This window comes from Haliotis asinina, chromosome 16 (assembly GCF_037392515.1).
Source record: "Haliotis asinina isolate JCU_RB_2024 chromosome 16, JCU_Hal_asi_v2, whole genome shotgun sequence".
NCBI lineage: Eukaryota > Metazoa > Mollusca > Gastropoda > Lepetellida > Haliotidae > Haliotis > Haliotis asinina.
The window spans coordinates 5,261,275-5,405,453 of record NC_090295.1 but is presented as its reverse complement, the minus strand read 5'-3'; the positions used below and the strand labels follow the sequence as shown (position 1 = coordinate 5,405,453).

General features: G+C 40.0%; 1 protein-coding gene across 2 annotated transcripts; it reads left to right on the top strand.

Moving 5' to 3' along the window:
* The first annotated feature begins 85,625 nt into the window (after positions 1–85,625).
* On the top strand, positions 85,626–143,689 carry LOC137268335 (adipolin-like). Of its 2 annotated transcripts, none has more exons than XM_067802887.1 (8): positions 85,626–86,048; positions 126,692–126,868; positions 127,890–128,001; positions 131,840–131,880; positions 134,380–134,541; positions 140,936–141,138; positions 142,275–142,353; positions 142,538–143,689. In XM_067802887.1, exons 1-8 carry the CDS (start codon positions 85,884–85,886, stop codon positions 142,634–142,636), a joined length of 1,038 nt encoding a protein of 345 aa, XP_067658988.1. In that variant the 5' UTR covers positions 85,626–85,883; the 3' UTR covers positions 142,637–143,689. The 2 variants fall into 2 exon arrangements, with proteins under 2 accessions (XP_067658988.1, XP_067658989.1); XM_067802888.1 differs by having other exon boundaries at positions 126,692–126,814; positions 142,538–143,682.
* Positions 143,690–144,179: the final 490 nt, after the last annotated feature.

Below are 144,179 nucleotides of genomic sequence, written 5' to 3'. Positions count from 1 at the left end.
TATTTGTGACCCATTACTTTCTAAATTTGACTCAGTTGTATTGTACATGAAACTTCTGTGGGGAATCTTTTGTATTTTGCCTTTGTTTTTGCTCAATACAAAATTATGAAAATTTCAGACATCTCAGCATTATATTTTGCTGGTTCTGAGGGGATTTCTTATACCTTTGGCCACAGCAAAGTATTTACCGTAACAATTCCAAAAGCGAAACAATCGATGAGGGTGTTTCCATTCTTCATACCACCAACCACTGGGGCTAGATTCAAACAGTAATGAACTGCATGTAGCCAAATCCAGTTAAATTGACATTCCGGAAACTTAGCTTTTTTCCTTTCAATTCAAGTGTTAGGAGGGCCGAAAAGCAATTAACATTATTTAGACGGATCAGGCATTTTAATTTGATTACAACCGTCTGGGAAGTGTTAAGGACAAAATATATCCTGTCACAGACCTCTCTGTGATGTTTGGATTCATCTTGGAGGAGAACATTTTAGTCTGTTGGAGAAGGCCTACATCCTGGTCAAACTCCATCAATTTGATAAGGAAGTCATATTTGTCGTGTATTTACATTTGGAAGTCCCTGTCATCGTCAACAGCAAATGCTTATTAATATTAAGCCAAATGAATTAATCCTATAGATACTTCGTTATCATTCTTCATCAGACATGGACTCAAGTCACTGAATGGATACACACCACTGACGAATCCATTCGATAGCATTAAAGATATCATAAATGTCATCTTTACTACTCCCAAGCGTGACATTCACTCACAACACAAGTCTCATATGTACTGGAACATGAACTATACACATTTCAATCAACCCGTGACTTTGAGTGCTATGTCTCCAGAGATCAATGCTTTCGTAAACTAGGATCAACGTCTGATTTATGATTAATGGTACGCATACCAGCATGGTGGTTGTGACCACAGGTCAACCACAGACTGGCCCTTTGAAGAGCAAGACAACTGTGTGCGTTTGGGTGTGTGAGCGAGTGAGTTAAGATTTAAAGTCACATCGGCAATATATTTTACATATCGTGACTACAAACAACTTATAATTTCACATTAAATACGGGTAAATTATATTTTCAAAAACCCGTCAACAAAGGACAGTAAAACAAGTTAGAACTAGTAAGTGACTCTGAAACATTTTAATTATACATGACAATACAATATGAAAACAGCCTAGATATTGCTAACAACTAACGGAAGGTCATCAGAGACCAGCACGGACCCTAGCTGGAGAATGCAGTTGGGGTTTGTTCGGGGAGACAATCACTTCTCAAGGGAAGGTGATTATGTTCCTTTTTACCGGTCAATAGCCTTGGAGTGTGAGTCATTGTTTGAGAAGAAAATAGTTTTAAATTGGCAGATTCTTAGTGCAGATATTTACTTTGATTTACTCGATGAGCACATGGATGTAATCTGTCGAATATGCAAAAATGAACAGCTCTAATACATGGAGTAACTGTGTGTACTTGTGTTCGCATCTTATTACTTGGAGTTCCCTAGGTATCTTTAAAGACTACCCATTCTGGTTGTTCCACCAGGGCAACACACTAAGGAATCTGTACTCAAAGCATAGTTTCTGCCATGTATTCTAAATAATACAATTGAAAGTGAAACGAACTGTGTTGATTTGAAGCAGCCTTCGACAGTGTTCCATGACTGGTTATATCACGGTCGTTCAGAGAGAAGTAAAACTATATACCAATTCATTACTTTACAGAATGGTGTTACGAGAGTGTATTTTCCGTGATTTGAGTTGTTATTAATTATTATTGCTGTAATTGTAACTGGGTCACAATATTTAAGGCTTTAGTGTTAGTTATTATGGGTCACATTTCCTACAGAGAATTATTTAAGCGGCACGCCTCTAAGGCAGTACTTTAGAGTTACCTCCCTTTGAAAAACAACAACACGACACCACTACGATTGTTCTACAGTTTTCCACGTTAGTGGCGATGGTCGTATGTGCTCGAACTTTCAAGAAATGACTGGATGTATATATAAAGGCTAGTTGCCGTGTCGGACACGAACACGTTAACTGGAGTAATATCAAACTGCCTCGTCAACGCTTGATCTTCGTACTTACTGCTTGACCGCTGAATGTGTTACATTCTGCATAAGTGTTTCTCTCTCGCACTAAGAATTTGCGACCCGTGAAGGTCCTGGCCTAGAATAGGCCTTCAGCTTGCCATAAAAGGCGACTACACTTGTCGTAAGAGGCGACTAACGGGATCGGGTGGTCAGGCTCGCTCACTTGGTTGACACATGTCATCGGTTCCCAAATGCGCAGATCGATGCTCATGTTGTTGGTCACTGGATTGTCTGGTCCAGACTCGATTATTTACAGACAGGCACCCGTGGCGAGCCACCTCCTCGTGGTGGGTGCTGGGTAACGCTAAGTGCTCACCAACCCCCCGTGTGGATCCGGGGGCATATTTGGTCCACCAGCCTGTTGGCCGTGGGTTGCATCCCTGTGTCGGTGGAGGAAGGGATCCTGGTGGTTGAGGGTAATAGGGGCCTTGAACCATGTTCCTGTTACTCAACATACCACTTTGGCCCTGACTTCACCTAGACGGGTGGTAGAACTGGCCCGGTTCTATCAATCGACCGGTCACGCCAAGCCCTGTGCATGGTGATTATATTTGCACAATAAATTATCAATGGGTCTTTGTTATTTTGATGTGCAGTGTAATAATATTTGATTACTTTAACTTGCCTAGAGTCCTATGCCAGAAGGCGGTGGCTCATGGGCCAATCTGGTGATATGAGACCTCTGAAATCTGTGATTCTTGGGGATTATGTCATGGGCCGAACCAGCCTGACATTTATTCTTTTAGTTTTTCATAGCTTTTCATGTCTTTATCTCTGGAGTATAACACCCCTGTATCCCTGGTGTCAGCATCTTGGAGATCCGGTGCTATTTGACGCTGTCCACGTTGACACTCCGTGGTGGGTGGGGAGCAGGGATGTCGAATCCATTTACACTTATCATGGATCCCACTCCATCTGGTTCATTGCGAAATGAAAAGAAGCGACGTTTTGAAAATGTTGAGGATTCATCAAAAACTGTTTCTTCAAATTCTGATTCATGGGCTCGTTTCCTGGTGATTGAGGCAACTGATTCACTACCTATAAAGCTAAATCCTTTTGCGATTTCAAAGGCCATTTCTGGAATTTGTGGAGATGTTAAGAACGTCACCCGTCTCCGTAGTGGTTCCCTTCTGGTGGAATGTGCACGGAGACAGCAGTCTCTCAATCTTTTGTCCATCAAAACATTTGCAAATATTGAGGTTGCTGTGTCTGTGCACAGAACATTAAATTCATGTCGTGGAATCATTCGTGACAGAGCTCGTTGTCTGTTCGACATGTCAGAGGAAGATATTGCCACAGAACTTGTAGATCAAGGGGTAACTGCTGTAAAACGTTTCACTGTCAAGAGAGAGGGTACAGTTGTGAAAACTAATACCTATCTCTTAACGTTTGCCAGTGCATCTTTGCCACAGTCCGTAAAAGCTGGATACTTTAATATTGGAGTGGACGTGTATGTTCCCAGTCCACTCCGGTGTTATAAGTGCCAAAAATTTGGTCACGGGTTCAACTCTTGTCGTGGCTCCGTCGTGTGTCATCGCTGCGGTGACAATAATGAACATACAGACTGTGACAAGGAGTATAAATGTGCAAACTGTTCTGGCCCACATGATTCGTCATCCAAATCCTGCCCCGTTTGGCAAACAGAATAAAAAATAATGAAGCTGAAGTGCGAAAAGAATATATCATACGTTGACGCTAAAAAGCTCTTTCAAAGTGCTAATTCGACTCCATTGCCTTTATCGTACTCTGCTACAGTAACTCGGCCTGTAATGACATCTTCTGTTGCTTGTCAAACAGATCTGACATGGGTCAAGTCAGAGAAGCCCATGACTTCTGCTCCATCCTTGCCATTGATGTCGAAGTCAACGTCTGCCTCTCAGACTTCACCTGGTTCCCAGTCGTCATCAGACTCTCAGACAAAGACTCAGCCAGACACATCACAAACGATGGCTAGGCAGTCTAACACTGGTCAATTACCCAAGAAGAAAGGAAAAAAATTCAACAAGAAACAATTACCAAATATCCCAATTCCTTCAGAGGTTCCCTTTGAGAATCCCTTTGAACCTTTAGATATGGAGGTGTCGCCGTCCTCTCAGGACACACGAAGGAGCATAACTTACTCACATTCCCGCGGAAGATCACCAATTGAGGCACCATGACCCAATTGTCCAATATTATTCAATGGAATTGCAGAAGTCTCAAAAATAATTTCAGTGAGGTTCAATTACTAACACAGGACTTTCAACCGTCAGCTGTATGTCTCCAAGAGACATATTTGAAAAATACAGATACCTTTAATCTAAGACAGTTTAGTGATTACCACTGTTTTTCTCCTCCAGGTGATAAAGCAACTGGAGGTGCTTCAATCTTGGTGCGGCAAGGTATAATACACAGTCCTGTCCATCTTAGTACTAATCTTCAAACTGTTGCTGTTCGTATCAGTCTGCATATTGCATTGACTCTGTGCAGTTTATATATTCCTCCCTCCTCTGATATTACACAGTCAGACTTAAAAAATCTGTATGACCAGCTTCCAAAGCCATGCCTCATCATGGGCGATCTGAACGGCCACAACCCGCTTTGGGGAAGTGACCATACTAATACTAAAGGTAAAATCCTTGAGGAATTTATTTCTGATAATAATCTATGTATTCTCAATTCTGATTCTGCAACATACTTACATCCTGCTACTGGCACATATTCTTCTCTGGACATATCACTCGCTGATTCCACCATATGTAATGAATTTGAATGGGCTGTACATGATGACCTGTGTGGGAGTGATCACTTCCCCACCATTCTTAAAACAGTCAGCCCTGGTGATGATCCACCTTTATCAAGACGGAACTTTGCCAAGGCTGACTGGACATTATTTCAGACACTATGTAGTGATCACTTAAAACATGATATTTTTGCGACCAGCGAAGACCCTATACAGTTATTTGCAGATGTACTCAACAATATTGCTGACCAAACTATACCAAAGTCCTCTGCAATTCCACACATTCGTAAACCATGGTTCAATAAGGAATGTAAACAGGCCAGAAAGTGTAGGAAGAAAGCTGAAAAGTATTTCCGCCGCCATCCTACTGTACATAATCTAGACAAAGTTAAAATTTTAAATGCTAAGGCTAGACGTGCGTTTAAACAAAATAAGCGCCAGTCTTGGAGAAACTATGTTTCTAAAATAAACTCACGCACACCTATAGCTATGTCCAAGGTGTGGAACATGGTCCAAAGAATTAAGGGCAAAGGTTCTAAATCTACTGTACACCATCTGAAGGATGGGGAAAATCTTTTAACTAACAAAGCTGACATTGCAAACAAACTTGGTGAAACTTTAGCCAAGCATTCATCTTCATCAAATTATATCCCTGAGTTTCAAAAGTTTCAGAAAGAACAGGAAAAGAAAAAGATTAATTTTACCTCAGACAATGGTGAAGATTATAATGAATTATTTTCACTCCATGAGCTCCATACTGCCCAACAGGCTCATGATACAGCAACAGGGGCTGATAATATCCACTATCAGCTCTTGAAACATTTGCCCAAATCGTCTTTGGAAACTCTGTTAAATATATTTGATACCATATGGACTACCGGTAATTTCCCAGTTTCATGGCGTAATGCCATTGTAGTCCCTATTCCCAAACCTGGCCGGGACCATACTGATCCCTCTAATTACAGACCAATCTCGTTAACGAGTTGTGTCTGTAAAACCATGGAGCGAATGGTAAATAATAGATTAACATGGTATCTTGAAACCAAAAATTTGATAACAAATATCCAGTGTGGTTTCAGGAGAAATCGTAGTACCATTGACCATTTGGTACGTTTGGAATCTTATGTTAAAAATGCCATAGTAAGTAAACAACATGCAGTATCAATTTTCTTTGATCTCGAGAAAGCTTACGATACCACTTGGAAGCATGGCATTTTGAAAGATCTACATGATTTTGGTTTAAGAGGCCGTTTGCCTCTTTGTATATCACAGTTTTTACAAGACAGGCAATTTCAAGTCCGAGTGGGTTCAACACTGTCTGATCATTATAATCAGGATCAGGGAGTCCCTCAAGGCAGCATTTTGTCTGTCACACTGTTTAGCATTAAGATCAATAGTTTATCCAAGGTTTTAAGTGATTCAATAGATGGATCGCTTTTCGTGGATGATTTTAATATTTCTTGCCGAGGTAAAAATATGCAAACTATTGAACGGCAACTGCAGTTGTGTTTAAACAAAATAAATAAATGGTGTCTTGAAAACGGCTTCAAATTTTCGAAGTCCAAAACTAATTGTATACATTTTTGCAGAACATATAAGCCACATAAGGACCCGGAACTATCTCTAGATGGCACTCCCATCAAAGTTGTAAAGGAGGCCAAGTTCTTGGGATTAATTTTTGACTCACATTTAACGTTTCTACCACATATCAAATCCCTCAAAACTAAATGCCTGAAGGCACTTGACTTGTTGAAAGTCGTCTCAAATTCTAAATGGGGAGGGGACCAAGCTACCCTCCTGCAACTTTATCGATCACTGATCCGGTCAAAACTTAATTATGGCTCCATTGTATATGGTGGAGCCTGTAAAAGCAACCTGAAACTTTTAGATTCTGTTCACCATCAAGGTCTAAGACTTTGTCTTGGCTCCTTTCGAACTTCACCTGTTGACAGCCTGTACGTCGAGGCCGATGAGCCATCTCTTGAGCAGCGACGTATCAAATTAGCTTTACAGTATGTAACAAAATTATATTCCAGTGAGTCAAACCCTGCATATGATTGTGTTTTCAGTCCTCTGTGTGAGGACTTATACAATATGAAATCTTCGCTTGTACCGCCTCTTGGTTTAAGAATTAAACCATTTCTTGCTGCTGCCGGCATTGAGCTGGAAAATATAGCTCCTTCCCGTCTTCTTTCTTCTCCTCCTTGGCAGTTGGTTAGGCCCGCAGTGGACCTAACATTGACCACATTTAAAAAATCAGAAACTAATGAATTACAGTATAAACAAGAATATAATGAATTGAAACATAAATATAGCAGTTATAAATCCTTATTTACAGATGGGTCCAAGGACGGTGGCGTAGTAGCTTGTGCCACTGTCATTGGATCCAGAACAATATCTTCTAGATTACCAGACAACAGTTCTATTATTACAGCTGAAGCTAACGCCATATTAACAGCTCTTAAACATATTCAAAGACGCCATATACATAAATAATATATAATCTATTCCGACTCTCTTTCTTGTCTTCAGGCGATTAAAAATCTTTCTTGTAAACATCCACTTTTAATTGAAATTATTGAATTGTATAATGATCTTGCTACTGGCCAGTACGACATCGTCTTCTGTTGGTTACCCAGCCACGTTGGCATTTCCGGTAACGCAATGGCTGATCTTGCTGCTAAGGCAGCACTCAACAAATCTGTGACACCACTTCTTATTCCTTATTCTGACTACAGAGCTAGCATTAGAGCTTACACTCGTGATCTGATGCAGAAGAAGTGGGACACCCAAGTAGGTATAAATAAACTACATGAAATAAAACCCTACATTGGTTAAACATACTTGGGTTGTTAGTCCAGATTTGAAGAAGTCATTTTGCGACGTTGTCGTATTGGCCATACAAGATACACTCATGCATACCTTTTAAAAGGTGAGGATCCTCCGTTTTGTATCCCTTGTGATGAGAGAGTCACGGTCAAGCATATCCTGCTTGACTGTGTTGAATTCTCCATCATAACGGATAAGTATTTTACTGTAAAAACTGTTAAGGATCTTTTTAACACAGTCAGCGCTCATTTAATTATTGGTTTTTTAAAGGAAATTTCTTAATTGAATTTTGAGAGATATGTTCTGTATATAAATGTATTTTAATGATTGGTAGTTTAGGTGAGGAACTAGAATTGTTAGTGGCTGTACCCTCAAAGGGGGTTGAAGTATTGTAAAATTATTGTCCTCCTGAGAGGGTACGTAAGTCCACAAACATTCGATGTAAATTTAAATCTACCAGGTTTTTAATCGTAGTATTCTTGTTGTTTTAATTTTGGTTAGCATTTTGTATACTCGCCAGCGGTTGAAGGGATGGTGTAAATCCAACTAGAGTCCATGCAGGTAGCAAAGGTACTGTAAGTCCCCATGGTCCCTAGTTTGGTGATCTACCTTCAGTTGTTGGCGATCTATAGCCTGATTTTATAGTGTATTGTCCTAATGGTGATGTTGTTTTTAACTTTCCATGCTAGTTTTAATTCCATTTGTGATATTCTAGTTGTTTTACTGTCCTTCGTTGACAGGTTTTATAGCAGACATATAGTTAATTTTGATATTAGATGTTCTCGTCACGATATGGCTGAGATATTGCCGATGTGACGTAAAATTTTAACTCACTCACTCACTATTTACAGACAGCCGCCATATAGCTGGAATAGCTGTGGCGTTAAACTAAACTGACAGACTCACTCACTCACTCACAAAAACTTTGGTGAGTGTTATATATATTTTGAGACCATTGCCTTAGATTTTGTCTCATTTGTATTGTATATGAAATCGGTATTGTGAAATTGACTTGCGACTTTGTATAACTTGATCTTTTTGCTAAAATATACAATATTTGAATGTTTTAGACTTGTCTTTGTTCTGTTTTGCTGGTTCACGAGGGATTTCTTACAATTTTTAACCGTAACCATGGTATGTATGAAGAACGAAGCACGAATATTTCTTCTATATATTTTGTCTCATTTGAGGCTGGTATTGTAATTTTCACAAGCTCTTCTGGAATGATGAACAGGTTTTCACCTACACCATTTCTTACGGTCTTAAGTTGACTCAAACCCATAAAACCGAGCAATTACTTAGAAGGTCAGAAATTGAAAATTGAAACAGGTGAAATATTTGTCATTAGAATCCAAGAGGACTGTGTGTTTTGACTTATCTGTCATTGTATCTTCAGCATTATATCAAAGTAAGGTTGCAGTTTACTGTGAAAGGTATCACGTCTGAGATGGTCCGAGTAGACTGCATTTTCTTCAAACAAAAAGCTCATTCCGCAAACTGAAACTACCTCAAATGGCTTTATCACGTTTACATTTATTACATTCTGACCAGAGGGTGGAGATTACAGTCGATTTCATCAAGATCTTCCGATCGGAAATTGAACAGATAATAATTTCCAGACTCCAAAGTTCACGTATCGAGTGAAGAACGACAGTCATCTAACTGTGGGTCTGGTGATGAAATGCTATCTGCACTGTCACAAAGATCCGTTGTTACAGCAACAGACAGTGACAACTGCAGGGTGATGGACACCGCATCTGATTACATCAATGGTATGGATCAATGTAGAGATCATCAGTATGGTTACATGCTAATAAACGTTTGGGCACGATACCGTCACCCTCTTTGGTGACATCCAGACCTTCTTTATTCCACTGATCAACATTACCGCCAGTTACCTGAATTCCTAAAAAGTGGAAGCGCCCATTCTTACGGTACATCATTCTCTGGAACAGCTGCAAGACCTTTAAAACAAAAGTGTAAAAAGAAGTGTTTCTGTACAACAGTTACCAAGAGCATTGATCAAGTTTAAACCGTCGCAGGGTAACTTGCTGCAGCAGATAGACCATTCTATACACTGATTAGCCCAAGCTGGCGGGAAAATGGTCACAGCACATAAAGGCAGAACATGTCTTGCTTCAAGAAAACCTGTTTTCTTGCCTTGAAAGAACACTGCAGATGGGTGGTTGTAAACGCATCGCTCTTTGTCCTCTTGCACGGTACTGTTAGTCCAGTGATTGACTTACCATTGTCAACTCTCTCAACCGAAAGTAGAGCTAACCAAGTGTTCTGAAGTGTACATTTCACAAATTACGTTATCACTAATGAAATGTTGGAGAAACCAAGCATGGGAACTACTTGTCCCAACCCATTGGGATGACAAAAAGGGGACACACGCTTCTCAAGATTTAATCATTGTGCCAATATTAGCAATGGAAAATTCTTATCATCAAGTTACGGCCCATAGAAGATGATGGGTGTCACATAGATGGTGATAACATTTGAACAATTGCACTTATATTTCTATATTATGTTTGAGAGAAAGAACAAATAACAGCCAGAAAGCATAGTCGCCAATCTAGGAAGGGTTAATGGAAAATGACAGAGTTCTTTTTTAGTGAACAAAATAGAAATAATACCTTAATTGAACGTTTCTTCCTTACGAATCAATTATTTCCAGCATGGGAATATCGGGAGAGGGAGTGAAAAAATGTTACATAAAATGAGGTGGTAACAAAATATTTCTGATGCATTTCGAGGCAAATTCCTTCTATCTTCCTATCCTTGCATCCTTGTGGGTAGAGTATCCAAAATGTAGCCCAGCATGACTGGTTGAGGCAGTTTGTTTATATACCATATGAAGATCAGCATGTTTATATTAAGTACTCAATGTGTCCGAGTGTATATTTCACCATAGAGTTGTTTTGTATATTTCAGCATATGTTAAAACAAATGGTCAAAGGCGTTCTTCAGGAACTGCTTGAGACATTAGTAATAAATTCCAACATAATCTCAGGACAGTTCAATTGGGATTCGTTCAACTGAAAAAAAACGATATAAATGAAGTGGTCAATCCATCGTTTGAGTAATTATTAAATTATTATATGCTTTTCGCCGGGCATGCTTGCTTGAGTTCTCAATAGGGTTATCAGAGGTGAAATGTTGTAACAGGTTACACCATTTTGTTCAACTACTCAACACATACACATTATCGTGCATAAAACAAATTTTTCTTCTGATCTGACACTGTCTTCTGAGGTGGAGGTCATTTTTTATCCTGTTACATCCAAAGATTTATGAGCACTTATTCTGGGACCATTGAGTTCACAGGGTGCATCGCAGACTTTGACTGATAAGCATTCCAGTACAATACCTGTACAATACCCTTGCTCGTGGGTAACGACAGTTTAGTTTTTCACATCTGGCATCCGCAATGAATCAGAATCACCATGATACAACCGATGCCGACAATGAGAGAGGTCATCAACTCACTCCACCTGGATTGATTATATCTGAACATGTTTCTTTTCAGTCACTGCAACCACAAAAGATCTGTTTACGTACTCATACGATTTACACACTTCTTAGCAGTTTCACAAACAAGACATACAAAAACATCTTGTTTATTTCTAAGCACGCACCATTCCGTATTAATCGTGCATTTGACAAATGTGTGATCTTTAATGTGTCCGTTTTGTGAAATTACTTGTTGATCATTATTGCGGTTGACTAGTAACGCCCAGTGGGATGTATTATCCCCAGTGGTAATAAAGGATGTGTATGTTAAATGGGAAATCCTCATTTTCTTCCACCATATTTCATTCATACTAATGCCAGCTTAAACACAGGACATGTGTAATCACTGTCAAACAAATAGGAAAAAAATACACTACTCTGGCTATCTCTTGTGATCACAATCGGTCATTATCTGCATCAAAGTTTCATTAAAACCAAAAGTTATCCGTCATGCCAGCCATGAAGCATGTTTCAAGATGCGTGAGCGCCAATAGAGTCCGTGTGGTGTGCCATGTCTAATGTTCAAGCCGTGCGGTAGGGCATCAAGAATTGACTGAATCCATGTTGTATTTGCTGGGAATGGAAATGAATCTGTGGAGTGACAGCACCTTAACAGGTCGCTAAATGATTTTCGTATTCGTAATAGAGACTGATGTTTATCAGTTATCAAATTATTCATCAAAATACGATCAAAGACAGTTAGCCTCTGATATTCATTAAAGTTTCTTCTAACGAGATTGACCAATCATGGGCCTAAACTACTAACCCCACGTGATACCGTCAGAATTTTAATTCATTTTCGTTGTCGGTTGCTGTTTTTGTTTGGTTTTGGTTTTTCTTTCTTTGATTGTTTGTCTGTTTGTTTTTTGTTTTTTGTTTTGTTTTTTTTTGTTATATTTTTGTTTTATTTTTGTTTTGTTTTTTTTTGGGGGGGGGGGGCTGCTGTTAGTGTGTGTGTGTGTGTGTGTGTGTGTGTCTGTGTCTGTGTCTGTGTGTGTCTCTGTGTGTCTGTCTCTGTGTGTGTGTGTGTTGTCGCAAGTATTTTTCAGCAGCTCTTACCTCTTACGTATAGATATCCTGAAGGTTGAAAGTCCCCAAAACGAAAAAAGATCTTATAATTCACTCACAAGAATATCCTCTTTTGCGACAAAAGGTGATTATCCGGACTAAAAGTTAATATGAAAGGGAACGATTTGGTAACTAAACTGTCACAATTACAGTACCGAGTGAAATAGACCTTCATTATGGAGTGAGGTTTGAATTGTTACAGATCTTTAGACTCGGATAGTAAGGCTCTGTGCCCTACATTGAGATGGATTTACCTGTGTGATATTCAAGACGAAGCGGGACAAAAGTGACACTACCGTAGCTAGGCGTCTTCCGTTTCCAATTATCATGGTTCTTTCACTTAAGGTTAAACACTGTGGAATATTTTCACATCAGCCGTCGTTCATCTGCTCCCGAGATGCTCAAAGGAGCAGACAAGACCAAAGAGCTACACTTGTTTGGCAGCAACTGGTCATTGGGTTTTACTGATATGGCTTGAGGCTTTGTGAAGCATTCAGCATTAGCGCCAAGTGACAAAATGTCTCAAATTTGGGAAACAGAAAAAAGGCGTTCCGTTTCTAATTACGGAGTGGATTCACGCATCAATGTGGACAGTCGGGAAGATCAAAGTGAAAACAGTGGTTAGCAGGCTAATGCTACAATCACGTTCCTAACCTCGTCTCCTTCGGTGTAAAGGCTGTAATCCAAGAGGAAAATGTAAGCCGTGGAACCCGCTCGACATCCAACACCTGAATAAGCTGGCGTCGCTCTTTCACTATGCCAGCATATAGTGTTTCCTTGGACCATAGTTTTATTCGGTCCTCGTGAAGTTCTGTTTCGTATGAATACATAGTGTAGAGTATGCTACTTTCAATCATCTAACCGTTTAGTTACATAATTATCACAAGAATTGACGCTAAGAAGAGAGAAAGGCTATATTCAACAAGGTGGTGTCGTTCCTGTTTCCTGTTAGGACGTGAATAAGAAGAGTGAATAGCAGGTATTATCATTTACTTGTAATATGAATACACACTGTAGGTTATGCTACCCTCAGTGATCTAATCGTTTGCCTAGATATATATCATGACAAGAATAGATGCTAAGATATATATTTAACAGGTAAGCATCATTTCTGTCTCTGATTATGTTCTGACGTGAACGAAAAAGAGGGAACAGGTCATCATTTAAGCATTTATATTGAAACCATGCACATAGTGCGTGTGACAATGCAGAAAAAAGTAAGTGTCTGTACACTCTGGAATAGAAAATGGACAACGCTGATGAACGTCAATGATCAAGCGTGTAAGAATAACCCTCCCAAACAGTTTTTCAAAAATAATACACACACACACACACACACACACACACACACACACACACACACACACACACACACACACATGTTCACACACATGCTCACACACACATGCTCACACACATGAACTTGAAATTGTTTAGCTACTTTTATTTTCATTTGTGCACGGCCTTAAAAACCGTGCATGGACCCCTACATACGAAAAGCAAAACCACATGTGGTGGCACACAAATCATACTGTGCCAACATAACCTTCCGGTTTTTCAACGGTTCTAGACAATTCTGTGGGTATATCATATTCGACATACAGGGCACTTATCCAAATGTTGTACACCAGTGAATTGGGTCTTATAGCAATATTTGTCTGATGATGAACACTTGTTTGCGTGGCATTTTAGAAGGTGAGGTGTACAAATAGGACAAATTCTTATGGATAACAACTTCTTTATTGTGTGATTGCGACGTTTCGGTACAGAGTCTTGTACCGAACACGTTTGTTCAACATCTCACGAAATATTAGACAATTCATGACAATACGAGCATGCGATGGAATTTATGCTTGATGACGATCGTTTAGTGCATTTGTGGTGTGCATAAAATCAATGTCATACACAACAGAGGGATTAACTGTTACAGATATAGCTCAGTGAACGTGCACGCAGCCGCTCTGCATGCTGTAGATGTTGTCTACTGCATATAATCGCACTGAAAGCAGTTCTGCTATTGTCCTTGTCATGCCTTACTCGGGCTCTTATTTGGGCTCTCTGATCACATTTCATGGGAAAAAATAATCAGATGATGATTCAGTTATGCTGAGGCAAATTATTCTTCCTCAAACAAGTAGAGAATGCTACTACAATGATCCACTGCAGTAGTAGTAGTAGTATCAGCAGCAGTAGCAGCAACAGGAGCAGCAGCAGCAGCAACAACAGGAGCAGCAGCAGCAGCAGAGTTAATGTTGTGTAACAATATAAATACTTCTTGCCATCCTTCATATAACAGTCTCTGCTCTTTGCATGTCCATGTTTGATCATTTTAAAGAGAGATTCATGCATCTCTATCGGTATCACTGACCATCGTGATAATAAAAATCTTTTCTAATTGGCACCCGTGGCGAGCCACCTCCTCGTGGGGGGTGCTGGGTAACGCCAAGAGCTCGCCAACACCCCCGTTGTGGACCCGGGGGGATATTTGGTCCACCAACCCGTTTGCCGTGGGTTGCTGCCCTGTGTCGGTGGAGGACGGGAGTCTGGGGGTTGAGAGCACTGGGGACCTGTGACCGCGTTCCCTTTGCTCAACACACCCCTTCGACCCTTACCCTCACCTAGACGGGTGGTTGAATGGGCCCGGTTCAACCAATCGGCTGGTCACGCCAAGCCCTGAGTGTTACATTTTGTAATATAAAAATTTGAAAATTTTATTCTTGTAAGTCTTGGCAAATTTTTGGACCCTCTTAATTTCAAATATACACTTTTATGTTTTTGCCTAGAGTCCTATGCCCAGAAGGCGGTGGCTCATGGGCCAATCTGATGGAATTATTAAACTTTAATTTTTCTTCTGGAGTATATCATCCGGGTATCCTTGGTGCTGCAAACTGGAGATCCGCTTGTTTTTAGCATTGTCCTTGTGATACTCCGTGGTGGGTGGGGAGCTCGGATGATGAACCAATAAATACTAACCATGGAATACCAAACCCCTACCAAAAAGACAAAACGTCCACTTGACATTGATCTTGATGATACTAAACACATATCTACTAAAGCATTTGACTACTGGCCACGCTTTATCGTAATTGAGACACTGGATAAGACACCATTGAAATTGAATCCTTTTGCGGTATCCAAGGGAATACAAGGAATTGCGGGTGAAGTCAAAAACATCAGACGCTTGCGTTCAGGTGCTTTACTTGTTGAATGTAGTAAGCGGCAGCAAGCCACGAACCTGATGGCGATTGCATCGTTTGTGAACATTCCTGTGTTGGTCTCAGCACACAGAACCTTGAACACCAGTAAAGGAATAATGCGAGACCGTGATCACTTGTTTGCTAATATGACAGAATTTGATATCGTGTCAGAGATGAAGGACCAAGGAGTCACTTTTGTTAAGCGATTCAAAACTCGTAGAAATAATGAAACCCTTGAGACAAACACATACCTGTTTTCCTTTTCGTGTCCAATTACTCCAAAATCAATAAAGGCTGGCTACTGCAACATCAATGTGGATACTTACATTCCTAATCCTTTAAGATGCTTTAAATGCCAAAGATACGGCCATGGTGTCAATACATGTAAAGCATCTGTTACATGTGCTCACTGTAGCGAAAAAACTCACACGACGGAAGACTGCAACAGCACTTTCAAAAAATGTACTAATTGTGAAGGAAATCACTCATCCTTCTCAAAAGAGTGTCCCATTTGGAAACAGCAAATAGAAATCAACAAAATAAAATTTACACAAGACATTAGTTTTGCTGAAGCCAAAAAACAAGTGCAAAAATCTGAAACTCATGCTTCCGTATCTCGATCAACGTCTGATACATCCAAAATAACCAAAATGTCTATGAGCTGTCAAACAAACTGGACATGGATAAATACTGATTCACCTCAGATTCTGTCACCTGAAATATCCACTCAGACTGCGGAAGTACTTCCAGACTCATCCCGTATTCAAGATGCATCTATATCTAAGGCATCTAAATCCCACTCACAATCTAAATCTGATTCTCAAACAAATGTGTAGGACATTGCAAAACACCCGGTGAAATCAAGAAATGTATCTTCATCACAAAAATGTCAAAGTGGCAGAGCCTCGAAAGGTTCAACAAACAAAATCCAGCTGTTTAACAAATTTGGATCGTTGGAGGACATGGATGTGTCCGAAAATATCCCCCACAGGGCACATAGCTTGTCGCCCTCTAGAAAGGCAAGGGGTAGATCTCCAATAAATCCCCCCAAAAGATAGTTTATTCCAATAATATTGTACAGTGGAACTGCAGAGGATTGAGGACTAATTTGCATGAATTACAGCTAATAGTCCAAGACTTTACACCTTCAGCGTTACGAGTCTCCAAGAGACATATTTAAAACAAACAGATACATTTGACGTGATTACACGATGCCATTTAGAAAGTGGTCAAATGCAACATATGTCATATTTGGGATTTCACTTTCTTAGTAAAGTACAAATTCTAGTACTTTTTTCGGTTGAGTCCCATCCGGGATTCGAACCCGCACCCTCAGAGTCAGGCACCTAATCGCCAGCACACAAAGTCAGCCGCCTGCCTGACTGTGAGGGTGCGGGTTCGAATCCCGGATGGGACTCAACCGAAAAAAGTACTAGAATTTGTACTTTACTAAGAAAGTGAAATCCCAAATATGACATATGTTGCAGATAATTTGACCTTCGTCATTTTAATGCATATCATTGATATTCACCTCCGGGTGATAGAGCCACTGGCGGATCATCCATTCTAGTCAAACAAAACGTTATTCAAAGCCCTGTTCCACTTATTACTAATATGCAGGCTGTTGCAGTGAGAATTACTTTACACGTAGCGTTTACGCTATGGTCTCTCTATATTTCGCCGTCTTCAACGTTTGCCAAAACTGATCTTCAAGCTCTATTTGACCAACTCCCGAGGCCCTGTATTATAATGGGAGATTTAAATGGACACAACCCACTCTGGTGTAGTGTAAATACAAACAAACATTTGTTCTGACAATGATTTATGTATTTATAATGATGGTTCCAACACATATTTAGACCCTGGTACAGGGACCTATTCTGCTCTTGATTTGTCACTTACAAATTCAGAACTTCTAAATGAATTCGAATGGTCAGTCAACGATGACCTGTGTGGAAGTGACCATTTTCCTACTATATTAAAAGCTGTAACTCCATCTGATGTTCCTCCATCATCAAGGCGGAATTTTAAAAATTCTAACTGGGCTTTATATGAAACACTGTGTGCTGAAAAACTTAAACCTGAACGTTTTATTGACGTTTCTGATGCTATTAAATGCTTTTCTGATCACCTGAACTTCATAGCTGATGAGTGTATACCAAATTCCTCTGCAGTTCCACACATAAGAAAACCATGGTTCAACGATGAGTGCAAACAAGCTAGGAAGGCAAGGAAAAAGGCAGAACATTATTTCCGTCGCCATCCCATGGTGCATAATTTAAATAAATTTAAAATTTTAAATGCTAAAGCGCGGCGTACTTTTAAACAGAACAATCTTGGCAAAATTATGTATCCAAAATAAATTCTCGGACACCCATGTCCAAGGTATGGAACATGGTCCAGAAAATTAAAGGTAAGGGTACTAAATCTTCTGTCCATCATCTCAAACATGGAGATCAACTGCTTACTGATAAATCAGATATTGCTAATAAACTGGGTGAAACCCTTGCTAAACACTCTTCCTCTTCTAATTATGTACCTAAATTCCAGCAGTATCAAAAACAACAAGAAAAGAAAATTATTAATTTCAATTCAGATAATGGGGAAGATTATAATGAAACATTTTCTATTCATGAACTCCATACTGCTCTTGATCAAGCTCATGACACTGCTACAGGAGCTGATAGCATACATTATCAGCTCCTGAAGCACTTACCAGAATCCTGTTTAGAGACGCTGTTATATATTTTTGATGATATTTGGACTTCAGGTAAATTTCCTTCTTCATGGCGTGACGCCATAGTAGTACCAATACCTAAACCTGGACTTGATCATACGGACCTATCCAATTATCGTCCGATTTCATTAACTAGCTGTGCTTGCAAGACCATGGAACACATGATAAATAGTCGACTTGTTTGGTACTTGGAAACAAATAGCCTTATAAATGATATACAGTGTGGTTTCCGCAAAAACAGAAGTACTGTCGATCACTTAGTGCGTTTATAATAATTTGTTAAAATCGCGCTAATTAATAAACAACATGCTGTGTCTATCTTTTTTTATCTAGAAAAAGCATATGACACAACCTGGAAATATGGTATTTTAAGAGACTTACATGACTTCGGCTTGCGAGGTCGTTTACCTCAATTTATAGCCAACTTTTTGAATGGCAGACAGTTTCAAGTTCGAGTGTGTTCTACTCTGTCTGATCATTACAATCAGGATCAGGGTGTTCCACAAGACAGTATTCTGTGTGTCAAACTTTTTAGCATCAAGATAAATAGTTTATCAAAAGTTTTAAACGATTCAATTGATGGATCGTTATTTGTGGATGATTTTAATATTTCCTGCCGTGGGAAAATTATGCATACTATTGAACCGCAACTGCAGCTTTGTTTAAACAAAATAAATAAATGGTGTCTTGGAAACGGCTTTAAATTTTCTAAATCCAAAACTAATTGTATACTTTTTTGCAGAAAGTATAAGCCACATAAGGACCCGGAACTATCTCTAGATGGCACTCCCATCAAAGTTGTAAAGGAGGTCAAGTTCTTTGGCCTAATCTTTGACTCCCATTTAACAATTCTGCCTCATATTAAGTCCCTTAAAACTAAATGCCTGAAGGCTCTTGACTTGTTGAAAGTTGTTTGCAACTCAAAGTGGGGAGGGGATCAAGCAACCCTCTTACACCTATATCGATCACTGGTCCGTTCGAAACTCGATTATGGCTCCATCGTATATGGTGGAGCCTGCAAAAGCAACCTTAAACTTCTTGATTCTGTCCACCATCAAGGTCTAAGACTTTGTCTTGGGTCTTTCAGAACTTCACCTATTGATAGTCTCTACGTTGAGGCCGATGAACCATCTCTTACTCAACGTCGTATAAAATTGTCTTTACAATACATTACTAAATTAAACTCTAACGAATCTAACCCTGCCTATAACTGTGTGTTCAATCCGCTTTATGAGGATTTGTATAATAAAAAGTCTTCTTTTGTTCCACCTCTTGGGCACAAAATGAAACCATTTATTTCTTCTGCAGGCATTGAGCTGGAAAGTATATCGCCTTCCCGTCTTCTTCCTTCTCCTCCTTGGCAATTGGTTAGGCCACAAGTTGACCTAACATTAACTAAATTTAAAAAATCAGAAACAAATGACTTACAATATAAACAAGAATATCATCAATTAAAACATCAATATAGCAATTACAAACCCTTATTTACAGATGGATCCAAGGACGGTGGCGCAGTGGCTTGTGCCACTGTCATTGGATCCAGAACAATATCTTCTAGATTACCAGATAATAGTTCTATTTTTACAGCTGAAGCTAACGCCATATTAACAGCTCTTAAATATATCCAAAGACACCCTAAACATAAACAATATCTAATCTATTCAGACTCTCTTTCTTGCCTTCAGGCTATTAAAAATATTTCTTGTAAACATCCACTTTTAATTGAAATTATTGAATTGTATAATAATCTTGCCACTGGCCAATACGACATCGTCTTTTGTTGGTTACCCAGCCACGTGGGCATTTCTGGTAACGCAATGGCCGATCTTGCTGCCAAGGCAGCACTCAACAAATCTGTGACACCACTTCTTAATCCATACACTGATTATAAAGCTAACATTAGATCTTATATCCGTGATCTGATGCAGAAGAAGTGGGACACCCAGATGGGTATAAATAATACGACATCGTCTTTTGTTGGTTACCCAGCCACGTGGGCATTTCTGGTAACGCAATGGCCGATCTTGCTGCCAAGGCAGCACTCAACAAATCTGTGACACCACTTCTTAATCCATACACTGATTATAAAGCTAACATTAGATCTTATATCCGTGATCTGATGCAGAAGAATTGGGACACCTAGATGGGTATAAATAAATTACATGAGATAAAACCTTACATTGGTTATACCCACTTGGGTTGTCACTCCAGATTTGAAGAGGTTATTTTACGACGATGTCGTATTGGACACACTAGGTATACTCATTCATACCTGTTAAAAGGTGAGGATCCTCCATTTTGTATCCCTTGTGATGAGAGAGTCACGGTAAGCATATTCTGCTTGACTGTGTTGCATTCTCCATCACAAGGGATATGTATTTTACAGTTAAAACAATGAAGGATCTTTTTACCAGCGTTAGTTTTCATTTAATTATTGGTTTTTTAAAAGAAAGTGATTGTTTGATTGAATTGTGAGCAATATGTTTCTGTAAAAAGATGTATTTTAATAATTGGTAGCTTGGATTCGTAACTAGAATTGTTAGTGGCTGTACCCTCAAAGGGGGTTGAAGTATTATAAAATTATTGTCCTCCTGAGAGGGTACGTAAGTCCAAAACATTCATAGTAAATTTAAGTCTACCAGGCTTTTAATCGTAGTATTCCTGTTGTTTTAGTTTTGACTAGCATATTGTACACTCGCCAGCAGCTGAAGGGATGGTGTAAATCCAACTAGGGTCCATGCAGGTAGCAAAGGTACTGTAAGTCCCCATGGTCCCTAGTATGGTGATCTACCTTCTGTTGTTGGCGATCTATAGCCTGTTTTTATATTGTATTGTCTAAACATTGATATTAGTTTTAACTTTCCATGCTAGTTTTAATTCAAATTGCGATACGGTATTTGTTTTACTGTCCTTTGTCGACAGGTTTTATAACACACATATATTCCTTTTCAGTGTTTTGTTCCCGTCACGATATGGCTGAAATATTGCCGATGTGACGTTAAATATTAACTCACTCATACTCACTCTTTTCCAGTTTTGCTGGCGACACGAATGAATACGTAATAATTTATGAAGCTATTGCCGAAGATAACTATACTCCCAGTTTGACAAATGTCAGCCCGATTCCACAGTCAGATACGTACATTTGTACAGTCCACATTGCAGAATGAAGTCACATCTGTAAGACATTCACAAACTATGTCATTGTAGATAATTTCTCTTAAAAACGTCTTATTACATCTCCCTGTAAAGCAGAAAGTAATTCATATCATTGTGAGTATAACAAATGTCATTACAAAAACATGTTTAACCTATTCATGTATAATACAATCATAATAGCAGTAATGCATTCAGTGTCAAATCCACTATGGGCCCCTTTTATGTTTCACTGAATACGTTAACAGGGTGTGCATCAGGCATTCAAGAATTAGAATAGAATTCCACTTATGAGTCTGAATTCGCACACTTACATTCTGTTACGAGAGTGTATTTTCTGTACATTGTTTTAGTAATTAAGAAATAATTATTATTTGGGTCACAACATTTAAAGTTTGGAGTGATTGATATTATGGGTCAGTGCTATCAGTATTTTATCGGCAGGCCTTTAAGGTAGTTCTCTAGAGTTACCTCCCTTTGAAAATGTTTTGAGACTGACGGAGAGAATTCTACCTAATGGAGGAGAGCACTGTAGTCTACTGAGCACTGAGTGGCCTACATCCTGCTCAAACTCCATCAATTTGATAAGGAAATCACATTTGTCGTGTATTTACATTTGTAAGTCCCTGTCATGGTCAACAGCAAATGCTTATTAATATTAAGTCGAAAGAATGAATCCTATAGATACTTCGTTATCATTCTTCATCAGACATGGACTCAAGTCACTGAATGGATACACACCACTGATGAATCCATTCCATAGCATTAAAGATATCATAAATGTATTTTTACTACTCCCAAGCGTGACATTCAGTCACAACACAAGTCTCATCATCCTCGATATCTCCAGGGTATACGTTCCGAAAAGTCTCCATTATACCCTGGACGCATCTACGGGTCGGCCCGATAATTTTATTACCTCCCTTTGCTGACTCCGCTTTCTCACAGTAGCCAATCAGAGTGGTTGCCGTTATAACCGAATTTGCAAGTGTCAACAAAGATAGCAGTTGCAACTGCGAAGGTTTGCTCGCCGTGCGACTCACAATTTGAGGAAATCATACATGCAACTTTATAGGTCCGAAACCTTTTTTTAAAACATATGCAAGAAATCCATCTAATACTTTCAGAGAACCTACGCATGGTTTGTTTGCCAAGTTTAATCGGTTAGAGAATTTAAAAAGCGAAAGTGAGTTGTGATTGGTTCGCTCAAATTCCCAGCGTAGGCACCTGATTGGATAAAATGCCAGCCAAGGGAGGTAATAAATTTATCGGGCTGAGCCGTAGATGCATCCAGGGTATAGTGGAGACTTCTCGGAACGTAGACCCTGGAGATATCGAGGATGAAGTCTCATATGTACTGGAACATGAACTATACACATTTCAATAAACCCGTGACTTTGAGTGCTATGTCTCCAGAGATCAATGCTTTCGCAAACTAGGATCAACGTCTGATGTAAAGGCTAAAATCATTATTTTTCAATTTTATGCAAAAATGCTCATTAAGTTCATTTATTGACAAATTTATGTTTTCATTTATTATCACAAAATAGGTTAAATTCAAAATATTTCATTTTCAAATTCATATTTCCAAATAATAACAGTGATCAAGCCACTACCTGCATAATCATAACAAAAGCACATGGCAATGTTTATAAACAGTAGGTCAGGTGACCTAATTTGCATGTCAGTCTGTCCCTGGTGGCAACCTGAGTGCATATCACCTTGCAGTCAAGAAGGTCACACCATTTTGAAAAGGTTACCAAGTCCAGGTGGCTACACAAGATGTGAGTAAAATTTTGTCATATGTCCTATTTAATTGCTTTCAAGAATGTTTAATGTAATGAATATTTGCCATTATTGTCTTAGGAATATTTCTGGTGTGAAATATGTCATTTGAAGGGAAATTTACTGTAAATTTGTATGTTTTTGTTATTTTCATGACTAAGCCTAAATGAAATCTGTAAAATGGTTTTGAAATGTTGTTTAAAGCCCTAAATAAGTAAAATTATGTTAAAGAAGGTTTGTTAACATCTGCATATGAATTTTGATATTTTTTATATGATCTGTAGTACAGAGGTTCTTTGTTTGTTTTTATTGTAGTTTTTGAACCTCGCCACTCCTCGGCATGAATTGTTCAACGCTATACTGTTATTGTAAACGACTGTACAACGGTGAAACGAAAATGATTAAAACCTGTGGCGCGAGTTTCAAGTCTTGTGTTCTTGCTGCTACGTCTGATTTATGATTAATGGTACCCATACCAGCATGGTGGTTGTGGTCCCAGGTGAACAACAGACTGGCCCTTTGAAGAGCAAGACAACTGTGTGCGTTTGGGTGTGTGAGCGAGTGAATTAAGATTTAAAGTCACATCGGCAATATATTTGACATATCGTGACTACAAACAACTTATAATTTCACAATAAATACAGGTAAATTATATTTTCAAAACCCGTCAACAAATGACATAAAACAAGTTAGAACTAGTAAGTGACACTGAAACATTTTAATTATACATTACAATACAATATGAAAACAGCCTAGATATTGCTAACAACTAACGGAAGGTCATCAGAGACCATGGGGACTTGCACTTCTTTTGCTTCCAGCACGGACCCTAGCTGGAGAATGCAGTTGGGGTTTGTTCGGGAAGACAATCACTTCTCAAAGGAAGGTGATCATGTTCCTTTTTACCGGTCGATAGCCTTGGAGTATGAGTCATTGTCTGAGAAAAAAACTCCTTCTAAATTGGCAGATTCTTAGTGCAGATATTTACTTTGATTTACTCGATGAGCACATGGATGTAATCTGTCGAATATGCAAAAATGAACAGCTCTAATACATGGAGTAACTGTGTGTACTTGTGTTCGTATGTTATTACTTGGACTTCCATTGGTATCTCTAAAGACTAACCATTCTGTTTGTTCCACCAGGGCAACACACTAAGGAATCTGTACTCAAAGCATAGTTTCTGCCATGTATTCTAAATAATACAATTGAAAGTGAAACGAACTGTGTTGATTTGAAGCAGCCTACGACAGTGTTCCATGACTGGTTATATCACGGTCTCTCAGAGAGAAGTAAAACTATATACCAATTCATTACTTTACAGAATGGTGTTACGAGAGTGTATTTTCCGTGATTTGAGTTGTTATTAATTAGTGCTGTAATTGTAACTGGGTCACAATATCTAAGGCTTTAGTGTTAGTTAATATGGGTCACATTTCCTACAGAGAATTATTTAAGCGGCACGCCTCTAAGGCAGTACTTTAGAGTTACCTCCCTTTGAAAAACAACAACACAACACCACTACGACTGTTCTAGATCTTTCCACGTTAGTGGCGATGGTCGTATGTGCTCGAACGTTCAGGACATGACTGAATGTATATATAAAGGCTAGTTGCCGTGTCGGACACAGACACGTTAACTGGAGTAATATCCAACTGCCTCGTCAACGCTTGATCTTCGTACTTACTGCTTGACCGCTCGATCTGTTACATTCTGCATAAGTGTTTCCCTCTCGCACTAAGAATTTGCGACTCGTGAAGGTTCCGGGGTAGAATAAGACCTTGAGCAACCCATACTTGCCATAAAGGGCGACTATGCTTGTCGTAAGAGGCGACTAACGGGATCGGTTGGTCAGGTTCGCTGACTTGGTTGACTTGGTTCCCAATTGCACAGATCCAGACTTGATTATTTACAGACCGCCGCCATATAGCTGGGATATTGCTGAGTGCGGTGTAAAACTAAACTGACTGACTGACTGACTCACTCACTCACTCACTTATATATATATTGTGACCCATTGCCTTAGATTCTGTCTCATTTGTATTGTATTTGAAATCGGTATTGTGAAATTCACTTGCGACTTTGTATAACTTGATCTTTTTTTGCTAAAAAATACAATATTTGAATGTTTTAGACTTATCATTGTTCTGTTTTGCTGGTTCACGGGGGATTTCTTACATCGTTTGTCACGCCCATTTTTTCACCGTAACAATGGCATGTATGAACAAGGAAGCACGAATATTTCTTCTATATATTACGTCTCATAGGCCGTTGGTGTTGTAATTTTCACACGCTCTTCTGGAATGATGAACAGGTTTTCACCTACACCAATTCTTACGCTCTTAAGTTGACTCAAACTCAAAACACCAAGCAATTACTTAGAAGGTCAGAAATTGAAAATTGAAACAGGTGAAATATTTGTGCAAATCAATAGAATCCAAGAGGCCTGTGTGTTTTGAGTTATCAGTCATTGTCTTCAGCATTACATCAAAGTAAGGTTGCAGTTTACTGTGAAAGGTATCACGTCTGGGATGCTCCGTGTAGACTGCATGTTCTTCAAACAAAGACCTCACTCAGCAAACTGAAACTACCTCAAATGACTTTATCAAGTTTACATTTATTACATTCTGACCAGAGGGTGGAGATTACAGTCGATTTCATCAAGATCGGAAATTGAACAGAAAATAATCTATTTCCAGACGCCCAAGTTGACTTATCAAGTGAAGAACGACAGTCATCTAACTGTGGGTCTGGTGATGAAATGCTATCTGCACTGTCACAAAGATCCGTTGCTACAGCAACAGACAGTAACAACTACAGGGTGATGGACACCGAATCTGATTACATCAATACTATGGATCATTGTAGAGATCGTCAGTATGGTTACATCCTTATAAACGACTGGGCACGATACGGTCACTTTCTGTGGTGACATCGAGAAGCCCTTTATTCCACTGATCAACATTACTGCCAGTTACCTGAATTCCTACAATGTGAAAGCGCCCATTCTTACGTTACAACATTCACTGGAACAGCAGCAAGACCTTTAAAACACACACGTATTTAACAAAGTAAAAGAAGTGTTTCTGTACAATGGTTACCAAGGGCATTGATCAAGTTTAAACCGTCGCAGGGTAAGTTACTGCAGCAGATAGACCATTCTGTAGATTGATTAGCCTAAGCTAAAGGTCACAGCACATAAAGTCAGAACATGTCTTGCTTTAACGAAACTTGTTTTCTTCCTCTGACAGAAAACTACAGATGGGTGGATGTACGCCTCGCTCTTTGTTTTTTTTTTTGGTGTTTTTCTTGCATGGTTCTGTTAGTCCAGTGATTGACTTATCTTGGTCAACTCTCTCAATCGAAAGTAGAGCTAACCAAGTGTTCTGAAGTGTACATTACACAAATTACGTTATCTCCAATGAAATGTTGGAGAAACAAAGCATGGGAACTACTTGTCCCAACCCAGTGGGATGAAGAACACGGGACACAAGCTTTTCAATATTGAATTATTGTGCCAATATTAGCAATGGAAAGTTTTTATGGTCAACAAGTTACCGTCCATGGAAGTGGTGATAGCATTTGAACAATTACACTTATATTTGCAGAAATGCCCAAAATAATAACATAATTTGTACACTATTCAAGGACTGACCAATTATACGAAAATCAAAATGCGTGTATTAGAAAGTAACTGTGTATATTCGACCATATAGTGTTTTGGTGTAAATTTAGCATATCCTCAAAGGCATGGTCAATGCGCTTTTTTCCTCTAAAATGATCCCTATTATCTCCCTATTAAATGGGGTGGGGGTGCTTTCTAGAGCCAGACATCAGTATCAATTTCAAGCTGGCAAGATGCAGAAATCATGCTCAGCAGCATTTCAGGTCATCATTAAAAACCCTGATTCTCGTGGGGAAAGACACATGTGCATTTTTATGTCAGATCTCACAACTGCTGCTTAATACAGGCGCATGTCGAAATATTTGTGAAAAAACTACACTCGTCCATTTACAGAGTCCGAGGAGTATTCTGTGCACCACTGGGAAATATTTTGTGTTATTATCACTTATAAATTCCAACATAATCCGAACACAATTCAATTTGGATTCATTCAACTGAATAAACACGAACATCAAAATTGACCAATTGGTTCAGTAATGATTCAACGAAATAGCAGAGTGTGTGATTAAATCATAACAAGGTTTAGCCTGACAAGCTTCCGTGACATGACATAATACGAAGTGACACACTAAGGTTAACAAAGGTGGCATGGTGTAACAGTTTACTACTTGAACATCACAGTATTAGCTGACATTTTAGGAATCTTTAAAAGCAGATATTACCATTTCTAGACAAATTTTACATTGACTTATTGAAGCCAAGACATAAGAACTAAAGAAACTAAAGAACTAAAGACAGTGTTAAACAACACATGTACTCAACACGACCATCCCAGTACACCTGCGCATTACAGGAGGTTACAGAATGTCCAGTACAGTTCTCCACGGCTACAGGATGCCTGCACACTAAAGTACTACAAAACCTATTTACACCTAAGAACTGTGGAACATCTTCATACTACAGAACAGCAGAGCCCCTTAACACTATAATACTACATAACACATCTGTGCCACATGACGTTCCAGAAGATCTAAAGAGGGCCCAATAGAGTACTACAGAATACTTTTTCCCCAGAGTACTACAGACCACGTGCACACTACAGTATTTCATAGTTCCTTCACACTACAGCACGACTACGTTTTCATCTGTTCCAAATAATCCAACTGCATTATACAAGACAATATCCTTGGATATTCATTAAGGTTTCTTCTAACGAGATTGACCAATCATGGAGCTAAACTGCTAACCCCACGTGATACCTTCAGACATTTTCAACACTAGTACTCACCTCACATTAAACAAGAACATTCAGGTTGAGACTGTTCATTATTCTGTTTTGGGATGGTTATATGTCCTGTGGGGTTTCTTTTTAGATGGGTATTTTGGTATTCAGTTCGCTTGTGAAGTGTATTGCTACTTATATTGGGTTCATTTTGTTTGTATGTAATCACACCAGAACATCCAGGCAATTTACAATTGTTGTTTTTTTTGGTTACTGTATTTTTCAGCAGCTCTTACCTCTTACGTATAGATATCCTGAAGGTTGAAAATCCCCAAAAAGTAAAAACGTGTTATAATTCACTCACAAGAAGCGATCAAACTCCCATATCCTCTTTTGCGACAATAGGTGAGGTAACTAAACTTTTACAATTACATTACCAAGTGAAATAAACTTTCACTATGAAGTGTGGTTTGAATTGTTACAGATCTTTAGACTCGGATAGTAAGGCGCTCTGTGCCCTACAATAAGATGGATTTACCTGTGTGATATTCAAGACGAAGCGGGACAAAAGTGACACTACCATAGCTAGGCGTGTTCCGTTTCCAATTATCATGGTTCTTTCACTAAAGGTTAAACACTGTGGAATATTTTCACATCAGCCGTCGTTCATCTGCTCCCGAGATGCTCAAAGGAGCAGACAAGACCAAAGAGCTACGCTTGTTTGGCAGCAACTGGTCATTGGGTTTTACTGATATGGCTTGAGGCTTTGTGAAGCATTCAGCATTAGCGCCAAGTGACAAAATGTCTCAAATTTGGGAAACAGAAAAAAGGCGTTCCGTTTCTAATTACGGAGTGGATTCACGCATCAATGTGGACAGTCGGGAAGATCAAAGTGAAAACAGTGGTTAGCAGGCTAATGCTACAATCACGTTCCTAACCTCGTCTCCTTCGGTGTAAGGGCTGTAATCCAAGGGGAAAATGTAAAGCCGTGGAACCCTAGTAATCCAAGTCTTGTTTGCCCTGACGATAGACCGGTCGACATCCAACACTTGAATAAGCTGGCGTCGCTCTTTCACTATGCCAGCACATAGTGTTTCCTTGGACCATTTCTCTTGAAGGCATCGAAACTTTAATCGGGAAATTGGTTTTCTGTCTAAAGGACTTCAACATGGTTCCTCATCAATAACAGCAATACGGATGACCATGTTTCACAGTTTTATTCGGTCCTCGTGAAGTTGTTTTTCGTATGAATACATAGTGTAGAGTATGCTACTTTCAATCATCTAACCGTTTAGTTACATACTTATCACAAGAATTGACGCTAAGAAGAGAGAAAGGCTATAAGAAGGAGGTGTCGTTCCTGTTTCTTTTCGTTAGGACGTGAATAAGAAGAGTGAATAGCAGGTATCATCATTTACTTGTAATATGAATACACACTGTAGGATATGCTGCCCTCAGTGATCTAATCGTTTACCTACATATATATCATGACAAGAATGGATGCTGAGATATATATTTAACAGGTAAGCATCATTTCTGTCTCTGATTTTGTTCTGACGTGAACGAAAAAGAGGGAACAGGTCATCATTTAAGCATTTATATTGAAACCATGCACATAGTGTGTGTGTGACAATGCAGAAACATGTAAGTGTCTGCAAACACTGGAATAGAAAATGGAAAAAGCTGATGAACGTTCAATGATCAAACGCGTAAGAATAACCCTCCCAAAACAGTTTTTCAAAAAAAGGTCACACAAACACATGCACACACACACACACACACACACACACACACACACACACACACACACACACACACATACACACACACACACACACATACACACATGTTCACACACATGAACTTGAAATTGTTTAGCTACTTTCATTTTCATTAATGCACGGCCTTAAAAACCAGCTTCTAAAAGATATTCAACATGGACCCCTATATACGAAAAGCAAAAACACATGTGGTGGCACACAAATCATACTGTGCCAACATAACCTTCCGGTTTTTCAACTTTTCCAGACAATTCTGTGGGTATTTCATATTCGACATACAGGGCACTTATCCAAATGTTTGTACACCAGTGAATTTGGTCTTATAGCAATATTTGTCTTATGATTTGAGAATTGAGATTGGATGTTCACCACAACGGCACATCGTATTTTCAGTGATTGGGGAAAAAACTGCCCAAGAGCAGTTGAACTGGCCAACTGGATATCGGAGCTATACAAATGTCTAGTATATCTATATATCTCATACATGTTTAAATCTACCTGCTAGAAGTCCTCTATACAACTGTATTCAACATCTCACGAAATATCGCACAATTCATGACAATACGAGGATGCGATGGGATTTATGCTTGATGACGATCGTTTAGTACATTTGTGGTGTGCATAAAAGCAGTGTCATACACAACAGAAGGATTAACTGTTACAGATATGTTTAGCTCAGTGAACGTGCAAGCAGTCGCTCTGCATGCTGTAGATGTTGTCTACTGCATATAATCGCACTGAAAGCAGTTCTACTATTGTCCTTGTCATGCCTTCCTCTGCAATATTTGGGCTCTCTGATCACATTTCATGGGAAAAAATAATCAGATGATGTTTCAGTTATGCTGAGGCAAATTATTCTTCCTCAAACAAGTAGAGAATGCTACTACATTGATCCACTGTAGTAGTAGTAGGAGGAGGAGGAGGAGGAGGAGGAGCAGCAGCAGCAGCAACAGCAGCAGGAGCAGCAGAGTTAATACTGTGTAACAATGTAAATACTTCTTGCCATCCTTCATATAACACTCTCTGCTCTTAGCATGTCCATGTTCGATCATTTTAGAGAGAGATTCATGCAACTCTATCACTATCACTGAACATCATGATGATAAAACTCTTCTCCAGTTTCTCTGGCGACACCAATGAATACGTAATAATTTATGAAGCTATTGCGGAAGATAACTATACTCCCAGTTTGACAAATATCAGTTAAGTGTTATGAGTGTGTTTTTTCTGTATGTTTTGTTATTAATTAAGTAATAATTAGTATTTGGTCACAACATTTAATGTTTTGAATAACAATCATGATGGGTCACATTTCGTTTAATAGATGGTCAGCACTTTTAGGATTCTGGTTTTCCGGAATTTATCTGCCCTTAGTTTTCCATGTGTTTACTTCCGGGAGACTTATTCGAGGGCATTCTCCTCTTTTGACATTATATTTGTGACCCATTACTTTCTAAATTTGACTCAGTTGTATTGTACATGAAACTTCTGTGGGGAATCTTTTGTATTTTGCCTTTGTTTTTGCTCAATACAAAATTATGAAAATTTCAGACATCTCAGCATTATATTTTGCTGGTTCTGAGGGGATTTCTTATACCTTTGGCCACAGCAAAGTATTTACCGTAACAATTCCAAAAGCGAAACAATCGATGAGGGTGTTTCCATTCTTCATACCACCAACCACTGGGGCTAGATTCAAACAGTAATGAACTGCATGTAGCCAAATCCAGTTAAATTGACATTCCGGAAACTTAGCTTTTTTCCTTTCAATTCAAGTGTTAGGAGGGCCGAAAAGCAATTAACATTATTTAGACGGATCAGGCATTTTAATTTGATTACAACCGTCTGGGAAGTGTTAAGGACAAAATATATCCTGTCACAGACCTCTCTGTGATGTTTGGATTCATCTTGGAGGAGAACATTTTAGTCTGTTTGAGAAGGCCTACATCCTGGTCAAACTCCATCAATCTGATGAGGAAATAATATTTGTCGTGTATTTACATTTGGAAGTCCCTGTCATGGTCAACAGCAAATGCATATTAAGCCAAAAGAATGAATCCTATAGATACTTCGTTATCATTCTTCATCAGACATGGACTCAAGTCACTGAATGGATACACACCACTGACGAATCCATTCGATAGCATTAAAGATATCATAAATGTCATCTTTACTACTCCCAAGCGTGACATTCACTCACAACACAAGTCTCATATGTACTGGAACATAAACTATACACATTTCAATAAACCCGTGACTTTGAGTGCTGTCTCCAGAGATCAATGCTTTCGTAAACTAGGATCAACGTCTGATTTATGATTAATGGTACGCATACCAGCATGGTGGTTGTGGCCACAGGTCAACCACAGACTGGCCCTTTGAAGAGCAAGACAACTGTGTGCGTTTGGGTGTGTGAGCGAGTGAGTTAAGATTTAAAGTCACATCGGCAATATATTTGACATATCGTGACTACAAACAACTTATAATTTCACAATAAATACGGGTAAATTATATTTTCAAAAACCCGTCAACAAAGGACAGTAAAACAAGTTAGAACTAGTAAGTGACACTGAAACATTTTAATTATACATGACAATACAATATGAAAACAGCCTAGATATTGCTAACAACTAATGGAAGATCATCAGAGACCATGGAGACTTGCACTTCTTTCGCTTCCAGCACGGACCCTAGCTGGAGAATGCAGCGAAGGTGATTATATTCCTTTTTACCGGTCAATAGCCTTGGAGTGTGAGTCATTGTCTGAGAAGAAAATAATTTTAAATTGGCAGATTCTTAGTGCAGATATTTACTTTGATTTACTCGATGAGCACATGGATGTAATCTGTCGAATATGCAAAAATGAACAGCTCTAATAAATGGAGTAACTGTGTGTACTTGTGTTCGTATGTTATTACTTGGAGTTCCCTAGGTATCTTTAAAGACTACCCATTCTGGTTGTTCCACCAGGGCAACACACTAAGGAATCTGTACTCAAAGCATAGTTTCTGCCATGTATTCTAAATAATACAATTGAAAGTGAAACGAACTGTGTTGATTTGAAGCAGCCTTCGACAGTGTTCCATGACTGGTTATATCACGGTCTCTCAGAGAGAGGTAAAACTATATACCAATTCATTACTTTACAGAATGGTGTTACGAGAGTGTATTTTCCGTGATTTGAGTTGTTATTAATTAGTGCTGTAATTGTAACTGGGTCACAATATCTAAGGCTTTAGTGTTAGTTAATATGGGTCACATTTCCTACAGAGAATTATTTAAGCGGCACGCCTCTAAGGCAGTACTTTAGAGTTACCTCCCTTTGAAAAACAACAACACAACACCACTACTGTTGTTCTAGATCTTTCCACGTTAGTGGCGATGGTCGTATGTGCTCGAACTTTCAGGACATGACTGAATGTATATATAAAGGCTAGTTGCCGTGTCGGACACGGATACGTTAACTGGAGTAATATCCAACTGCCTCGTCAACGCTTGATCTTTGTAGCTACTGCTTGACAGCTCGATGTGTTACATTCTGCATAAGTGTTTCTCTCTCGCACTAGGAATTTGCGACTCGTGAAGGTCCCGGGGTAGAATAAGACCTTGAGCAACCCATACCTGCCATAAAGGGCGACTATGCTTGTCGTAAGAGGCGACTAACGGGATCGATTGGTCAGGCTCGCTGTCTTGGTTGACTCGGTTCCCAATTGCACAGATCCAGTCTTGATTTTTTACAGACCGCCGCCATATAGCTGGGATATTGCTGAATGCAGTGTAAAACTAAACTGACTGACTGACTGACTGACTGACTGACTGACTGACTCACTGACTCACTGACTCACTGACTCACTCACTCACTCACTCACTCACTCACTCACTCAGACTTTGGTGAGTTTTATATATATTTTGTGACCCATTGCCTTAGATTTTGTCTCATTTGTATTGTATTTGAAATCGGTATTGTGAAATTCACTTGCGACTTTGTATAACTTGGTCTTTTTTGCTAAAAAATACAATATTTGAATGTTTTAGACTTATCATTGTTCTGTTTTGCTGGTTCACGGGGGATTTCTTACATCGTTTGTCACGCCCATTTTTTCACCGTAACAATGGCATGTATGAACAAGGAAGCACGAATATTTCTTCTATATATTACGTCTCATAGGCCGTTGGTGTTGTAATTTTCACACGCTCTTCTGGAATGATGAACAGGTTTTCACCTACACCAATTCTTACGCTCTTAAGTTGACTCAAACCCAAAACACCAAGCAATTACTTAGAAGGTCAGAAATTGAAAATTGAAACAGGTGAAATATTTGTGCAAATCAATAGAATCCAAGAGGCCTGTGTGTTTTGAGTTATCAGTCATTGTCTTCAGCATTACATCAAAGTAAGGTTGCAGTTTACTGTGAAAGGTATCACGTCTGAGATGGTCCGAGCAGACTGCATTTTCTTCAAACAAAGACCTCACTCAGCAAACTGAAACTACCTCAAATGACTTTATCAAGTTTACATTTATTACATTCTGACCAGAAGGCGAAGAATACAATCGACTTCATCAAGATCGGAAATTGAACAGAAAATAATCTATTTCCAGACGCCCAAGTTGACTTATCAAGTGAAGAACGACAGTCATCTAACTGTGGGTCTGGTGATGAAATGCTATCTGCACTGTCACAAAGATCCGTTGCTACATTCCTACAATGTAAAAGCGCCCATTCACTGGAACAGCAGCAAGGCCTTTAAAACACACACGTATTTAACAAAGTAAAAGAAGTGTTTCTGTACAATGGTTACCAAGGGCATTGATCAAGTTTAAACCGTCGCAGGGTAAGTTACTGCAGCAGATAGACCATTCTGTAGATTGATTAGCCCAAGCTAAAGGTCACAGCACATAAAGTCAGAACATGTCTTGCTTTAACAAAACTTGTTTTCTTCCTCTGACAGAAAACTACAGATGGGTGGATGTACGCCTCACTCTTTGTTTTTTGGTGTTTTTCTTGCATGGTTCTGTTAGTCCAGTGATTGACTTATCTTGGTCAACTCTCTCAATCGAAAGTAGAGCTAACCAAGTGTTCTGAAGTGTACATTACACAAATTACGTTATCTCTAATGAAATGTTGGAGAAACAAAGCATGGGAACTACTTGTCCCAACCCAGTGGGATGAAGAACACGGGACACAAGCTTTTCAATATTGAATTATTGTGCCAATATTAGCAATGGAAAGTTTTTATGGTCAACAAGTTACCGTCCATGGAAGTGGTGATAGCATTTGAACAATTACACTTATATTTGCAGAAATGCCCAAAATAATAACATAATTTGTACACTATTCAAGGACTGATCAATTATACGAAAATCAAAATGTGTGTATTAGAAAGTAACTGTGTATCATTCGACCATATAGTGTTTTGGTGTAAATTTAGCATATCCTCAAAGGCATGGTCAATGGGCTTTTTTGTCCTAAAATGCTCCCTATTATCTCCCTATTAAATGGGGTGGGGGTGCTTTCTAGAGCCAGACATCAGTATCAATTTCAAGCTGGCAAGATGCAGAAATCATGCTCAGCAGCATTTCAGGTCATCATTAAAATCCCGATTCTCGTGGGGAAAGACACATGTGCATTTTTATGTCAGATCTCACAACTGCTGCTTAATACAGGCGCATGTCGAAATATTTGTGAAAAAACTACACTCGTCCATTTACAGAGTCCGAGGAGTATTCTGTGCACCACTGGGAAATGTTTTGTGTTATTATCACTTATAAATTCCAACATAATCTGAGCACAATTCAATTTGAATTCATTCAACTGAATAACACGAACATCAAAATTGGCCAGTTGGTTCAGTAATAATTCAACGAAATAGCAGAGTGTGTGATTAAATCATAACAAGGCTTTACCTGACAAGCTTCCGTGACATGACATGATACGAAGTGACACAATAAGGTTAACAGAGGTGGCATGGTGTAACAGTTTACTACTTGAACATCACAGTATTAGCTGACATTTTAGGAATCTTTAAAAGCAGATATTACCATTTCTAGACAAATTCTACATTGACTTATTGAAGCCAAGACAAAAGAACTAAAGAGGCTAAAGAACCAAAGACAGTGTTAAACAACACATGTACTCAACACGACCATCTCGGTACACCTGTGCATTACAGAAGGCTACAGAATGTCCAGTACAGTTCTCCACGGCTACAGGATGCCTGCACACTAAAGTACTACAAAACCTATTTACACCTAAGAACTGTGGAACATCTTCATACTACAGAACAGCAGAACCCCTTAACACTAAAATACTACATAACACATCTGTGCCACATGACGTTCCAGAAGATCTAAAGAGAGCCCAGTAGAGGACTACAGAATACCTTTTCCCCAGAGTACTACAGACCTTGTGCACACGACAGTATTTCATAGTTCCTTCACACTACAGCACGACTACGTTTTCTTCTGCTCCAAATACTTCAACAGCACGACTACGTTTTCATCTGCTCCAAATACTTCAACAGCACGACTACGTTTTCATCTGCTCCAAATACTTCAACAGCACGACTACGTTTTCATCTGCTCCAAATACGTCAACAGCACGACTACGTTTTCTTCTGCTCCAAATACTTCAACAGCACGACTACGTTTTCTTCTGCACCAAATACTTCAACAGCACGACTACGTTTTCTTCTGCTCCAAATACTTCAACAGCACGACTACGTTTTCTTCTGCTCCAAATACTTCAACAGCACGACTACGTTTTCATCTGCTCCAAATACTTCAATAGCACGACTACGTTTTCTTCTGCACCAAATACTTCAACAGCACGACTACGTTTTCTTCTGCTCCAAATACTTCAACAGCACGACTACGTTTTCTTCTGCACCAAATACTTCAACAGCACGACTACGTTTTCTTCTGCTCCAAATACTTCAACAGCACGACTACGTTTTCATCTGCTCCAAATACTTCAACAGCACGACTACGTTTTCTTCTGCTCCAAATACTTCAACAGCACGACTACGTTTTCTTCTGCTCCAAATACTTCAACAGCACGACTACGTTTTCTTCTGCTCCAAATACTTCAACAGCACGACTACGTTTTCATCTGCCCCAAATACTTCAACAGTACGACTACGTTTTCATCTGCTCCAAATACTTCAACAGCACGACTACGTTTTCTTCTGCTCCAAATACTTCAACAGCACGACAAATACACATAATCGTGCATACAACGAAATTTGGCTGTCTCCTGAGACGGGGGTCATCTTACTATGTTAACATCTGTCTGATACACTTAAAGAATGTCTTCACAGTGTTTCTGGGACCATTGTCTGACGTGTTACCTTCACCGATTTGGCTGTACAATACCCGTGCTCACGGGTGTCCACATCTCCAATGAATCAACCAATGACTCACAATGATACAACCGATAACTACAATAAAGGAGCTGTTCAGCTCACTCAACAGATGCCATTTGGATAAATTCTATTTTTCAACATATTTGTTTTCTAGTCATTACAAACACAAAAGATCTGTTTACGTACTCACACAATTTACACACTGTTTCACAAACAAGACAAACACGCACCTTGTCCTGCTTCTACACACGCACTATTCCGTGTTAACAGCACATGGGTCAGATGTGTGATCTTTAATGTGTCGATTGTGTACAGATGCTTGTTGAGCATTAAGGCGCTTGACAAGTAACGGCCAGTGGGATGTATAATTCCCATTGGTGATGAATGTTGTGTGTGTTGAATGGGAAATCCTCATTTTCCTCCACCAAATTTGATTGATACTAATGCCAGCTTAAACACAGGAAATGTGTAATCACTGCCAAAACAGATAGGGAATAATACAATGGTGATACGGCGAGTTATGTTTTTGTGATCACTATCGGCCAGTAACTGCAAGGAAAGTTCCATTAAAACCAAAAGGTAAGTGTCATATCAACCATGTAGCAAGAGAATACCAGGAATAAGTGTAGTATACCAAGTATATATTAAACAAAAGTATTTTGATATCTAGGCTGTCAAATGTAGATACTGTGTATATCTGTTTGGTCCAGTATTCCTGAAAGCCGAGTATCCTGGAAGTGCGAGGAAGGTAAAGAAAAAAGATGTTACTACTCACTCCACGTCATTTGAAACCCTCACCGAGGTTCGCATGTGACAGCAAAATCACTCTACAGACCCGCAATGGTTCAAGCATCTGACATCCGTTTAAATCACAATGCCAAGTTGAGACGGCATGAAAAGTTGTTGATCTGCAGGAACATTGGAGACTCTCTCAAATGCAATTTCATTTGCTTCTCTCACATTTCACATTTCACATTTCAGAGACTCTGACAACAGCCAGTAATCTGAACATCACAACAAGTGATCAATCTCTCATATCCTGTTTTGCGACAAAGGGTGATTACCCAGGCTAAAACTGAATATAAAAGAGACGTATTTGGTCACATGTTGTTAAAATAACAGCACACAGTGGAATATATATTCATTACGAGCTGGAGGGAGTGCGGATGGAACCGTCACAGATCATCAGACTCAACCAGTCAGGCTCTGTATCCCACAGTCAGATGAATTTACCTGTGTAATGGTCAAAGACGAAGACCAGCAACGCTGCGATTTCTGTTGTGGGTCGATTACTAAGAAATTCTTCAGAACTTTGTTTCAAGAAATAGTTAAATCGCAAGTGAATGATTTAAACTATCACTTTACAGGTCTATAGGTAGAAAATTACAGTAGAGCTCTAAGACTTTCTTAAAAGTCAAAACAGTCTGAAATCCACCTTTAATTTCTCCGACTGTTGCTGCTCAGATATTAATGCTCCACTCGTGTATTTGTGTCCAACTGTTTAACCACCAATATTCAAACTTATCCGATTGTCAACCAAGGAAGTACAAGATACTGATCTGTAAGAATATAATACCAACAAAAACCGGTACACACGCACACACATATAAACTCACAGAGACACACACAGACCAGACACGCACGCACATACACACATATGCAAACGGATGATTGTATAGCTTATATGTCCGCCTTAGTTTGTTACTTTCCTTGACACTCACACGTACGTATGCAAGCACACGCACGCACGCACATACACGTGTATTATATGGATTATCCTTCGTAGGTCCACCTCATATGCTTGTGGCAGATTGTGTCTTTTACGTATGCTGCAACCACTGATATTCACCACACTATGCCTTCTGGATGTTGAGAAAAAAATGAATGCTGAAAGAAAGATAAAGTGGCCTGCTGTCGTATTGACATGGTGGTTTAGATCAGTCTGATACAGTCATAAACTGGTAATAACATCATGTCGCATCTTTCTTTATTGTAAAAAAGGTTGTCTCGTGGCAAATACATTTTCACGTCAAATATGATATTACAGAGACGATAGGCCAAAGAACACTTGCTCAGAAGAAATGGCATCAGTGCACATGCACGTTCTTAACAACTTATTGATCATCACCTTCACATATGAAATTCATTTCGTTCCTTTTTCTCGTGTTTCTTGGAGAATACGTTCTTAAAACGTCCCCTGGAGACAGAAGTGACACCACCATACCTGGGCATGCACGGTTTCCAATTACAATGGTTCTTTTACTTAAGGCTAACGCATCAATATGTACAGTCGGAGACATCTAAGTGACAACAGTGGTTCGCAGGCTAATGCTACAGCCATGCCCATGACTCCGTCTTACTCGGTGTAACGGCTGTAATCCAAGGGGAAAATGTAAAACTTGGGCACCCTAGTAATCCAGGGCTTGCTTGTAGTCTCTCGAGAGACATCTACAATTTGAATAAGCTGCTGTCACTCTTTCAGTGTCTCCGCACAGCGTATTTCCTTGGACCATTTCCCTTGAAGGAATCGAAAACTTAATCAGGAAAATTGGTTTTCCGTCAAAAGCACTTAAGCATGGTTCCTCATCAATAAAAGAAATAGGGATAACCATGTTTCACAGTTTTATTCTGTCCTCGTGAAGTCGTTTGTGTTATGTATACCTAGTGCAGGCTATGCTACTTTCCACGATCTAATCATTTACTTACATCAATTTACTTACACAAGTATTGATGCTGTCGTTATAGATAAGGTCCACATTTAGCAGGCTAGCGTCGTTTCTGACTCGTTGTGCTGACGTACGTGCTGATGGAGTGGAGATACTGTCATGCGGTAGCTTCAGCCCTGTTAAACGGCAGTAATCCACAACAATAGAAAATTTACTAAACTTGCTGTGAAAATGTAGAAAAATGCAAGTGCCCGATGAACGCGTGGTGATCAACGCTAATAATATTTCATGAAAAATACACTAGAGAAGGATGCACCGTCCTGTGTAACGGCAGAGAGCTGGGCGGGGTCGCGGGTGGAGGTAGGAGTCGAATGTAAGATATTTAGGAAGGGCTTAGGTGGAGACGGCCGTCTTCAAAGGTCATATGACAAACACCAATACTGATCCTGAAAATCCACGGTAGAGTGGTAATTGACCATATATACTTGAACACTCTACATTCCTTGGGATTTTGAAAAGATCACAGACTCAAATTCTTAATGACGCAACACAGGGAAAGAATGTGTTCAATTTACTCTCTTTCAGATGCACCTAAAACATTTGATAACGTAGACAATAAATCAGGTTGGCACTAAGGAGTTATATAAACTTATATTTAGCTGACAACTCGACATATTCAGTAAAACGTCTCCGTGTGCTGCTGTGCAAGGCAGTGATAAAACCTGTGAGTGAGTGAGTCAGTCAGTCAGTCAGTCAGTTAAAGTTGTACATCGCATCGGCAACATTACAGCCATATAGCGCTGAAAACAAGGTAATCAATCTAAAATATCCGTCGACAAAGGACAGTTAAACTAACTAGATTATCACAGATATATTGATGTTAAAAGTTATGAAATCTAAAATATTTAACTAGAGAGGACGAAACAGTGCATAACACCAGGCTACACTTCGCCTGAAGGTAGATCACCATACTAGGGACCATGGAGACTTACAGTACTTTTGCTACTTGCACGGACCGACAAAACCAGACTCAAGGTTGCCATGAAATTGTTTCAAAGTCCATTAAATCTGCTTTATGTTCGCAGACTCTAATACATCTGGAGCGGCTACGTCCAGTTGGCATGTGGGAAATTACTAACAGGACAGAGTATTGTGGCATGAGCTCTGAAAGGTTTCACAGGCAATAATTAGCAAATTACACTGGTATTGTACATGTGGACTGACACAGAACGTTAATGAGGAACCAAGGGCGACAACTGGCACACAAGATCATTTCATAAGGACAACTGTTTTACGACACCGTTCTCAAATCGCCTCTCAAACTTGAGATGAGGACAGGACAGGAGTGGATTCACAGGACTGGCGATCACGATGGAAGTTATAACATATTAATATTTGTTTCATCTTTTAGATGCATGTCCCTACTTACATAAATTTCTTAAACGCCTAATTGTTCTACGTCATGTTCCAATATATTCTGATTGTATATGTGTTATATGTATATGGGCCGGTGGCCTTCATGCATAATAAAGATCTATCTATCTATCTACATAACAGTATTTCATTCTTTTGGGGTATTTAGAAGGAAAGGAACTACCCAATGCATTGTAACCTGTTTCAGTTACGAACAACTGTAACTGTATAACTCCTCAATACTTTGACAAACATGATCTCCTCCACATGATGGCAAACAGTATTCGGATCCATTGAAAGTGATGTACATTCATTTCTGTCCAGCAGTTACACGCTTTATTTACATTCTAAAGGTTTTTTTTCAACGAATCGATAAACGTAAAATGTCCATTTACCCTCAATTTCAGTGGTGACAATTGCATAACAGCAAGGATTTTAAATCACAAACTAAAAGCAAAAATATTGCTAAGAATGTCCAGCCTTGTCTCTCATACACCAAACACAACAGGACTTGCGAGTAAACCACATAGCGCCAAGATAATATACGGCTTCTACAACCATTGCAGACAATTCCATGAATTTTTCATATTGGGGATACAGGAGCACTTGGCCAAATGCTTTTACATGAAGGAAATGGGGTCCATTATATGATGACATGTCTTTGATAACGAATATTCGGTTACATCTGATATATGTTAAAATGTATCTGATAGAAGTCACTGATATGACTGTTTTCCAGAACCAATCAAGCCAATTCATGGCAATACTTGGATGAGATATCAGTCGGATTTAAGGTTGATGGCGACCCTTTAGTACTTTCTCGTTATCATAAAATCAGTGTCACACATAAGAAGACGGATAAGAATGTTACAGATATGTTGAGGTCACTGAACGTGCAAGCAGGCGCTCAGAATGGTATATGTGTCGTCCACTGCTACTGATTGTATAATTGACAGCAGCTCCGCCATTGTTTCTGTCTCGCCTTAATCTGCAATACTGTGGCTTTCAAATTTTGAAAGTTCATGGGAAGAGTCCTGCGGATGATGATTGGGCCGTGGTGATGCAAATTATTTTTCCACAAACAAATGAGGCAGCACCAGCGGCAATAGAAGTGGTAGTGTTGATGGTTTGTAACAATGAGGAACGGTTCTTCTCACCATTACTATAGCGGTTTTTAGGATGTTTGTATTGTATCGAATGACATAGAACCCTGATCATTTGCGGGACATGCTATGTTGGAATCTCCATTGGTATCACTGTCCAGGGGGATGGGGAGGGTTCATTTTCCAATTTTCTTAGATGACATCGATGAATGCGTCATAACGAATCAAATTACTGCTACACAGACCATAGAGAAATACACTCCCATTCAGACAAATGCCATCTGGATGTCACAATCAGATAGTTATACTTGTGTTATAGTCAGTTACGGAGATGAGCAACGCAGCAGCTTACAGGAATACCTTTATGAACCTATATCTAATACTATGTCACTCGCTATGTAATTCTTCAGAACCACCTCTGAATGTTGTGAAAGACAAACGTATTTTAGAGAGTTGTATCATCAATCAGTGCCATTCCATTCTAAACATCAAAAGCAAACCAAGCTAAATTCATCAACCCCTCTCATGTTTAAATTCACAGCCAAATTCCAGCTTCTGTTTGTCATAAATGAAGGTTGATGTCAGTTCGAGCTTTTGGGGGATGGTGATTCTCCTAAGACTGAAGATGCACTGCCATAGTGGCTGCTAAGCTAGTGATTAGTCAGTGGATTTAAGCAGAGGCGGGGAAACTGGTGATACCTTATAAATAACGTCATGACCTGTTCATATGTGTCCATATGTTACCACATATTAGCTGAGAAAAACTGTTTCTCCAAAACACAAGTTTTATTTCTAAACTGTGTATACCTTAATCAACTTTAAATTATTTTAATTTTCATTTGTACTATTTACACCAAATATTATTTTTAACAGGTATATAAAAACATCGTTTAGCGGAAACGAATCTTGATTGTTGGGCTTTGAGAGTTAAGTAACTTTGTTTCAGCTACGGTGTTGGAAATGTTTGGGTTGATCAACAAATTACAATTTTCATTCTACAATTTAAGCAGAGATGTATAGGAGAAAAAACGCCTCCGAAGTTTTGGTAGAGAATGTAAACCTGAGGGGTAGGGAAATCCCGAGGGGCGTAGCCCCGAGGGATTTCCCGATTCCCGAAGGTTTACATTCTCTACCAAAACTGAGGAGAAGTTTTTTCTCTTGCTTATAAACCGTCATTTTAAATATTGCGTTATAAGGAATTAGGACCTCACTATACCGCGAACATTCGGAATGACAGCAATGTCGCAACTCTAATGCACAAGTTAGAAAACGCACGGGATTTTCACGCAGTGCACGTGTTTTTTGTGAGTGAGTCAGTTATATACCACGTGGTTACTTGAATCCGCTCATTGCTAACCATGGCAAACCAGAGCGAAGACGAAATGTTTTTAACACAGTCGCAGTTTAAGAAAGATGATGACAATGCTGCTGCTGCTGCTGCTGATGATGATGATGATGATTTTCTGTTCCGTTTCGCGGCACCTTTGACTGAGGAAGATATTGAAAGGAAATTATCTCGATGTGTTCCAAGAACTTGTCGGTACAAAAATGATTGGGCGAAAGGAGTATTCAGGCGATGGCAAGAAGAGCGTCGGACGAGGTCAATGGATGCAAACATCGCGCTGTCGTCGTCCGTCTTGACTGAAGACTTGCTGGATATGACTGCTAAAGATATAAATACAGCCCTAAAGTATTTCCTATTCGAGGCGAGGAAAGTGGACGGGACTTGCTACCCAGCTGTTACTGTGTATGGGCTATTCACGGCAATAGCGTCACACTTGAAAGCTAACAAATCTCCTTACAATCTGATGGAAGGCGAAGAGTTCCAGGACAGCAGACAGGCACTGGACGCATGCATGCGTGAGAGGTCCACAGCTGGTCTTGGAGCAGACGTGAGAAAACCTACAGAGGTGATAACTCGAGACGAGGAGAACACTCTGTGGGAGAAGGGGGCTCTTGGAGAAGGCACGCCGCAAAAACTCCTGGACACAGTCCTCTACTTAACTGGTGAGTTGCATTTTGCATTTGATTTCCCTGTCGAAAAGTCGGATATTAGCAATTTTGGCATTTACAATCAAACCTTCACATCGAAAATAAATGTGATTAACTGGAACAAAATGCCCGACTTCACTTTGAGGCAAACCAAACCAAACAAAGTTTGGATGGATATTTTGAATCCCGTGTTAAGACCAAAATAGATAAACATTATATAATTGTGTACGGAATTTTATTTTCCAGGACTTAACTTCGCCTTGAGAGGTGGAAAGGAACATCGGAGTTTAAGACTACACCAACAACCTCAGATTACAGGCCCACATACAGACCAGAACGGCCGCAGGTACCTGCAGTATGTGGAAGACGTCTCTAAGACAAATGCCGGGGGAGTGAAAGACAGGAAACTGCAGAAGAAAAAGGTGCGAGCGTATGAAAATACCAAGAACCCGGAACGATGTTATGTGCGCCTTTTCATGAAGTACAAGTCACTTTGGTATGTATTAGATGTTTTCTGATACATTTCTGATACATGTTATACATTCTTTAGATATACCACTCATTTAATCACATCATGCGGGTGATTTGACCCATACTGCATGTAAATTGTCTTATAATTTTACTCCCTGATGATGATTGCACGCATTGGTTTAGGGGCATATAAATGACAAATGCAAACATTTCATACTTAATTGATTCTATGTCAACACAATTTAACTTTCCAGCCTACCATCTTCAACTCGAGCAAATGCGTTTTACTTCACCCCGATGAAGAAACCTAAGGATGGAAAATGGTACCTAGAGTCGCCCATGGGCCACAACACAATCCAGACAACGGTGAAGAGAATATGTGCTGAAGCCGGAATTGAAGGAAGGAAAACGAACCACTCGCTCAGATGCACTGCTGCTACCCGTCTCTACGAGGCAAACATAAGCGAGCAACAGATTTGTGAACAAACTGGTATGTAACTCAATGAATATCTGCAAAACACGAATGAAACTTGAAGTGACTGGGCCAAATTGCAATTTGGCGATTTTAAATGCTAGAACTTGTGATGTCAACATGTGTTATGGTTAACATGCCAAGATCCGGGTTCGAATCCCAATGATGGCCCCAAGCAAAGCGATTACAATATCATATAAATTGCTTTTCAAACGGTTATGTACAATTTGAAATGACTTATCAAGATGAATTCTTTTATTGTAGGTCACAAAAGCGAGGCAGTGAGGGTTTACAAGAGAACCAGTGATCAACAACAAGCAATGGCGTCAGATGTTCTCTCATGTTCAGCTCCAAAGAAAACTCAGACGTCTGCGACAGTGTCGGTTCCTACTTCAGAGGGAGATTCCGGTACAACACAAACTGTCGCTCACGGAAGTGTTACAATGACGTTCAATTTCAATTAAAACACTGTTGTCAGAGTTTTTGTTTTTCCTTTCCTGTGAATGCAGATTTCGGTGGCTGATCGCTCCAAACCGGTACTTTCGGGACGAGGGTTTACTCCTAGTAAAACCTGGGAATAGGTTTTACTTAAATCTAGTTAAACCTATTCCCAGGTTTTACATTGGGAGTAAAACCTCTTACCGGGTATTGGTGCAAGTAGAAAGGATAATGACCATTAAAGGCAGTGATCAGAATTAGGTTTATAAGTATTGATATTGATCTTCAAACGTGGGACTCTTGAAAATTAGATTTTTTTTCATGTATCAAAAAGGCTGTGTGTCAGAAGAATGTTACATTAGTGTTTAAATGTTTAGGTGTTGGTAGATTTCGCTGTTCACATCGAGACGTTTAAATCCTGCAGACAATGACCGTTTGTGTCACTTGTGTGTAATGCATATGATTGAATCTGAAACTGATCCCTCGTACCGCGCTCTTATCAAGTATTTCCCTCTCAAAACATGTAAACCCTTCTGTCTACTTCTCAAAATAATGTTAATATAAACAACCTTGTTTAATACATATTTTTCAGCTATGCAAAGACGATGAAATATTTTGCAACCTTCCGATCTTGTGTTCACATCTCGGTGTAGAATTACAGCATTCCGTGTATCCATTCCGTCACTTCTGTGGAACTTCATATCATATTTTGAACCCAATATCTACAAAATTGCTTAACCTGTGTGGTGGACATTGTGGCCCCGCAATAACAGGTCGTAATGTTAAATCATTTGCAGGTGGTAACTTAACATAGGAGGATGATAGATTTTTACATCCTGAGCTTATAACCGCACTTTTATGAATTTGGGGAAGTCCATAAAAGTTACTTTCCTTCGATTCGAAATTAATGAGGTAACCTCTTTTCTGTAAGATTCCTGGAACTCATTTTTTAGATTCTCGATTACTGTTTTTTTTCCTGAGCTTTCTGGAAGCTTTTCGCAATATTCACTATTTGTAAGAATGTCTAGTGACAGCTGTCGATAGTTGTCGGTGTTATAATAACTGTGGCTCCCTCTTTACCGGCCGCCTGTTTAATCACAATGGAGTCATGGATAATGAGTTTAGGGCCTCCCATCCTCTACCCGAAATGTTAGATCTCTCTTTACAAGAATGTTCTGTGAAAGGTAATTCTTTTAATTGCTCAATAGCTTTATCAAGGGCTTTATTTTTACCAGTTACTTTTGTTCTTAGTGAGCGACACATCTTCGGTTCCTGTACAAATTCAAAATGGACTAAAAGCCTGAACTTCCTACAAAATTAATGAATATCTGTCTCTAGTGAATCTTGTTTTGCAGGAGTAGGAGTGAATTTCATACCTTTCAATAACATTGTGATCTCCTCCTCCTTTAGATCTACAGAGGATAGATTAATATTTTTAGGCTCTATAATCACAATCTTCAAATGCCGCATGTTTCTGATTCCTATAACGTGCACGGCCGCGGCTGTTTAGGCGAGTCTCCCTCCCGCGTCTGTATCCTGTAGCTCGTTGGTGACTCCACCACTGTAGTCTGTTCCTCTTTGACTCCTCCACTCTGGCTTGAAGCGTGGTTACCGGATGAACGGTTGTGGGTCTGGCTATTGTTCTTGTTTCTAACTCGGTTTCGGGCATGTCAAAACATTGACTAGAGAACAGTCTCGTTTCCTGTTTACTTGGTTCCGTCCTATTGCGCAACTTAGTGCGATAACCAGTCCAGAATTTTTAAACTAAGTCAGTTAACTGGGTGCATAAATATTAATCAGTATGATTTGATAAGTCTATGCACTTGAATATTGAAACACTAAGCTCTTTCTAATCATAGCAAACACGTCGTACGGCGTGCTCTGTTGTAAAGCGGGCTCTGACAAACGGAAACCTAGAAATCGAGGAAATCTCAAAACGAGGCTCTGCCGCTAGAAAAGTTTGGCGGTCTCTGACGGAACTGATATTACATCAACCTCGTTGTGCGTCACAGGACTACGGTGAATAAGCGCAAAAAATACATAACAGGTTTAACCAGTGAGCCAGATGCATTGTGACTTATTTTACGACCTCATCATACAGGGGCAGTCTGCAATTCCATAGTTAAGATATGCTGTCTGAACCTCGACTTAAAGTATAGAAAGACGGTGTTGTTAACGTTTATAATTACAATTCATTTATAAATATCATTTTCTTATGAAACAATGAACTGAAATTCAGTTTAACTAGAATTGTTTGATGTGTCGATTGACACTTTCACACGAGAACATTCGGATCGGCTGAAAAGTAGGTCAGTGTCTGAATAGGTTAATGAGACTTATGTTTTGGTATGTTGGAGACTGTTGTAACTGTCATAATCAAGGTTCCATTGTGGATCGGTTCCATTTGAATTTGGTCTCCATTTCGTGTCGGTTGGCTGGTTTGTTGTGGGTCTCCCTTCACTGCATCCACATATGACGTATATTCGCTCCTTTATATATTTATGAGTCCAAAATGAGACTTCAAACACGCCGCCATTCTGGCCTTCCTCCCTGAATGTGATAACAAGTCGTGCCTCCCTGTATTTGAATGTGGTCTGAGGATGCTATGTGCACGGTTAACCTAAGGAAAATTTACATTTTTTCTGCGTAATTGCATCACGGTTTACTTGGCATTATACAACACATGATATGCATGAGATCATCCCATGAAACACTTTATACTTTTGTTTAAATGGGTTTTCACAGGACGAATCCACAATGAATATATTACAGTTGGTGAGACTACAGTCTGAAGTGCATTCGGTTATCACTTTCTCAAGTGCTCCTAGTTCACAAATTATTGATCATGATACTGCAGAACGGGTACATTTCTTTTTGTTCCCGTTTCTCGCCTTCCTTTGTGAAGTTCTTCAAACATTTCCTAGAGACAGGAGTAATACTATCATGCCAAGGCAACTTTGGTTGTTAATCGCCATGTAATCTCATGTAAGGCTAAACGTTGTCGATTGTTTACTTCAGCTGCCATTCAACTGCTCGGGGCTGCTCAAAAGAACACGCAAGACAACAAAACACCACAAAGTCAATTGTTCGTTGAGCTAAACTGATATGGCCCGAGCGTTCGTAAATAATTCAGTATAAGTGAATGAACACTTTAGGCAGATTGGAGCAACGGAAAAAAGACGTTTTATTTCTAAATACAGACTGGATTCAAGTTTGAGTGTACATCCGGAAATTCTTGCTTTGCCATGGAGATATTGTATTGAATATAAATGAAATTCAAATAGTGGCAGAGAGATCAAAGTTACAGGTTCGCAGGTTAATGCTACAGCCTTGTCGTACTTCCACACTCCTAACTTTGTCTTTTTCGGTGCCAGGTCTGTGATCCAAACAGAAAGCCGGGGCACCTTTAGTAATGCATGGTTTCTTTGTCCTCACGGAAGAGACATCTAACATTTGAATAAGCTGCTGTCACTCTTTCAGTGTCTCCACACATCGTATTTCCTTGGACCAATTCGCTTGAAGGAATCGAAAATTTAATCAGGAAAATTGGTTTTCCGTCTGGAGCACTTAAGCATGGTTCCTCATCAATAAAAGCAATAGGGATGACCATGTTTCGCCGTTTCCATCTGTCCTCGTAAAGCCGTTTGCGTTATGAATACTTTGTGTAAGGGTCGTGTTACTTCCAATTATACTGATAGTATTATTAACACAAGTATTGATGTTGCCGTCTTAAAGAATCCCAAGACAGGAAGGATCCCCTTTCGTGTCCATTATTGGATTATGTTTGAATCTAGTGCTATTTCTACATAGGAATTATCAACACAAGATATATTGTGACCAATTTCCCAATTTAATCCTGCCTCTGATGTACCCAGGGGCGAGACGAGCTGATATCCTCATTATGCTTTACCCAGGAGGGGATAAGTTGGTTGCTTGGTTTAAAGCATCAAAGAGAATAATATGCGTACTAACGAAATTTCCTGTTGCAGACATTACGACTGTCCAAGAATGTCAGCTGAGAATAGTCTCCGATTGTTGTTCGGGATGGTTGACGGAGGGAAGACAAGAGTTGACGGTAGAGTTGAAGACAGCGCCATCCATGTTTGTTATTGTTTGGTCGAATAATGGTTGAAACGGTACATATAAAATGGTTGATCATGTGACAGAGCGCATATCAGGACGGAGTGGCCAATGTTTCCAATACGGAGACCCGCTCCGTCACTTAAACACCGCAGTGTCCGGGCGGAGATTCTTCATTTTTCATCGTCGAGGTAGTCGTTGGTGTAGCCACGGCCCTTGCCGACGTCCTGACTAGCCTCGTAAATACGCCCACTTCTGCCGATGATCTGGGCGCGTCTTGTCCCGTCTCCCTGACTAGTCTCCCTGACTGACCGTATCAGTCAGACTTTATACATAGGGCTATTACGTCAAGCTGCGCAAGGCTGCAGACATATGCGCATGTACATACGTAAGATCTGCCCACGTACGGAGGTGTTAACTGACATCATTTGAGAGCGTTGAGAATCATGGGTCCTGTCCGGAGGGGGCTTTATGATGTGAATACACCGAATGTTAGCTGAACACATTAAATAGACAAAGGGGATAGAATTTCGGGGCACTTTGGACACATATTGAAACAAACAGGTCATTTCAATAAATGAAGTTTTATAGAAACACATTCTAATGATATATTCTATGACACAGCCATCCAAACAAACATTCGGTAAAATCAGCAGGTGTCTGTGCCCACCGGAACATTGATGACACCACACTGACCCCTTACGTTAAAGTCTAACATCACATACCAACCATTAAGAGTACTGAACTCGAGAAAGAGGCCCCTTTCCCTGTAGCCATAAAGAACTGGGAAGGGGAGTAAAGTGGACAAGGAGAGCCTTGATTGAGACTGCTATCCTGGAGTCTGTTTGAAGCTTGTCTAAAAAGGTTCTTGCAACGTACATCACGTACCCCGTGATTATTTTACTGACTTGTCACAGCGAGAAACAATTATCAGACTGTAGTTCATATACCTCTCCAGTAAGGGATGCCAAGCATTATTCCTCCTTTTGCTTTGCAGTGTTTAAATGCCAAAAATATTCAGACGCATTTGAAGTTCATATGATTTTCAAAACGAGGGACTGTGTAGTGAATGTGAAAATTCGGATTTATCCTCATTTGTTATGGTGTAAATTACCAATCGCATGGGCTTTAAACGGGGGTCTTAAAAGAAGGCAAATAATTCACAACACGTGCGTTGTTTCTCATAACCTAAATCCAATAACACGTGCGAGTAAACCACCGTGTGCCAATATGCTATATACTGCCAGCCGTTTAGCCGTTTCAGACATTGCCATCCATTTATCATATTACCGACAGAGAGGCTGTATTCCAAGTACTTTTAAAGAGGGAGATCGGTCTTATTACAAGATTTGATGTGTCTAATGATGAACAAATTCCCCTTTCCCTGTCATTATGGAGCTCTCAAACACATTACGCATATTACGTGTCCATTTACAGAGACATTGTTGTTGTTGAATAGGGAAACAATCGGATACCAGACTACAGTACTGTTTTTATTATCATGAAGCAAACAGCGATTTGGTCAGGCCAGACGGATGGTAATAAAGACTGATTATATTCATGTCAAAATGACGGCAACACGAGGATGTGATATTTTTGTATCGATGAGATTTGAACTCGATGGAGGAACGGCTCATACATTATGGCTTTTAGCAGTGTGATGAGTGACATACAGATTAGCACAGATTGAGGTCAAGCAGCCCTTTTGTATGTTACAGATGAGTCAGGCACCCCCTATCGCTCTCATTTGTTGCTAACGCTAACCTGAAATATTACTGCTTTCAAATGGTTGTTGTAGCCAAATGCTGGATTGCATTTCCTCCACTTCGTTCTGTTCTTATGACAGGAACCCGTGAAGACCCAGCCAAAATAATTTTACATAAAAAAGACGTCATTGCAAGCATGGCACGGTTGACCCTCTTACCGTTATCGTCATCATCGTCGTCGCCGTCGTCCTCGAGGTGTTGATGGTTGTGGTGGTGATCACGATGATGGTGGCAGTGATGATGGTGGTGATGACGATGATGATGATGATGATGATGATGATGATGCTGGTGGTGATGATGATGATGATGATGATGATGGTGGTGGTGGTGGTGGTGGTGATGATGATGTTGTGGTTGTTGTGATGGTGATGATGATGATGCTGGTGGTGGTGGTGGTGGTGGTGATGGTGATGATGATGATGGTGGTGGTTGGTGGTGGTGGTGGTGATGATGATGTTGTTGTGGTTGTTGTGATGGTGATGATGATGATGATGATGATGGTGGTGTGGTGGTGATGATGATGTTGTTGTGGTGGTGGTGGTGATGATGATGTTGTGGTTGTTGCGATGGTGATGATGATGGTGGTGGTGATGTGATGACGACGTAATGATAATTATGATTATGACGATGCTGATGGTGTATTCTTAATATAATACAAATATCACATTTCATAACTTACAGTATGGCCACGTGTATGGACTGGCACTGATCAATATTTCAATATTATTTCCTCAACTGATAATTGCAAGTAAAACACGTTATTCGTGCATTTCCGTTGCCACCACTGAGCAGTGTGATGAGGGAGACTCACTTGACGTATCTACGCATTGTGCACCTGTATACACCGACTGGGACGTGTCTAATTACAGCTTCCTGGTGCGTGAGGAACTACCTCCCACAGAGGCGCTGCCAACTGGAATCTGTTACATCAATCCCCAAGTTACTCTGCGACCGGATATTACGACCGTTCGTGCGAGAAGTGTTTCTGATAAAATAATTGGAATTGGAAACTAGCAAAACGGCATCAACAGAACTATTGTCTCGGTAAAGGTGTGTATTTTCTCCATGTGTGGCAGAATATATGCGGCACACGGCACATTCCGTGATATTGCTGGAATATTGCTAAAAGCGGCGTGAAACCCAACTCACTCACTCATTCACCACATAACCAACAACCCCGTCAGATTGTTACAGGAGGGATCGTTGATTGTGCTATTTACCTCTCCTTTGCTAGACCTGGTGTTTCCTTATTTCCTTGATTATTGTGTTATGCGCTGTAAAACAAACAACAACTCCCTTATTCAAGTTTTGTGGGCGATTTATTATGCTGAATGATGCCACTTTTAATCTTTAATACATGGTCGCTCGTCTAGCTGCCCGTGATCTTAATAAAGAGTGGACGATTTGTCTATATCGGGAAATCAACACAATCACTGAAATCTCGTTTGACTTATCTATAAACACATAGCACTAAGATAGTCGTACTTTACACTTTGTAGAGAAACGTCTGGAAAATTTAGTTCATTACATTTGGAAGGTTCCTTGTTTAACAATTACAATAAAAGCGACACTATCCTTTCCTCACTCACAAGAAACCTATATCAGGTGCAGAGTCGAGAATACGATGGAAAGCTATCAAATGTTGATAACACAGTGGGTTCTCGAAAAGGCGAACCTGTCTTCCTGCACCGGTCAGTCAGTGACGGGAGAGCAATCCTTGTCACGATACAACTAAAACCTAATGTTCCTACTTACAGATCAAAGGTTAGCTTTGCTCCAAGGTTGTACTGAACACTGAGCCCATGGACATATAGTACTTCGATCCTTCACAGAGGCAAGTCTACATTAGTGGACAGTACAAGTACCCTAGTCTACTATTTATTATTTTTTTAGAAATTATCATTTTAATTCATTTTATCTTAGAGTTTTGTGCAAGTCTAAGCAAAGGTCTCATGACACACGAAGCTGTGTCCGTCTCATCGTCTATTAAGAAGTGCTCCTAGGCTGTACTGAATGCTAAGCCCATGTGTGTAGAGTAATTCTAGCCTTCGAAGAGGCAAGTCTTCTTTGTGGACTCTAAGGACCCCAGTTTGCCATTCATTGGGATTTGTTTAGAATTTATACGTTACAATATTATTTTTTTTTACCTCAGAGACTTGTACAAGTGTAGTCAAAGGTAACAATTGCGGTAACAATATACAGTTCACGAGTTTGACTACGATGCCGAGAAGGTGAAGGGGAAACAACTCCTGGTCTGGTGAAACTCGCCGTTCACCATATCCGGAGAGAAGGACTTGCTTGTGTGATATACATTCGCTTCACCTGGTTTTCCAAAAATCGTTACATTGCTGAAGCAAATATCTGAGTGTGTGTCTGTCTAAGTGTCTGCGTGTCTCTGTGCGTGCGTGTGTGCGGGAGGGGTGAGTGGAGGGAGAGGGAAGTTCGAAGGAGAAAAGATTCCGTTTGTTTTGCTTGATCTCTACACTATTTGTAAGTCTCAATACACAGTTACTTAATAAAATCAGTATTTTATGTAACCGACTCACCTTCAACATTATTGTTTGTCCCCATAGTCACTTTGTTGCTTGATCGCTACACTACTTGTAAGTCTCTATACATAGTTACTTTAAATAAACAGTGCCAGTATTTTATGTAACCATCCTCACCTTCATTATTGTTTGTCCCAATAGTCTGGTTGAAAAGTGAAAACTAACCGGTTAGAAATGGAACAGAGTGAACGAGTGTTTCTAGTTTCACGTAATTTTTGGCAATATCCAAGCAATATTAACGCTGGGACACCACACATGGGCTTCATACCCATATGCGGAATCAAACCTGGGTCTTCGACATAACGAGCGATGCTTTAGCCAGTAGGCTACCCCAATGCCCGAAAGGGTACAGAAGTCACGGGGACCGAGGCATGGGGATGAAGATCAGGGTATGTATTAGAGTGAGTGAGTGAGTTTGGTTTTACGCCGCTTTTAGCAATATTCCAGCAATATCACGGCGGGGGACACCAGAAAAATGGGCCTCACACATTGTACCCATGTGGGGAATCGAACCCGGGTCTTCGGCGTGACGAGCGAACGCTTTAACCACTAGGCTACCCCACCGCCCCGTATGTATTAGAAGTTTTCTGAAGATTGTATGTTGTATGATCAGAGAAGATACGACAGGGACAGGTGCTTTTCAGCAGGGGTATCTGTTGTTACAGCAGTAACTGACCTCTGACATGACAGGCTTAATATTAGATATACATGGACCATTTTAACCAGCAGATATTTTTTAAAAGTTCGAAAAACATTCCGCGTTACATTATGCATGTTGATGACTATTTACAATGAGACGATGGTTTTGCACTCTCCTGGTGACTGCCTTGACGAAATGCAGAATACATCATCATCTTTGACCATTCTTGACCAACCCGTGTAATTCCGTGACGAGCCGAAAAGCGACTCCTGTCTGTGTTGACATCAGAAGTGGAACGATAACTCCATCCCTGTTTGATTCCAGTGTTTCTCAATATCACCAAAGCACTCCTACCATGTATTGCTGGTTTTGTTTTTACCTATACTGAGTATTTTATATATGTTTTAAAGAATGAAACCCATGTGATACAGCTTAACGGGAGGAGAAAACGTATTTACGACAGATATATTCTGCCACAGTTTTTACCAGATGTCCACCTTATATTTCTAAAAAGGGCTTAATAATCACCAATGGCATTTGTTTTATTGAATATGCAAAATTAAATACAATTTAAAATTTACAGCTACATTAAATCTCAGTCCAGATATTCAAAAGTGACTGTAAAATATTTCTCATACTGAACATTCTTGTAACCTTGAGGTCATACTCCAAGTGCAATTTTAAATGTATTCGCTGAAAAAATAAGGGAGACTAAAATGTTCCCACATGTGAAATATCTGGCCAAGATTAAAGTTGATTAGTTACATACAGATATAGCATTGTTTTGAAAGTAGTGGCGATGTATAACATTTCCTAAGACCGTTGGAAGCGTAAGTATAATCACCACAAAATGCCCGCAAGGTCGTCAGAATTACATCAGTGAGAGTCGTTGTATTTATCGTTGTATTTGAATCTCTCATCGTCAGTCGCATGATTCTCATAAAAAATCACATTAGACAGCACAAGTCTGTTACTTACATTCTTAGTACTTTCAATATGAGTAGTAGTCGGGATTATTTCCAGCAAAGCGGTGCATTCATTGCTCGTGTTCTCACTGGTTTGTCGTATTTTTGCAGACAGACTAACGGTTAAAGCGTCCGTTCGTTACGCCTGGGGATCGGTTTCGATTCTTCACATGAAGGCAATGTATGACGCCTATTTCTGGTCTTTCCTGGGAGGTTATTGGTGGAATATTACTCAGTAACATCACACTGCACTCTTATGTAAGGGTGTAGATCCCCCCAACGTCTGTCTGCAGTTCGAGCCCCATACTGTGGTATGTCTGGGTTTCCAGTGGTGGATCTCGGGTGACATTTTCAGAGGAATCTTAAAATCTCTTGTCAAAATCCTGAAAGGATACATATCCAATATCATAATCCAATTAATCACTTTTTAATCTTTGACTGATTGGACTATTAATTGAATACAGTCTCAAATGCATGTACCAACACTTGCTACATGCAGTAGCTCTTATGACAGTTCCATATACTTATGACAATGTATGCAGATTTTTCATTCTTACTCTATTCTGGTTGACGTGATTTCTTTGTATTGCTTCTCATATAGTATTCTGATATTTCTGCGTGTCAGTCAACATTCAATAGTAAATGTTTGTGTTTTGACCTTCAACTTTTGTCAAGAAATCAAACAAAAGAAATACCTTCATAGAAACGAAGCAACATGTCAAGGCAGTCTCAAGCAACTGGTTTTCAGCATGCGATGCGCAAACATGAATTGACGTCACTCGACTTCACAAGCGCTTTTGGTAGAACGAAATGTGACATGACCCATGTACTTGAAGATGGCTGTCTGTACCGTGTGGTTGATATTCACTGCTATTGCTGTACGTACAGTATCTGGGTTCCACCCTCGATTTAACGTCCATACACAAGCGGCCCAGTGTGACGATATAGAACTCAGGACCAATCAGCTAGAGAACAGGACGGGTAAATATTTTCTCTATAAGTCACATCAAACCTGTAGGAATAAGAATTGTTGTGCTTAATATGTACTGTTATAATGAAAATGTGTATTCTCTAACCTTCCATGCACTGAAGCATACGGCCTCCTAGAGCCATGAACCTTCTGACATATTTCTGTTCATATAACAGTTCCTAAGAAAGGTGTCTGTGTGCGTTGAGAAAGCAGGGGATGAAATATGATCAAGCATATTTACGTCAAAGATACGAAGTGAAAAAAAATGTGACGTAGGTATATCATGATGCTATGGGATGAATTCATGCAACATTGTAGTATGGATATATACCATGCCCCTGTGTATAGGCCTGCACCCTTCATAGGACATGTTACTCCAGTCTGTTCATTGAAGCGAACATGATTTTATCCACATGACAATTATTTCATGTAGATTCAGTTGAAAGGACAATGGGCACGTTTGTCACATCTGTGACTGGAATCAACAACGAAATTAAAGCACTCCAATTGCTATATGCCAAAGAAGGCAAGTTATGTATTTGTTCACTGTCTGTACAGTCACTGCAGTATTGCAGCCATATAGTGACATAGTCATATACTAGTAACAACGTGTCAAGAGATTTAGCTAGGTGTTGGAAGGTTTGTGCTTACACTGTAGAAAATCAGTACAATGCTGATTTACATATCAATAAGTAGTTTAAACTGTATGTAACATTCTTGTATTAAAGGACAACGGCAGATTAATATTTATGACAATTTCTTAACAGAAATGGTTCAAGAAGATATACAACGCATACGGGCAGAAGAGCAGCGTGTTCGTGAAGAAGGTAGGTTGATATGTAAACTGTTAATTAATATAAAAAACATTAATTTAAAACTGATGAAGATGATTGTATTGCGATATAGACAAAGCAATATACAATGAAAAATGTTCCACTTAGGTTGAAGGTTATGCTTCTGTAACGCTCTGAGAGCAGTTCCCTAAAATCTAGTTTAATATGACATTGAATAATGCCTGCTGATGCCTCTTTTTACACAAAAATGCTCGTGTGAATCCATTTCTCCATCATTAGCTAATTCAATGAAATCCATATCTGATCAGCAACTTTCGAAAAACATGACGAAATAATTTCGTGATATCACCTGATGAAATAATCACCTGATGAAGGAGTAAGCATTAACTCCGAAACGTTGTGTTCTCATATAAAGAAGTTGATATCCATATAATCTTCATTCTTATGAAATAATTTATGTTTAAGAAGACATGAAGTCAATTATAACACTCATCGACCATTACATTAGGGCCAAATAGAATTCGGTCACAAAATTAGGAATCCGATTATTTAAGTAAACGTGTTTGAGACATTTATTCGTTCATTGTTCATTGCCTGCAGCCTCTCGCACCTTCCATGTCCATGGAATAGCATGTCATGCTGGATTCTCGGAAATGACTTGGTTGAGTCCTGACTGCAAATTGGCAATTTGTTCAAATGAAGTCATATTATGTATCGTTGGAGGGTTACATGACACAGTTTCCTTTTGAATACGTATGTGTTTTAGCAGGTTAAAGGTATAGGTACTTAATTTTGACCTTTTATATTCGTTATGTTCATGACTTCTTGAGGTGCTTTTTCGGAATCACGGAGATAGCAGGAAGAACTTAGTAACCATGTGTATGTGCTCAAGAAAGCACTGTTTTCAAGGGTTAGGTTTTTGCAACATTCCATCAATATCACAGCTACCTGACACCAGAAATAGGCTTCACACATTGCACCCATGTGCGGATTCGGACCCAGGTCTTGGGCGTTACGAGCGAATGCTTTAACCACTAGTCTACCCCACCAACCCCAAGTTGGTATGGAGAAACCTGAAGTGTTTGGTATCTTATGAACATCAAATTTCAAAACGCAACAGGTTTATCTCCCAGCTCACGTTTATTCTAGGGTTCATTTCATTTATATTTAACTTGCCATCATTGTTGTGTCTCGAACGATCCCATATGAATATGAAAGTCTTTTTTCTGTCTCTCTAATCAGCGGATGCGAGGATGGAAAACATGTCAACTGTACTTCAAACCCTGTCTCAAGACTTGGATAGAGCTAAAGCTGGTAAGACTGCCATACTCATCATGCACTTCTTCATGAACGGCAAGGCGGAGCAGGGCAGCCTAGTGGTTAAAGCCTTCGCTCGTCACGCTCAAACCCGGGAAACCCAGTCTGGTGTAAGGCGCGAGCCCTTAGCCGAGAACACGCGTTTTAACCAACTCTTGGTGTCCAACAAATATTTGTCAACCACGACCAATGTGAAACCGTCGTAAGGCCCTTGTTTTGAGGTCCGGAAGGGTCTTCAGGCATTCTGAACATCAAAAGTAACGTCTTCATTGATGTTTTCCTCCACAGCGCTGGAATCTTCAAACTTACATGGACACAGAGCCATTGGACGGGTGGAGGAAGGTTCCTGCTTCATGTTCAGGTTCGTCCTCGATATCTCCAGGGCATACGTTCGGATGAATCCCTACTCTACCCTGGATGCATGTAAGGCTCAGTCCGATGAATTTATTACCTCCCTTGGTTGGCTTTATAGCCAATCAGGTGTCTACGCTGGGAAGTTGAGCGTAGCAATCACAACTCATTTTCGCTTTTTAAATTATCTGGCCGATTACACTTGGCAACACAAGCCATGCAGAGGTTCTCTTAACGAGGTAGAAGGGGTTCTTGCATATGTGTCTTTAAAGTTTCGGACCTGTCAATTTGCCTGTATGATTTCCCCAAAATTTGAGCCGCACTACGACCAAACCTTCGCAGTTGCGACCACTATCATTGACACTGGCAAGCTCGGTTGTAACGGTGGCACAGCTGATTGGCTGCTGTGAGAATGCGGATGCAGCAAAGGAAAGAAAATTGAGCAAAGGGAGGTATCTTGGATCATGATCTTGGATCTTGATGCGTCCAGGGTATAGTGGCGACTTATCGGAACGTATACCCTGGAGATATCGAGGATGGTTCAGGTTGGAGATGTTTGAGAGTTCCCTGTGGTGGAAGCTCAGTTTGTGTATGGATGTGATACACGAGATACTGATGTCAAGCACCTCGGTAAAGTTCAAAGGCCTAGGCAGCGAAATCGATCACCATGACACCGTGTGGAGATAATACTGATTTGAACTTGTTTTCCACAAAATCAGCAGTGTTGGCATTTCTCGCGCACAGAATATTCACATTAATATTTTGTTGTTTGCTGATGGGACTGATTACCCGATTATACTTTGACCAATTTGTGCTGGCGCAATGCTCTCATTGAATTCCAGGGGGAAAAGTTTCACATGTTCTTTGCTCGATTGCGTGTAGCAGCATTTAAACAAATAAATACCTTTTGTTGTTTTTCTGCAGTTAATTGTTCCTTATTCCATCAGGTGATCAAACATTACTGGCCTCCTAGAGCCATGAACCTTCTGACATATTTCTGTTCATATAACAGTTCCTAAGAAAGGTGTGTGCGGTGAGAAAGCAGGGGATGAAATATGATCAACTTTCTAACGTGCAGCAATAAGGTCAGTGATGAAATCAAACACCGGATTTAAAAAGCTCAACAATTTTCTTTATTTTTCATTTAGAGTTCGAAAAGAAAATAGCACACATACTGAACGTGAGTTCAATAAACAGCAAGAAACTACAAGTGCTGGAATCACAGTGTAAAAGTAAGTGAAAACTTTCACGCGGGTTTTTTGTCAGAAGCTGCGTAAAACCATATTCACTCATCCACGCGGAGAAACGAATTAGTAAATGTGGTTTAAAATTGTTATATGGAGAATACACTCGACCTGCGTCTCTTTAAACGATGAAGTCCAAATAATGTGTTGTGCTATCAAAGGGCAGGAAAGAATTGTGTGATTAACAAAACATTTACAAAACGAGACACTTCCTTTATATCTTTACGCAGAGAAGCCGAAGGGCATTCACCTCTCCCATGGTCTACAAAGTAATAACGAAATTCGCAAGCTGCAACTACAAGGGCAAGGTTGGTAAATACTTATAGGTCTTCCTGATCAGGTCATCCGACAGCGCGTCATTTGACCAGCATACATTACTACTTTCACTTTCCGAAAATTGTTGATGGCAGATTTTCAGAACTTTTTAGATCATTAGGATATTAATTCTGGAGGAATAACAGTTAATGAAAACGTACTTATGTAAGCGAAAAGAACCAGAAATTGTCAGGGGTGAAAGGTGAATCAGTTAAGCGTGTTAAAGGCGAAGTCAAAATACTGACCGGAAGTGGTTCCTTCATGACTGGAGAGCATAACTCAAGAAAGATAACTATGACTAGAGTTTTCGGAATTATCGAATATCTTAACCTATGTATAATTTTCTGGATTTCTCAAAATTGTGTCTGTGTACTGTCTGTGGCAATGTCTGAACATCCGCACACATTTAACCTTGCCAGTATTCAGCTCGTGCTAAAGTCATAACATACTCAAACTTTATGAGTTAATATTTAACCAAACCTGCCCCAGTAATAATGACCCCTGTTTTGATAGCGCAATGGACTCGTTCTTTAAGGTGAATTATTAGTCAGCTGATGCTGAGTGAGTAATAGATTTATACTAAACAATCTCACCTGTAATACATGATGGTATTACTCGGGACGTCGTGTAGTATTCTGTAACTCTGTCTTCCATGTTTAACCAGCATTGCTGTACTTGGTACATGTTCCACTTTATGAAGTTTTATAAACTCTTCAAGTCTTTCGCAAGAATTAAGTGGACACAAACCATCGAACTTCCTTGATGATGTTTCATATTTTCTTCACATTTAGAAAAGGCAAAGGTCATTCATCTCTCCAGTGGTCTACAAAGCAGTACCGAAACTCAAAAGCTGGAACTACTAAAGAAAGGTAGGAATATTCGTTCGGTTATACAGGGGGTCAACCTGAATTGTCTCGACTCTCAGGAACTACAGTTGCAAGGTTGGTTGAAGCTAAATGCCGTGGCCTTTTCAACTGTCGATTCCAGGTTGAACTAAAAGTTACACCAAGTTGAATTCAAAAGCCTCACTTAAATGAATTGTTATGATGTTTCTGAGATGACTGAAGCAAGAGTTTGTCCTCTCTATGTACCTATATAGTGTTTGAAACCCTTATTTGATCGATCAGATTATATTCGTATTACGTCACAATTCTGTTCATAATTCCATAATATTTAACCCAGTTGTAGAAGGACTTTTAATATGTGTGTGCATGCGTGCGTGCGTGCGTGCGTGCGTGCGTGCGTGCGTGCGTGTTAGCAATATTCCAGCACTATCACCGCCCCAACTGATACCAAATGAATGTCTACCATTAATGACAAAGCAATCCCACCAATTAAAACTGGCATGCCACCTTCTTTCAAGAAGATCCGTGTTCGTCGCATAAGGGATATCACCAAGTGTCCAGCACACTCTGTCTCCGGTTCATCCTGCAAGATCACAAAACATGGAACGATAGCCGCAGATCCTGCCAGACTGATGGCGGTGACCTTGTAACCTTTCACGATCAACACGAACAAGCTGACGTGGTCACGTTTATGGAGTCCCAGGGCGGTATGAACAATACTCGTTTGTGAGACATTGTCCTTAAACGAAACATGATATGCAATACTGAAACTCACTTAATTTCTGGAATCTATGCCGTTTTCGTTCAGTGTGTTTTCTCATTTCTTGGGGGGATGAATGCCAATCTACTGCAAAATCGGCATTACATCACGTCAAAATCCTCATCACAACACCTCGAAATCCTTATTACATCACCTCAGAATCCCTGCTACATCATTGCAAAGTCCTTGTTACATCACCTCAACATCATCATCACAGCACCTCGAAATCCTCATTACATCACCTCAGAATGAATCCCTGCAACGTCACTGCAAAATCCTCGTTACATCACCCGAAAATCCTCATTACATTACCTCAAACTCCTCATTACATCACCTCAAAATTCCCAATACATCACCTCAAAATCCTCAATATAGTACATCAAACTCCTCAACACATAACTGCAAAATACGCATCACATAACTTCAACATCCTCATTACATCACCTTTAATTTTTCATTCCATCACCTCAAAATCCTCATTCCATGACTGCAAAATCCGCGTTACATCACCTCAAAATCCTCATTACATCACGTCGAAATCCTCATTACATCACCTCAAAATCCTCATTACATCACGTCAAAATCCTTATTACATCACCCCAAACTCCTCATTACACCACCTCAAAATCCTCATTACATCACGTCGAAATCCTCATTACATCACGTCAAAATCTTCATTACACCACTGCAAAATCTTCATTACATCACGTCAAAATCCCCATTACATCACATCAAAATCCTCATTGCATCACTGCAAAATCTTCATTACATCACTGCAAAATCCTCATCACTGCTCTTTCCGATACATTACCTCCACATCATCGTTTTCATCACTACCACACATCATGTAGTATACATGTACATGATACCTGTCGTTACATGTCATCACCGTTTTCATCACCACCACACATCATGTAATGTATATGATAACTTTACTTTCAAATCATCTCGTTTCAGCACAAACCACGACACTTTGGGTTGGTGTGAGGAAAGTAAAAAATAGTTTCCAAACTATTTCGGACAACAGCTTTACTGGAAAGTGGGCGCCATACAGGTTACCGCCTCCAGCTTCGTACAGATGTGCCTCTTTGACAAAAGAAGGACTTCTTGCTAAATATTGTAAATTGGCGTTTGGCTGCATCTGCCAGATACCACTGTCGACAACTGGTTAAACCGTCTACCTGTAGCATTTTCTACATGGCATGTAGTGCTTTCTGTGAAATGTTACGACATACATTAAATTTAAAACTTGCAAGTTTCGAAAGTGATTCTGCGAATAAATAGACCAGTTTCTTAAAACTTCTGACAAAGCACAGTCACATTGGATTCACCAAAGGTTGTCCATAAAAATCGGGCAAGGCAACCAGGTGATACTAAAACTGGATTACAGATTTTGAAAACGAAACGGCCTACCTCGAGACACAACAAGCATAATACATTTGACGTTTCATTCGATTGAGCGTCGGAATTCAGTATGAAGAATCACGGGTTATATTTATCAATTGTAGAGTTGGGTTTCGCGCCGTCTTTAGTGTTCCAGCAAAATCACCATGGCTGACGCCAGAAATGTCCTTCACACATTGTAGAGAATCAAACCGTGGCCTTCAACTTGATGAGCGAACGCATTAATCACCGGGCTACCCCACCACTCGGTACTAAGAGATGCACGATGACAACTACCGCAACGATTCGGTTCGATTCGATTTTTGATAACCATTATCACTATTTCGATTCGATATTGGAATACCTAAAATTAAAATTAAATTTAAATTTTTTCCACACAGCCAGAATTTAATTGCATAAAGAATCTATTCAAAAGTGGTCGTATCGAGGGTCCAGTATCGAAAACCGAATCGGATCGAGATCTGGGTGACTCTTTACAGCCCCAATGACAGCGATCAGTGTGAGAGAATATAGTTTTACGCCCCTTTTAGCAACATTCCAGCAATATCACGGCGGAGATACAAGAAATGGGCTTCACACATTGAGCCCATGTGGGGAATAGAACCTGTGTCTTGAAGGTGACCTTGAGGCTACCCCACCGCCCCGCCCCGCCCCGCCCCGCCCTGGGCAAAAAGGTGCTTGATCTACGTGTGGAAAGCACTGGACCTGGTGAGAGAGGGGGAGAGAGAGAGAGAGAGAGGGGGGGGGGGGGATCGAAACCATGTTTTGGGCGTGACAGGCGCACGTCTTAACATCTGGGCTGCCCTACCACACTCACACTGGCAGGTCCTGAAGCAGGGTAGTGATGTTTCTGATATGATATGCCATATGTCCTTTCATATTCCTTATACACATCTCATCCAATCCCATATTTCCAATCCCCTCCCATATTCCCTATCCTCTCCCATATTCCTCATCCCCTCCCATATTTCCTATCCTCTTCCATATTCCTCATCCCCTTCCATAGTGTTCGCTGAATGTTGAATTCATTCGAGGTGAAGTAAAGGAACGCGCAACTGACTTGTACACTCTCACAACCATTCAGCAGGACTGCGGGGAAGATAGAGTCAGTGATTTGATATGTCTGTAAGTAATCGAGCTTCATACTAACTTGCATAACATGTAAATTTCAAATACATCAAAAGTTGCCACTTCAATTCCATAAATCTCTACTTCAAATTTGAACATCAATTCAACTAGTTGAAAAAGTATATGAAATTTGAACGAAAGTTCAGATGAAAAAAAAACCATACAATAACTATCTCAGAATTAGCTTTCCTTAAACCAGAATCAGCGGGCCATCTGAATTCTGTGATTTTCAGTTCAGAGAAAGTAGAATCCTGTCATTAATTTGGGAATTCTTTATTGATTGATCAATCAAATTAATATAAACACAGATTAAAACAGCAGATTTCACAGGACAACAAAAAAACAAATCTTCTAATTCATCATTTGTGGACATTCATAAATAAGTATATGTGCAAATATTTATTGAAACTATGCAGAGATAATACACAAACAAAATGATGACACTGACAGAACATTCGCCGTAACATTCACACACTCTTTGACACTAAGTTAACATAATATTACAAGCCAGTGTCCACGAAATGAGAAATACATCCAATATGACGCTCGATGAAGAGGTGAACATAACATAGAAACGTGACGGTCAGCGCATGATAGTATTCTAAACTGTTTGTCCATACGTATATACTATTTCGTGTTCATCAAACTCATCTATCAATTATGAAATAAAATCCCATATAGAACGTGTAACACAGTTACATTTTACCCCTTTTGCAGTGGCACTGTGTATTCACAATTGTGGAACGTCGTTAAAGAGAACACTCAAGAAAACAAAGCAAACGTAAAATATCCAATTTGGCAGGTGGTCTGAGCGATCCAACTTGCACTCGTCATTAATTCCCTGCAGCGCACTTGCTCTCTAACCACCATTTTCATTTTATCTAACTGTCACCCGCTTATACGTTAACTTTACCTTGGCACCGGCAAGCTTTACCACATCCATACATTCACTTTATAACACCGACAGAGAATTAGCCTTGAAACGTCATGTTAAAAGAATTAAAGAAGCTGTCATCCATAATAGCGTCTTGTATTACCTCACCAACTTCTAAATGCGTTCACCGACGCTCTCATTCTGCTATATGCACACTCTCATTTTACCACATCAACACTATCATTTACCACCTCAACACTCTCATTTTATCACATCAACACTCTCATTTTACCACATCAACACTCTCATTTTACCACCTCAACACTCTCATTTTACCACCTCAACACTCTCATTTTACCACATCAACACTCTCATTTTAATACCTCAACACTCTCATTTTACCACATCAACACTCTCATTCTACCACATCAACACTCTCTTTTCACTACCTCAACGCTCTCATTTTACCACCTCAACGCTCTCATTTTACCACATCAACACTCTCATTCTACCACATCAACACTCTCATTTTACCACATCAAAACTCTCATTTTATTACCTCAACGCTCTCATTTCACCACCTCAACACTCTCATTTTACCACATCAACACTCTCATTTTACCACATCAACACTCTCATTTTATTACCTCAACATTCTCATTTTACCACAACAACACTCATTTTATCACATCAACGCTCTCATTTTACCACATCAACACTCTCATTTTATTACCTCAACGCTCTCATTTTACCACCTCAACACTCTCATTTTACCACATCAACATTCTCATTTTATAACATCAACGCTCTCATTTTACCACATCAACCCTCTCATTTATACCACATCAACACTCTCATTTTACCACCTCAACACTCTCATTTTACCACATCAACACTCTCATTTTACCACATCAACACTCTCCTTTTACCACATCAACACTCTCATTCTACCACATCAACACTCTCATTTTACCACATCAACGCTCTCATTTCACCACCTCAACACTCTCATTTTACCACATCAACACTCTCATTTTACCACATCAACACTCTCATTTTATTACCTCAACATTCTCATTTTACCACAACAACACTCTCATTTTATCACATCAACACTCTCATTTTACCACCTCAACACTCTCATTTTACCACATCAACACTCTCATTTTATCACATCAACACTCTCATTTTACCACATCAACACTCTCATTTTACCACATCAACACTCTCATTTCATCACATCAACACTCTCATTTTACCACATCATCATTCTCATTTTATTACCTCAACGCTCTCATTTTACCACCTCAACACTCTCATTTTACCACATCAACACTCTCATTTTACCACCTCAACACTCTCAGTTTACCACATCAACACTCTCATTTTAATACCTCAACACTCTCATTTTACCACATCAACACTCTCATTCTACCACATCAACACTCTCTTTTCATTACCTCAACGCTCTCATTTTACCACCTCAACGCTCTCATTTTAACACAACAACACTCTCATTCTACCACATCAACACTCTCATTTTACCACATCAAAACTCTCATTTTATTACCTCAACGCTCTCATTTCACCACCTCAACACTCTCATTTTACCACATCAACACTCTCATTTTACCACATCAACACTCTCATTTTACTACCTCAACATTCTCATTTTACCACAACAACACTCATTTTACCACCTCAACACTCTCATTTTACCACATCAACACTCTCATTTTATTACCTCAACGCTCTCATTTTACCACCTCAACACTCTCATTTTATCACATCAACACTCTCATTCTACCACATCAACACTCTCATTTTACCACATCAACACTCTCATTTTATCACATCAACACTCTCATTTTACCACATCAACACTCTCATTTTACCACCTCAACAATCTCATTTTATTACCTCAACAATCTCATTTTACCACAGCAACACTGTCATTTTACCACATCAACTCTCATTTTACCACATCAACACTCTCATTTTACCACCTCAACACTCCAATTTTACCACGTTGACACTCTCAATTTACCACCTCAACACTCCAGTTTTACCACATCAACACTCCAATTTCACCAGATCAGCACACTCATTTTACCACATCAGCGCTGTCATTTTATCGCCTCAACACTCCCATTTAACCTCTTTATTGTTCTCATTTTACTACATCGACGCTCCCATTTACCACATCAACACTCTCATTTTACCACATCAACACTCTCATTTTGTCACCTCAACTCTCTCATTTTACCACATCAACACTCTCATTTTACCACATCAACTCTTTCATTTTACCACCACCACACTCTCATTTTACCACATCAGCACTCTCATTTTACTACCTCAACATTCATTTTACCACATCAACACTCTCATTTTACTACCTCAACTGTCTCATTTTACTACCTCAGCTCTCTCATTTTACCACATCAACACTCATTTTACCACCTCAACACCTCAACATTCCAATTTTACCACGCTGGCACACTCATTTTACCACCTCAACACTCCAATGTTACCACATCAACACTCCAATTTTACCACATCAACACTCCAATTTTCCCACATCAACATTCTCATTTTACCACATCAACACTCATTTTACCACCTCAACACCTCAACATACACCAATTTTACCACGCTGGCACACTCATTTTACCACCTCAACACTCCAATGTTACCACATCAACACTCCAATTTTACCACATCAACACTCCAATTTTCCCACATCAACACTCATTTTACCACCTCAGCACCTCAACATTCCAATTTTACCACGCTGGCACACTCATTTTACCACCTCAACACTCCAATGTTACCACATCAACACTCCAATTTTACCACATCAACACTCCAATTTTCCCACATCAACGCTCTCATTTTACATCAACACTCATTTTACCACCTCAACACCTCAACACTCCAATTTTACCACGCTGGCGCACTCATTTTCCCACATCAACACTCTCATTTTACCACATCAACACTCTCATTTTACCACCTCAACACTCTGATTTCATTACCTCAACACTCTCATTTTACCACATCAACACTCTCATTTTACCACATCAACACTCTCATTTTACCACATCAACACTCTCATTTTACCACATCAACACTCTCATTTTACCTCTTCAACGTTCTCATTTTACTACGCTCCCATTTACCACGTCCACACTCTCATTTTATCACCTCAACTCTCTCAGTTTACCACATCAACACTCTCATTTTACCACATCAACACTCTCATTTTACCACCTCAACACTCTGATTTCATTACCTCAACACTCTCATTTTACTACCTCAACACTCATTTTACCAGATCAACTCTCATTTTACCACATCAACACTCTCATTTTACCACATCAACACTCTCATTTTACCACATCAACACTCTCATTTTACTACATCGAACCTGTCCTTTTACTATACTCACACATTCTCTTTACCGCATAATCCGTGCTTGTCGTTAGAGACGACTAACGGGATCGGGTGGTCCGGTTCGCTGAATTGGTTGACGCATGTCTTCTACTCCCAAATGCTTCGATCTCAAATTATCTCACATTCACTCTCATCCTCACTTTATCTCACTCTTTCTTAACAGCTCATGTTCATCTCACGCCCCCTCTCTTTGCCTCTCACCCTTATTCAAATTCAATTTATCTCCAACTTATTATCTCTCTATTTTTCCCTCACTTTACTCTACTCTTCCCTTCAATTCAGGTCATCTCACTGTCTCTATATCTCTTTCTCACCTTATCCCGCTCTCCCCATCTCGTATTCACCCTGTTTCACAATCCCTTTATCGCACTGTCTCCATGTCTCACATTCACTCTCACTTTTCTCACCCTCTCCCAACATCTCACATTCACTCTCACTCTCATTGCGTCTCTTTCTCAACACCTCACATTCACTCTCACTCTCACTGTATCTCTTTCTCAACATCTCACATTCACTCTCACTCTCATTGCATCTCTTTCTCAACACCTCACATTCACTCTCACTCTCACTGTATCTCTTTCTCAACATCTCACATTCACTCTCACTCTCATTGTATCTCTTTCTCAACATCTCACATTCACTCTCATTCTCATTTTACCTCACTCTTTCGAATCAGCTCATATCCATTCCCACTTTATCTGTCTCTCTCTCCCTCTCTCTCTCTCTCTCTCTCTCAACATCTCAATTCCTCTCTTCCAATTAACCTCACTTTATCTCACTTGCTCTCAACATCTCACATTCACTCCCATTCATGCTTTATCTCACTCTCTCGATATATCTCATTCACTCTCTATGTCTCCATTCTCACTTTTCTCACCATTTTCTCACTTTTCTCGCTATCTCAAGATCCGTATCAGACCTTCACTTTCTCACCTTGGCTTTATCTCACCTTCACGCTTACCGAATCTCACTCACTTAATCTCGTCTTCTGTTTTCAGGCAATATCCCTAGTTTGCAAATAAATGTGTGAGTGAGTTTAGTTTTACGCTGCTTTGAGCAATATGGACTCTATACAGTGTACCCAACTTAGGAGAGACAACGAGAAATTCAAACCTTGCTCGTATTCTCACCTAGATCACTTGTGTGGTTCTTGAAGATGACTTGCCGTTCATATATGTACAACTGATTTCACACAGTTCAGTGCACTGTGACTGATATTGTCACAGGAAGGGTTAACCCAGCCAACTCTCTACAGCATAGTCCACTGTGACTGATATTGTCACAGGAAGGTTTAACCCAGCCAACACTCTACAGCATATTCAATTGTGACTGACATTGTCACAGGAAGGGTTAACCCAGCCAACTCTCTACAGCATAGTCCACTGTGACTGATATTGTCACAGGAAGGGTTAACCCAGCCAACTCTCTACAGCATAGTCCACTGTGACTGATATTGTCACAGGAAGGGTTAACCCAGCCAACTCTCTACAGCGCAGTGCACTGTGACTGATCTAACACTAAAGCAGTGTTCAACTTGGTCGTTCAATGAAGCTTGAAAGAGGGACAGAGATTCCCCTCGCTAAACAGTGGGGAGAGATCCGGTCTTGGCGCCAACAGTCTTGCATCGATACCTGATCGAACGTTAAACACACTAAACTTCGATCTATCACCGATTTCGCTTACCTATTAATTCGGATGACAAGAGAGACCGTTCTGATTCCACCTGAACGGTTGTATTATTCACTTGTGGCATCCAGTGTTCATAAAGGTAGCTATTATATTTAATAGCATGTACATTGCTGTAATCTTAAGGAATATGTACCTATATGCACAGGAGCGTGTCGCGCTATTAATAGCAGCTAAAAGATTTATAGCCACTAAAATGTATCTAAATCTTATACTGACTGCTGAACTTTACGTTTGATGTGTGTCAACACCGTTATTCAGTCGTTTTGAAAATGTTTGCAATCATTTATCAAATCCAGTTATAAAAGGCTGACTTTCTCCTCACCACTAGACTACCTTGTGGATGTTCAAGACTCTGTCTCGGTCACTTTCAAATATTCCGCCCAAACTGCTACAGCACGCCAAAAGTACGCGTCTTGTCTGATCATCACCAATTATTTCAAGAGCGACTAGCAGAGTCCTACGCCAACCTGCAGCACACACAATCCACGTACATTATGCTGTTTTGATAGTTTGCCTTCAATACATAACCGGGCGTCTAGCCGTACTTATATAGCGGGGCGTGAATTAGTACGTAAAGGAGTGTCACTCCGTCAGTATATATCGAGGCGTCTATCCGTCAGTATATAAGAGGGCGTAAATCCGTCAATGTGTAAAGGAATGTCACTCCGTAAGTATATATCGAGGTGTCTATTCGTCAGTATATAAAGGGGCGTCTATCCGTGAGTATATAAGGGGCGTATATTTTTTCAGTATATAGAGGGGCGTCTATCCGTCAGTAACAATCGGGACGTCTATCCGTCAGTATATAACTGGACGTCCCGGTTTTTTCTGACGTATCCATCTGTTTATAACGTGATGTCTATCCATCCGTATACAATAAAACGTCTATTCATCATGAAACAACGGGGCGTCTATCTGGCAGTATAAAGTGGAGCGTGTATCCATCAGCATAAAGCGGGGCATCTATTCGTCACAATATCACGGAGCGTCTATCCTTCAGTATCAAGCGGGACGTCTATCCGTCAGCATATAACGGGGCGTCTATCCGTCAGCATATAACGAGGCATCTGTAAGTAGTCGATTCTTGACTAGACAGTCCCGTGAAAATCAGTATGAGCATCGATCTATTCAAGTACGGACAGATGATGTGCATCAACGCGATCCCGTTTGCTGAGTCTCACGACACGCGTGGATGGCAACTACACTGGGATTGCATCGCTTCGGACCTGCCTCCACATCAAGGTGTGCCCCACCTAACCGAGCATACAGACGCTCTGAACACGACTTCAACCGTGGTCTGTAATTGTGAAGAGTGTCGGTGGAAAGATTTACCACAGTTCCCGATCAACAGGAAATTTCGTTCTCTGCTTTCCTTGGTTGAGAAAATATACACCGAGATTGCAAATAGGGTGATATCAGCCCGGATATTGATGTATCGGACCCAAAGGGGCGGTATGGTTTTAATTAGCCTCAAATATTTGATAGTTAGGTCAGACAAACATTTCAATAATGGAAATGTCTGTGGAGCGTTCCCGGATATTGGACTTTATTGCGAACACCACCTTGCCCACTACCTAATGGATGACAGACGAGGAACTTCCAGCTGGTCAGAGTAGCGTCCCTTGGGCAGGCATTCTTGACTCTTGGGTTTGGATTTCCTACACTTACTTTGAATTTAATTCATGGCATGTCTGCACCATATTCTCCTTAGTGGCATCTTACATGATAGGTGTTAGATGTCTGTAACCTTGTGATGGTGTACACAAAGGCATTCAGGCATCAGCTAGAGGAAGGTCATAAACAACCATGGTCTCGAACTCAAGACCAGTTTCTCCCGCTTAACGACATACAGCGCCGTTCAGCAATTGCGAAATTAATTATCATCATGTCTTAGTCGTGAGAGCTTGTCCTCTGCAGTGCAAATAGGGTTACCCAACAAAGAGAAAATGACCAGCCTTATTAAATGCGAGTGAAGCGAGCAAAGGTTGGCAACGTACTTCCCTCACTCTCTTCATATCTCACATTCACTCTCTCCATACTATATCTCCAGTCACACTTTTCTCGCTATCTGAAGATCCATATCCGACCTTCGCTTTCCCACCTTTGCTTTATTTTCATGTCAAAATAAAATATCGCCACCATCAAAGGAACATACCCATTTCCTATCTGCGTTGTGCTCTCAGATTTCCAATCCCATATTTGATAATTTTACTTACGTGAAATATATTTTATTCAACATTTTAGGCGCCACTCTTGGTGTGGCAAATCGTTCTTCGCCTACATTCCCCCTGCCAGCTTCCGGTTCAAAAGAATGAAGGAAAAAGAATCAGCAGAAATAAAAAAGAAATACCATATTGTCTAATGTTACCATGAAACTGTTGGAGTTAAATTTTTCTTAACTGTCGTCGTTGTTATTAAAATTTTCGTAACATTTATTCTACATAAAAACACTTCTAGCGTAGCGGGCGAATGAAAGAGGTAAGCTAAACCCCCAAGTATTCCACATGACGTAATTCAACAAGAATATTTAGATTTAACTCCCCTGTTCCTTCACTCCGTTGAACCGGAAGCTGCCAGGGGGACTAGAGGCGAAGAAGGTTCTGATATACCACGAGTGACGCTTAAAATGCTGAATAAAATATATTTCACGCAAGTAATTATAAAATGTGGGACTGAAAATCTGAGAGCACAACCCAGTGAGAAAATGGGTGTGAACCTTTGATGACGGAGGTGTTTAAATTTATTTCGGCATGAAAAGTATCTTTCGAAACGAAGCGAGGGAAGTCCATTACTAACTGTTGTTCGCTTCGCTTGCATAAAGGAAGACTGGCCATTTTCTCTCTTTTGCTCAGTCCAATTTGCTCTACAGTGACCACACTTACAGAATCCAGGTTAGAATATGTTCCCATCCACCTACTGTGGTTGTGGGGTCCTAGGGCAGCCTAGTGGTTCGTTCGTCACGTCAAAGACCCGTGCACGATACCAAATTCTGGTGTCTCAAAAATATTGTTACAATCGGCGAAAAACAGTATTCACTCTATAGTGGTTGTGACAATGAACCAGTGGTCAGGAACGCTGACCTGGGTGATAGCTTGGCATCGTGACCCGACACCGTCAATCTTTGCTCGCAACATCGATCACTGGATTGTCTTGTCTAGACCGGAATGTTTACAGACTAGTGTCATATAGCTGGAATAATGCCGAATGCGGCATCAAATAACAATCCAACTCAAAGTGGCTTCTGCATTACCTTATATATTGGCGTTTGATGCCAGCGTTTGATTCAAACTGGCCTTTACAAAAAGTTTTCCCCCACCCCAGGATTGTGTCATCCTGTGAATCACAGTATGGACAACACCGTCTTTTCTGCAGCGTAATTAGCACTCCTAGAATCCACCACAGTAAAATGTTTTTCCGTCGAAGGATGTAAATATGCAAAGGAAGAATTGCGAATGTGAATTTCTTTCCTGATATATTTATTGTTGAAACTCAACCTGTTTATTAATAACCTGTTTTTCTCATGGACAATTGTTTATGAAATATTAGACTTCCCATCCCAACAAACACACCTCTCCATGTGTCATGAAGACGCACAATGACTCAATCAAGCGCTATTTGGCAAAGCGCGTAGGATAACATCATTACCGTTGTAATTAGGCCGGTATTCCTCCGCTGTGGGATGTGTTTATTTGTGTAGTACCGAAGTCTGCGGTTGAAATGAGGGCACTCCGTAGGATGTCTAACTCCGTAGATGCGAGGTCGACTCCGGCTAGTAAGAAATGGTACACTCAAATAACTGAGACCGTGTCAGCTGCCTGTATTGCGGGTGCACATGTGTCCTAGGTGATGTTTCTGGCAAACCAGACTTCACGATGTTCCTTCTCAGGTAGTGTTCATGCTCTCTGCTGTATATGTCTGGGTCTGTCAGTCGGTCGGTCGGTCTAACTGTCGTCAATAGACGAACAACTCGCACTATACTGGGGGCGAAGAAACACTACAAATACGAAACAATACCAATGATGCATGTGTAGCGGTGATAAAATTTACGAGTCCCATGCTGGGATTAGAACCAAGGATTTTGATCACGCCTTGTCCACATCACTATAGAGGTTAACCCCGTCAGCAAGCTAACAAGGTAAAGATGTAATCTACGGGATGACTCCACGCCTTGTTACATGTGCTTCGTCCGTTGATAGTTTAGGTATTCAGGTCTGGAACTGATAGTTAATGTACTCAGATGCCTGGAACTGATAGTCAACGTATCCAGATGTCTTGAACTGACAGTTAAAGAGCTCAGATGCCTTGACCTTATACTTAGATGTTTTGAACTTCCAGTTAAAGTACTCAGATGCCTTGAACTTGTAGTTAAAGTAATCAGACGCCTTTGAACTAATAGTTAATATACTCAGATACCTTAAACTGATAGCTGAACAACTCACATATCTTGAACTGATAGCTAAAGTACTCAAATACCTTCTCACATTCGTCTTGATCTCCAGAAACTTGAGGTTTCGTTGACGCCCTTGTAGCAACATGGCCATGTGTTACCCCACTCACTCACTCAAACATCCTTGTACAACCAATGTGAATTTGATTACTGTTTAGGGTTGCAGTCAACCCTAGAAGCAACCATTCACGCTCTCACTCACTCATCCTTGTAAGATCAGTTTAAATTAGATTACTTTTTAGGGTTGCAGTCAACCCAAGAAGCAACCATTCACGCTCTCACTCACTCACCCTTGTAAGATCAATTTAAATTAGATTACTGTTTAGGGTTGAAGTCAACCCTAGAAGCAAAGAATCACTCACTCACTCACCTTTGTAAGATCAATTTAAATTAGATTACTGTTTAGGGTTGCAGTCAATCCTAGAAGCAACCATTCACGCTCTCACTCACTCACCCCTGTAAGATCAATCTAAATTAGATTAATGTTGTTTAAGGGTTGCAGTCATCTCCAAGTCATAGGGACGTATATATAGGAGTACACTCTGCCCCTCTGTTGTCGCATCGTGTATATATGTATATTGTGATATAGAAGAACTAAATATACAAGCTCTGCCAGATCCGCACAAAGGAAAGGTTTTCGTTTTATTTCGTTTGCTGAGATCATTATTCCAGAAAGTCATACCTGAAAACGATTCTGAAACAAATGATACGATGGTAAACATATGCCATAAATAAACAGACTAAAACACAAGCAATTATTTTTCCCACATGGCGTGACTCCGGCCGCCGCTCGGAGTAATCACGCTTAGAGTCCGGCAACGTCATCACTGTGTTCGTGACCTCAGATCCTCCTGCAGTGGCTTTGTTTCATAATCTAAAGTTTTCCACAAATGTTTGGCAATTTTGATTTCGTGAAAGCCAAGCAGGGACCAAGATGGTTTCACTTTGGGAATTTATTCAACGCTCCATTTGATGAGAAAAGCCAGATGGTTGAGGCAATGTTTTAAATATTTCTAATGGTCCAAAGCGACCCGAACAAAGGTTGGCTATCAGTTAAAACAGACCATATTTCAGACTGCATGAATTACGGACTATCTAACACAGGTGGTGATACCCGTTGACCCCTAGCACGCCACGGGCAAGGGGATGTGATGAGGGGAGGGGATAGGAGGGGGAGGCTAGATACAATAATATTGTTTTCGGTAGAGTCAGTATGGCGTTCGTACTTTCATTAAGATGAAGATTTCTGGAAAGTTTTCAGTTTGCACTTTCATAAAGACGGTGCTTTTAAAAAAAAAAGTTTTCAATTGACACGAGATATATGTTTTCCCATATACGCAGTGAGGGTCATGGAGGGTGGGGGATGGGGATGAGGTGGAGTGAAGATTTAAGTAGAAATGTTTCATCCAAAATACAATGTAATAATCTCTCATGTTCTCTAACCATTTATACATTTCCTTTGATTGAGTGAGTATTGGTTAACCATATTAATATTATCAAATACGTCTGCAGTATCAAACCTGCCACTGCGTATGAGGCAAAACTAACCATTGCTAACCATGGCTGGTTCTTTAGCAACGCAATGTGTACATAGCATTGTACGTAACTCTCCCGAAGAAATGATTAACATGCTGACTATTACAAGCATATACATAGACCGAAGTAATCACATCCTCTGTGTTACCCGTTTGCACTGTAATCTACCCACGCCAATGTTTAACGTAAGGCTCGCGAGGTGGCCTACACAAATATATGTAACTGATATCAGCAATCACAAATTGTATAACATTGTGTTTAGTTTACAGTTCAGTCACAACAGTCTGAATGTCCGGATTAACAAGTGTCCGGATTTAGGTGAAGAGCACGAACACGTATGGCTTCCCATAGCAGCTATCGGAACAATCACTGTTAGAAAACCAACTTTTCAGTAAAAAGATCTGAATTATGTATCTGTGATTAGTTAATACGGTCATTTATGAAAACAAGAAGCCTGCTTGATTGGGATCCGCTTCCTACATGGGTGAAATTATATACACCCGCACGTAATACAGTTAGGAATACACAGTTTTATTTAGAAAGTGGTCAGATATAATATATGTTAAACCTGGGACTACAATTTCTTAGTTCAGTCGCGGAGTGAGTGAGTGGTGTGACGCCGCTTTTAGCAATATTCCAGCAATATCGCGTCGGATTACACCAGAAATAGACTTCATACACTTCATACATTGTACCCATGTGGGGAATCGAACTCGGATCTTCAACACTGCGAGCAAATGCTTTAATCACTAGGCTACCCCACCGCCCGTAAAGCCTCGGAAGTCGTAATGGGTGAGTGGGTTAGACGGCTGAATTTGTGTGCTGGCGATATGGTGCCTGACTCTGCTCGAATCCCGGTTGGCACTCAACCCAACAAAAGTACGAGAACCTGTTCTTTACTGAGAAAGTGTAATAACACATATAACGTGTGTCATATCATATATAAATAAATATAGCTGTTCGACACTAACTCACTCAGAAACTCAGTATCAAACATAATATTACTCTCCGCCTCAATGCATGACTGCCAACCCTCGCCTGCGAGGATCCTCCTAACTCAACATGTGTCAGTTCCTAATGTGGACACTCCTGTATCCGGCCTGTATTGAATTCGTACGGTCCGGATTGACTGGGTTCCTGGTGCACATGGGTGGTGGTCTGCATGATTCTACAACCGATAATCTAATTGTGAAGGAAATACCAAAGCGATAAGGATGTCACGGTATTGTTTGGGGGAGCATGGGAATAGGGAATTTGATTTCGTATTCTGTACTCTTTCTGTTGACTCTGTCTCAATTATACAATTTTTTGACTGTAAACAATCTCCGAGGATGCGAAATATGCGAGTTACGCTGTGTGGATTTCAAGTCTGGAGAGACGGAGGCATTCACCCGGTAGTGGCATAGTAGGGATACCTTATTTCGCACCAGTCCTGCCAGGAGTTCGTCTGGTTTGAGTTTGTACCAGAGCAGTGGCAGAACATCATGTGTTTCATATTACCACCCTAAACGGAAATTTATGTGTCTTAAAGGGACCGATTTGTCTTCGTGTACCATCATTTTCAGTCTGTATTACAGACCCTGAAGCAAATATATCCAAGAAAGCCTACATAAGTCTAGGAAAAGTGACAAATCTAGATTTTCACAGATTCTGAAACTTAAGAAAACCTCAGAGCTCCTTCTCATTACATCATATATTATTGTTTTGGCTATTAGCTTTTTCTGTAAAATACGTTCAGTTCAGAGACAAGCTGTTAGTCTACATCATTTTCGGTGTATCTTAAATACCTGATGCAACTATGTCATCTAATACAGAGACCATATATGTGGTCTGTATCATGTTGACGTGTTTTTTCCACATTATATGTGTTACCTTTCTTTTGATAGACTTACCGAACATCTGTTCCTTCAAACAGCGTGACTTATTTATCATTGTTTCCTTTTCTAATCTTGGCAAACACATATCTGTAATATCTGAATATCTGAACTTTGTAAATCCGTCAAGACGGTGACGAAGCATTGAAATTTGCGCCTTCGCTCACGCTCAAGGTCTGGGTTTGATTCTCCACGTGGGTACAATGTGTCACGTACATGTCTGGTGTCTCCCTGACATGATATTGATGGAATTATTCTAAAAGCGGAAAAAACGTACTCACTAGTATGCCATTGTTGGCGTACATTGGACCCAGCCATTACGGCAGTAGCGGCAGTAGTAGTAGCAGCAGCAGCAGTAATAGTAGTAGTAGCAGTAGAAGCAGCAGCAGCAGTAGTAGTAGAAGTAGCAGTAGCAGGAGGAGGAGGCGTAGCAGCAGCAGTATTAGTAGTAGTAGCAGTAGTAGTAGTAGTTGTAGCAGCAGCAGTAGTAGTAATAGTACCAGTAGTAGCAGCAGTAGTAGTAGTTGTAGCAGTAGCAGCAGTAATAGTAGTAGTAGTAGTAGTAGTAATAGCAGCAGCAGTAGTACTTGTTGTTCTAGATGTAGTTGAAGTAGTTGTTGTCGTTGTTGTAGTAGCCGTAGTAGCCGTAGTAGTAGTAGTAGTAGTAGTAGTAGTAGTAGTAGTAGTAGTAGTAGTAGTAGTAGTAGTAGTAGTAGTAGTAGTAGTAGTAGTAGTAGTAGTACGTCGTGGCCGTGGTGGTGATAGGGACAGCAGTAGTCGTTGCAGCCTGAGCTACAGTGGCGATACATGCTGTAGTAATACAAGATGCCAGGGTCAGCGAGGGCAACACCGTACATTTTACATGAAAGTAAAATGTCCCTTTTCGGCGGAAGAACAACATTGCAATTACCGGCTCTGTCGCTGCAGCAACTACTACTCCCTCCACTAAAAGCCCCGCAAACCGATTGGCGTTTGTAGGCATGTTTGTATGTGCCGTCCTAACTGGCTTGTGTGTATGTAATATGCCTTTAACATTCATGTTATATAGCATGGCTTTACCGTGAAAACAATGCGCCTTCTCCAAACAGTTGTAGTGCAGCTCAATACCCAAGTAATAGGATCTTTGAGGGTTGGTTTTGCTAAGCTAACCTCAGGTCGCAATATGTTGTGCATATGGACTCCTAGTCTATGTATATTAAGGCACAACACCCCGGCTCTTGGTGCGATGTGACGGAATTCAGCAACTAGTATGTTATTAATGACAGATTCTCTACCCGAGATATTGTATTTCAGCTTACCTTTCACAGATATGTATCATACTAATATCAGTCATGGAACAATATAAATACAATCTTTAATACCTGTGTCCGTTATATCCAGGGTCAGCTATTTTCTGAATATGCATGTCCGTTGTATAGTCGGTAAGCCTTTCTTCTGTATATCCATGTCCGTTGTATACAGGGTTGACCTCTTTCCTGTGTATGGATGTCCGTTGTGCATAGGATTAGCCTTTGGTCTGTACATCCATGTCTGTTGTTTGCAAGGTTTGTCTTTTTCCTGTATACCTATGTCCGTTGTATACAGGGTAAGCCTTTCTCCAGTACACCGATGTCCGCTGTATACAAGGTTACCCTTTTTTGCATATCCATGCCCGTTGTATACTTGGTTGGCATCTGTCTTCTGTGCGCATCTGCGTTGCATGCAGGGTTAGCCATTGTCAAGTATATCCATGTCCGTTGTATACAGGGTTTGTCTTTTTCCGGTATATTCGGTACAGATGGTTATACTTTGTTTTGTATATCAAAGGTCTGTTGTATACAGGGTTAGCCTTTTTCCTATACACCCTTGTCCTTTGTATACAGTGTAAGCTTTTGCCCTGTATATCCATATCCGTTGTATGCAGGGTTAGCCTTTGTCCAGTGTATTCATGTCCGTTGTATACAAGGGTAGCCTTTCTCCAGTACTCCCATGTCCGTTGTATACTCTCTTCTATACACAAGTCCGTTGTATCCGGGGCTAGCCTTTGTTTTGTTGATGAATGTATATTATAGAGGACTAACCTGCGTTTGTATATCAGTGTCCGTTGTGTACAGGGTTAGCCTTTGCCCTGTACATGTATGTCCGTTATATATAGGGTTAGCCTATATCCTGAATATCCATGTCCGTCGTATACAGAGTTAGCATTTGTCCTGTATACTCATGTGCGTTGTTTAAAGGGTTTGTTTTTGTCCTGTATAGCCATGTCCGTTTTAAACAGTGTTAGTCTTTGTCCTGTACGTTCCTGCCCGTTGTATACAGTGTTAGCTTTGTCCTATCGATCCATATGCGTGTACCAAAAGGTATGTAAATCTCACAACTTCGGGGTACAACTCAACACTTTTCTCAGATTATATGGAGTCATACGACTTATGTACATGAACTGTGTGATCATGGTTCCAATATCAACGCGTTTCAGTTACACACGTGGTGTCATCACTGACGTATCAGTGACACAAACCCTGTCTAACACAAGTAGACGAAGACGAGTCGCGGTCTGTTTCTTTCAGCTAAGCAACTACCTTGTGTGACACATGTGCCAGACTAAGAACAGGATACGATCACCTTTTAGCAAACACATGTCTAAAAGTGCCTCACGGACACATATTTATGATATCGTCATATCATATACCCTGCTTTGGGCACAGGTTTCTTTTAAGTATATAACTGGGCCCTGTTCATTTTATTTCCTGAACAACTTGTTTTGTGATGCGTGTCAGTGTTCTATGTATCCAGGGAAGACCGTTTTGCATATTCCAGACATTCACAGCAACCAGTTGATGTTTCTGTAAATGAAAGTCGCAAAAAGGGGCCATAATTAAACACATAAATCTTCCTAGCGTGTGTAGAAGAAACTTATCTTAATTAGATAAAGAACATATTTAACAGATTTAAACGTTATCCCTGTACCTTGATGATAGTGGTTATCTGACGAGAATCTCTCGGCAAGCAGAATCTCCATTAATCTAAAGACAAAAAGATCGCACATCTTTGATTTTTTCAGAACCTTGGAGAAAGGTCTTCTACGTAAATAGAACAAGGACAAAACAACTTCAGAGTCATTACTCCTTTATATATTTATTCGTTGTGGTGTTATTTTTAACCTCTCCAAATGTTTAACGACTCTTAAATATACATGTATTTGGAGTGAAATATCCTCTAGTGAAAGCGTCCGTGTTAACAAACGTACGGTTAGATAAATGGGTATTTTCAGTGTCTTTTCCAAGTGTCAAAAAACGGGGAGTCTAACTAACGGGACTTTCCACATAAGGTAGAATTCATGCGGTTATAATTTCGACCCTCTGTGCTGTTCGTTATTTGACAACGACTCAGTAACCTTAACTGTGAAGCCAGTGAGTCAACAAGCCGACTGACACAGACATCCAGCTTAAGGAGTAGGGTAGACATACATATTCATGTGTCATTGCTTTACCTCTACAGGACTAGTCTATTGCTTTAATTTAGTATCATAGTAGATTAGGTAAATTCGGAAAACTAACTGAATTCATTTCGACTATATTTGTAAAATTACGTATTTGCAAGTATGAATACAGGGTACATATGCACCAATATACCTCTTCCTTACTGTAAGAAAGCGTTCGTTTCCAAATCTGATACAGTAGGTGGTCGTTACTTATATACTGCAAGCAACTAAATCCAAAAGTAGGGATATTCCATGTTGGGGGTTATTATTTGGTATCCGAATTGTACGATTGTGCATTACATGTATTCTATTGACCGCATTCTATTGATTTCGCGTAAACACTAACAAGCGAATTTTTCATGATGTGCAAGTAAACATGTTCAGGATAAGAGCCCAAATTTACAGTGAAACGTGACAGATGTATATTTCAGAGAAAGGAACAGGCAAAAAATGTTCCCATACTGGTTTAAACACACATATGAAAGTTGCTATGATACTGTTCCAAACTTAAATATAAAAGTTGTTCCGATATTAGTTTAAACTGAAATATAGAAGTTGTTCCGATATTAGTTTAAGCTCAAATATAAATGTTGTTTCGAAATGGGTTTAAGCTCAAACACAAAAGATGTTCTGATACTGGTTTGAACTCGAATATAAAAGTGCCTCTGATATTCTTTTGAACACATATTCTGCAAGGACCAGGATATCTCTACCCTGACACTATACACATTCTGCGAGCAGCAGGATATCTCTAACCGGCCACTACACACATTCTGCAAGATACACGATGTGTTTAAACTGATGCTGCACATATTCAGCAAGCAACACGATTTCTTTAGCTTGACGCTACACACATTCTGCAGGATACACGATGTATTTAAACTGATGCTGCACACATTCTGTAAGCAATACGATAGAGGATATCTCTAACCGGCCACTACACACATTCTGCAAGATACACGATGTGTTTAAACTGATGCTGCACACATTCAGCAAGCAACGCGATATCTTTAGCCTGACGCTGCACATATTCAGCAAGCAACACGATTTCTTTAGCTTGACGCTACACACATTCTGCAGGATACACGATGTATTTAAACTGATGCTGCACACATTCTGTAAGCAATACGATATCTTTAGCCTAATGCTACACACATTGTGAAGGCAACACGATTTCTTTAGCTTGACGCTACACACATTCTGCAAGCAACACGATATCTCTAGAATGACACTATACACATTCTGCAGGATAAACGATGTATTTAAACTGATGCTGCACACATTCTGCAAGCAATACGATATCTTTAGCAGGACGCTGTACTCAGTAATACAACAAAAGCATATCAAGTCTGGTGCTGTATTGAAGATGACAAAGTGTGTCTGTATATACATGCCATTTTTACTGTGCTCCCTCAACAACATCCATATATCTAGTTTTTAATGAGCCCCCTGTGTTCCTGAGAGAGCTCATTAAAGACAGTACACCACGTTTTTAATTTCCCCCCTCAGCAACATTTGTGGACCGAGTTTTAATGTGCCCCCTCAGCAACACATGTACATCGAGTTTTAATGTGTTCCCTCAGCAAAACCTGTACGAGTCTTTAATGTGCTCCGTTAGCATCACCTGCAAAACGAGTCTTTAATGTGAACTTTAAGAGACGTGTAACCGTGTTACGTGTGTGTAAGGTGTATAGTCCACGACTCTCCAGTAAGGCGCTGTGTGAGCAGGGGAAGCATTCACAAGCAGCCACAAGCAACTCCCGGAGAACTCAGTACTCCTAGTTAAGGCTTGTGTTGTCATTACTCGAGCAGATAGGGATGAGCTTTAAGTGGCTTGACTAATGGTGGGCGGTTATGTAACGATTCAAGACTATATTAGTCGTCTCCAGCATCTGCCTAATTCCGCCTACCGTTAAAACAATGTTTTACAAATTAGTGATGTAATCCTGAACATTCACGTTATCAGCGATCAATGCTCACATCCGCAGTCGTCAAACTCATGATCAACTATCCATAGTAGCCAAACCATCGACTATTTCCTATGCTGACTATCCATACTATCTACTAATTTCATTACATACCACCCACACCATCCACTGAAGTAATTACATACTATCCACCCCGTCCACTACTGTCATTACATGTTATCCAATATTTACATTAAAACTACCTACATCATCGGCTAGTTGAACAAGCTACCCACACCTTCAACTAGTTTCATTATTCAGGTTTTATTACATTCTCCTCGTTTTATCCTTTGTATCATCACCTCTTATATTATGTTTATCTTCCAACATTACCCACTATCTATATCTCATACAAACATTATCCACTATCAGCATAGCATACCAACATTACCCACTATCAATATCTCATACCAACATTACCCACTATCAGTATATCATAACAACATTACTTACTATCAATATCTCATACCAACATTATCCACTATCAATATCTCATACCAACATTACCCACTATCAATATATCATGAGAACATTACTTACTAGCAATATCTCATACCAACATTACCCACTATCAATATCTCATACCAACATTATCCACTATCAATATCTCATACCAACATTACCCACTCACAATATATCATAACAACATTACTTACCATCAATACCTCATACCAACATTATCCACTATCAATATCTCATATCAGCATATCTACTATTTCATTATTTTCTATTATTCCTACCTAACCTCTTCCTTACTGTCTCGTCACGATATGGCTGAGATATTGCCGATGTGACGTTGAATATTAACTCACTCACTCTTCCTTACTATTATCAACTACCAGCATTATCCACTTTATTACCTTCAGTCGGCATTGTCCATATTGTAAAGTACAACCCGAATTATCATTTTCTGCCTTGGTATACTTGTGTCTGTGATCCACAATCACGATCACCATTTTTCTTACCATAATTATCACAAACCATAGTTTGTATGCCTCTTATTCACGATGTGCCTTCCAATTACCAGCAGTCAATGTCCTATATCGATCAAGGAAATCAATCCAACTGCCTCGAGAGTCATTAATTAAATGCAACTGCTCAAAACTGCACGGACATGTTCAACATCTATTTTTGTGATTATATTTACACAGGTTTTATCAGTTATGGGGTAGGGGTGATGGGTGGAATTAAAATCAGAAAGCCCCTCTTTATCTTTCTCCATATCTGTTCCCTTCGAGAATTGATATAGAACAGAAATCAAAAGACAGATGTCGTTTTAGCTGTTTAAGTGTTCACGTTAGAGCCAAGTCACCCAAGTTTAGAGTACACTCCGTGCTTAATCTACCCCTCAATAGAAAGGAAGCGCTAACAGTAGCGTCGTCTGACATTCATAGGTGGGATTTGTTACTTTTACTTTCCCGATTAGAGATCACAGTTAATTGAAGCTGTATCCTCACTGTCGTTCTGAAGCGCAAACATCGAGCGGTGGTCACGTGACAGTGCGTTTACATGTAGCGCAACGCGCCAGCTCGGCTCATTCAGTGCTTGCCTTCATGGAATCGGCGCTGTGTAGTATTTTGTGTGCAGGTAGTGACTCGGCGGAGGGATATAGGATTAGCTTACTTCAAAGCACATCAAAGGGCGCGTGGTTATATCTCTATAAGAGCAGACGACACTTTAAGCAAAATGGAAGCTACGAAAGCGAGCAGACGAGAAATGAGTGAAATTGAAGACTTTGTAAAAGATTGAAATTTAAGGAAAGGATTTAGAAGTGGGACAGAGATTTAGTAAACTATGTTGAATGTCTTGCCCCTCCTGGCGGGGATTTGTGTCTGTGTGGGGGTGGGGGTAGTGTGCGCGGGGAGGGGGACACCGTTCCGGCACGATTACCTCGTATCTGACAGAGCAGATGAATACGATCCAGAAGATTTCCCCAACCTGAGCACGAATGGAGACGAGGTAAGTTCAAAACTTATCAATTGATTTTATTCGTAAATAGTCTCATGTTTCATTATTTATTCTTCACAGGAGTTAAGGTAAATTGCTTATCTGAAGTTTTTTCTTTGCGTTATTTTTGTATGGTGTCTCCTACACTTGACTGTTATTTTCCTGAAACGGTTTTATGTTTAAACATCTCCAAATATGAATAAAGATTTTAGCTTCAAATATAAATCATTGATTTCCTTAACGAATATCAACAGATAAGTAAAATGACAATTTTTAATACCACCTTATATTTTTAGTCGCCTAGAGGATGGTTAGTTTTATATGAATATAAACAATTATGAAGTACATGTCATCAAATACATGATGAAAAATTGATAATATTACAGCATATGTTAATCAACCAAATATAGGAATGGTATCTCTCAATATCTAAGTCACGACTCCCGGATTTATTGATTTTTAAATTTGATCACAGTCTGTTTTATTTGCCGATATATAAGGTCGATATACTAGGATATGGCATGACAGACAGGATGATGTTTAGAAAAGCTACCAATCTCACACATGCATACCGAATGTTGACCTGTGCTTTCAACTGACCACTAAAGATGACCGCCGTAACTACATCACCAGCGTCGACATACAACTAAACGACGACGTTCCTATGTACGTCGTTCACGTCAGATGGCGTTTTGTACACACTGGATTATATCAATATTGTTATTACCTAATCAACGATGTAATAATAAATATATACATTTTTGTTTAACAAATTTGTGGGTAATGTATTTAATACGCATTGTTTCCGCCAAACGTGTCAGTGTAGTCTTCATTTTTAAAGCATGTCCTCAGTTATTCAAATAATTAGCTCGTTACTTTTTTTACATCGAAAGTCATCGACTTTAGGTGAATATAAATATTGAAATACTGATATCATAAAATACTCCATATGCATTTCAAAGAATGTACGTGTAATACAGACCTCATATGTTTCAAAATGCTTTGATATGTCGAAACATGTTCTTATATTTGTCATAACTGTCAAAACGTTCTATTTGTATCAAAGTGTTCAGTCTCCACTAATTCTGAATAGAAGAACCGTGATGATGTAGACATCTCCCATACCAGACAAACAACTTTACTACTCTGATTGGTTAGTCAAGAACAGGTGGATATCAATGATCTAAATCGAGCCTCTTTAGTTTAGTTAAGTGCAGTTCAGTGAGTTTCACAAATTATTGACACGATTGCCTGGTCTTGATCAGTTTCAAGTTTTGGACAATTTCCCTAGCCCGACCAGGAAGGACGTAGTCACATGCAGAGTCTTACATATAGACATCACAGCAATGGATAGAATGTTTATGGTGTCGTGGCTTGATTTGGTTTCTTTGATATTAGCAGATTTGTAATTACGACAGTGGATCCCCGAAAGATTAAGTACCGAAGCATGATAAAACTATGAGATTATTAGCATTTGGTGATGAACTCCAAATCTCATGAATCTGGAATTCTCTGAAGCTCCGATAGAGGGATTCTTTTATAGGTTTCTTTTGATATGGGGTCATTTGATAGGTGAAGAAATACAGATTACAACTTCCATCTGGGGATCTTTCAAGCAGTACAAGCTAATAAATATGCATGGCAAGGGCTGACAATCTAACACAAACCATACTGATTGAGGATATTTAAAAAGTTCAGAAAAGTATACAAATATGTTTATTATCTGGTGTTTTTTGTCTGACTAAGATACATGCAGGCACATGTCACTTGCACGTGTTCCCCCTTGACATGAGGAAGTCTTAAGTTACCCTCAGCAGGTTCTGAAGAAAAAAAACGTGGTAAACATGCTGGTTTAAGGTTTTCCATTATCAATGGATGGATAAGTATTTATGTTAAAATGTTGTTAATTTATAAGGTTTCATTTGATATTTTGATTGTTGCTTTTTATCTTGAAAGAAAGATGTATTTTATTTGAGATACATCGTCTGTATATTGAATCCTATATCGAGTCATGATTGAGACATTGTTTAACAAACTCTTTCATGAATCAACATTGAAAATACACTCTGCGACATTTGAGCACACTACCCTAGAGACTAGCCCAAAGCATCACTATTGACGCCTGCTGGGACTTACCCCGACTTGTTTCTTGTCAACGTGATGTTGGCCCATTACACCGAGTGGAGGAACGCGTGCAGTGGAACGTCGTTTCGTTAAATTATTCAGTAACATATTTTGAACTGTTTAAACGTTTCTGTTCGTTAAAAATCATTTTATTATCCACACAATGACTGAACCAACTAAGGACATGTGAACATGTTACAGTTATCTCGATGACACTGGTGTGACAAAGTGTCACGGGGTATAATATAAACGCCACTGACAAAGAACATAAATGTAAAGGCAAGTTTAGTCCAAAGAGTGAACATTTTTATCTGTTCCAAATATAGTCATCCCTTTCATCATTCGTATCCCCGAAATTAGCAAAGTTTAAAATAATGAAAACAATGTTACCCTACACCAAATTCTTTGTTGGTAGATTAGTGAATCTTCTGAAATTCTATGCATATGTGTCCATCATTCAAGAACTAGACTAGAAGCAAACAGCAAACGGACGGATATACGGTCCAGCGTTATATCTATAATGTTTGTACTCGATGACGTGTGATTGTGTAGGAAACATTATGACCCACACAGATCGCCTTAACAACCAGAGGATGTAGTGTTGTCAGATAGGATAACCGGCCTGTACAGTCACGACTGTAGTGTGGGGGTGGGTGGGGTGGGAGCATGGTGGCTTGTTTCAATTTTATAATTAATAGATATGTTATCAGTCCTATAAGTAATATACAAAGTAGCTAAGTATTGTCAATGCAGATAAGAAACTTGTGATTATAAATTCTATTTGAGAACATTTGCCTTTGAACCCTGGAACGTCAGTGTCAATACACAACAACTGTTCATTGTCAGTGCTAACCAGTTTATTTTAAGATGAACATAGCCATGACACTTCTATGAATGCTTGATACTTATTATAAAGGGGTTATAAGTAACAATTGTTAAATTCTGGGCAAAGAAAAAATCCAATACGTTTAGCTTTTAGAGACCCTTTCGACACTACAAATAGTTTGATTACTCAACCTCTGGATATCTACAATGGTCGCATCATAAATGGCGTTTCGTAAACCTCTGAACTCTACTTCATGGAATTCCAGCAATCCATTTAATAAGCAACTCGTCACAGAGAGAGTGAGAGTGAATGTTAGATGTTGAGAAAGAGATACAATGAGAGTGAGAGTGAGAGTGAATGTGAGATGTTAGGTGAGGATGAGAGAAGTGAGAGTGAATGTGAGACATGGAGACAGTGCGATAAAGGGATTGTGAAACAGGGTGAATACGAAATGGGGAGAGCGGGATAAGGTGAGAAAGAGATATAGAAACAGTGAGATGACCTGAATTGAAGGGAAGAGTGGGGTAAAGTCAGGGAGAAATAGACAGATAGTGGGATAAACTGAGGTTGAGGCTAAATTGGAGTTAAATTGAATTTGAATGAAGGTGAGAGGCAAAGAGAGGGGGAGTTAGATGAACATGAGCTGCTGAGAAAGGGTGATATAAGGTGAGGATGAGAGTGAATGTGAGATAATTCGAGAGAGAGGTGGGGGGAGGAGGGCGGGAGGCAATGTTTCAGCTATAATTCGGTCTGTAGGTAGTCGAATCTGGACCAAACAATCCAGTGACCAACAGCATAAACATCCGTCTACGCAACTGGGATACGATGACATATTTCAGCCAAGTCATTGAGTCTGGCCATTTAATTCCGTTAACCGCATCTTACGACAAGCATGAGTTTCTGAATATCAATGTAAGCGGATCTTCACAGACCCACCGGGACCCGGAGTTAACTAGATTCATCAAAATCTTTAACTCATCACACCAAATGATCTGCCTTGATCCTTTTTCAGAGTATATACCTGGTTGTTTGTATGTGTGTGTGTGTGTGTGTGTGTGTGTGTGTGTGTCATCACACCAAATGATCTGCCTTGATCCTTTTTCATAGTATATACCTGGTTGTTTGTATGTGTGTGTGTGTGTGCGTGTGTGTCATCACACCAAATGATCTGCCTTGATCCTTTTTCATAGTATATACCTGGTTGTTTGTATGTGTGTGTGTGTGTGTGTGTGTGTGTGCGTGTGTGTGCGTGCATGTGCTTGAGTGTGTTTTCTTTTCCCTCGTGCATGTGCGTGTGTTAATTATATTCCAAATTAAAACTGTGCATTTCTTAAAGACCTCTTAATTATATTCCAAATTAAAACTGTGCATTTCTTAAAGACCTATTACGGGCGAATGTCTGGTACTTCTAACATAACCGTTTGGAAACAACCTGAGACGACCATGTTTCGCTCAGTACTGGCTGCCAGGGTTATCGTATTGAGTAGATAGGACAACATCGGTGTAAGTACATGTATTTTAAATTACGGAGTAGTTTATCTCTACATGTGCTATGTGCTGCTCTCACAGGTATGCCGACAAGATCAAATAGTCTACACTCCGAGGCGAGAATGTTCTCGCCAAGTGACGTTTACCTCTATTACCAAGGAGCGTTGAATTTGATACGAAACCATCAATATGAGGAAATTGCTGGATACCAGATGCCAGTTATTGCTGTCATAATGTGCTCAAAATAGTTTCCTGTGCATGTCAAGACCATGAAGAAAAATAATTTGGGCTTAGATTAGTTTTCTTTTTAAACTAATTCAGAAATTCATTTTATATTTTAATTGATATGTTGAGCAGTCAGTTGATTTGGAGTTAAAGACGATATGCTGTGTTATGTTATCTATGGTAGAGACGCCATAGTTTATTAAACAAACGTTATGATAAACGACCGCAGTACTATATTGAACAAATATGCATCCATTTGATGTCTCTTGGAAAGCGGGAAGATTGTGGACATGGTTTCCGAAATACGCCCCAAATGAATAGTTTGTTGCCAATGGTGCCAGTTGTTTTGTGAACATAATTTCCGAAATACGCCCCAAATTAATAGTTTGTTGTCAATGGTGCCAGTTGTTTTGTGAAGTATTGTAAAAATGAATAGAATACTGATGGACAATGATGACGCCACTAGAAATTGTCCTTAAACATATTAAAACAAATACTTGCCCTAAATTCTTTAAAGTTAAATACATGTACGGGTTTTTACTAAATGTTTCATGATGCAAGAAAGTATCTCACACTCCTTGTCCTCGAGTGGAAGTAATACAAAATTTCACCATGACTGCATGTTGAGATGACCGTAAGGCTTTATAGCAATGCTCATTTTCTCCATTTACCATTTGAGTTTCCCCTTCAGCCATACATGTGTTTACCGTCATGTACATTGCTGTTGCTGTTGCTGTTGCTGCTACTGCATGTGGTGCTGCGTTAGTCCTCTCATTTAACCCTCTCGTAGTACTTGAAAACAGTCATAACTTCTGTTAAACGATCAGACAAATTGGCAATACTCAGTCAGTGACATGTGCAAGTCATATGTAGGTTTCAATTTCAGTTTCAAGATGATAACTCCAGTTTAGTTTATCCTCACGGCATTTAATGGATCACTTGAAAGTAATGGTAACAGTTATGTATAATTATGTTTCCTTCGTTCCGACGGGCAATGGAGGCTCATCGATCTGTTGGGCAGATGTAAAGTACGAATCGAGAATTAATGCGGAGACGGGCGGATACTGGAATTATAAACACAAATCTGCACTGAATATACCTATGTGTATGCTATTTCTTGTATGCTATTTATTGTCATGCGCGTTTCTCTCGTCTGCACGTGCTGCGTTGTGTTAACCCAATATACGCCTAGGGCGTCCAGATAGTTTGGATTTCAAGGATGCCATTCTCAGAGTTGATGTCATCCGGTACGCCATACTTCATCAACAGAAAAATTACAAGGATAAGAGAACATTGTCATCTGAAGAGCATGATAGGATCCAAGAACATTCTCATCTGAAGAGCGTGATAGGATGCAAGAACATTGTTATCTGAAGAGTGTGATAGAATACAAGAACATTGTCATCTGAAGAACGTGATGGGATACAAGAACATTGTCATCTGAAGAACGTGATGGGATACAAGAACATTGTCATCTGAAGAACTTGATGAGATACAAGAGCATTGTCATCTGAAGAACGTGATGAGATACAAGAACATTGTCATCTGAAGAACGTGATGGGATACAAGAACATTGTCATCTGAAGAACATGATATGATACAAGAAGACTGTCATCTGAAGTCCATGATAGGATACTAGAACGCTGTCATCTGAAGAACGTGATGGGATACAAGAGCATTGTCGTCTGAAGAACGTGACAGATACAAGAAAATTGTCATCTGAAGCGTGTTAGATACAAGAACATTGTCGTCTGAAGAACGTTATGGGATAAGGGTGAAGATTACATCAATGGCAGTCAAACATATGCATCTCATGAGATACAATAAGTCCCTTGGTTTGTCTGTTGACAAACCAAGCACTGCTATGACGTCACTGAACCAAGCACGAAGTTTGATAGGGCAGTGGGGTGGCTGTGTGGTAGGGTTTGTCCCGTCTATTCCCCGCGTGTGTACAATGACGAAAGCTAATTCTCATATGATATATTACTGATCCACAACTCAACTACAGAAAAATATAGAGACTCTAAATACATTGTTGTAACAAGCGGTTTTTTTGGACGTTTTATGTGAACAGCCACTTTCCAATTAATTGCAATGTCTCTTTGCGAATGAGTCATGGGTTGGTCAATAATACATGGATTTGTGAATAACACTTAAATTGGTGAACATACTAGAATTGGTGAATGATACTTAACTTGGTAAATCATACTTGAATTAGGGAATAATACTTGAATTGGTGAAAAACATCTGGATTGGTTTATCATCCTCGGGTCGGTGAATCATACTTTCGTTGGTGAACCATGCTTAGTATAGCACATGTGCGTTCTTATGTTTACAGTTGTCACTATTATTAGTTTCCCAATGAGAATACTCTCTCTGCATCAATTAACTGCAAACACAATGCTACATGCTGCTACAAATACCATAGGTATTACATGTTGCTACAATCGACAATGCATGAACAGATTACGGGTATTTAGACAAGTCCATGAGCTCTGGGGCTGCTATACTGCTACAGTCATGAACATAAAATTGACATTCCTCGGTCACAGATACTAAGCCAGTTGGTACAAGAAGAATGTATGTTCCTCCTCGTGGTCGCAAGTACTGAATCAGCTAGTACAAGAACATTCTATGTTCTTCCAATCGGTCACAGATACCAGGCCAGTTGGTACAAGAACATTCTATGTACTTCCAATCGGTCACAGATACTAGGTCAGTTGGTACAAGAACATTCTATGTTCTTCCAATCGGTCACAGATACTAGGTCAGTTGGTACAAGAACATTCTATGTTCTTCCAAATGGTCGCATATACTGGGTCAACTGGTATGTGTTTTTTCCAGATATGTTGGGTCAGTTGGACATACGTACTAGGTCAGATCATACGACGCAAACAAGTAGTTTGACAATTCAGTATCTGGCAGTCACATTGTTGGTGTGGAACCGTAGAAAATCATAGCTTGAAATAACCAATTTCTGTTTCCTTATGTCGCTCAAATATAAATCTATTTGTCATCGAATTTCAAGCAACCGAGAATCGCTATTAATCGCTTTAATCCAGTGTAAACGGGTTCGGTTCATGTGAGGTGCAAAAGTTGAAATGTGATGTCTGTCCAAAACAGGAAGCGAGATGAGATCTATTCTTATGGACGTCAAAAGCAAAGATTCCCTCATCAAGGCAAAACTGACACATAAATGCGATCAAAGTGAACATTGTTTGCCACAAATACACACGTAACGAAAAGTACCTCATGGGGATATCAAACGGCGATGGAGAGCTGCTATATGGGTGGGCCAAGTCTATAGGCAGAGTATTAACATAACAGTAAAGGCACGGGTTAATCTCTTCGTTTCCAAACTTTCACTTGCTCCCACTAGAAATCAGAGTTGGGACTATAGCAAAGGCTCTCTTATTTTCTACAAATGAGAAACCGTCAAGTACCCTACATAGACTAAAGCTCGTGAAAAGCTTCATGGCCAGATGAACTTTATACCGAGTCGGGTGTTGAGGGTTTGTCTGCTTTTGTTGAGCTCTTTTATATCGTCTGTAGGAGATAATGAAGCTGTCGTCTGTTGCTCCGTTACATTTCTATAGTTGTTCCCGCATTTCATCACCCGGTCCCCTTGCCAGGGTCATTAACTAACGCGAGTGAGAGTTCACTTTTGTCCCTATTTTAACGCCCAAAACTGCTGGCGCCGGGTTTATAATGCTTGCAATCGTAAAACTTGAGTAATTAGTGCCTCGTCCATTCAGCATGTGCACGTGCATCTCATGCATGAAAGACCCGTGCTGTCTGCGCGTGCAGCGGACGTGCATGCATGTTCAGTTTGGAGGACGTGTCTCCTACTTGAGATGAGCATAGCTCCATTCACGTGACTGAGTGAAGCGCAAAAAATGGAGAGAAAAGTTGCCGAGGGATACCGCCTCGTTGTGCAGAGATTTTCTAATCTATGAAGAGATTTTACACGGGGTTAGGCTCCTGTACAGAGCTAATTCAATCGTGTGCTTTGTCGCCAGTTGGAAAGACGGGTGGGCACTCCGTCGCCGAACTAATCTCAACCGATCGGCTCAATTTTCATGTGTTATTTAGCATGTCTGTACGATGATAACGGTCTATCTCTGTACATGTCTATGGATAAGCTCTGTCTCCCTCCCGATAACACTGCTGCCCCCTTCACATGGAGTGGGGGACCATGTCTCCCCCACAGGGGTGTTATGTCAAGTCCTCTTAAGACCGGTCTGGTTAGAAGTCTCCGCTACTTAACCCATGGCTCTTGACATCCCAGGTGGTCCTCTCTATTCATCCTATGCGCTATTATGTTGATGATGGATACCATCGTGAACTGTAGCTCATGTACATCTGGGTAGAGTGGTCACAAACCATCTTTGAAGTCGTCATTTGTGAAATGTTAATAACACGAGACTGCAGTACGCCAGTGATCATGAATGGCCAACTCTGTAACTACTCGAGTCTCTTTTGGAAATCATTCGTCTAATCCGCTGCATTTTCTAAACCTTCTTCACCCTACCATCACTACCATAGCTACATTCAGTGAGTCTTCTCCGTCTTCTTCCCCTACCATCACTACCATAATTACATTCAGTTACCCCTCTCGTCTTCTTCCTCTACCATCACTACCATCATTACACTCAGTGACTCTTCTCCGTCTTCTTCCCCCTACCATCACTACCATAGCTACATTCAGTGACCCTTCTCCACCTTCTTCCCCTACCATCACTACCATAGCTACATTCATTCTCTTTCTTCCCCCTACCATTACTGATCGATGCTCATGTTGTTGATCACTGGATTGTCTGGTCCAGACCGCCGCTACACAGCTGGAATACGTAAAACTAAACTCAATCACTCACTCACCCTACCATCACTACCATCATTACACTCAGTGACTCTTCTCCCTCTTCTTCATCCGACCATCACTACCATAGCTACACTCAGTGACTCTTCTCCCTCTTCTTCCTCCTACCATTAGTACCATCATTACACTCAGTGATTCTTCTCCGTCTTCTTCCCCTACCGTCACTACCATGGCTGCATTCAGCGACTCTTCTTTGTCTACTTCCCCCTACCATCACTATCGTGGCCACATTAATTGACTCACAGTATGTGATGCCTTGTATCTTTGGCCCTGTCACAGCTGAAATATTCAGTCTTCCCACACACAACGTAAAACAACTCACTCATTCACTCAAACATTGACTAGAGGGTCCCGACCGTGATTTTGAACACACCTCTTCATACCTGAAACTAGGAAGGATTATCATGCAGTGATGGGCGTTTAAACGTTTCTTCACAAATACCTTTAGCCGACCATGAAGTATATCTCACCGACACGCACAGGAGGTATCAGATACGCATGCGTCAAATGCCCCAAGAATCCATCTCCGATTCGGGTACACAGTCCAAAACAAAACCGATGCATATATTTTGTGTAAACCTTTAAGCACCAGAACACTACTGTTTAATTTGAAGCTATTGTTGGGCTTTGAAACGCCGTCATCCCTATGTCAAAGTACTATGCGTGGATGTTTAGCGAAGGGCAAATGTCTTTCTACAATTACCATCGTCCAATAGTAACCCTCGACACATACGTCTATGGTCGTAATCCCGTCACCAATCACTGAAACCCGATGCCGCCATTTTATAAAATACGAAACTTACGTCTAAATCAACTTACGTTTAATGTCAGCAAAATATCCCATTAGACTATCAAATTAAACGCAATGGTTTGTAGAACTTGTAATTTTGGAAATCTTTCTCTAATAGTGGAGAACCAACTGGCTAAGTGTAGTTTTAACGAGCATTTAACGATATGGTTTTGACGAGTGATGGGCCGTATTTGGTTGGTAGTTTATGGCTGGTGTCTAGAGAGGCATGATCAAACGAGGTAGGGTTTCCAGAAGGACCTTCCACGGCTAGGAAGTGAAGGGTAAGCTAAGTAGAAAAGAGATAGGGTACTGGCAGGAATTTCATGACTGTCAATGAGAAGAGAAGTACCTCATAAACACCTAACCACTTACCCAGTGGCTGATAGGGCAGCGTTAGCAGCAACGGTTACCATGATTATGTTGATGATGATTTTCACTAGCATGAAGATGACGACATTATGATGATGATATTCCTATCATAGTGTGTTTATATCAGGATGAGCTGAGTTTGCAGGCGAAACGTGCACAGAGTTTGTTACCAGTGACTTCGTTCATGGGAAAACATGGGTATATTAACACTGAAATCGACAATTGTACACACAGAACAAAAAAATAAACTTGATATTGTACACTATATTATATGATGCATTAAATAAGAGACTGAACAAAAGGACAAATATATTTAAAACGTTAATTAGTATTTAAACTGCGGCACAGTGACACATTACACAGAATGTTCACTGAGATACATTGATTTACAAAAATATGAATGTTTAAACGTGCCACATGTCGACACAAACTCACACTCGTGTCTGACAAACCATATATATGGGGAATCATCTTGCACTTCACTGCCACGTCCTAACTACTTCCGATGCACGATGTCAGTCTTCCATTGTATTGTCACGTACAAACTACATCGGATACAAAATATCAATCATTCTTTATACTGTCGCATACAAACTACGTCGGATACAACACATCAGTCTTTCTTTGTATTGTCATGTACAAACTAAATCGGATACAACATGTCAGACTTTCTTGACAGTGTCATATACAAACTACATCGATACAAAACACCAATCTTCAAATGTATTGTCATGTACAAACTACATCAATACAACAGACCAATTTTCAATTGTATTGTCATATACAAACTACATCGATACAAAACACCTTCATTTGTATTGTCATGTACAAACTACGTCGACACAACACACCAATCTTCAATTGTATTGTCATACACAAACTACATCGATACAAAACACCAGTCTTCAATTGTATTGTCATATACAAACTACATCAATACAACACACCAATTTTCAATTGTATTGTCATATACAAACTACATCGATACAAAACACCAATCTTCATTTGCATTGTCATGTACAAACTACATCGACACAACACACCAATCTTCATTTGTATTTTCATGTACAAACTACATCAATACAACACACTAATCTTCAATTGTATTGTCATATACAAACTACATCGATACAAAACACCAATCTTCATTTGCATTGTCATGTACAAACTACATCGACACAACACACCAATCTTCATTTGTATTTTCATGTACAAACTACATCAATACAACACACCAATTTTCAACTGTATTGTCATATGCAAACTACATCGACACAACACACCAACCTTCATTTGTATTGTCATATGCAAACTACATCGATACAAAACACCAATCTTCATTTGTATTGTCATGTACAAACTACATCGATACAACACACTAATCTTCATTTGTATTGTCATATACAAACTACATCGACACAACACACCAATCTTCATTTGTATTGTCATATGCAAACTACATCGACATAACACACCAACCTTCATTTGTATTGTCATATGCAAACTACATCGATACAAAACACCAATCTTCAATTGTATTGTCATGTACAAGCTTCATCGATACAGCACATCAATCTTTCATTGTATTGTCACGTACAAACTGCATCGAATAGAACATATCAACCTTCCATTGTATTGTATTGAATGTAGATCATGTTTTTTCTCTTTTATATAACTAATACTTCTAACTACCTACAACATTTCTGTCACAACGTGTGTCCAGCCCCTTCTCTTACTGAGTATAACGATGTAGGCCAGGTTGATATGCCGCCCTGTCGGTGTTATAAACGGGAATTGTCAACGTTGATTCAAACCAATTTACTGACCAATCAAGCTGCATCTTAACTGGTTTCACGTATCATGATTCAACAAGTATTTCCATGCATCAGAGAATGCATGAATGCATGTGAAAATATGAATGTGTCTGCGTTCTATATATGAAACACCCTCCGCCTATAACAGAGCTATTCCCCAGAAAATGATAAGTGTGCTATGAACCCTTCACACGTTATTGACTATTCATAATAACTATTCTACCGAGGATACGACATTGTACCTGGGACAGACCAGAAGTCTAGACCAACGAGACCCGTCAAAGGCGACTTTCATGGCAATAGAGTCGAAACGACTACTATCTGAATCGCGTACATCTAACAAGCATGAGGCCAATTAATACAATACTGCTTCCCGTCACCTCTGTCACAAACACGTCAGTAACAGGTCGAATATCTGTCGACATACCATCGACCAATAAAACAACCACCTTCGCCTTGATTATCGCCTAGCTGGAGGACTACAGTTAGAAACACAGTCCTGATTTGGTAAATTAAGAACCAGGCGGAGGAACAAGTAGCACAAAAAGTACAAATTGGGAAAGAAAACCGTTTGAGTTTTGTAAAACGGATTTCAGTTAGGATGCAATATGATGAAAGAAAGTTTAGACTGAGGAGACATGTCTATGAGACGATCGGCGATGACAAATAAGAAATGCGTGACTTTACTTGAACTGACTTTCAAGACACACATCGGTCAATATCTTGACCAAAAAGGTTTGACAAGTATGTGATAAGCCCGCCCCACTGTTGTATGAGAGACCCACTGGGTTCACGAATATTACTACAGTCGTTGTTCTATCTTAACATACAGTAGCTACCGTCCGCTAAGATCGCTTTGTGAACAGTGGCATAATGATACAAACTGCAATCGTCATCTGACCATCTTACTAAGTGCGTCGTTATAAGTCGACGGAACAAAGCTATTTCACTTCTGAGCAAATATGGCTTTCGTGTTGCCAGATTGATAAATAAATCCTGATACACCAGAGAGATGTTTTTCTGTACTTGCTTATGGACTTTGGTTTTCCTGAACTTTAACAATAGGTTCTGGTAGTGTCTCGCCGCCATGCAGGCGGCAGTTGGCGACACCTTCGACTCTCGCAAATTCTCATGTGATCTGAAATAAAATATTTCGTCACGGGCTATGTGTTGTGGTCCCTAAAGAGACAAGGGATGAATAGAAAAACATAGGACAAAAATACACGCGTTAAGGGAGGTGTTGAGTAGACGTATTAAGTTGGGGACTGGGAGGACAATAGTAGATTTGGAAATATTTATTACGCAGCAGCGATTTTGAACCGTTAACATCTTTGTTTATCCGTATAAAGGACAATACTACTACATTAAACCGTCAATTCACTCGGCGAAAACTCTAACAGCGTTTGATGAGAATGAGTGAGTGAGTTTAGTTTTACGACGCACTCAGCAATATTCCAACTATATGGCGGCAGTCTATAATTAATCGTGGCTGGACCAGACAATCCAGTGGTCAACAGTTTGAGCATCGATCTGCACAACTGGGAACTGATAACATTTGTCAACCACCCGCCTGACCACCCGATCCCGTTAGTCGCCTCTTACGACAAGCATAGTCGCCTTTTATGGCAAGCATGGGTTTGCTGAAGGCCTATTCTACTCCGGACCTTCACGGGTCCCTGATGACAATGACAAATGTTTTGGCATAAATATCGCCGTGACTTAATGATTTAACAATATGCAGTGTCTGGACAGTGTCAACCCAAGACGTCTTCCGTGGGTTATGGTTATAGACCATAACGCTTACTCTCTGAATATTTCCTCCGAATAAAAAATTTATTGAATTTATTTATTTCAAAAATACGATGTGATGCTGTGGAAACGTTTGGCTAAAATGATTGGGAAGGCCAATCCTGATTTAGAGAAGGTTCGTCTAGTAACTGATTTAGGGATATCATAATCATTTAGGTTTTTTACAATTAAAGGAAAGAGTTTTTCAGATATGGCGCATTTTGATGAAAAAATAACTATCCCTATCCTATTTATACATCACTATTAAACCGTATCATGGGACCACATAACAATCATTTCTAATTTTCACTTTTCAAAAAGAGGTAATTTGTTTGAGGAAAACAAAATATTTTTTCCAAATGCGCATACATCCTGCTAAAAGTAATAGAAAACTTCAATAATGGTTTTGTTCTGAAAGTGAAAAGTACTAAACCAAATTATATATTTTTTATTTTATTTTGCTATTTTAATTCTGTATGGAGGTGGGCTTTGGGGGGCGTCTGAAAGATTTCCCATCAGACAACCTATATTGACAAACTATACTAGGTGGCGCTTAACTTTATATTTTAAGTATAATTTATATAACTTTGAAAGTAACAAACTCATATAAATGGATCTTCACATAGGGCTTTAGCTTTGCAGAAAAGGTTGGGCAGTAGGGAAAATGATGTGGTTCAGGGCCTTTTTGACATACTATAAATAGATAAGGTTCGAGTGTCTGCCTCCAGAGTGGAAGAAACAATCCCCTAATGGCGTGAAACTAACCAATATCAAATCATAGTACTTGTTGTTACCTTGCCTGCCTTTCGATAATAAAGACATAAGAACAGATCGGCTTGGAGTCCGCATACCATATCTAAGCGGGCAGACACGCATGTGAAAGTGTAGCATGGTATTCCAGCCTGCTTGGACTGTATGATCAGTCTGAATCCGTGCCAGTACAATCTGTCAGACAGAAACGCAAGCGAAACTTCAGGTTGTTTTGTAAGAGTAGTTACGTGTACCTTGAACCCGGCGTTCAACCTCTTTACACCTCACTGTTTTTCCTTGGTGTGTTCAGTTGATACAATAGACACATGTCAAAAGGTAGAATTCGAAATCTAGAAAATAGCAGAAAAATACCATAGCTCCGGAGCATGGAGAGGAATTTCAAAATTCTAACACCCATCTGTTGAAAATTCGTCCAGTGTTTCCTATGACCTGGTGTCTCAGTACCAGGCGGATGGGAGCACCAGCGACCTAATCCTGGGTTCGAATCCTGGCAGACCCTGAATATGTTTCTAGGTTTTCCAGCACCATAGACGTCCTCGTGGGTACACAAAAATGATAAATGACCTTCAGTATTTATGATTTTACTCCCAGTATCAAAATTCCCTCACTCATTCACTCACTCAACAATATAACATTTGAGTTAGTCAGCAATCCTGACGTGTCATAGAACACAACATGCATGTCAACATAATCAGTATGAAACTGCAACTTGCTGGTGTAGTGTGTTGATTTTTTAAAACAGGACATGATGAAAGTTATGTTTGTCATGGAAGCACCACACAGATTACCACCAGTCGTTTAGGTATCTTAACAAATTGTCTCCCCACGAAAATAAATACCGGGCGCGCAACAACGCAACCATGAAAATTGGTGTGTCTACAAGAGCGACGTGCCCGTCGTCGAGGTTCCACGTTGTCCTGTTTGGCAACACCGACAGCGTTGCCCGAGGGGCATGCACATATAATAGAGAGCATTCAAGGCGATGCTGTGATTGCTTGTCCTAGACTTAGCAATGAAGTAAAGGCATGGTTTAAATTTTGCGAAATTTCACGAAACTAACTTGAAAGTTGAAAAAGTAAGACAATTCTTGAAATAGATTTCTACGGTGACCCATCCCTCTGAAGGAGAGGTTTGCTTAGAGTTACACCACTTGGGAACTCACCCATGCATGTTTTCATCATTTTATTTGTGTATCATTGAATGGTAAGACAGTGTCAATAAAATATTGTAAACAAATCTGGGTGAAGCTTATTAAAACTTGATTGAAACTTATTTTAATATGATTATCTCTGTAACAGCACGTTTAAAATTAACAGTAAGATTACAAAAGCACCTGTTCCTGCATAACTGACAATTGAATGTAGAACATATGTGATATGTTTAGTACAAACACATGCTTTACATTCACTTAATTATAGAAACAAGCACACAAAGAATCATCGTCTGTGTATTTCAAAACAAAACATAAGATGAATTCAGCATTTTTACATTAGTAAGTATTTGCACATTCAGATGGCCACCTAGACTAGAGGTCTTCTGGATTAGCAAGTATCTACTATTTATACAATATGTTAGTTAGTATGTAAACACACATAGCCAAGATGTATGCATTATGAGTGCTATGGTATATTGAACGGGTAGTGGCCTGACAGTACTACATGTTCTGTTCTGATGCCTGCCTTTTCAAATCGTAATTATATACTCATGAAAACAAATAATGAATCGCATGAAAGTGCAACTTTTCCTTTACATTCTTTCCAGGTTTCTTCGCAAAGCATTATTGCGCTGTGGGTGAAATTCTGAAAATAAATAAGGGCACACTTGTACTTTCGTGTGTTCGTTTCCATGAGTACATAAATTCCTGAAAGTCTTACTCAGTCTTTCATTTTTGGAAGAATCTGTCAACAGGTGTTACAAAACTGATAAATTCCAGGTGACCGAATGTGTAAGTAGAACTAGTGTCGGTCCATCATAGAAGGTTTCAGGACAGATGCACCACAGCCTCTCCACAAAAAAACCCGCAAATGTGAAATTACGTTATAGCAAGAACTGAAATTTTATGTACACAGGCCACATCTTTAATTAAACTACATTTTTACAAATCAGATAACCATTTTTGCACCTGACATTGGCGCTTTTTGATAGGTTTAACTGCTATGTTATTTTAAGCAGGTTCTATCGGTCCCGTTAATACTAGCAGTATCCTAAACTACCCCGGCACATTAGAGCGGCATAAAGCAGTAACGCTGCACGGGGTTTGCTATAACCTGTGCTGTCCAGCATGGATTTTCTATTCATATCATTTTCCTTCTATTATAGATTGCAGTTATGTAATTTTCTAGAAGATCTCTGTTTACATAACATTAATACCTGCAGATTTGCAGCATACTGCTAATAGGCACAGCAGCAACTGAATGTAATCTAATATTCAAAAACTATACCAGCTCGCATACCTCCCTCATAAAATATAAGCTTTCATTTTTGTACAAGCTGTGTATAAAGATACTAAAAAATGTGGAGGGCAGCAAAAAGCAGTAAAACCACTCCTAGCTGTCGTATCGTTCAGCCAGGTAACGTTAAAGTTCCGATGACATTACGCATAGATCTGTCGTAATGTTACATGAGAAATAACACATCGTTTCATCGGTAACATTACATACCGGTAACAATCTCATGTCAGGAATGACAGGATGATTTATCAATAACATCACATACCGGTGACAACCACATGTCAGGCATGAAAGCATGATTTATCAATAACATCACATACCGGTAGCAACCTCATGTCCGAAATGAAAGGTTGATTTATCAATAGCATCACATACCGGTAACAACCACATGTCAGGCATGAAAGCATGATTTATCAATAACATCACATACCGGTAGCAACCTCATGTCAGAAATGAAAGGTTGATTTATCAATAATAGTACACACCACCGCAATCTTTTGTTGGTAATCGAAGGTTGTCTATCGCTTGCATCACATGCAAGGAACAATTTAACATCTGTGATAAAGGTTTATATAATCTTTTCATACTAGTAACAATCTTATGCCCGTAACAACATGTTGTATCATACGTACCATAACCGAAGCAATTTTACGAAAGAAATTGAAACTTTTGTTTTCACTATAACAATAACACACGCACAGGCACGCAGTCACACAGGCACGCAGGCACACAGGCACACAGGCACACAGGCACACACGCACGCACATTTGTAATCTAACCACTTACACGCTGTTGCCAATATTGCTATACACAGTGTTACTAATACTGGGATAGACTGGCAATTTACTCAGTTGTCTTCTTAAATAGTGTTGTTGGTGTTATACACTGGCACTATTCTCGGTTGTCTTCATAAAGAGTGAAATTGATATTGTTATACACTGGCAGTATTCTCAGTTGTCTCCTTAAACAGTGAAATTAATATAGGTATAGACTGGCAGTATCCTCGGTTGTCTTCTTAAATAGTGTTGTTGGTGTTGTTATACACTGGCACTATTCTCGGTTGTCTTCATAAAGAGTGAAATTGATACTGTTATACACTGGCAATGTTCTCAGTTGTCTTCTTAAATAGTGTTGTTGGTGTTGTTATATACTGGCACTATTCTCGATTGTCTTCATAAAGAGTGAAATTGATATTGTTATACACTGGCAATGTTCTCAGTTGTCTCCTTAAACAGTGAAATTAATATAGTTATAGACTGGCAGTATTCTCAGTTGTCTTCTTAAACAGTGTTGTTGGTGTTGTTATACACTGGCACTATTCTCGGTTGTCTTCTTAAACAGTGAAATTGATATTGTTATACACTGGCAATGTTTTCAGTTGTCTCCTTAAACAGTGAAATTAATATAGTTATAGACTGGCACTATTCTCGGTTGTCTTCTTAAACAGTGAAATTGATACTGTTATACACTGGCAATATTCTCAGTTTCCTTCTTAAACAATGTTGTTCATATTGTTACACAGTGGTAGTGTTCTCAGTTGTCTTGTGTTGTTGATATGGACTGTATACAGGTGCAAATGTGTAAGGTATTGGATCCATCTGAAAACACTGTCTCCAAACAGATCCCCATACCAGTGTTAGAATGTGCTTTTTACCGATATCAACCCGATGACGTAACAACTGGACAATGAACACAACTTCCATTTTGATACGGATTCGGGCATGTATATCTTTGACAAGAAGTTGGCAATGAGGAAACAACGTGTACAAGATACCTCAACTCAAAAGTGATATGAACGTCTACACAGGGGATTCTCTTACGGTTTACTTGTTTGTTAAATCTCTATTAGAATGTGAACATCATTCATCTGTAGTAACATCACCTTTTCAAAGACGGTGCTTAACTAAATTCCTGTGTTGCAATATGAACACTGGAGTAAAGAAACTAAGAAGAGGAGAGAGCACGGTAAATGAAGTCGATATACTGTGTAGGACCTGATTATCCCGTGAAGATGAGTCATACGGGGGAAAACAATGGCAGTGCATGTGACTCTCAGCAGGAAGTGACTGTTACACTGGCAGACGGTGGCTGTTTGACTTACTGCAGACAGTGACAGAGTTACTTTCAGCAAAAAGTGACAGTTACGCTGGCAGACGGTGGCTGTTTGACTTTCAGCAGACAGTGACAGAGTTACTTTCAGCGTACCTTCAGCCAACAATGATTTTGTATGTTCAACAGGCAGCGACTATGTTGTGGCAGACAGTAATATTAGATAATGCAAGAGGTCAAACGAAGTGCTGATAATATTTGATCAGACAATGCATGTCCTTTATCTCTAAATAATGCAATTGTGTACTTGCCAGTTGTAGTAATCATATTTACATGTCTTAGTTTGTTTGCAATTTATTTGTGGCTCAGCTCTTGCTATTCCCCGTTGGTTTTGGAATTAAAACTACACGAATACTGGCACAGACACCAATAAAGCTCCGTCTATTTTGCGATAAATTATATTCTGTTACATAAACATTTCATTCGTAAACTTCAAGCCCAATTACAGAATTCCAGTTTTTGCATCAACCCAGTGGTCCCATCCGCTATTTTCATTATGTTATTAACATACTGGGCTACCTTTAATAGAGAGTACTACGAGAGGAGGTAATTCCTGGATGAACACATGCTCTTCATTAGTTAACTCGTCATAAAAACACACAATGACGTCATCTCTACATCTTTCATAAATCACAGACTAAAGTTACAAATTTGCTGTTACACCCTCTGGCGGTTAATGAATATGCCTCTTCATATTTGAGATGGTTTATATTCCTTATACTTGAAAAGTGGAAATTTGATTGTTTGACGAAGCGGGTAATTTATGTAATGTTGTAGATGGTCCTAGTTACAACAGTCTGTAATGATATGCTCTTGATGGAGGGATACTGTAAAGTACATCGTAAACGTTGTTCATGAGCATTAAAAACGTAATATTTTCTGCTTGTTTAATGAATTATGTCGTCGTTAAGGCATATATTTAATGTTTCTTTAGTTCTGATCTAAAGCTGTTTTTAACATTTGCATTACATGTGGGTGATTTCTTTGTTTCCGGTCACGATTTCAGAAATTCGTTCTGATTTGCTCGAACATCGAATGTGTGAACAGCGTCTTTTGTTTGTTAAGGTTAACCTAATTGTGAATGGATAATATTTTTGCTTTGCTTAAATGACTTAAATGTGTGTGCCAAAGACGTTAAATTGGTAATTGATGTATGTTGGTTTGATCAGCTATTGTTTATAGTGTCGAGCTTGTATACATGACATTTACCAAGCAAGGTATCTTTAGATCAAAGAGAACTTTTAGAGTCATTATTCGTTACTTCATTCCGCCAACAAAATAGCGTGTCATAATTTGAATATCTTTTTCTACGAACGGTGCAAACACTGAGGTCGTGACAGACGACCCGGGTCCGATTCCCCACATAGGTTTAATGTGTGAAGCCCATTTCTGATGTTCCCCACCAAGATAGGACTGGAATATCGCTGACGTTCACACGACACTGTTACGTTGCACAGTGACGTTCACATGACACAGTTACGTTGCACAGTTACCTTCATATGACACTGTTACGTTGCACAGTTACCTTCATATGACACTGTTATGTTACACAGTGACGCTCACATGACACTGTTACGTTACGTTCACATGACAGTGTTACGTTGCACAGTTACGTTCATATGACACTGTTATGTAACACAGTGACGTTCACATGACACTGTTACGTTGCACAGTGACCTTCACATGACAGTGTTATGTTTGACAGTTACGTTGCACAGTGACGTTCACATGACAGTGTTACGTTGCACGGTGACGTTCACACGACACTGGTACGACCAATCCTTCATTTATAATCACATAAGAATACGTGACAGTACGTGTGCAATGAATACAATTACATGCTCTCGGTACCAACTTACGTGCACAATTACAATCTGTACAACACAACATAATTAACATTTATTTATTTGAGAGGCTATAAACAGCATACTTGGATAGCACACATGTCTTATCCTCTGCGAACATTGAGATGATTACGTATCTTGTGTAACTCTCGGAAGTACAAACACAACAACGGTCTCCACTAGGAGGACGCTAATCCCACTGGAGGAGATAGGCCACACAATCCCCCCCGACTGATTGTGTGTGCCTAGTGGAGCCACACCTACAACACTTTATCATCTGGCACCGTCGAGATTTATCGTTAATGTACCCACTAAACAACACTGGCCGTGTCACTTTAGCTGCAGCCTGTGACTAACGATGGTTGATAAGCAGGATTAATGGCGGAGCATCACTTTGACTGGCTTCTTACACAACACATTCACTTCGTCTAGTGGGTGGTGTTTGATATATTGTAATGTAAAATTCCCGCTTCGGTTCATGTAAAGATGATTCAGACTCATGAACAAACGTGTGAATCTCATCAAGACAAGGACGATGTGATAGCCTAGCTGTTAAAGTGTCCGCCTTGGTTCTACTCCCTGTATCAACAGGTCGTATGAAACTAAACTGAATTGTGATTGTGCTCGAATATTGCACACTCACTCACTCACTCAATCACTCACTCAATCACTCGCTCATTCACACTATTGTATGAATTCCTGGCGACACATTATCGTGTCGTCGTCTTTGTTCGTCTAGGATTCCACAATAATTAACACAACCGTTGTTCTGTTATGTAGTTAGACGTTTTCATCCATTTGTAATTTGTGTTGAGTTTGAAAATATTTGGAAGATGTTACTGAAAATCAGATGTTCGGTAATAAAGTCTCCCCCAAAACACCTGACAAAAATTAAATTGACGAAATGTAACTATATGTATTGCACACATAACATATATTACAATCACGTTAAAAGGATTGACAGTTTTTCAACGCTGTAATATGGTAGAAATATTTTCAAGATGATTACAAAATGCGATCAGTAATCGTTAAAGACTGCAATGGTCATCGCAATGCTAATGTAAAAATCATCATTTGAACACTGGTTTGTTTCCACATGCTTTCAAGCAAAACATATTTCTTTCTGATATGGAATGTGAGCATGTGTGTTCGAGCTTTCTCTCTGTGTGACTCCACTAAGGATAGGTGTCCTCAGAACACTAAACTGGTGGAGCAGTAATCATAGGTTTAGTAACCCAGCTGACGGAATGCCTTACACATTTTATCCATTTTTTTCACATTTAGAAAAAAATATTCTGAGGGAGTAAGCACAATCGTGAGAACGAACTTCGTCTTCATCATCGTCGTCATAATGAATGAATATGAGGATATAAATTATAATACGTTTTATTGCTGTTATTCGTTTTTAATCTGCAAAAAGAAAAGTAGTAGTAGTAGTAGTAGTAGTAGTAGTAGTAGTAGTAGTAGTAGTAGTAGTAGTAGTAGTAGTAGTAGTAGTAGTAGTAGTCCACAATACGACCGGTATAATTACAGGGTAGATAGATTAGTGGACTTCATTCCCAACTGCAGTTCGTTTCAGGGATAACGTACCGATTAAATGGTCAGTTGGCAATCATGATTAAACTTTAATCGGTTTACTTTTTTGTGAAGTGAAATTTCACTGCAAACAAGCTATACCAGACTGCCTTATAAGACACAACAGTCCAATTAGTTTAACCTTCTACCACCAGCTTTCAGATGATTGCAGGTTGAGCAGATGCAGCTGTCGAACAGGAGCACAGTACATTATGGGTCACAGTTTACAGAACTTCATTGGAAAATGCGGCATGTGTCAGTTCGGATAGAAACGATTTTCTGCACTAACTTATACATAGATACACATAGGAATATGAACGGTTGCCCTCATTGTGTCTGCCATGACGCTGTTGGCTTTAAGAGATATGGACATAGTTCACTGGCCCGATAATGTTTAATAATACCCTGTAAACAACGTAAATCCCAGGAGTTTAACCTCTATCTGTGTTTACTCGAACTAGGAAATTTACAACCTGTCTCCATTGAGCTAATGCTTCAGTATCTATCGCTATTGTCGTGTGGTAATACCACCTTAATCCGGGCACTTGAGCGAAATTTGACGGAGCGAAGGCGCCTGTATTGTCGTCTGACATACAGCGCGTGCTGATAACGAAGCAGACGACTTGGATTGAAGAAAGCGGGAAATATCGCCTTCATTGCCGTCGCTTTGTCATTAACCATGGCGGATTTATCGCCAAAGATTTGACGTGAAGAGGCCAATTTGGCAGCCAATTCACGCCGTTTGCGGATTTAGATACGTCAAAAATGTGCAATATTTGCCTGTGTGAGGTGATAGAGTCTCGGAATGTGTGGAGGACAGTTGGGTAGAAAGGTGCCAGACGTCTGTTGTTTGTGTTACCGTCCATGTTCGCACCACAAAGTTAAATTTTTTTCCAGGTATTTCTGTTTTGAGTCATCATGAAAAGTTTTTTCGAAAAGAAACAACGACACACGCTGTAGTGTTTAATAAACATCTGTCTAAATGCTACGCTGTAGAAGTTAAATTTCCGTATCTGGCAGTTAACTGGAATTAGGACTTGTTCTGGGGTTTTGTTCTTTTGCAGGAAAGAAGGAACAAAGTTTTAAACACAATTTATAACATTTTACCTATTCCGTTCCTTGTTGTGAAATGGTGAGTGTCCTGTAGTCAAAGTGTTCACTCGCCTTGCTGCAATCACGGGTTCGATTCTCACAACATTGCTGAACCCTCAAGTTCTGTATCTTGTTTGAACTATTATGAAAGGAAATCTTTAACCAGTCCTTCATGCTGTGGTATTTGACAACTCCTCGTGGTAGTACCATTCAGGAATTGTCACTCACATCAAAATATCACAAAGGGTGTTATTCCACCATACTGGAAGCCATTGCTTAGCAATCTACTTCTTATATCTCGAGACTGAGACTCTAATACATGTACTTCGATCACTTTCAAAGTGTGTATGTACATACGTGGGAGCCAGTCCATTATTAGACCATGCCTAAAGCCAGGCCTATTTTTGTACCAATGTACACATACTCTTTACAACGTTAGGTTTGCCTTGACTAATTTTGGCATCAACTTTTGAGCTTCGGGGAAAACATATTTCCGAATCTATAAGTCAGTGATATATCGATCATCGCCAAATACATTTCTGCTAAGCGCATTTTGTCATCCAAGCAACCACGGCAAGTGTCTTGTCGCGTACATGGTAAAAGTCGGATTTCTACTTTGCCAGTTTTTGTATTGTCGATATGGTTCTAAAGAAATCAGGAGATCAATTTTCTAGCAAGCAACATCCTCTAATTAATTTCACAAAGGCATTTAGTCGATCGGATACATCACTTTACAGTCACGCTTCGCAGCATTAGATTGACAGACGGCATGTCGCCATCATGAAAGAGTCAGTTTACGGTAAGGAGAATCGCATTGATTGGTCAATGCACGATGTGACGCGATGCGTTAACGGCCGTCTCGTTATGGAGACATGGCTCTAAATTCTTAGAAAAGAAGTCGATGAAGTTAATGAAGTTACTGTTGCAATTTTCACGGAGTGTAATAAAAACTGTCATTTGTGAAATTGGTACGACATGGCAGATGTGTTCAATTTCTCGACTTGATGGTTTTGACTAAATCGTCAACTGGAGATTTAGAATTGACACTTCAGTCCCACATGCCTTTCTTTTCAAAATATCATTTCGTATTCCTATTTCATCCAATGTATACTAAATGTATTTGTTCGCCTTTTTGAGTTGTTAGATAATACACGCCGTCTTTCCTTGTGGACAATACTTTATGTACAGGGGTGTTGAATATATGCCTTGAAATTATTCAACACTCGATCGGATGCGTAGTTGCAATGACATTCAACTTATCCAGTTGTCCCGAACTCTGCTTCATGCCGGTATTTTATGTCTATCACGCCGAGAAGGGATAGCAGAATCGTAGGTCAAACAGTGTTTGTATTTCAAGGCGACTGTTGCTTTGACTTTCCACGGCAATGTGTAATGCTTCAGACGAAATCTAATATTATCCTTAAAAAGGTTATATATGGACTCTCGCGTTTTAAAGTAAACCTGACCTATTTGATTTATATATGGAGTCTGCAGTTGTATTTAAGTCTGAATCGAATCAAAATATATGATTTGTGAAGACAAGTAATACAAGACACTATTATGGATGACAACTTCTTTAATTCTTTTAACACAAAAAAAAGAATTAAAAGTGTTAAAAGAATTAAAGAAGTTGTCATCCATAATAGTATCTTGTATTACCTCACCAACTTCTAAATGCCTTTGAGGAATTGAAGACAAGTAATTTTGTACACTGAAATTTAGTTAACACGGGGCGTTAATACACAGTTTCCAATTGAGGAAAATTGTGTTTCAACTTCCAAATATACACAAAAAACTTAATTACGCACCACCTCTATTTTTGCATTGATAGCTAGGATTTCAACATGTACCTTAAACTTCTTGTGGTGACTGCAATGGGAACATGAGTTTTTGTGACTCGTATGATCCTTCGACTCATGAAAAACGACAAAATGATTGGAATCCATGTTGACCTTATGATGACAGTTGCTCGTTGTCTTAAAAAAAATCACGGATTTCCATGAAAAAAAACATGTCTGTACAGGTATGGCATTGGAATGTTTAATGTTGGCTTCATCGGTGAATTTGAACATTCCAAATTTCTTTTTGCGTGTCTCACGATTCAAGATCAACGTTGAGTGTAGCCTCTATGAGACTGTATGGCTGCCAGCTCCACCCTGCTTATATACCAGGTCATGAGGATTCCTTTGTTGCACACGACAACCAATTAGGTCCCAGATATGCTCCAGAGGGTTAAGATCGGGACTCACATGATCGTAAGATACGTCAGAGGGTGCTTAACTAAGTTCTTTGTGTAGAGGCACCGTCTTGACTGGTGACAACGGGGTGGGTTACGTTTTGAAACCTGTTCTCGTTATTCAAATATATACGATTAAACTAAATTATAATTTCATGACACCTTAATTTAAACGATGTATTGAATTGCAAGAACGTAAACACTTTTTCTGTCATTCATATCAATCGTAGCATGAGTTTTGTTGTACACCGTTTAGAACATTATTTCAACTATGTGTCTGCAAGTGTTATATTAAGTGTATCCCTAGTCTAGGGAGGGTAGCTGGAAGTGGGGCAGATGAGAGATCTTACCCCTATGGAGACTCTCATGATGGTCATCATATTCTCCACACCCCACACTGATTCCTAGAACAGGGAAGATTCCTCAAAAGATAAACATATCTCCCACACCTCAACAGCGCGTTTCGGTCAGATAACTCTCCCACCGTTTCAGCTCAGTCGGAAGTTGAGCAACAGTTGCCGGCATCCTCCGGGTGACGATTGTTATGCACGTGCGAAATATGCCCGGGGCTTATTAGTGCAAATTATCGCCAGGACACTCCTTCTCGCGTGAAACAACGAGATGAATTTCTCCTATCAGTTCTTCCTCATGGCAGAATGTTGACATTCACAGGCTAGGAATATCATGGCCTGTGAATCACTCACAGAATATTTGACTCATGTTCCGTGTGTCTTAAATATTGTTTCTTCAGGAACTTTGAAGATAACTGAGGATAGATAGGATGGTATTGACTGTAAACGACATGCAAAATACACGTATCTCACGTATCATGTAATAATATTCAGACCATTAACCTTACTGACAGAAAAATCGCGATATATGTTTCCAAACTTCTTAAATACGATAACATGTAATATATAATGGGAGAACAAATAAAGGAACACAGGAAAATAATGTCAATGTTCCTTTAATATTTCCCAGTTTATATCACCAGCTTTGTGTTGATGAAAACTGGGGGGGGGGGGGGAAGGAACGTTTGAATTTTCCTGTGATCCTTTATTTGTTTCCCTCAGCCGGTCAGAGTCTAATCCACCTTGAACTTATGTCCGTGAAGGACGGAGAATGGGCATCAGCTGCCCAGCTGGTCAGAGTCTAATCCACCTTGAACTTATGTCCGTGAAGGACGGAGAATGGGCATCAGCTGGGCAGCTGGGCAGAGTCTAATCCACCTTGAACTTATGTCCGCGAAGGACTGAGAATGGGCATCAGCTGGGCAGCTGGGCAGAGTCTAATCCACCTTGAACTTATGTCCGCGAAGGACGGAGAATGGGCATCAGCTGGGCAGCTGGGCAGAGTCTAATCCACCTTGAACGTATGTCCGTGAAGGACGGAGAATGGGCATCAGCTGGTCAGAGTCTAATCCACCTTGAACTTATGTCCGCGAAGGACTGAGAATGGGCATCAGCTGGGCAGCTGGGCAGAGTCTAATCCACCTTGAACTTATGTCCGTGAAGGACTGAGAATGGGCATCAGCTGGGCAGCTGGGCAGAGTCTAATCCACCTTGAACTTATGTCCGTGAAGGACGGAGAATGGGCATCAGCTGGGCAGCTGGTCAGAGTCTAATCCACCTTTAACCAATGTCCGTGAAGGACGGAGGGTGGACGTCAGCTGGTTAGAGTTCAATCCACCTTTGATTTATGTCCGTGAAGGACGGAGAGTGGACGTCAGCTGGTCAGTTGGTCAGGGTCTAATCCACCTTTCACTAATGTCAGTTGTTAAAAACTAAGTTCCGCAGTAACCAGATCACCACGCACTGACCCCTACCTGACCATGCATGAATAATGTGTTATCGCTGATATGTTCCACGTCCTTACCTTGCCTGGAGTTCCAAACAGCAAAACTAATTATCAAATGTAGTGTGATTAAATCATTGATAAACAGCGACCGTTCTTCGCATTAAGTGTGGAAACATAAGAACATTAATCTGATTTAATACCTCTTTTCTTTTGCTGGGAATTGTTACCAGCTGAACTGTATTCGTTGGTTGGTTGATTGGTGGATGTGTTGATTATTCAGTCGCTTGTTTGTTTGTTCGTAGGAAAGTTACTCACATGTGTATCAGTTCAAGTTTTTTTCATAGATTCCCAGGTAATTGTGTATCTAACTTAGCTATCTGGTAACCGGTGACTTAGATAATCACTGTCTTTTTTTCATATGGAGTCTCTTTATGGAGACTGTACACGACATTTTTTAACGGTGTCAATTTTAGCTCTCAAAACTCCACCAACTGTGTTTGAGTTCTTGTAGTGATGGAGCAGCGAGGATGGCCTGCGAAGGCAACCACAACTACAATTACAACCACCCTTACCACAACAGAATACCTATATCTTTACCGGTCCATGCGCCGCAGCAGGGACAACGTCAAATGCCCTATAATGGCCAAGAACGTCTCGTACGTAATGTGCCGATGACGACTTCAGACACTTCGGTTCTTTTTGTGAAGCTGTCGTCTGATCTGTAGTAAACCCAGCACGATAATACGAAAAAACGACAAAAGAACTAATTTACATACTACCCTTATAATTGGCTCAGTTGAGGTTGTCTAGACATCATGCTACCTGTAAATATTTTAACAACACTTATTAGACCTGCGTAATCTCCTACACAGCGATCAAGTTGTGTTTCGGCATATTGCATCAAAACTACACGTCTCTCTACCAACACTTTGAATTTGGTAATTACATGGCTTCAGTGCCTTTATCATGTCATCGTAACAATGTGTTAAGAAAAACACCCAAACCAAGACGCCGCCAATTATTCAATTTGATGTAATTACGGACAGTCTTACATGCGCGTCAGATCACCAAGCGGCATTGGATGGCCGATAAGGAGGCTTTCTCGTGCGTTTTATCGCAAACAACGGAATCTGTTGCACAAGTGCGAGATTAAATCTCCGGTGGAGTGAACACAGGGGAATAGATTTGTCTAGCTGTGTGTAGGTTGTTTAGACGACCCTTTACTGGGCAGTGCGTTGTTAGAGATGAGGTACGTGTCCCGCAGCGTCACGCAATCCACCTTCAAGTGTTTGTACGTGTTGAGATGTGTTCTACGAACTACTGTTATTACGTAGACGTTAATTAGGACGCATAAAATCTACTTTTAAAAGCTATGTGTACTTGTATATTGTGCACTGAGTACATGTATATTGTTTAACGCCGGACTCAACACGACGTCATGTCTCCTGAACCGGATAAACAAGTAGCTGAAATCCATGCTGCCGTGCAGAAATATGGCAGCCAGGACACGGGCACTGACCACCCAGATTGCTGACCACCCAGATTGCTTCACACGCATTCCAGTCCGACCTTGAATGACCCGGCTAGAGAGACTAGTGGTTGATAGTAAGGGCGACGATCGCTCACGAGGGAACGAGCAAATACTACCATCCTGGCTCCCGATCCACAAAGTGTCCGTAACGTTACGACCTATCGTAACTATATAATTTATCATAGTCTTACGAATGCCGTATCGCTACAGGAGTCAGGCTAGCTATTCTCGAAACGGTCGTACTTGTACGAATGTTTTAAGGCCATTCTTAACACATTGGCTACGATCAAAGTAAAGAATTCTTAGGGCTACGAACGTTTCGAGAATAAGGGCCCAGGTCCCACAGAGATACGTCATGTGACATACGTCATCAGGGTCTGACGTCAAACTATCAACCACGTCTCACAGGGACACACCGCATAAAAACGTCATCGGGATGTGATGTCAAACAATCAATTGGGTCATGGAGACACAATATGTGGTATATGTAATCAGGGTCTGACGTCACAGATTAAGAGACACACCACACCGATATACGTCATCAGGATGTGACATCACACCATCAGTCGAGTCACTCAGAGACGTGATATACGTTATCACGGCGTGACGTCATACCGTCAATCGGGTCACTCAGAGACACACCATGCAAATAGGGTTCCACGAGACACAAAGATTACTGCGCTATTTATGTTCCAAGTAAATCACTCAGTTTGACGTAGTTGGTGGTTATTGGTAGGATTCCACACATACTGTTCGTTTCTCATGACATTGTAATTCCTTGATTATCCACGATGGAAGTAACGTTTCTGAGTATCTGCCTTTGTTGTCAATGTCATCTGCTAATGCACATACAAGGTGCCACTTATCCAGACGAGCTACATATTGTTTTGGGAATACATTATTCATCAAGTGGCGGGTTCCCAAGGCACAAGGGATGGCTGACTCCCTAACTGTTAGAAGTGACTCGCTTACACAGCAGCCATGCTTGAAGTTGCTCAGTCGGTTGTAAAAAACAACAACAACAAAAAACAAAACGAATCGTGAGGATGGCATGGTAGTCCAGATTGAGACTGCCCCCTGGTGGTGAAAATATGTCTCTGTGAGCGGATATACAGACCTAATCCCAAAATATTGAGATTTATTATCGGAGATACGACAACTGATCAACAGCAGCTTTAATACTTAAGGTGCTAGACCTCCCGCGGTGACGCCTCTCCGTCGATATTCCTGCCATGGTCACAATTAACGGTATTACTGTTTCAGGTTTGCAGCATTCTGCATAATACTGAAACTTAGTAGCACCTGTGTCAGCGATACTACAGCTGTAAATCAGGTGGCCTATTTGCATCCCTTTTGGGTGACAGAAACTTGTGATGGTGGATTTGTTTATGTTTCTATGTTCGTCCGTAACGTATCCGTGCTATTTTGTCTAGACCCGTTGCCACGTTTAACTCCAACGTTCCAAGATGCCACGCCCCACGTTTAATCAGCATGACACGTTTAACACCATCGCCCCAGCATGACACGCCCCACTTGATATCAGCATGACACGCTTAACTCCATCGTAACAACAAAACACGCACCACTTGCTATCAGTATAACACGTTTATCTCCACCTCCCCATCATGACACGCCCCATTGGATATCAGTATAACTCTTTCAACTCCATCGTAACAACATAACACGCACCACTTGCTATCAGTATAACACGTTTATCTCCACCTCCCCATCATGACACGCCCCATTGGATATCAGTATAACTCTTTCAACTCCATCGTAACAACATAACACGCACCACTTGCTATCAGTGAGACACGTTTCACTCAATCGCCCAAACATGACAAGTCCCTCTTGACGTCAGTATGACACGTTTAACGACATCGCCCCAACATGACACGTCTAGCTTGATATCAGAATGACACGTTTAACTCCATCGTTCCAGCATAACACACACACCCACCCCACCCCCCACTTGATATCAGTGTAACATGTTGAACTCCATCATCCCAACAGTACATGGTACCTCTATACAAAACCTACATTCAACAGGTCTTCCGCTTAAAGACTTTAATTTGCAAACTCGAGGAACATTATCATGGAAGTAATCAGCGAATCCTGGCAGCTAAGGGACGTAACTCCCCCACACGTGCCTTCCTTGAGAGATTCCATATGCAGCACGTCACCTGCTTTATTTGATTTATATCACGACGTTTTGAAATCTCCCACCACGCTGGCTGAGGCTGTAGGAACCTGTAATGCGTTATGTTGAAGTTCTCCCGAGATCACGTATCGCTACTCGAGAGGTAGACTATAACGCTAAGGCTCTGAATATATATCATCTTGATAGTAACAAACAAACCCATATAAATTAAAAGGACTCCGAGGGAGACCAGAGATTCAGAACCTGGGGAAATTTGGATTGGCTCAATTTGGAGCTTCAGCATTGCAGAGAGGGTTAGAGTGTAAGGAGAATAAAGTGGTTCAGTGTCTGCACGTGAGACAGACTCCTCGTGAGGTGACCTAGTTTGTTTTGTTTTGGGGGGGGGGGGGGGTTGGGTTTGTTTTTTTTTTGGAGGGGGGGCTGTCGGTTTCACCACGCAGGTTAACGTGCATTAATGTCCATACAAACAGCAACTAAACAAACTTTCAGGACTCAAACCGCCAGGATACTTTTAAACGTATAAAGCCATGTATTTTCCATCTCTTGACATGTATCTCTGTGCTTTCAGCTGTATTTCTATATGTACCTACCAACTTCCTATTTCAGATGTCTTCAGACCTACGTCTGTTTGCATTTACGTTATTTTTGTAACCACAGAGCAAATTTATAACTGAAAATACCCTAAGAACACTGGAAAAGTAACAGTGATATAGGTATGATATACATCGCCATTGAATACCCATCTGTTCTTCTATTCTGCCACCACCTCCCAGGTGTACACTTTCTTTACGCCGTCAGTATGTTTCAGCCTGACTGGAGGTATTGTCAGTGATTAACCCTGTTATCAAAACACGCTCCCACGCAGTAATCTTAATCGAGTATTAAGACCATCTAGATGCAATCTAAGTTGGTTCACATGACCAAAATGATTTTCATTCATTTCCGGTTTCCGTTCGTTAAGAATGAATGAATAAACATTGTTTTATGTCGCTTCGTCTATTCTCCAGTTATTCAGGGCAAGATCGTTACGAGCGAACTCACTATTTCACTGGTACACATGTTCACCGAGGGTAGTGTTGACAATTCAAAAATTACTCAGAAAACAAAAAAACGCTCTATATCGAAATGCTGTTTGTATCAGAGTTATCAAAATTATCTTACTTCCTGGTATGAAACCCGCTAATGCGCACTGTGTCCAGCTCCGAGTTCCTTGTGACGAAAACGGGGCCCCACTGTATATCAACAGCTTAACAAAGACAGGGCTGTGTCGGTGTTCGGGGCGTTTGGTGAACGGGAGACTTTCTAAATTTGTTTTTGTGTATATACGGTGTCATTTGAAGAATGTGGCAGATATCATAATAATTGCTACTACTTCAATCTGTGTAAGCATCCTGCTAGCGTGTGGCGGGGGCGTCGTATATCGCCTTCAGCCTCGACACTCATACACACATGGCGATGGGGAACGTATTAACATTGTTAGTGTAGGAAAGTTGAACTCTTTACTCAGAGTATAGACCGTCCAATTGGAACTGACAGTTGATTGTACAGACATTGAGAATGGCTCACCCTAACGTTTTGAAAATCATGTTGAACTTTCAACCTGTAAACAAAATACGCCATACGATTAGGGATCTACATTTATAATATAGTTCCGCTAGGCGATAAGTGCTGGACTAGTTATGTTTGTCACGAAAAGAATTTTATTCCCTAGGAGTGAGTGAGTTTAGTTTTACGACGCTCTGTTCCAGCTACATGGCGGCGGTCTGTATATAATCGAGTCTGGACCAGACAATCTCGTGATCAACAGCATGGGCATCGATCTGCGAATTTGGGAACCAGTGTGTGAATAAGAGTTACTGAACAATATGATGCAGTCAGAGTGTATGCAGTATCATATCACCTTATTACCTCCGCACACCTGGGGACCACCCAGTATAAGAGTCCATTCATGCGTAGCTCGATGCAAACTATATCGCCACCTTGTGTTTATAGGTTCAAATCCCGAATCACTCTGGCTCTGTGTCAGTACCATACCGCTCTCGGGGCTTTAATCAAGATGGTAAACTTTGCTCTCGCACCTTCAACATGAAACGTGGTTCTGTTCATCAAAACTCACTCCCATTAGAAAATTTGAAACCAACTTTTGACACTTTCCCCTGGCCACCCTGACACCTCGCTCAGCCTCCGCAGGGGGTACACGGTGCGGAACTCAGTAACTCAAACACAGTCCTTCCGGAAATACAGATTTCAACCAAGGTTCACGCAGTGAAGAAGAAATGTATTATTTTAATTCTGGCATGCTGAGTGGCCATACTTTACGTACATCACGTGACAGAGGCTGTATATATGTTGTTAACGCCATTTTGACTGGCATCCTGGTACACCGATACCATGCTGGGTAGGTCCGATGATTGTTGAAGTTTCAGGTATTATTATCTCTACTATCCATCAAAAGTTTAGACTGACTAGTGTAGCCACTAGTCGTACCTCAGTAAACTGTTCTAAACTAGATTTGGCAAAATATTCCATTCTAGTGAAAGGTTTTGTATACATGTGAACTTATGTATTGTGAAACAAATTCATAACGTTGAAAAGATTATTGTCGTGATTTCAGTAAATGGATGAAAATCAGTGAAAATTGACGAATTCTTCCCAATGTTCTACACCAAAATGCAGCTGCACATCCTTTTAGCAATTCAATTCATGATGCTCGTGAACATCATCTGCATACAATTTGCAGTCGGTTCCCCAAGTTAGTGGAGTTTTGATGTAACCATATATATATATATGTGTGTGTGTGTGTGTGTGTGTGTGTGTGTGTGTGTATGTATGTATGTATGTATGTATGTGTGTGTGTGTGTGTGTGTATGTATGTATGTATGTATGTATGTATGTATGTATGTATGTATGTATGTGTGTGTGTATATATATATATATATGTGTGTGTGTGTGTGTGTGTGTGAGTGTGTGTGTGTGTGTTAGGGATATATGCAAATCTTGAAATTAGGAATAATAATCTATTTACTCATTCACACTTTGATCAACTATCAATCATAAACATACCAATATGCCTAACTTATTTTGTCCAGTATATATGTATGCATACCATACAGTACTTTATGTGAGTCTAAACTTTTGATGGGTAGTATATATTCCACTATGACAAAAGATTTCATCCAATCATACACAGAAACAGAAAGCACTTATCGGGGAATAGGTAGGTGGCGTTGTACTTCCGGATCCTGTTTCATACACTGGAAACAATTACGCTGAGTTGGTGTTTACGTCACGCCGGTATTATTCCAGCCATATAGTGACGAGATACAGTATATAACATATGGTATATTTGGGATTACACTTTCTTCGTAAAGTTCAAATTCTAGTACTTTGTCTTGTTGAGTCCCATCCGGGATTCGAGTCAGGCACCTAATCGCCAGCAAACAAGGTCAGCTGCCAAACCCGCTAAGCCACCACGACTTCCAAAAGAAGCACTAGAGTTTGTACTTTACCAAGAAAGTGTAATCCCAAATATAACATATGTTATATTTGACCACTTTCTAAATGGCATTGTGTAATCAGAGATACGATCTGCAATCATGAACATTCCAAGTACAAAGTCCAAATCAGTTTTATTTTGAGAACATACATACTTATTATTATTATTACTTAAGAATAGAAAATGGTCATAGCACTAGACTCAAAAGCAATCAGTTCGTTATTTAAATACCTACAATTCATCATACAGGGCAACTTCACTCAGGTAGTTAATAAAGAGATACCCGCGGGTAAACAGATCCTTCAGATTTGTGGCATCATAATGTTAGTCTCTTGCTGTCGAACCATCCACACAGTCTAGCAGAATATGCTCGATGGTGAACAAGAAGTGAGAGGTCCATTCCCATCCATTTTCAACAGATAATGATGATGAGTAAACCGATTTTGTCCAATACATCGTCACAAACTCACCACGTCTTGACTGACAACCCAAGCAGGTATAACCAATTGTTGGCTTCGGATGAAGAAGCTCATTTCTTCCTAGTTGCCATAGTTGCAAAGTCTTTTTATTATGTTATAATAATGACTGAAATCAAGATGATTTCGGTACACGTGTACGCTTCATTTAGTTGTAAAGAGCAATGGGCGTGTGTGTTGTAGGTATTCCAGTATTTCGTCCTGTACAAACATACTGGTATATTCCATGTTTGTGTGTGTACAGTTGGAATCCTTCTGATACCCCGGAGTAGTGGTCCATCACTGGATATTTGTCTGTGTTGTCCTTTGTCAATACGTAGTGGCTTAGGTTGTTGTTATCATGCTAGACACACAGACACACAGACACACAGACACACACAGACATACTACTGGTACTCCCTACCCCTCTCAAGAAGACATTAGGTGGAATGGTCCGTTAATTATGTCGTTATGTCGCTGACTTGCAGGTCAGTGGTCAAAACGCTGCTTCATGTTTCAATATTGATAGAAACTGCGAAGCCCATTTCTTAAGTCTTTCCCAGCTATAAGGTGAGAACATGCTAAAAGAAACGATGTGATCTCAGTGCTAGCACTTTGCAGACATTACCCCTTTTCACTGTGTGTTATTATATTTATATAACAACACCCTATTTTGAAATACCCAGATATGAATAAGCCATGTTTCAACAGGACGGACAATATATCCCACTTTCCCTTAACGTTGGTAAATCCCCACCGAACGCCACACGTGGCTTCCAGACCCAGAGCCCCTCCTTCCGAGCGGCGGCTTTCAACAACCTGTTTGTTGACAAAAGCAGATTGTATTCGCTGTGCGATGAATTAGCACCACAGCTAGACTCTGCGTCTAATTTGTCCAATATTATGATATTAACGCAATCTGTTCCCGGTGGAAGGTGACAATGAGACTTCGTACTCAAGATTTCTGCCAAGATTTCCCTCAAAGGCACGCATCACCTCTCCAGGGGTGGCTAATGTGATTTCAAAAGTGAAATGATTTTTCCACAAGTGTCGATTTAACAGAAGCTTTACTAATCAATGTGTACTGTGATACCTAGTGTTTAGGAAAATGCTACTTGAACAGGAATTAATCCCAGTGATCATTATTGGAGGAAAGTGAAGCAATTCTCAGATGTTTACTACTTTGGTATAACCCACAAACGTTGGTATAGTCCGTTAGCCCAAAAGCGGACCGATGAATTGCAATTAAATTCGAAAACTAATAAGCATAAAATTTTCAATTAAACACTGATCATAATATCTAATATTGTCTTAAAAAGAAAGTTGCTTACTAATTTATGATTCTGAAAATTCTGACCTCACACCTCACAGCGTTGGTATGACGTTTGATTATGATCGTTGAGTATGTTTCACTGTACACAGGGTTCAACTGTTTGTGTATGTCACTCATACATACAAACACATACACACAAGCAAGCACACACACACACAAGCACACATCATACAAATATGAGAGACATGAAATAAAAAGTGATTTCTTCACTTCCAGACACTCACAGATAATAGCTGTTCTGAATACAATATAAGCATTCTCTTTTCATCTGTAATCCACTTTTATGTCAACTTTCAAATTCTGTAACCTTCCTACATGACAAACTCAATTATCTCTAACCTCCCTACATAGCAAACTCAATTATCTCTAACCCGCCTACATGGCAAACTCAATTATCTGCCTACATGACAAACTCAGTTACCTCTAACCTGCCTACATGACAATCTCAATTATCTCTAACCTGTCTACATGGCAAACTCAATTATCTCTAACCTGCCTACATGGCAAACTCAAGTATCTCTAACCTGTCTACATGGCAAACTCAATTATCTCTAACCTGCCTACATGGCAAACTCAATTATCTCTAACCTACCTACATAACAAACTCTATTATCTCTAACCTGTCTACATGGCAAACTCAATTATCTCTAACCTGCCTACATGACAAGCTCAATTATCTGCCAACATGACAAACTCTATTATCTGTAACCTGCCTACATAACACACTCAATTATCTCTAACCTGTCTTCATTGCTAACTCAATTATCTCTAACCTGCCTACATGACAAACTCAATTATCTCTAACCTGTCTACATGGCAAACTCAATTATCTCTAACCTGCCTACATAACAAACTCAATTATCTCTAACCTGCCTACATAACAAACTCAATTATCTATAACCTGCCTACATGACAAACTCAATTATCTGCCTACATGACAAACTCAATTATCTGTAACCTGCCTACATGACAAACTCAATTATCTCTAACCTGCCTATATGATTTACTCAATCACCTCTAACCTGTATAAATGATGAATTCAGTTATCTAGAATCCATTTCATATAAGACACACATTTATCCCTAACTCGCATATATGATAATCTAGGTTATCGTTAACTGTCCCATATGATAAACACATTTCTCTCTAACTCGCATATGTGATAAATTCAATTATCTTTAATCCCTTTATGTATTAAACTCAGTTAGTTTAATCCATTAAATGATAAAGTCAGTTATCTCAAACTCATTTATATCATAACACTCAATTTATGATATTTGCTACTATATCAACCACCTGTTGTCTCTCACAGCCCTGTAAATATGATAAAACTCTTGATGGTGGAAGAGATACACTCGGATCGAGCACCTTACCCACTAGGCCAGACCAAAGCCCGGTGTCTGCTTCCGCCATTCCACGAAACGCATATTGAACTCTACCCCTCTGTTCGTTCCTACACATATTACAAGAAAGTTTTCTCACAGATTCACACTCAATCGTATTTATCACATTATCACACGTGACCCCTTCATTGCCCGACCCGAAGTTGATAGCGCTGGCTTTGTTTATTTCACGTCAATAGAATTCCTCCAGTTGCTGGTCTGGGGACGGGGTTGGCAGTACAAGTGTGGAACTACTTTTTCATATGGTTGTAATGCTTCTCATAATGATGTTTACCTATTTTTCGCTTAAATATAGCAATTACGATCAGGCGTAACACGCCCAAGAACTGTGACCATACGCCTTATCCATCTTCTTACAACAAATACTCCAATAAATGTATTTTCTTTCCTATATACTGTATATTTAGTACGCACGTTGCCCTCTCAGAATATGAAATGAAAATAGGGTACGCCCACCGTTTAGTTTTATTTGGATTTAAGAATTACCAAATGTTATACTTTGGTGTAAAATTACTTTAAAAACTATATCCTCTTTTGTTGCGACCCAAACTGGTCCACGGCCTTAAGTACATGCGGGCAATGATGGATTTCAACGCAGCAGTAGGTACATCATCCAATCTTTGAACGTTTATAACACAATCTCTCCAAAAGTCAAGAGGTCGTGTTTTTTGATGAAACACGGAAGTCATTTTCAATTGATTGCTTCTTGATGAGAACAGTATGTATAGGGCACAAGTCTCCCTCACGATTTTTAGTCTGCACATGCGTAGGTAGTAATAGGTAAAGAGTTGCGAATGACCGTCCTTGAGTTGATCTTTAGTCTGTGAGGAGAGATCACCCCTGTAGGTCTCGCGCTCGGCGGTAGATCGCGAGAAGAGCTCGTTCAGTGTAAGGGTGTACTTAATTGTCTCCCCTACCTTTCATAGTTCATCTAGCTGTAAAGGTTATTTAATGGCGAAACGACTTATTTGCTTTGAAACAACACTGTAAAGAAACTACATCGACTGTTTGGCGCTTCATAACCAGCTACACCACTAGACAAAATGTCAACCGACCACACGTGACGCTGAGAGACAGTCTGACGTCACAGAGGCCACATTGGTTTTAAGTGCGGGAATGCTTGCAATGTTTCAGTCGGCTCTTAATATCCAGTCTGGATTATACCATCCGTTTTTGAAGAGCCTTGTCACAAAGTGTAAACATACATAATATCATGATCTTTGTTTTCTCTTTGGCCCGTGAATACGAACGAAAAATGATGTACAGCAGCTATCAATAAGTCTCCTCGGTGAAGGACGGGGGGTATGTATGTGTGTGGCTGTGGCGTAAGTGAAAGGGTGGCAACTGGCGTCTGTGTCGGGGTAAACGGGGTGACCCAAACTATTTGTATCTGTGTTGACATCTAATTCGTGATTTTATCAGTAAGCTAGCTGCATGGAATCCCTAAAGACTGCTGTGTAACTGATACAGGGCAAGTGGACTTCCTTAAGCCTTGTTCACCTACTAGTACGATCTAACCGGTTAACAGTGTGATGTAACCACCAAATCGTGTGATCTGACAACTAAATAGTGCAATCTAACCATTCAATAGTGCGATCTAACAATTTAAAGGTGCGAGATAACCATTAAATAGTGCCATCTGATAACGGTGCAGTCTGACAACTTGATAGTACGATCTGATACCTAAAAAGTGGGATCTGATACATAAATACTGCGATCACATCACTCAGCAGAGCGATATGACCATTAAATAGTGCGATCTCATCACTTAAAAGTGCAATCTGATGCCTAAACCGTGCTATCGGATAGATGAATAGTACGATCTAAACATCTAACATTGCAATGTGACCTCCAAATAAGGTGGCGGAAATACGATTCAGACGGTGACAACTCGATACTTGAAAATAAGACCCTTAACGAAGGACTGAGCTATGATTCCCTGCTTCCCAAGTAACGCAGGAGAGACCTGCAATAGGATTTACATATTGTCCGCATATAGAGAACTGCAAGTCAAGTTGATACGAAGCGTGTTTTGTTTTTCGTTCAATTATGAGGCGTTATAACCATGCTTGGCTTTTAATCATCGCCATTTGTTTCAGGAAATACGAACACGACCCCCGCTTGACCCCAAAGGCAGCTGGTTAGAATTCGTTCGCCATTCAGACAGGATAAACAATAGGAAAATGTCAAAGAATAAACGGAAGAAAAAAAGAAAAACATTGGTAAGAAAGACAAGCCAGGGCTCCCTTTTGCGTTCCTCTGAACCGAAGGCCCAAGTGAGTGTGTCCGCCGACATCTTTTTCTCTCTTTACATTGTGCTCTGTTACCCGGAAACCAGCAAAACTATGCTAGCACGGCTTGTGTCACACATCTTCCTACCCCTTCTTTCTCCCCACCTTAGTCTCTCCCACATCCCCCACCCAACCTCATGTACCAGGCCATGCCAGGACTGATTGCAGGTGAACTCACTCGTAGCACAGGACTGGCAGTTGCCCTTGACCCTGCGGGTAACGTCTGTATCCATGCTGATCTTGTCCGTGTTCAGATTGTCCTTTTCCATGTTAGCATTGTTCCTTTCACTGATATTGCCCATGCCCGTGCTGATATTATCCATATCCGTGTTGATATTGTCCGTGTGCATGTTAATATTGTCCGTCTGCATCTTGATATTGACCGTAACCATGTTGATATTGTCCATATTCGTGTTGATACAGCCGGTACTCTTTGTTAGTACTGTCCGTCTCCTCTTGATATTGTCCATGTTCACATTGTCCGTCTTCGTCTTGATATTGTCCGTGTTCATATTGTCCTTCTCCAGGCTGATATTGTCCGTGTCCATGTCAATATTTTCCGTCTTCATCTTGATATTGTCCGTGCCCATGTTGATATTGTCCATATCCGTGTTGATATGACCGGTACTCATGTTGATATTGTCCGTCTGCATCTTGATATTGCCTGTGTTCATATCAATATTGTCCGTCTCCATGCTGATATTGTCCGTTTTCGTGTGAATATTGCCTGTCTCCATGTGATTATTGTCCGCCTCCAAGTGCATATGGTCCACTTTCGTGTTCAGCCTCCACACCCTCTTTACCCTGTATTCACCCCACAATATTTTACAAAAATTCAAATTTATATGTCCAGCAAATAATGATCAATCCTATTTACCGTGTCAATATGAGTATTACATTATTGACGGATACTGTCTTCTCTCTGACTTTCCACTGCTATATCCCACACAAGTATTTCTCTTGTAACGTGTCATATACCAATCCGATGTCACCGTGTTTGTTTCAGCATGGCCTCATAGGTCCGCCCGGCCCGCCTGGTCCCCAGGGACCCCCAGGACCCCCCGGGGCAATGATAACCAAGGAGGAAATGCTGGCGGAGTTTAGAACAATGGTTAAAGGTGGGTCTAGTTACAGGAAAACGTCAGTGACGTGGAAGTTGTTCCAAAATTAAGAATTTTTCTTAATGTTTAAAAAACAGTGAGCTGTGAAAAAGAAGCATTGAGAGTGTGAGGTTTAACGCGGCCAATGTTAGCTTTATTCAGGGAGTGCATGAGGTCAGAGACATATTATATGGTCTTTGATGAGGTTTAGTGCGTGAGTGAGTGTGTGAAATTTAGCCTATTTTAGCTTCATACCGTTAATGCTGTCAGTAGAAGCTGTCGAAACCGACACTCATCGGGACTGAAGAAATATGCCGGATTGTAGAGCTGATGATAAATGCACATGCCAAAGAGGGGACTGAGATTTTATGCTGGTGTTGACAACTTGCCGGATTAGGCAGATGCTGGTTTTCACAGCTTCCACTGCATGTGCAACTACGTGTATACGAACTACGTGTATGTGAACTATATGGTAAATGACAGATAATGTTAGACAATGTCTTCATGTATTAGGTGATAAATGACTGAAAACGACATGATGTATGACAGAACAATGCCTTTGTTTATCATAACAATGTGAAGTATATGACAGAATGACAGAATAATAAGTTAGTGAGTGAGTGAGTGCGTTTAGTTTTGCGATATGGCTACGGTTCTTGTCGAGTCTGGGCCAGACAATCCTGTGATAAACGACAGAAGCCTCGATCTGCACAACTGGGAACCGATGCCATGTGCCTGACCACCCAATTCCGTTAGTCGCCTCTTATGACAAGCACAGTAGCTTTTCATGGGAAGCTGAACCTATTCTACCCCGGATTAATTATAAATATATGAACTATATGATAAATGACACAAAATGCATTCATGCAATATAACATGAACTATATGTTAAATGACAGAATAATAAATTTATATATTATAACAATATGAACTATATGATGTATGACATAACAATGACACAAAATGCCTTCATGTATTATAACTATATGAAATACATGATAAATAACAGAAAATGCCTTCGTGTATCATAAATATATGAACATTATGATAAATGACACAAAATGTCATTATGTGTTATAATTATATGAAGTATGTGATAAATGACAGAAAATGCCGTTGTGCATTTAAACTACTTCTATATGAACTATATGATATATAACACGAAATACCTTTATGTAATCTAACCATACTCGTGGAAGCGAATAAGGGAACACGTGAAAGTACAAATGTTCATATTTTATTGTTTTCCAGGTTTCTTCACTACGTGTGTATTGCACAGCGGTGAAATTCTCAAAATGAAGGAAGAAACACGTGTACTTCCCTGTGTTCTGTTATCTGTTTCCATGAGTATATATAACTTGGGTTATAAATGACTTTATGTATTACAGCTGCATGAACTATGTGAAAAGGACACAACTTGCCTTTCTGTGTTAAGCGATTAATGACACAAAATGAAAACCTAATTCAAAATTATACGAACTATGTGATAAATGACAGAACAAATCCTTTATGTATTATAACAATATGAACTGTGTAATAAATGACAGATTAAAGCCTTTATGTATTATAGCAATATGAACTGTGTGATAAATGACAGAACAAAGCCTTTATGTATTATAACAATGTGAACTGTGTGATAAATGACAGAACAAAGCCTTTATGTATTATAGCAATATGAACTGTGTGATAAATGACAGAACAAAGCCTTTATGTATTATAGCAATATGTACTGTGTGATAAATGACAGAACAAAGCCTTTATGTAGTATAACAATATGAACTGTGTGATAAATGACAGAACAAAGCCTTTATGTATTAAAACAATATGAACTGTGTGATAAATGACAGAGCAATGCCTTTATGTATTATAGCAATATGAACTGTGTAATAAATGACAGAACAATGCCTTAACATATTATAACTAAATGAAAAAAGACTCAAAATATCATCGATATAATATATAACTGTATGAAGTACAAGATAAATGACAGAAAAATATCTTTATGTATTATTATATGCAAAACAAAAAACAACAAAACAGACTGAAACTGTATTCCTTATATCGTCAAGACGTTATATCATAGTCAAGGCTACTGTTTACCTCGCACACCCGTTTTATTTGCTGACACCTGTCGATGTTGCTTTGATAACGTAGTACCTGTTTGATGGCAACCGAACTGTGGAGCTTTAAACTTTCTACATACCAATATTTGCTCATGACTGTTACGTTGTTTACTGTTTGTTGGGGATGTATAACCTTTGTGGTGCAAAGTAACCGTCACACATGGGGCTTAACACTCCCTGTACTGACAAGAGGCCTATACATACTACAGACTCCACTTGAGCAATTCATTCATAGACAGTTCTGTGCAAGGCCCAGTTGTTAAGTCCGCTAACAGAATGGGCTGTTTTTCTGCATACCAAGAAAATGTTGGTTTTGCACACGCTCGTTTCTGGTGACTACAATATTTGATCTCGGATTTAAGTCCGGATACGGAATGAATTCATTAGGTAAATACTGCTCTCAGAAAACCCCAACACGACCGTGAGTGACCGTTGAGTGTTTCAGTGGTCAGTGGTTGTGTAGTTGGCAAGGGCTTCAAAACAACAGGGTTGCGTTTGTAGATAAACGCTTTCTTTACGTCATTGTGTTTTCCACCAATAAATTTGGAGTGGTCGCAAAAATCCCTCAGTCCGCCACTGATGACCATCTTGGCAGAAGTAATATGGTAGCACAGTGGTTAAGACACACCAAGAGTCTATGTTCGAGTCCCCATATGATGACGATGTCGTCCATGTCATGGTTGAAATATTGCAAACAGACGGCGTCCACACACGTTGCTCACACTGACAAGATACTCAAGACTGCTTGACATGTATTAGACGAGCCAGTGCATTGAACGCGTTTGTGACAAGCAGGTGGGGCAAGTAATCTGGACGTATACACTTGGTTGCTACGGGTAGACTGGCGATTAAGCACGTGCAGTACACGCTGACCGTGGCGTGAAATCAATACCGCTACTGTTTAACACGCGTCTTGTAGAGTGATTTAGTTCAGCAAAACACTATCACGCCACGATTTGCACGAGGAAATTGAACTTTTCAATGTTTAGACGACAACCTGTTTCCCTCTTTTTTAGAATGGAATGGTCTGGAGGGCGTTCCCATATATGCAAACTAGGGATAATGTGTCAGGTCATGGCACATCTAATACATGTCAAGCAGAAACTCGTGATTGCAGACATGAGGTCGAACTTTCTTTAAAGAATCTGTCCATACTGGAACATATTTGAACACAGCTTCAAATGTTTCCTTTCCTCTTTATCTTGTTCATATATATTGTGTTATAATTTTCATATAACTGCTCACAGATGTTTCATGTATAATGTGGTGTGCATTGTTTTATCATGTGTCTCCTGATAGATGTTTCATATACACTATCCATCAAAAGTCTAGAGTCACTTGTATAAATGTAGCCACTTACTTCAATAACGTGTTCTAAACTAGAATTTGTAAAATATTCCATACTGTTTAAATGTATTGTATACACGTGAACTCATGCATTGTTAAAGATTATTTTCATGAGTTCAATAAATGATGAAACTTCGTGAAAATCGACGAATTCCTAACAAATCTTTTACACTGAAACGCAGCTGTTCACATGCACGATATTTGCACATGCTGTTCAGCAATTCGATGCATGATCCACGTGCAGTTTGTCTTCAAAAGGTTTGCAAATGGTTTCCCCAAGACAGTGGAGAAATTTATTTTCGGTGTGACCATGCACAACGTATTGCCAGTGTTTTAAATTTGTGCAAACTGTTTTGGGGCAGTACATAAAGTGGTATTGTTTGCAGAGGCTGCGGAAAAGAGAGCCGAAGAATTATTAACAGAGAGGGTAAGTACTTGACTGCACTGTGTATTCAGGACACTGTCAAACCTTCCGATAATTTGTTGGTTTGATTAAGTCAAAACCTTTCAATGAATCTTCTTACGATGCTTTACGTTTAACCCGTAATATTACAGGGAAGCGAATGTTTTCATCACAAAAGAGAATGTTTAAACAGTTTATTTTTCAATTACATAAATTCCCCAGGATTTTTCACTCCGAAAATGTTCCTATTCAAAACCTACTTTGCGCATCACCGTCACGACTCCACGTGCTTTCAGCGTGTAACACGCGCCATGATAACCTTCTGAAAGGGTCACGTGATATGTCGGACGTAATCGCACTATGGCTGACAGAGCTCGAGTACACAAGAACTCCAAAGACGTTTTCTGGTTAATTAATATCTCCAAGAGCATTTTCTCCATGCATCCATTGATGTTGGTTTTTGGAACTAATGTACTGTAGCCATGCTTATCGGTGGTGCCAGATATGTCGAATATAAGAGTTGAAGGTGGTATAAGTTGCCGATTTTAACTCCAGTAGTCGCCGTAGTTCACGTCGTCACCTTTGATATGCCGTAGTCACTCTACTTCACGCCCTCATCCTTGTTGTTGTAGTTCACGTATCCTCTCTGGATACATAAAGAACATTGTTGATGAAGAAGGAACAGTAGGGTAGGGTAGGGTATTGATATAGCACACATATCCACCCAACTAGTGCTTGCTCAAGGCACTGGTATTTTTTCCTTCGATCTTTGGATGTCACTCTAAAGGGCACATCGTACTAACAATCTCAACTCCCTTGGAATTACACAACCCCTACTGCCTCTAGGCCGAGTTTCACATCCTAAAGAGGTACCCATTCACAGCTGGAGGGACTGGGACACATAGTCACAGTACTTTGTCCAAGTTCACTGCACGTTGTTGTACCCACAACTGGGTGTTTGCACGTATTAATGTGGCCACCATCTGGTCATATGCCTTTTCTGGGTTTTTTAAGTGCACAGGGTTGTGTACTATACACTAGCGGTTGTGATAACACTGGAAGAGTCTGTACACGAAATTGACCTCAAAGCTTTTACACCCGGTCACAGGTGGGCTCAATCCCTCCACCTCAACCTCGCTGAATCACTACCCTGGGGCGTTTGTATATCAACGTATAAGGAACACTGTCGATGTATAAGGCACCATCTATGTATAAATAACATTATTTATGTGTAAGGAACACCATCTATGTATAATTAAAACTATTGATGTTTAAGGAACACTACGAGAAAGTCATTTTTATGCATCAAGATATCTTTAGTCGTTAGAGAGATTCTCACACAGGGCTGTGATACAGTAACACGGCTCAGCATTTATCTTGGGTATACAAAGTATACTTTACAAAATATCATGATATCTGAGGACACACAGTAGTCGAAAGTCTTGAAACTGCACATCGTGTTTATGACCCTTGAAATGAAGGCAGCCCCACTAATTAAAACTCGTTTGATGTAGTGTCATATGCAAATATGCAATCCCCTGTCGGCCGACCATGCTGTATAGGAAGTGACTCGGACGGGCAGTATTCACAACCATCACTCCAGCGAGAGGTAGCCCTTATCATATAATCAATCAAAGTCTTCCCCCCGAACAAAGATATCGAACGTTGTCTAAGTATCGATCGGTGCTTATCCGCTCTTCGGGACACAGAGAAACAACTATGGCCCAAATTAACACGCTTTTCATATTTTCTTATAATAAGCCCTATGAATGCCACGGCTTTGATCAAAGAGTCATAAAGTTCTCAGTTGCAGGGACTATGTGACCGTATGAGCATGATCTCGGAATGGCTATGTTCAAACTGGCGCCAAACTGTCGCCAATGTTTTGGCACTCATATTAAGATGCCTATATATGCAAATCAATCAAGAGATGCGTCAGAGACAAGTAGCGCGGGACTGACCTCTATGTATGTTAAGGCGAGAGCTTGTTGTCTTAGTAATTTGACGACATAATTGTGCAATAAAGTATAACTGTGAAGAGTTCCAAATGGAACTTCTTTATGGAAGCACGGATGAAAACGGGATTTGTGAAACCACGTAGAACAGTATTGCTTGTTTCGTTTGACCCCTCTCAAAGATCATGGTGCTCACAATCTCTCACGTTGGCCGCCACGTCTGTTATCTAAGTCTGGGATAACACGTCTCTTTCAGCGTTATTCACATTATGTGTGCTATTTAGGGAAGCCTTATATAACAGAAATGATATAATTACTGTTGTTGTTATTGTTGCTATATTTCATATTAACTACTTTTCCATAACTCCTATTTATATGATTAGCTTCTTACTCGCTTAGCCTTACTTCCCCTGTTGCGTATTGCCCGGTGAGAGTGCAGATTTTACAATATTGCAACACTATAATGATTTGAGACAGATGCCAAGTCTGAACTGAAGCCGAGCCAATAAACAGATTGACCTTTTGTTAAACTTTGTCGTTCTGTGAATCCATCTCATGTTTTTTGCAGTGCGAAGCCTGCAGTTCCCTCCTAAACGGAAGTTACGTATTACCACCGGAAGTGGATGAGGTGCTGCTCGTACCACGGGTCACGGTAGCATTCCACATGCGCCTGCGCAGTAACATCATTGTTGCTCGGAGGACTTTTATGGAGCTGAAAAATTTCCATCAGGTGACTTTTTCTTATTTCGATTCAAGAAAATATGTCGAAGGTTAATTGTTATGACTCTTGAGGGTGAGTTAGAGATGGGATAGCCTGGTGTTTCAACCCTATCGTTCGTCAAGATCTGGGTTTCATTCCGGTCATGCACAACCACTTTCCGGTTATGTATTGTGAAAACAAGTAAACAATCTTATGATCAGCTGACATTTGAAATATGTGATGCTCACTCTCACATCTCGCTTTTAATTCCCTAGACGAAGTCCATGTTCAGTGTTAGAGTTATGTGGTGGTACTTCAACCTGACCCAAATGACTGCGGCTTCTTATCACATGGACCAATCATACGGACCAGGAGCATGATTCACAACACTGCGACTGTCGTACCTCCTTTACTGTAACATAGACTAACGACAGTCGTAGCCCCACGACAGCTTATGACACATGACAATACAAGTCCAATCACATGGACCTACTAGTCCAGTCACAGACCAACTAGTCCAATCACATGGACCTAATAGTCCAGTCACAGACCAACTAGTCCAATCGCATGGACCTACTAGTCCAGTCACAGACCAACTAGTCCAATCACATGGACCTACTAGTCCAGTCACAGACCAACTAGTCCAATCGCATGGACCTACTAGTCCAGTCACAGACCAACTAGTCCAATCACATGGACCTAATAGTCCAGTCACAGACCAACTAGTCCAATCGCATGGACCTAATAGTCCAGTCACAGACCAACTAGTCCAATCGCATGGACCTAATAGTCCAGTCACAGACCAACTAGTCCAATCACATGGACCTACTAGTCCAGTCACAGACCAACTAGTCCAATCGCATGGACCTACTAGTCCAAACACACACAGCTACTAGTCCAGTCACACAGACCGTCTAGTCCAATCATAGACCTTCTAGTCTTATCACACAGACCTTCTAGTCAATCACATGGGCCTACTAGTCTAATCACACAGACCAACTAGTCCAGACACCTGGACCTGTTAGTCCAGTCACTGAGACCTCGTACTAATTCAGTCTACCTTCTAGGCCAATCGTATTGACTTACTCATCTAATCGCCTTATTATCAAATGTCAAGAGGAGCGTCGCAATGATGTTACTGTTCACTGAATCAAAAGAAATACGGGTCATTCGATAAAATCCACAACGCTTTGTTCCTTTGATATTCATTTGGATATATACCCCGAGATTTCCATTGTTCCCTCGAGGCACATGCGTATCTGGCAGCAGCAGATCTGTTCCCAGTTCATCTGATCTTGGTCCCACTTCACTTTTTGTATTAAAAGAAAATAAAGGAACAACGATTACATAGGGTTATGTCGCATCGGGTGCACTCTTTCCCCGCGTTCCGTGCACTGCACAAAGTGTTTGTACTTGTTGATAAATATAGATCTGACGCGAAGTAGAAAACTTTCAGAAATTAAGTAAGAGGCGCCATACTTATTTGCAAAACTAGAACAACCGTTGAAAAAGTAGACTATTTTGGCATCGCCACGTTACGCTGTGTATTTGTAAAGCATGTGAGTGCGGTAGAATTGCCATAGTGTTAATCGGAACATCTCGCCTCTGTGACACGAATCGCAAACTGACGAAGATTTACAACCTTAAGTGTCTATAAAATCCAGTCCAATCTGCTAGTCCACGATCTGCGCGCGTCTACAGCTACTTCCGGTCTGGATCGGTAGCACGTGACGCACGACGGTTGTGTCAAATTGGTGACCCGGAACGCTGGGAACGGAACAGGATTGGATCGACAAGGAGAGTTATTGGTATTGTGTGCTTTCATAAGCGCTATTCATTTCACTGAGGTCTGAATAAATGTACCAATAATCACTTCTTCTGAAGTCAAGCAGTTCCCATCCTCCGCTGTAACAGACCAACTGCGCTAGATACTTGATACATTGGTAACGCTGAGGGCTTATAAATCAGCCAAGAGTAGCCCCTCCACACACACGCCTTGAACATGTAACATCACCAAGTACCGTCGGATGTGGCGGGCCCAATAAAACACTGGTAATTCACACATGGAGGTGATAAAAGCCGCGGCTATGGGACTTTGATAGAATTATGCTTGTACCCGAGCAGTGCCTATCAAAACTTGATACTAATGTTGGCCTTTGAAAAGTTGATATGATACCTAAACAAATTTAATGTAGAAAGTGAAAAAATCGCTAGTTTCATTAACGATCAAATAATAATCTATGCAATCTATGGCCGTCAAATTACACAAAGGGTTGGAATTACCGTTTAGGACGTGTGATTGATTGCCATGTATATACGCAGTCGATATACATGGGATGGTAGAAGGATTGATTAGTGTATGTTTGAAATGGAGATTAGTGTAGTGAGTATGTTTGTGTTGGGAGAAGCACTGATTAGTGTAATGAGTGTGTTTGAGGTGGGAGATGGACTGATTAGTGTAGTATGTTTGAGTTGAAAGAAGGATTGATTAGTGTAGTGAGTATGTTTCAGATCGGAGAAAGACTGATTAGTGTAGTGAGAATGTTAGAGATGGGAGAAGGATTGATTAGTGCAGTGAGTATGTTTCAGATGGGAGAAGGATTGATCAGTGTAATGAGTATGTTAGAGAAGGAGAAGGACTGATTAGTGTACTGAGTATGTTTGAGATGGGAGAAGGACTGATTAGTATTGTGAGTATGTTAGAGATGGGAGAAGGGCTGATTAGTGTAGTGAGTATGTATGTGATGGGAGAAGCATTGATTAGTGTAGTGAGTGTGTTTAAGATGGGAGAAGGATTGATTAGTGTAGAGAGTATGTTTAAGATTGGAGAAGGATTGATTATTGTAGTGTGTACCAGATTCACGACTATAGCTTATCAACTGTGAGTTAGGATTCTAGAACGTATCTCTACTATATGGCCATGATAGAACCGCATATCGAGATCGAGGTTAGAGGCTGATGTCTCCTCGTCAGGTGTCAAGGCTGGTTTAACGTCTCATGACTTTGTGATGATGTACGATTGTAAGAACGCTTCCTTTAATTGCTGGCATGATTCCTCGCTGAATAAGATTGTAACTTAAACTGAAGCGACAAAACCCTTTTCCACATCTTGAAGAAATATCTGCTGTAAGCAGAGTCGAATGTACAAGTCTGACATTATCACGAGTAAATGTAATGCAACTTAAATCAGTGTTCCAACCTAGTCTGTCTCACAGTCCCAGAAGCACATCTGGTCCCAACGGCCACTCCCCACGTGCAATGCTAAAGGCCGAAATGAAGCAAGATGTCCTCAAGTTCGGGACCTCCCATCTCACTGGGGCTCCTTTTGAGTTTTAACGGCTTTTTAATTGGTTTAAACAGAGAGGGAGACAGAGAGAGAGAGAGAGAGAGAGAGAGAGAGAGAGAGATAGTCTGTGTTTCAAACATATGGTAGGTACTTGTACATATTCAATGCCAGGGGCCAGTAGTAATGGATACCACGTGTTTAACTGTAAGCGCGCGGCAAAAGTCAGAAGAGCGCAGGTCGAACGGTTACGGACATTCGAACCTGGATAAGCGGTTCCTTATCCACAACCAAGGGACACTACTCTACACCAAATGGTGACTGTTTAGACCTATGTGCTATCCAAGAGGATGCATTGCTTCCTGAATATTCGTTTACGACGTTGACGTTGAAGTTGACGTTGAAGTTGACGTTCAAGTTGACGTTGAAGTTGACTATTCTAAGTGCACATTACGATGTCAATGGCCAGAAAGAATTAGTCATGACCCATCTTCTCAGATTTCACACCGTCTGATAGGCATTGGTTATTTGCACATGTTTTCCCAAACGCCTGCAGAGATTGAATGACTACATCATTATCAGTGAGGAAAACCTGTCCATATAGTAAAACACCTCTCCGATTAACTTAAACTTGACGAATGCGGTATTTACACTTTTTAGCAATTTGAGACGTATAATAAAAGATTTTTAAAAAGCTGAATGAAGACCTTTCATAAATAAACCCAACTATTAGTGTAAGTTACGCTGTATGTCATTAGTGGTTTTCAATTTCAATCCCGTGACGAGTTATCTCCCACTGCACGTGCAAACCAGGAAGCTTTCATTAAAGGTAAATGTCCGTCATAAAGCAGGTGTTTCCTCATCACAGGCAGGGAGGGGCAGCAACGCTGGTTTAAGGAGAGTTTTAAATACCGTAAATTGAAACCAGTGGTTGGTAAAGAGCAACTCGATTATGACGGGCTTCTTGCGGTTAACGCGAAGCTTGTGTGTGCTCGAAAATAGAACAGTGACCGAGTATAGAGATTGCACTGCATGTTTGTATACAATCTAAACATGCTAAACAAATATTAACTCACATGTAATATGTGAGTGTTAGTTCAACAGTATTACGTCAGCTCTTAACCTTGTGGAATCGTACTCTCCAGCCGGGTGATATCGGATACACGTGGTAGGCGTACGGGAATATGCGTGACTACAGACTGTGAAAGTGTATGAGGGTGAAAAAGTAGATTTGAAACATAGTCTACGCCAATATTCCAGCCAGGTCTCCTAATGTAATCCACAATGGGTTACTTAGTTGTCATCCTCGTTGACGAAGGTTGATATATTTCCATTCTGTCATACATAATGCGGACCCTTTCTTTACAATATCCATTTGTCGGTCTGACACAGATGCCAGTTACATTTTACACTAATTAAACACGTGGGAGTATTTCCAGTCGGACTCGACTTTTCCACATATATCCAGAATGTCTCCTGCGTTAGGACCTGACCTTCTGCCCTTTGTGTCCGTGTAGCTTCCGGAATAGAACTGGTCTCCAGGAACCGATGCTTGTGAGAGAGGGGAGCGGGTGGTCATGCTCGCTAACGTGATTGAAGCGTGTCATCATGGGCTAATGGCGTAGATGAGTGCTTACGTTGGTAATGACTGGACTGTCTAGGCTCAGCTTGATTACTTACAGACCGCCACCATATACCTGGTATATTGCATCGTGCGCAATTCAACAACAATGAAACACGGGATCAAATCCAGCCATTGTCTCCATTATACTGCAGCGACCAAATGCATAGGTCAGGATTTAAACATGTACTTAATACCAAAGGAAACGCAAATTTCGAAAAATGAAAATTCACAAAAGTTTTCTATTTTAAAACTAGACAAATAATAACAGATTTGAGTTTCAAGTCTTTGAAGGGCATTTAGAAGTGAAATACATAAGAATGAAGATTTTTATGGATATCAACTTCTTTATTATGAGAACACAACGTTTCGGAGTTAATGCTTACTCCTTCATCACGTGATTAACTCAGAAACGTTGTGTAGAAGTTGATATCCATAAAAATCTTCATTCTTAGATTTGAGTTTCGTGCATTCTGAAGATGTTCACAGCAAGGGGTGTAACACTGTCGAAGTTTGAAGTTGAGGAAAGTAAGACCCAAATATAACATAGGTCTGTTTGAGTGCTAAAACGGCTCTCCCTGTGCAGTCATGGGACGCAGTTAAACCAAGTGGATTATTTTAAGGACATTGGATCAAAATTTTGGGACATATGACTGCCTTCGTATTGATTTGATCGGAGAGTTGCTAAATACGCTAAATGTACGTTGTGTGTGTTCATCTTTTTCCGACGTGCAACATGTCTGTTGTGGTTACTGATGCCAGTTTGACTTACGTCAGAAAATGTTTTAAAAAAAAAACATGGGACACTTTCTTCCCGATTTTCCTCTTCACCATTTTCTTTTTCACAATTTGTCGAGAATAGCTCGCAGAGTTGAACTACAGAATGACAGTTCTGGAACTGATTTTCATTAAGTGATATCACCTAGACTGCATCACTAGGTCGCTTCCACTGATTAGAAAAGAATTTGATATATTCAATCCTATGGCGTCCTCAGATTGTTTCAAACCACTTTCATATAAGTGCACGATAGTAATGTTTAAGTGTACCCATGTCGATCACCTGCTGGCTGTTTACTGGCGAGAAGCAGACGATAGCTATTTATAGCACACCGGAAGCACATAAAGCATCCTTTTCACAGATGTCAGGTGTAACCTATAGTAATGCCCCATTAGATAATGCTACCTCCTGAAATACGGCGCTTGTAAATTACGCCATAGACGGTCCAAATATCCTTGTCCACTGTCTGTTCCTTACAGGTTACAGGTGTACTTCTGTTTCCTCCTGTAGTTTCCTCCATGTTTCCTCTTACAGCATATACACAGAGGGCTTAGTTTCCATCGTGGTCACCACAGGAAGGGTGTTGAAAATGTAGCATTACAAAAATACAGGGGGTGCTTAAATAAGTTCTTTGTGTATACATGTAATGTGTAAAAGAATGACTGTGTACGTTTATGGCGATGCCTGCTATATGTGATGAGTAAATATGATGTTCTTAGTTCATTTAATAATATACTTTCAGCCATTCGGTGGGGGAGCTTTCCATCGAGGGGACGTCTTCAACGCCCGGGACGGGCGTTTTGTTGCACCACGTGATGGAGTCTATCACTTTGCTGCTAATTTGCATATTCAAATTAAGAAGAAAGGTCGAGGAAACAAACGTTTGAGGAAAAGAGACAACATCAAGATCCAAGTGTGCATAGACTCGCTATGCCAGAAAAACACGTCAGTACAATCATCTGAAATTCATCCTTCATTTCAATATCTTCAGAGTGTGTGAAACCCATATTGGATGGCTGGGTATTGCGGCAGGGTCATCACTAGCGACATGGCACTATACTAAGGCATCCACGACTTAGAAAAATAGTCTTTGGAAGTTTATATGAGAGAAAATATAACATGCTAGACTATCAGGAACGTTCATTGTAAACCAAGGGTCACTGTTTTCTGCAATCTGATTGGTTGAAAAACATGATCGAATGGTATTTGATTCCTGAAAATGCAAGACTATTCGCTGCTTATTCAAACATAGAAATATCCCACATAACTGTATTGTTACGGCATGAGCATTTGTGACGCCATTCAAATCATATTGTGACCTAACGTCAGAATGACGTCACAAATGAGCAGTTCCAGATGCTACCATGGGAACCAACTGAAATGACCAGCTGATGACACATCACTTCTGTACCTGTACTCGATGTCAATGACTGCAGACAGTAAAACCCATGGGCGCCTTTTAGTTTACTTTTATGCATGCAATGTCGATTAGCATCATGTGTTTGTCAATATGCGGGTGTTATTGAATATTTGAAGCACGGGAGTATTTCATTTCCAACCTGCCCACTGACGCCGTCGGTTCCAAATGAATTGCCCTGCTTCAAATGTTCAATAACACCCAGAAACTAACCCACACACGATGTATGTTTCCTAATCATATCGCTTTGTTGCAGCCCCCTTAACAGTACTCCACATGAACTGGTTCAGCAGGGGAGGGGTTAGGTAAATGAGGCGTCCTTAAAATCATTTAAAGAACTCTTGCCTTGTCATGACAAGCTCGGACGTGACATGGGTTTGTATCTCACGAATACCAAAATGTACAATGTGAATGATGGGTGAGCAGAAGTCAGATTCTCACTAACGCCACATTGCACAATAGTGATTCACGGTATGAGACTCAGGCTGGAGTAGATGCAAGGATTTGCTGAAACCCTCAAAACTAGAACTAGGTGCTAGAATCATCCGACTGTAGAACGAGAAACTACTGTCTACCAAACGTTTCATTTGTACGGAATCAATTGTGTTGACGCTGTTGTGGTTGTGCTCACGATGTTGTTACTGTTGCTGCTGAATGATTTCAGGTCCCTGGAGTACGTAACGGGTCTTGAGACCAACAGCAAGCTCTTTACAACCAGCGTCAGTGGATTGTTGGAATTAAAGGTCAGTGGGGTCATTTTAAAACATAGGTCAAGGTCAAAGCATATTATCTATGTCGCAATTCAGTCAAATAGCACACATAGTGTCATTTATTCATTCCTGTCAGTATTTTGTTTCAGTTAACTTTCCTCGTATATATGTGTGGTGTTTTAACTTGTTTTAACTTCCGACCTCGTTTTCGTTCCAGGCTGGGCAGTACGCTTCGGTGTATATGGATAACTCATCTGGTATCGTTGTTAGGATACAGAACGGATCAGATTTTACTGGCATCCTCTTCGGCGTCTAGCATTGCATGCCGGGACATGTGACGTGACTACCTCTTTGACACTTGTCATGCTTTTGAGCAGAAACAATTTTCAGATCACGTGACTCAGCACGTTTTCAAAACACTACTGCATTTACCTCGTATCAGGGTTCAAAGGTTGTGAAAGGATTGTCACGTGATCGTGTTCTGCTGCTCTTTTCGGGCTGCTGGTGATAAACAACATGGCCACTTTACCAGATTACAACTGTGTTTTGTCTGTGTATTGTTCAGCTAGACCATGTTGGGAGAAGACGAGAACAAACACGTTGTTAATTACTGGTCATTTGACAAACACGCGACTCGAAAGTTGTCCATGTAAGGACATGAACTGCCAGCAAAAGTCATGGAGAATCTGTGTGGATATGTTCAATTCAGAATAACCATAAAGTTAAAGAAGGATGAATTCAAAGAATACATATCATGCTGTTATTGAGCACAGCAGGCGTGAAAAGCTCCACGGGTGGAAATCGACGAATCCTTGTTAATATTGTCGGGCAGTTTATCGAAGTCCGGTCATTTCAGGTCAACAGTTGGGCACATACTCTCTGAAGCAACATTAGACACAAGGCCTTTGATTGGTGTCCGACAACTAAGACCTCTAAGCCAAGTGTTGTGAATATCTGTTCTACATATATAGCGACATTTTCACCTCACCGAGGTTTCTCCTTTCATCTGCCTTACAGCTGTAGCCCGAAGCTTCAGACTACTTCAGTGACCTGCTTGGTGTTCCAGTGTATCAGCAAGGAAGCAATTTCGTGGAATCAGGACAGCACATAATGTTTATATAATATATTTCTTGGAGAACGTCAATTACTAGATCTGAAGTTTCGGACCACACCAATGCCCCTGCCCCATGTGACAATTTTTTTTCCTCTTTTTTTTATTTTCTTTATTTTTTTTTTTATTATTATTTTTTTTTTTTTTTGGTATTTGTGTACTCTGAGAGTCAATGGTTAATATAATGCATGTACACGTGATTTATCACCTCCTTTAGTGATGTATAAAACTATTTATTGTCATAGAATTTACCCTACCTAGTTCTGTTATGTTTTCTATGATGAGAACAGATCTAACCCTCGAGCCGCAGGCAGCGACAAAGATTTAATACTGTTTTACGCCATTTATTTTGTAATATTAATTCCAGTAATACAAGGCATTTAAGAGCGGAAATGTGTGTTGCATTTTGAAGCTACGTGGGAAATCGAACCTTCGGAAAAACGAGCTAACGCTTTTCCCTCAAGATTCGAGATTACCTCCCCAGGACAGGCATGAGGGGAAAGCAGTAAAGGCCTGACACCCTCCTAGCGTGGGCAAACAATCGGTCCTTGTCGCGATCAGCCTGTGATTTGAACCAGGTTATCTAATTAACCTTGCACAGATAAAGCCAACTGAGGCATTTGCATGCTCACAATGACGGAAGTAACCACTATGGTGAAATCCCGAAGTGATCATTATGGTGAAACCTTGAGAGAAGTGATCACCATGGTGAAACCGTCCAACACAGATACAGGTCTCACAAACTTCA

Bases quoted from the DNA above. Each gene is read 5' to 3' on its own strand.
- LOC137268335 (XM_067802887.1), top strand. From the start codon at position 85,884: ATGTTGAATGTCTTGCCCCTCCTGGCGGGGATTTGTGTCTGTGTGGGG. The intron at 134,542-140,935 runs GTGACTTTTTCT...ATATACTTTCAG, and splicing joins AGCTGAAAAATTTCCATCAG to CCATTCGGTGGGGGAGCTTT. The intron at 142,354-142,537 runs GTCAGTGGGGTC...TTTTCGTTCCAG, and splicing joins GTGGATTGTTGGAATTAAAG to GCTGGGCAGTACGCTTCGGT.